Source organism: Mercenaria mercenaria, chromosome 19 (genome assembly GCF_021730395.1).
Source record: "Mercenaria mercenaria strain notata chromosome 19, MADL_Memer_1, whole genome shotgun sequence".
NCBI classification, from domain to species: domain Eukaryota; kingdom Metazoa; phylum Mollusca; class Bivalvia; order Venerida; family Veneridae; genus Mercenaria; species Mercenaria mercenaria.
In genome coordinates this window covers 45,161,489-45,305,667 of record NC_069379.1, presented here as the reverse complement: position 1 = coordinate 45,305,667, position 144,179 = coordinate 45,161,489, and the positions used below count along the sequence as shown (strand labels likewise).

Here is a 144,179-nt window from a genome sequence, read left to right as displayed (position 1 = left end):
GTCGTTTTGGAAGACCCTCATCACAAGTCGGTCCCCCCGGTCTGTCACTTCGTCGCCGAATCCCTGCTCCGGTTATTGGGTCCGGACCGAGGGTACCATTTGCATACTATGGACGTCAAAACAGACGCCAGAACATCCCACCTAGATCACTATCGCGTGGCCGCACATTGCCACGTGATATCGTCAATCAGCTGCGACAGAGGTTTGGAAGCATTTCCGGTAGAGGGACGAGAGACAATCCAATCAGAATCCGAAGTTCTCGTCCATCAATTTCCGGTGCATCACCAGGTGGCTTAAGACCTCAACCAGGACAGGGGATCCGTCAGTCACTTCAAAGAACTTCCGGTCAACAAAGCAGACGTGTTCAGTTGTCACGCGCGAGGCAGCCGTTGCAACCCAGACGACAGGAGGAAGTGATTGCTTTATTGGGTTTTGATCAACCTGCTGGTGGAAGCATCGGACTCCCAACACTTTCTGAAACTGTTGACAAGCAAGTACAAGTACAGCGCACACCGATTAAGAAATCTCCGACACCTGAGTCCAAATCAGCTAAAGTTCCAGCAAAATCAAAAGAAACGAAAGCTCAAAACTCCGAGAAAATATCTGAGCCAATAACTGACGCTTTTCTTCAGAAATTAGACATTCACCAACTAGAAAAACTTGCAAATGGAGGCATAGCGGAAGTTTTAAAAACTCAAAGCGCACAGACCTCTGCACATGTTGACGGTCTAAAAGAAGCCACGAAACAAGCTGATGTAGGTCAAGTCCATGATGTAACATCCCAGTCAGAAATCAAACATGTAGCTCAGATTGCGAGGAATCAGAAAACAATTTCAGCAGTAAAAACTTTGTCCCAAGTTAAAGCTGATGCCATTCAAGCATCTTCTATCGACGCACCGGCTGAAACATCTATTGATACTATCAAAGCAGATAATATAAATATCAATATTGATGTTGCCAAAAACGCATCAGTCGACGTTGGACACACCGGAAATGATATCGCAAACACCGCCGGTATCAAGAGCATTTCCTCTACTGACAAAACATCCTCAAGCGGGAAAATTGTTGACAATGTGGGTGTACCCGTTCCAGTCGAACACCTAGGAGAACAACTTCTGAAAACTGCAGCCGCAGACCATATCTCGGAGCCTGTAGCTATTTATGCAGAACATAGTCACGTCGAATTACCCGCTAAAAGGATTACAACAGATCCGGCGGGCATAAGCGTAATTGCGGACCAATCTGTTTCATCCGAGACTGCCCCCTCAGCCGAAATCGTTGTTCCGGTAGAATCCGCTCCTGCAGCAGAAATTATTGTTTCGGATTCAGGAAGTACTTCTTCTGAAACTATCGTCCCGATTGAAACAGTCCCATCGTCAGAAACTGTTGATGCTTCAGTCATTCCAGTGGAAAGCGCCTCCACCACAGAAGTAATTATACCAGTCGAAAGCATCTCTACATCAGAAGTTATTACTCAAGCCGAAAGCGCACCAACATCAGAAGTTATTATTCCAGCCGAAAGTGCCTCCATATCCGAATTGATTATTCCAGTCGAAAGCGCCTCCATATCAGAGGTTATTATTCCTGTCGAAAGCGCTTCCGCATCAGAAGTTATTATTCCGGTCGAAAGCGCCTCCATATCAGAGGTTATTATTCCTGTCGAAAGCGCCTCCGCATCAGAAGTTATTATTCCGGTCGAAAGCGCCCCCACATCAAAAGTTATTATTCCAAACGAAAGCGCCCCCACATCAGAAGTTATGATTTCGGTTGAAAGCGCGCCAACATCAGGAGTTATCATTCCGGTTGAAACAAGTCTCGCATCAGAAGCTAATATTCCAGTTGAAGCAGGTCCTATTTCAGAAGTTGTCATAGCAACTGAAAATGCGCCATCATCAAAAGTCACCACTCCAGTTAAGATTGTTTCTTCATCTGACATTGGTGTGCTGACAGAAACTACTTCTTTATCAGAAACTATTGTTCCGGTTGAGAACGCTGCCTCAACAGAAGTGGTAGTTCCGGATGAAAGCACTTCAGTAGCTGATATCATAATCCCAGTTGACATCACCCATTCTGCAGAAAGTGTTGTTGCAGCCGACATCGCTCCGTCATCAGAAATTCTTGTTCCGGTTGAAATAACTTCTGAAACGCATGCTATTGTTACATCGGAAAATGTTGTACCTGCTAAAACAGTCGCGGTTTCAGAAAGCGTTGTACCAGCAGAACATGTTCCAACTGTGGAAGCAGCTGTACAAACTGACGCTGTTCCAATTCATACGGAACAGCATACAAATATATCAGCATCAAAATCAGTATCTCAATCAAGCACGTCGGAACTTAAAACAAAACCCGCTGTTTTAAGCTAGTATTAATTAATATAAAAGTTCATATATAAGGCAACACATTTTTAAAGCCATGCTTATAATACTGAAGTGCAATACTGTTTTGACACTAGTGAAAGTAAGTTAAAGGCTTATATGGTGTTTTATGTACATATAACTGTAAAAATAGTTACAGCGCACGAACATTTTTGCCATGTTGGCTATACAACGAAGCCAATGAAGTTTGTTTATAGTAAATTATAAATATATGTTTCATTTCAGTAGAATGTAAATACATCGAAACATGTATATATATATGGAGAGCATGTCTTCAGAAATTTTGTAATAAAATGTACAAACAAAATTATACTAGTATTCGCTATGAAATTATATTCGTTTAAACTGGCCAGTTATCATGCCGTACCGACGTTTTCCCCTGACCCTTTAAAGAACCACCACGACCTTTTAAAGATCTACCACAGAATATTAATATTCTTTCATGTTTCCATTTTGGTAATAATCATACATTACTGGCTTTGAGAAATGTAACAAACTGACAGCGACTTAAAGGAGGCCAAGACAATGTGTTTAAAATTAGAATAGACATTGCGCCATTATTACGCCCGTGGTATACCGCCTCACCTCCATCGTGTATAAATAGTGTCAAAACACGGTTTTGCCATAAATTATTTCTTAAATCACTTTACCGAATTAAAGTGGCAGTGTGAACAGTACTTGATAAATGCAAGCAGTACCACCGCCGTTCCATGGCCCCCGTCCTACCTGCTAGTATATATACTCAAGATCACTGAAAAGTTACCACCCTAATGGACCTTATATTTCAAAAATCGCATTGGACTGTGTTAAAAGCATAACACGACTACAGTCTTGACGCAACTGAGACGTCATTGGTGTAAAGATTTGTCAAAGTCGATTAATTAACTCCATTTGAGGCAAGGGCTGCACGTGCAAAATGACTTTTTCCAGCAATGTCGACATGTACGAAAATTCTATCGCAAATCATTCATCGCACTTGAAATTTAGTCGACAGACTAAAAGGAATGCGTTAAAAAAAACACAATTGAATATCTTTGCTAAGAATGCCACGTTTAAGGCACCATCAATGCAATCAGGCAATTGGCATGGTTGACGCAGAACTTTCATGTCGTGAAAATGCACGTCGTATGTGCTGTTCTCACCCGACAGTCATGAAATGGGTTAAGAGACATGATCAGACAGGGTCTATGAGTTAAAGACCGCGCACAGGCCATGAAAAAGTGACGTCAATATTGTATAAAAAAGTAAAGAGGTATGTATTTAGTGGTAACTTTTCAATGACGTCCAGTATATACTTTCGTCAACATTATTATTATAGAAAAACTTGCAGAAAGTCATCAACATGAAAGCCTTCTAGGAAAAGTTTAATTTACCAGTTCGACTTCTATTGTCCAAGTTCGGCACTGTCTCTCTTTAACAGTGTCTTCAATGGAACCATAATTTTGTGATTCAGTGACTTCTAGCTTAAGCTTTTAACACATGCAGAAAACTCTCGAGCAATATAAACGTTACGGAAAACAGAAGGAACTCTGTACTGCGTATTTTTATATTTTACTATTAAAATACATGAATGGTACAAATCTATGAATTTAAATATACAATGTTATCTGATACATTTTTATGCATTCTTCATTATATCAAACGAAATATAAATGAGGAAGCCTGAAACAATAAACAATGGTAATCAACAATTTGAGAAAGTTGATTTTTAATGTATGAAGAAAATTTAAAAAAACATTAGGCAATAACAACATTGTAAAAACATGCATATATAAGTATTTATTACATAAATATTTTCAGGTACTATTCACAAAGAACAGGACCTCAGGCATCAGTATGCTTCGATTTTAGTGTGCCTTATTTCATACCTGCACTTTTGACATCATTTCTGATGTCTTTTTAATGTACGTTTGGACGTCATTTAAATGTACGTTCTGACGTCTGTGCGTTCTGATGTCATTTTAATGTGCGTTCTGACCTCATTTTAATGTGCGTTCTGACCTCATTTTAATGTACGTTCTGACGTCATTTTAATGTATGTTAAGATGATTACTTACCGTGATATTTTCATTTTTACCTAAGCTAATTACAAACTTATATGACTTAATAATAATTATATCAAATATCACGTCTGACGTCAAGGGAGTGGAATAAAACTATTACATAAAATGATAATATTCTAGTGTAATGAATTACAGTACAGGTCTAGTGATGTTGGTCAAATTGATTTGTTTATAATAGATCTAGTTAAAAAAAAGAAGAATATTTGATGTTTCAGCAGGAAAAGCTAACATGTGATAAAAAGAATATTACATTTGTGACACTCATGTAAAATGAATAGACACTCATGTAATATCCTCTATGACAAGATGCGTATGTTATAAAAAAGATTATTAGGTTTGCATCGAGATGTTGGCACTATTTTTTTACAGAATAAAACTGCGCTTGTAATGAAGTAATATCTAAACTGCAGAACTCCGGTCACATTTCTCAATACAAATCTAACAACCTATAATTACATACATTGTACATGTATATCAGATCTATCTAACAAAGTGTATTTGAGTACAATGTTATTCATGGTATCATATCCATAATATGAATTTACATAATATTTTGCAAAATACATACAAACATTTTTTTTCTCGGATTAATCTGTAGAAAAAATACAATATTATTAGTACCCGAGGCATAGAGGATTAGGGATTGGTTTAGAGTCACATTGACATAGTTCAGATTATAAAATTATGGCGATTTTTCCCCAGCTGTTATGGTGGGGGAAGACCCTAGGTGCCCCTCCAGGTATTTAATCATTACAGTTGGACACCTGGGTAGAACCCTCCTCCTTCAATAATAAATCCAGCTGCAAGGATTCCTCACATGAAGAACTCTATAACCAAAACAGGTTTCGAATCTACATGTTAGAAAAGCAAGTGATTTGAAGTCAGTGGTATTAACTGTCTGGCTGCCGAGACCCCTATGGACAAAAATAGCACCAATAGAATAGTGAAAAACAACTCTACAAAGCAAGCAGGTTTGATTTCCAAGAACTATTAAAGAAAAAGTTCTAAATTCCAATCAGGTACAGCGGACCTAAAACCTTAAGGTTGTGTTAGAATATTAGTTGATATCAACGTGTTTTAAAGTTTACCTGGCTAAAGGAATAGAGTATTTTATTTGTAAGTGTAGATTTGATGCATACTGAATAAAAATATAAATAGCTCTCGATTAATAATCCTGCACTTCTTTTTTGGTGCAGTAATAACATTACATTGTCAAAGTTGCAAAATACTCCTGCAATAGAACATCTGCATATTTCTCAAGGACTGATTACTTCAAACAGGAAACGACTACTCAGTGTTACTACATGTGAAGTAGTCCAAAATGTAGTTCCATGCTGTTGACGAGATCTGGATGTAACAGTTACATATTTGGTTTAGTTTTTTTGCTTAATGTATTAAGAAAACATCTGGTTTAAGTTCTTGCAAAATGAAAAGCCTAGGGTTAGAGTTAGGAACGAGATGAAGCACCTCGCAAATATAGCAAATTCTAATACGCTTGTCTCTGTTAAAACACTCTTACGCTAGAATGACGTCACGTTTACGTGCGGTGACGTCAAATGTTTTATTGCAACCAAGAAAGAGCGCTCCTATATTTTATCAAGTGTTTGAGATTAAGGGCATATTAGAATCAAAATAATTTATAGCACAAGCCTGCTTTAACACTATTTGTACACTTGGGTGGTAATACGTCGTTCAAATAATTTCACTCGGGCTGCGCCATCGTGAAATTATAGTGCCCAATGTATGACCACCCATCGTGCATAGTGTTAAAGCACACTTTTGCTATAAATTATTTCTTAAATCAAACCCTTAAATTTAGGTAATTAACTTTTTGAGACTTTTATAGTGGAAGAAGACCCCGAGTGTACCCTATGGGCACTGTGTCATAGGCAGGCACATTGATAGAATCACAGACCTCCTTAAGCCAGCTGGTTAACACACAAAGAATTCTTCACTACAAACAACATTTCGAGCCCACATTGGTGAGGGGCAAGTGAATTGGAATCATCTAAAACTCAGAATCAATAACACGCTTAAAGCGTTTTCCCGGTATTTCATGCTGTGTTCATTACACAGTAATATATATTATTCTCAACATCATTTACAATCTTAATATAACATAATTATATTCCCTAATCAATGCCCTCCCCCCCTTCCCCCACGCCTTTGATAACCACTGCAGCCCCTCAGTGATATCTGTCACAAAGATATATACATATACACATGTATATTGTTAATTTAAAAATCTAAATTTTTTATGTTCTGATTTATAGCTCAAACATTTTCCTCAGCCCCTTATGCTAACTGCTAACTGATGAAATACTGTGTTTTATCAGTGAGATATAATCCATATCACTCACTGCATATCACTCACTGCATATCACTCCCTTAAATGCTGATCAACTTGTACACTGTGCATAAATTTTAAATTATCTGCTTAAAACAAGATGAAAATTGTAGTCGCACTTTGTACTTTATAGTATAATTCTCGATTCAAATTATTTTACTTAATGAGAATTTCATAACATTATGTAGCAAAAATAAAATAGAATGGAACTTTACGTCGTGTGTATCTTTCTAACGTCACAATATGTCTGACGTCAATGCCAGTATAGCGTGTCTGTTTCCAGCGCTGAGATTAAAATCTGTTGCAAAATGCACATCTGAATGTAATTAAGCATAAAATAAAAAGAAAATCTGTTTGTTTATCTTGAACATGGAATATATCTCACTCTAAGTGAGAAAATTTTCACATTTTCACTCGCGCTCATGAAAATATTTGAATTTTTCTCACTTCTCAGTGAGATATATTCCATATTCACTCAAAACAAACAAATATCCTGTATTTTATCTCCAGTATCATAAAAAACTTCATATTCACATACTCTGACACACACACATATATTACCTTTTTTTCCAAAATAATTTTTGATATACATGAGATTTTATTATTTTTTGCATTATACATTTTCATTATGCTGAACACGATGAGCAATTTTATCATACCAATGTCTACAATTTATACATAGTTTATTACCATATATTCACTAATTAACAACCTCCCCTAATAACTCCACCTTTTGAAAAAAAAAAATATATACTAGCGGAAAAAAGAAACTGTGCATGTGTAAAATGTTCATGTATCGCTCAATTTTATAAATTAAAGCTTGAAACTTTACACAGGTAAGCTGTGTATCCCTCTCAGTCATTTGCTGATGCAATAACCATATCAACTGAGCTGGTGTTAAATAAAGGTCAGATAAAACCCTGTTGAATTTTTTTTGCGATTTCTTATATACCTCCTCAGTTCTGTTTTCCGCTAGTATATATACTTTTAGTACATTTTACTAATCAATGAATACTGGAACTATAGAAGAGCTATAGCAGTTAAAATTTCATTCATTTGAAGCTGGTTTACAGTTTATATTCACTAAAGAAATTGAAAATTTATTTCTATGGCCATAATAAATACCCCACTTTTGCAAAATTAAGGCCACTTGGGGCATTAACAAGGGAGTATACGGTATCCACATTATCTCAAGGATCATAACTCTGTTTTTTCAGTATTCTTTTTCTTGCTGTCTTTTTTATCTGAAGATCCCGATTTTTCTTTACTTTTGTCCTTTTTTTTAGTCTTTTTATCATCTTTTTTAGAATCACTGTCTTTTTTCTTTGACGGCTGATTTTCCTTCTTATCTTTAGAAGCTCCCTGCAAAATGTACAAGATCATCTGAAAATTACTGTCATCGTTTTTCTCTCAAAGATTTCAATATCTTTAGGGAGTTAGTTGCGCAATGGTTACCAGGTTGGACTACAATGCAAGCAGTCTGGGTTCGACTCCCAGTTGCAACTGATATCCCGACTGGTGTTCAGTGCTGAATTTTAATTTGATACTGTTTTCAGCAGTATTGGCCTAGAATGGATGCTTTGGAGGTAAATATGACACCTGTCGTGGGCTTAGATGGAAATAAGTTATTCTATCCATTCCAGGTGGGGGCTTTCGTCGATTAAAAAAGACACATTACTTTACCTTTACCTTCTATATAATAACATTGCATATACATAAAAAGAACAAATTTCATCCTCTTAATGACAGTGTTAAAAGGTCAATTTCAACTGAGCTATTTTCGTAGATCCAAATTTATTTATTCTTTTACAGTCATCATATCTATACAGCAATCATGGCCCAATACCTCTCTTCTAATTGATATATTAAAACAATATGAACTTTGAAAACATTTTTTCCCCAAAGTTTTCTACATACTTACAAGTTACATTGCATATTAAAAATAAGAACAAACTCCAACATTCTAATGAAGGTCAATTTCACTTGAGCTATCTTTGTACAGGGTCCAAATTTATTATCCAAATGTAGGAAATGCCCTTTGACATTGACTTTTGACACATATTTAGTCAAACCATTGCTTAAGGATGACTACCGGTAATAGGCCTCAATTTCACCAAAAGCGTACATACAACTTGATAATGTAAGCTTTGAAAATGTCAAACAATAGAAATAAGGTGCATATTGACAAGTTACATAGTGACAGAAGTTCTCAAAAATTTCCTTTAGATTACCTCCACTGATAATTTTGGTATTTCATGAATTATCTCCCCTGAAAACTAGAAAAAAAAAATTCTCCTTTTCCCTACGAGGAATTTTAGATGTCTTTTTGATATTTGTATCAGAATCATATAATGCAGCTTTCTACCGCAAAATTTTCTCGAAACAAAAGTTCAGATTATAATCAAAGAAATTATGTATTTCCCATAGGCATCAATGTTAACTTCTATACCTATTATCTCCCCAAAAAATGATAAAATTTGAAAAATCTCTCGGTGAAACGTTTTTAATTTTGAATGTCTTTAAAGTGAACAAATTTCATTTAAATATTACCATCCAGTTACAAGATATGAAATATGGTTATTACACCATGTACTGTAAACCTAGAAATGTTCGCGGATACTATGTTTCGCGTTTTTCAAAACGTGGACATTTTCGCGGGTACAAATATTCGCGGAATCATATCCATCGCGAATCCCGCGAAAATGAAGTCGCAAATGAACATATTTAGTATACTAAGGTAAGTATCACGGCATAGCTGCATTGATAGTATTGTCAAAAACGTTTAGTTTTTGTACCCTTTAATTATAAATGTACCCGAATCATTTTCAACCATATCAACGGTTACTATTATTATTATTTTGCCAGATTTATGTAGCGCCCTTTTCATGATAAACACGTTCAAAGGCGCTTTACATATACAAACGCAGCCACAAAGGGCGTGAAATTCATCCTCTTCTAGTACAGACACAGAGTGATCTGACCTGAGGGACAGAGTGAGATAAAGTCCCCAGAACAGATAGAGAGAAATCCTTTTTAGATACAGACTTGTTCACATCCCCGATTATTGGCAGTTATTACACTGTCATTTGTTTGCCATTTAAAGCAGTATCTTTTGTTAGGCTATTAAACCACACCAAGCAGAAATAGACACAATATTTTACTTACAAATAATATATTGCATTGGCTGCCGACTACAAATTACATGTATATGTCGTTCGATAGATGCATACTGTTTCTGTCTTTATCCCCTGTTTGCCTGACGGATCGATAATGAAAAGGTTGTTAACATCATACAGAAATAACTTGTCAATCAATTATGTTAAATGTGGATTTGTACACTCATTTTATACAGTTATGGTACTAGAATTTGAGATATTAATATCTAGGTATGTGTAAGTACAGAACCATTTTATAGCGATCTATTTAAGCTGAAGCTAGAATCTTTCGCGTTTTTGTTAGATCAGGGTTTTTTGCGGCTATTTAATTTAACGGAAATATAGTGCCCGCGAAAGGCGCTAATTTAAAAAGCGCGAAAACATTTCTAGGTTTACAGTAATCCTTAAAAAACCATCTGGAGATGGAGTTTCATTTAAGAGATAATAAGTCTGTTTGTATAATTTATCAGTTAATAAAATATGGGCAGGAGTTTGGGTGCATAATAATTTCATCATACAGGCATAGCACGAAGAATTTAGTTTCAGAAAAAGGGGAAGCACTGTACAAAATCAAAACCCTCCCACAACCTAGCTGATAACTTCTTCCCTTGAGCTTTAAGAAATTTAAGACCCCTCAAGGCGCTAATATAGAAATCATGATGATAAGCAAGTGTTTGAAGTTTCAAAGCCACATGTCAAATAGTTTTGACAAAACATGTACTTCCACAAAAACTGAACCAATTTCCAAGTCAAAAAGGGCCATAACTCAGCCAAAATACTTGACAGAGTTATGTACTCTTGGCAACAGGTAGATACATTGTACTGATAAAAAACTTATTGTTTTAAGTTTGAAGTCAATTTCTTTGATGGTATACAAGATATTACCATTTCATAAAAACTTTTACCAATGCCGACACCTACATGAGTAGTATAGAGCTCCATATTCTTAGAATAGACGTGCTAAAAACTTATTTTAAACATAACACAAAAAGCATCCTCACCTTTCCTGGATAACTTTTGCCCTCTATTGTTACTTCCTCGCATCTGTCTTGGTTCACAAGAAAATCTTTCACTTCCCACGCCATGGACCCGTCTTTCAGCATAAATATCACACGATTCTCCGATACAACATATCTAGGTGGAGAGAAAAAATAAATGTTAAATTTAAACAAAACAATTTTTTTTTTCAATCTCAATTATTGCATGTGACTTCTGTGTGCAGTGGAATAGAACATCTTGAACAAATGAGCTGCACGATGAGAAAACCAACATAGTGGCTTTGCGACCAGCATGCATCCAGACCAGCCTGTGCATCCGCGCAGTCTGGTCAGGATCAATGCTGTTCGCTAACGGTTTCCGTAATTGCAATAGGCTTTGAAAGCGAATAGCATGGATCCTGACCAGGCTGCGCAGATGTGCAGGCTGGTCTGGATCCATGCTGGTCGCAAAGCCATTATGTTGGTTTTCTCATGTTGCGGCTCAAATTTGCGAGGGATCGTTACAGGGATGCTACAAAGTCTGGGGTAAAATCCTTTAAGTAAGAGTGAAGTACACAAACAAACTTGAGAATGGTCAATGCAAGGATGCTTCTGACAAAGTTTGGTGAACATCCACCAAGAGATTCATGATTGGGAGTAAGTGTTGTTTTAATGTTTTTTCTAGTATTAGCTGTAGGGGTGTAACAATACGCTAGTCTCATGATATAATACATATCGTGATACAGATGCAACGATATGGTACATATCGCAATAAACATTGAGCATTCATGTGGCAAAATGATAATTAAAAAACAAAGTTCCTACATCTACATTTGGAAAGTAAATGAAATTTTGTTTTAAAGTTAAAGAAACTGTTATAGATGATACATTTGTTTAGTTACTATCTTTAACACGAATTTTATAAAAGTTTTCATTCAATGTTTCTACTTTTTACTGTATCATTTCTGTATTGTGAAACAGGTCTGTGATGCAATATGCGTGTCGCCAAGCTGAAGTATCGCGATACAGTGAATTGTGACATATCGTTACACCCTTAATTAGCTGTGATGGACCCAAAGTGCAGTCATGGCTTACAATTTGACAGTTCTTTAGGAAAGTCCATGCAAAGATGCTTTAAACAAAAGGTCCATGAACATCCATGTAGCGGTTCAAAAGAAGAAGCTGTTTAAAGATATCTCTATCTCAACCTTACCTTGCTAAATTTCTATAATAAACTTGTCCATCTTTCAATTTGGACAGTACCATTAACTGTTAAAAGGGGTCTTTACCAAAATGATACTGGCAAACAGATCAGAATAGCAAACAGTTCAGATCATGATCTGCACTGGTCACAAATGCTGAACCAATTGTGTCCAGCATGGAAGAGGTTAGTGCTCATCATATATATATACTGTAAAATCATTTAATTTCGTGGGCATGAAATTTCGTGGTTTTGGTCAAATCAACAATTTCGTGGGGATATGAATTCGTGGATTTCAACTTTTGAACATAAATGAAAGGGAATTTTGCTTGTTCGTTGGGATTAAATTTCGTGGATTGACTCAACCACGAAAATTAGTCCCCCACGAATATTAATGATTTCACAGTACATACCTCTGAGTTTCCATATTAGCATTAAACAAACTGCCCGCCCAAATCTGCGTAATTTTCTCCGTTTCTTCTTGAGTTGGGTTTCCTGAAATAAATGAAAAAATATTTGTAAATCATTTAATACATAACTTCATAATGGTTCTAAACTCTCCATGCTGGCATATAAAACAAGCAGTTTATCGCAATCCTAAATCTGTACATGATTATAATGATGTAAAGCCAGGTTCTTTGGAAATATCAAAATTTCAAAATATTCAAAAAACAGCCAAAATTTTTTAATACCAGGTTATCATTTAATAAGGCGTAAAAAAAAATTGTTTGTTTCAGGTATCCCGACCTACCCTAAATTTTTGGCCCTACCCTAAATGTTTTTATGGCCTTGGAGAATTTTTTTTTTCAACTTTTTGACAAAAAGTTGCAAAACTGCATTTTTTATGCTTTAAGCATGGTCAGTAATGTTAGAAATCAGCTTACTGATGCTCTAAAGGCATAACCCCCCTATTTGTATTCATTTTTTGACACAAAAATAATTTCAGAAAAGTCTCCCTTAATAAAAAAAAATAAAAAAAAAAAATTTCTGACCTACCTACCCTAATTTTTTTTTAGCATGTTACCGGAAACAAAGAATTTTTTTTTGCCTAATTATCCATTGCAGACCAATTGTAAATGAAAGACAAAACATGTGTGACCCAAGTTTTAACCCTTATCACACTGGACATGACTGTATTCTGCCTTTGTGACCAGTGTAGATCATGATCAGCCTCCATTCAGTCAGTATCTCTTTGGTAAGCATCCATTTTAACAGTTACTGGTTCTGTCCAAATTGAAAGATGGATAAGGGTTAAAATGCTTACCAGAAACTGATGCGAACATCATGAGAGTTTTTCCTTTCTTCGTAGCTTTGAGAAGATTTTCTGGGTCAGACGTATCCAGCTTTGACATGTCCACTTTTGATGGCTCTCGTTTCCATTCTGGTAACTCGTCATTCGGTAGTTCATCTTCGTCAGCTTCCTGTTTGATAATTATAGTTATTACATTATAATACATAACTCATTTTTAAACCTGACAGTAAGATCCATGCTGTTCGCAATTAAACAGTTTCTCTAATTGCACTACGCACTGAAAGCCAACAGTATGGATCCTGACCAGACTGAGCAGGATGGGCAGGCTGGTCTGAATCCATTCTGGTCACAAAGACACTATGTTGGTTTTCTCATGGCGCGGCTCAAATTATAAATCATAGGATTGCATCCTCATTGGAATTTCTCTCATCAAACAAGTTATAAAACCCTAACTGAAAGAAATTTTAGTGTTTAGTATCACCTTTTATTTGAGGAACATAACTGCATAAACTATTTTAAACTTCATTGATATTTATTTAAAGTGGCATTATGCGCATCTTATTGCACAAAGTGTGTTTTTGGTGAAAGTTTTAAAGAAACAATTTTCGGTTGCTGAGCATTGAAATGTGTTAAATTAACAATAATGCTGCATAAGTATTTGAAGCTGATGTTTTAGAAATAAAGAAATCGGACCAACAGAATAATACTTCTTTCCTTCAATCATCTACACAGTGATCTCCCATACTTATAGAAGACCTTTATAAGCTTAGCTTTCGGATCTAATCCTTTTTCAGCATGTATGATAACAATATTGTAAATTGTAATATGCACAATGTCATATGTTTGAAATAAAATATGTTTAAACTATAGGTAGAGATTTCTGAAGTGGAAGGGAAGCAACTCCTGCATGCTGTTTGACTTTTCTTAAAAAGACAGCCCCATTCAAAGTAAGAAAAGTCATATTTGGAAAGTTTTTTTTTCTTATTGGCAACAGGAAGAGTTCGGTACATATATATATGGCTAAAAGGTATTATTTCCTCCACCCTTTTTACATACACATTCTGTTTCAGCTAGATTTTTAATAGTAAAATGTGCAAACTTCCACTTAAATGTAAAATAAAAGATTACATGTGTATATGTGTATCTCTGTTAAAAATTGTTTGTTTTACTCAGGTTTTGAAAAATTTCAGGATAAAGGTAAAATGGCTCAAAAAGTTATAAGAAAAAGCAAAATGCACATGTATCAGGTTTTCATTGTTTGTGTGTATTTAATAAGGCAAATAATATAATATTCTTTATCAGCATGACGATCATGCCAATTATTGTCATTATTCGCATGACGATTATGCCTGGAAAGTCATGCCAATAATTTTTGTTCCCATACGACTAAACATTCTATATATACAACTGTAACATTTAGTTAAGCTTTTCTGAAGTTTTTCCCTGCTTATCAGATCCCCATAGCATTGATTTTTTTGAAAATTTCTAGCATGCACCTTTTGGTTTGTTAACTACCTGCAACAATGTGCGATTAGGATGCCTACTGTAATTAATATTTTGAATAACTTATATATCCAAATTATTGAATTAAAAGAAAGTGGCTCCCATTCTAGTTGGTGTAGCAAGCTGGTGACGCAACCAGGGTCTCTTGAGTAAAAATTCCCAGTAGTAAATCTTGCTGCCTGGCGTTGGACATTTTCAATCTTTTGGATCTGCTTGTGATGGTAAGGGTCCAATACTATAGAGGCCTATTCCAGGACAGGCTTGACAAGTGTAATATATGCCTGTGCCTTAACATCTTGTAGGCAGCTCCTTAGATTTCTCCGCAGGAATCCAACAGATCAATGTGCCTTTGCTGATGTCCGATTTATATGCTCGCACCATGACAAGCCCTGGCTGATGTCGACTCCCAGGTACTTGCCACAGGCTACATTTTTCTGGGTGTGGCCGTGTAGGTGGTAGCTGGCTCTGACTGGCTTTCTCTTCCTTGTTATGTGAATGGTGGTACACTGTTCTGGATGGAAATTGCCATCTGCCAGTTTCATGTTTCATCTTTTCGTCCTTATGAGATGAACCGCATACAATGCGTCAAATCCTTCAACATTATTTACATATTTACACTATCACCACCATTATTTACAAGTGTCTGACAGGCGCAGACTAGTTGAAGAGACAGATATTGAGATACAAGGGAATCCGGGTACCAGACCCTAGCTCTTTTTGAATAGACCCCTTGGTTCTTTAACGTGCCCGGTGTATAGCACCAATACACGCGAGGATTGCCTGGGTTTCTGACCAGTACACCTCTAGTTGGGTGGGAAACACTGAAAAGCATTTCTGAAAATTCCTCAGGCATCTGTCCGAGATCGAACCCCGGACCTCTGGATTGGAAAGCCAGTGTGAAAACCACTGAGCTATCTGTCCACCCCTAGTCTTTTTCCCACTTTTCTAGTGAGGTTAGGTCTTGCTGGAGAATGGTGATGTCACTCTCTGATCTGATGGTCCGGTATATAAGGCAATCATTCGCAGAGCTTTACAGGCTAGCTGACAACTGCTGGAAGGTTGTTGATAAATGCCAGAAATAACAGAGCCCAATGCCAGTACCTTGTGGAACACCAGAGTCAACATCTGCCTCATTTGATATGGCACCATCGTTTCGGAAGTGGTAGTTTACGATACTCTTAAGAAACCAGATCCATAATTAATTGACTAATTTCCAATCTAAATATAAAAATTGTAAATTAGAAAATTGTGAATTTAATTACATATATCCAAAAACACTGAATAACTGTTTTCTAGCAATTACATCTTGTGGTTCAGCATTTATGCTTGATTTCATTCAAATAAAGTCACGAATGACTGAATTACATGACCTTTATATTATTATGTCATAAAATATTTAGCTTGAGTCAATTATTACTTTCAACATGATCTAATTATGATCAAATCTTAATATGATACTGTAATTTAAAAGAAATAACGGGCCAATGATACCATTTACCTCATGCATAACTGACCATGCATGTTCCTTCACTGAGGAAGCTTTCATACAATCAAGAGAAACCACGATCCCATAATTGAGTGTAAAGATATGAATCTCCAAGTAGTAAAAGAAATTGTTGTTTTTAAATTAAGCATGATATTAATACAGTCTCTTTTGACTACGCAAAAAAAAACCGGGTGCGAATGATGACAATACTCCCACTGGTCATAAATCGTTCAAGATCAGCCTCGGAGTAATCACGAATATTTTTTTTCTTCCATTTATCTGCATCTGAATCTTTTGTATTTTTATTTTCAGTTTTACAGTTGACAATGTTAGAATAAATGCATAAAACCAGAAAAAAAATCAAAATTTGCAAAGTGAAAGTACACGCCATCTTCCGATGTTAATAAAACCCGGCCCAGACCGGCCCAAACAACGGAAATAGCCGATTCCGATTGTACGGAAACCACCGAAAACTTACGGACGGGAGGCTAATATAATTACGGATAATTATAGTGTCGTCTTAATCAATGCAAATGGCTATTTTACTTTACAAGGAAAGTATTTAATATTGATGTTCAAAATGTATGTTCAAAGAGGTATTGCACTTCAAATAAACAAATACCTAAAATAATGAGAAATTTTAGGTGATTAAATTACATTCACCGTAGCTCGACAATGAACATGTCATTAAATTATCACGCTGTTTCGAAAGCATCCTATTATTTAAACTAGCCTCCTTGTACCAATTATCGAACGCTACCATCTCTCAATTGATTTCAATATATCATCGCTCTTTGCAAAAGTACTTTACTAATCTATTGGCATTTTCATTGTTTTTTGCCAGTTTTGAGCAAAGTATTGGTAAGTGTTTTATAGAATATTTTATTCATATCCTTTTCTAACTGACAAAGTACACTGACCTCATAAAATTTACAAGAAAATCTAATTATTTATGTTTTGATATGTTTCCCGTCTGTCAAATCTACTAGTAACACATACATGTGTACAAATTTTCTCATTTTGATGAGACTATATATAAACTTATGGACTATTTAAATAAATGCATTAAATATTATTGCTGAAATATTTGTCTGATTTGGGTCATGACACCGTAAAGGCAGTACTGGTGAAAGGTCGAGAATTGGTTCTTTGTAGAATGTGATTATCGATCAAACTTACCTACATGTACATACCTGTATTACGTCATGTAGTAGAAGTGAACACCCCAAAATAGAATACACAGCTTTGAAAAGGGTCAGTCTACCAATCAATGTCAATATCTTATATTTGATTATTTTTTAACCTATATAATTACCACAAAATAGTGTAAAACTGGGTCGAGAGATGGTACATGGAGGCTACTAAATGGGGTTGTCACACTGGGCCTCATTTAGGGGGCAATATTAGAGGCAAGCTTTATTTAGTAAACATGGCAAATAAACACCAGGTATCCAGTAATATACTTGTCTGGTCTTATAATCCCCTGCGCTTTCCGTCATTCCGGAGCTATATCTCGGAACTGGTTTGGAATGTTTAGATAAAACTTCACATACATGTTCACCACTATATGGAAATTCGGCAAGTCAATTTCCGTCAGATTAGAATTATGACCCTTAGTAGATTCTAGTGTCAACTATATATGCACTATAAATATTGTAATTTTTGCTTCATGATTTGTGACAGAACTATGAAACTTGATGGGTATTACTGTGCATACTTTAAACAGAAATAGAAGTGTACACTCAGCAAAATTCCTAATCGGTCTGTTTATTTTGTATTACTATTTTGTTAACAATGCATGTATTCACACGAAATCTCACATACAGACATTTAAAATAGGTACTGCAGCTAATTATTAATTTATTTTTTGGCGACTCATAGCCAAAGTAACCACATTAGGCGTTTTTTCAATATTCTATATTTTGCACGTGCAGGGCATGTGAACGAACAACGAACATGCACGTGTTCGTTTACACTTTTGACACTAATTGAAGAACTAGAAAAACACATATCAAGGGGAAATTGACACATGAGCAACGCGATCGAGCTGTCGGAATGTTGCTAGCCGGGACACATTTACGACACACGTGTAATTCTTTTTGCAATTTCAAAAGAAGTTTGTAGCTACTTTCACGGTTATTTCCATTTTAACCTTATTTCCGTTTACAAGAACCTTCAATCGGTGGGATTCTACCATCCGCAATGATCCGCGCTCTTTTGGCGAAATTTAACCCAAGTACAATTCATTGAAGTGACAGATTTTGAATTTTCAATGGTTGTAAACTTCCGACAGCCCGGGCGCCCGACAGCCCGGACGCCCGACAGCCCGGGCGCCCGACAGCTCGGGCGCGTTGCTCTTGTTTCAATTTCACCATGATATGAGTTTTTCTAGTAGGACTTTTTTTTGTCAGTTATGCCAAAAGTGTTCATGAGCACGTGATATTGGTGCGCAAAGTAATATTCGGATTCCGGGGAAAATTGTATTTAACAATTTATGAAACAGTTGAAACGGGCTCAAGCCAAATATGACAAATTATTTAATAAAAGTATATGATAATTTTAGTTTTAGGCCCATCTGATTTTTAAAAGAAATGACGAGTTATTGTCCTGACTTGATCGGCGTCGGCGTTGGTGTTGGCGTTGTCTGGTTAAGTTTTGTGTTTAGGTCAGCTTTTCTCCTAAACTATCAAAGTTATTGCTTCAAAACTTGCAACACATGTTCACCATCAAAAGCTGACGCTGAATAGCAAGAAACCTAACTCCATCCTGCCTTTTGCAAGAATTACCCCCCTTCTTGTGTTTAGGTCAACTTTTCTCCTTTCAGTTAACCAAACCATTGAAACCGAAGAACTAAACTCAAATCCTCTGTAAGAAAGTGTAAACTTTCTAACATAAACAGATTTAGTTGGCAGCAAGGCCCAACCCATGACTTCCAGTGAAAGGTTACAGTGATTGCAAGTCAGGAACACTGACCACTCGACCACGAAAATAAAACACGCACACACGCGCACACACACACGCGCGCGCACACACACACACACACACACACACAGGAACCCTATGAAAGTAATATTGAAACATATCAATACTTAGATTTTTTTCTCTGCATAAGAAACAAGTGCCAATCGTTCCTGTAGACTACACATAAATAGACAAATTATAAATATATGTTTGATTGTCGAGCAATGTCAACGAATTCGATGAATTAGCAGCAGAAAATTGATTTCGTAATTTCAAGGAATACGTTGAAAACAGCTAATTAATTTGTAATGGATATTTTTATTTGATTTTCCTACGGTGAAAAATGGTCCTTTTATTTCCGTGAAGGACGAAATAATGAATGAGTTTGTAAATAATTTTATAATAACTGAAGATCATTTAAATTAGCATTTTAAAATAGTCTCATCCGTCTGTAATACGGCTGCAACACATATTTATAAAACTCTTTCGGAGTTAAACGCACGTTTTCAGTCGGGCTTTTTCGATGATGTAATGGGTGGGGCATGGCATATTAAGTACATACAATTGACAGTGATTTGAAAGTAAACACGTACATAAAGTAAAAGAATTATAAAACACAGAAAAAAATGTATCTCAGGACAACATCCAGTGCTTCATTATGTAGACTATACTCGGAATCGTACAGATACACATTTGTAATAATAATACTTAGTGCACTTTCTTCTTTCGTCTCATCCGCTATATCTATTTGGAAACAGTGTCTTAAAATTCTGTATTATTCCAATTTGGTGTGAAAAGTGCGAGGACTATGAAGATTAGAGAATCTGAAAGTCCGGGACCGTAAAAATCTGAAGCTTTGAAGACATGCATCTTGCATGCACTGCCCTTCAAATCGCATAAAATGCTCATTTTAAGATTATATGCATCGTAGATCTTATATTTTAGACGAAAATCCCCACCTTCACAAACTGGCGAGGGGAAAAAGGAAAATATAAATAATATAAATAGGAGTGGTCCTACAATTTTAAAACAGGTGGAATATGTGATCTTACTTGAAGTGCCAGTTAAATTAGAAATATTGCCTATTGGTCTTCAAGAGAACGTGATTATAAAGCTACGAATATAAATATAAACAAAAGACTTTATCTTTTAAAAAATATATAAGTGACAGAATGTAAGATTATATTGATACGATATCATTCGTAATTATATTAGCCATCAGAATAGTGTGTTATGTTCCTCCTGAAATCCCCACTCAACTAGCTGGCTTTACCCACCTGCAGACAGTCAAAAATGACTCCTTACAATGACCAAGTATCTTGTACAGTTCATTTAAGATTCGTTTTGCTGTAATTTTAAGCGCAACTCACCCTTTGATATAGGCACGCATTTCGTTTTTTTCTGTCTCACAGAAAATAACCCGTGTATAATTATGACTTTCACTGTTTCAAATGTCTATATTTTTTCATTTGTGCCCCCTATATCCACGAGCTCTACGAGTTTATGTAAGTATTAAATACGCCTTTATATGTATGTAGAAAATAAACATGAAAATCCATAGCTTATCAGTAATAAAACTTTTTGATGAATGTATATTTAGATTCTAGCATAAATTTGCAGGAATTTAAGCCAACACATTTTTGTTTTAAAGTGAAGTTTAACTGGGATTTATAGATATATGCAAGATAAAGAAAATATATTGCCAGCGCAACCAGCATAATAAAATAAAATTTCTATGAAATCTTTGTTCTGAAGCAAATTTGGTCTCCTTTTAGACTCTGATTACGACTGCCTACAAGCTAATTAACTGAGGTCATTCTATTTTTTCTTTTCATGATAATATAATAATGCTGAAACAAGAAGGTTTCTTTCCGTCTACCTCCTCGAAAAAGTTATCGTATCCTCAAACGAAATTTACTGTGACTGCATCAAAATCCACCGTACAGGATGGAACCTGCCAATTCTGCATCCTCTATCAATCGACTTTCTGCAAACAAGTATAATAAATGGAACGGATTCATAGCTTGTTCGATAAATATCATAAATGGGAAGACAATACTTCAACAGAAAAGGAAACAAAGTAGGAGTGCCTCAGTTTGTTATTCTCAATTTTCGTTCATATTTTAGCAAAAAAAAAAAAAAAAAAAGAAAAAAAAAGAAAAATGAAAAAGAGAGAGAGAGAGGCACCGACCTCCCTGTGCCATAGTTTTTCAACTTGAATGTTTTCCCCGTTTGCAAGGACTTGAAGGAGTGTTATCTCCCTTGATGTCAGCATTATTTGGAAAGAGACCTGAACATGACGTCAAAATAGTCAAGGATAAAAAAATATCAGATCGCTCCAGGAAAATAACCCGCCACTGAAAAGGTCAAAACTTAGATAAAGAAAGTAAAGATTTGCCCGCTCACTCCATAAAACTTTCTAAAGAACTAGAGATTTTGGAGTGGCCTAGCTAAAGGCAGATTGTGTATGTGGTTAAGCTAAAACCACGTTCATTGTGACACTGTTCACTCAAATTATCTCGTGTATCTTGTTTAATCCATGTTTTACAATAATCGAGCAGATCACGTGACAATATTGCAAGGTTGCCGCCATTTTACACTGTTTACGTTCTGGACAAAGAAAGATGGCGTTTTTGGCTTGTTTCAAGTAGCAAATAGATGTGTATGTGAGGTGAGTTGATTGCCTTTCGGAGTTATGGATTACTTACCATGTAACACTGTGTAATTTAGGACAAAAGGTGAAGTTGAACTCTTTCAGTTTCAAATATTATCAGGCTGGTAACAATGCCGGATCGGGCTTTCAACATAAAAACTAATATTTCATGAAAAATATCTATCTTCCGTAAAATAATGAAGATATTTCTTTCGAAAATGGGTCATCTGGGATCAAAAACTACGTCACAGGGTCAGTTCAAAGAAAAACCTTGTGTATGTGATAGAGGTTGTATTTTTCAGTTATATATAATCTTCATGAAATTTGGTCGGAATGATTGCCTTTGTAGTGGTTCTCGTATCGGGTGGCCTCGGTAGCTCAATTGGTAGAGCGTTGGCACGGTAAGCTGAAGGTCCAAGGTTCGAGTCCTGGTTGAGGCTGCACATTTTTCCTGAGACTGTTACATTTGGGGTCTTGTCCGGGATGCTCACCCTTGGAGCCCATGCAGGACGAAGCAGTTTGGCTGGGATGTGCATCTGAATTCGGTTAACAGTTTGCGCCAGACATTGGCAGGCCAGGAGTGCCAATGTCTCACAATAAGAGGGAAAGTGTGTAGCGGTTCTCGTATCGGGTGGCCTCGGTAGCTCAATTGGTAAGAGCGTTGCCACGGTAAGCCGAAGGTCTGAGGTTCGAGTCCTGGTCGAGGCTGCACATTTTTCCTGAGACTGTTACACCTTGATGAAATCTAGGTCAAGTTTGAACTTGGGTCATCTGACTTCAAAAAGTAGGTCAAATTATAGAAAAATCTTGTGTATGATTAGAGACTGCATTTTTCAATTGATTTTCATGAAATTTGGTCAGAATGATTGCCTTGATGAAATCTAGGTCGAGTTTGAATATGGGTCATCTGGGGTCAAAAAGTAGGTCACTAGGTCAAATCAAAGAAAAACCTTCTGTATGTGATAGAGGCTGTATTTTTAGCTCATCTGATTTTTTGAAAAAAAATGAGTTATTGTCATCACTTGATCGGCGTCAGCATTGCCTGGTTAAGTTTTATGTTTAGGTCAGCTTTTCTCCTAAACTATCAAAGGTATTGCTTTGAAACTTGCAACAGTTATGTTCACCATCAATAGCTGACCCTGTACGGCAAGAAACATAACTCCATCCTGCTTTTTGCAAGAATTATGGCCCCTTTTGGGCTTAGAAAATATCAGTTTTCTTGGTTAAGTTTTATGTTTAGGTCAACCTTTCTCCAAAACTATCAAAGCTATTGCTTTGAAACTTGCAACGGTTGTTCACCATCATAAGCTGACCCTGTATAGTAAGAAACATAACTCTGTCCTGCTTTTTGCAAGAATCATGGCCCCTTTTGGACTTAGAAAATATCAGATTTACTGGTTAAGTTTTATGTTTAGATAAACTTTCCTCCAAAGCTATCAAAGATATTGCTTTGAAACTTGCAACTGTCTTTCGCCATTATAAGCTGATTCTGTACATCAAGAAACAGAATTTTTTTGCAAGAATTATGGCCCTTTTTGGACTTAGAAAATCATGGGTAGGACAATTTTTCTATTATACAAAAAAATCAGATGAGCATCAGCACCCGCAAGGCGGTGCTCTTGTTCAGTTGATCTTCATGAAATTTGGTCAGCATTGTAACCTTGATGAAATCTATGCCGAATTAGAATATGGGTCATCTGAGGTCAAAAACTAGGTCACTAGGTCAAATCAAAGAAAAACCTCGTGTATGTGAAAGAGATTGTATTTTTCAATTGGTCTTGTTTTTTTTTCAGGTATGAAGTTGAAAAGTCAAAAGTTAGTTTATACCGAGACAAAAAATGAAGCTAAGATAGAGTCAGACATAGTACAGGTCATGTAACAGATGGTAAGTCACAGGGTTAGTAACCCTTATGCTGGACATGATTATCAAGATCTGCACTGTTCGCCACATAGTCAGTATATTTTTGGTAAGCACCGCTTTTAACAGTTACTGGTACTGTCCAAACTGATAAGGAAGCAATTGAAAGACAGACAGATGTGAGTTTTCAGCTAGTTTTCAAAACAATAATCAATATGTTTCCCAATGTTCTATAATGTCATAGAATTAAATGTTTCTGAAAAGATGGAAGTGCCTTTATTTATAATGTATAGCTGCACATGTTTAGCAGGAGTCCTCCCTTTTTGCATCATGACTTGGGAATTACATTTTCAGCTCATCAGCATACAAAGAGCACATGTAAGCTAACTGATATTCAGTGCAGTTATTAGTACTTAATTTTTAGCTCACCTGAACTTCGTTTAAGGGTGAGTTATTAGTATATATACATATATATATATAGTTGGATGGTCCATCGTCCAGTGTCAACATTGTTTACTTAAACATCTCCTCAGAAACTGCAGGTCAGACTTACACAAAATTTGGGCAGTAGAATCCTGGCATGGATCTCTATCAAGTTTGTTCAGATGGTTCACCTTGGTCGTTTTTTAGGGGCCACAAGAGCTAAAAATAGAAAAAACCTTTAAAGAACTTTTTCTCATGAACCACTTGATAGATATTCATCAAACTTGGTCTGTACAGCATCATTATAAGGCTCTCCTAATTTTGGTCAAATGGGACCCCAACCCCAAAGCTTAAATTTGAAATAACTTTCAATAACTTTTTCTCATGAACCACATGAAGGATCTTCATCAAACTTGGTCTAGGGCATCATTATAAGGTTCTGCCTCACATTTGTTCAATAGCGGCACTTGGTCCCTTTTAGGGGCCACTAGAGCCAAAATTAGAAATACTCTTATACGACTTTTTATCATAAACCGTTAGAAGGATCTTCATCAAACTTGGTCTGTAGCATCATAATATAAGGTCCATTCCCAACTGTGTTCAAATTGGGGCACTTATTTGAGCTAATGTCATGAAATCTCCGGTCATATTCAAGAATTACTTTGTCCGGAGCATAATTATGTTCTTCGTGCATAGAGGGGTTTTGATGAAACTTGGCACAATGGTTCACCATCATGAGGCGGAGTGTCATGCGCAAGAACCAGGTCCCTAGGTCTAAGGTCAAGGTCACACTTAGAGGTCAAAAGTCAAATTTAAGGATGACTTTGTCCGGAGCATTTCTCTTTCATGCATGGTTTGATTTTGATGTAACTTGGCCAAATTAATTGTTCACCATGATGAGACAGAGTGTCATGCGCAAGAACCAGATCCCTAGGTCTAAGGTCAAGGTCACAGAGGCCAAAGATACAAGAATGAAAACTAGGTCTAAGGTCAAGTTCACACTTAGAGGTCAAAGGTCAAATACAAGAATGACTGTCCGGAGCATTTCTTTTTCATGCATGGAGGGAGTTTGATATAAATTGGCACAAATGTTCACCACCACGAGATGGAATGTCATACGCATTAGAACCAGGTCCCTAGGTCTAAGGTCAAGGTCACACTTCATATACAAGAATGACTTTGTCCAGAGCATTTCTTCTTCATGCATTAAGGGATTTTTATGTAACTTGGCACAATTGTACACCATCATGTGATGGAATGTTATGCGCAGGTCCCTTCTTTAGAATAACTTCCCTTTGTTGTTACTATAAATAGCGTATATTGTAACTTTTTCATTACTAGTCGTAGGGAAAAATTGAGACAACTTTTCTGTACAGTAGTACAACATGCATGTTACTTCCAATTTTGAGGTGTAATCTGACCTATCTCTACCTAATAAGGATTTTTGTGTGGATTTTTTTTTTTTTAAAGATAACTTCCCTTATTTGTTTATTACAAATAACTTAAACTGTAACTTTTTTTATAATTGACTGTAGGCAAAAGCCAAGACCACTTTTCTGTGGTACAACATAAATGTCACTTTCAAATTTTAGGTGTATTTTAAGGTATCTCTACCTGTTTTTTTGTGGACTTAAAAACAGTAATCTGATGACTTCAACAAAGCATCTTTATGAAGGCTTTCAAGCCCTCTCTAATTTGTTCAAAAAGGTCAGCTAATTTAAAGCCTTAAACAAAACACTTGATGGATCTTCAGAAAACTTGGTCTGTAGCATTCATGTATAGCCTCTGTCTCTCGATGGATCGTCTTACTTCAATTTATCTCGCATAACCCATTTTAGGGACTGCCAGAACAAAAGGTAGTCAATTCAGTTTGGACTTTAATTATGACACTTTTCAGTTTTCTTACATTCTGTTAGTTAGAGATTAATTTAATGAAGGAGCAAAAAGACCCATTACATAGAGTTAGATCATTACTGGAATTGTACATTAATGAGCCGCACCATGAGAAAACCAACATAGTGGGTTTGCGATCAGCATGGATCCAGACCAGCCTGCGCATCTGCGCAGTCTGGTCAGGATCCATGCTGTTCGCTTTCAAAGCCTATTGGAATAAGAGAAACTGTTAGCGAACAGCATAGATCCTGACCAGACTGCGCGGTTGCGCAGGCTGGTCTGGATCCATGCTGGTCGCAAACCCACTATGTTGGTTTTCCCATGGCACGGCTCATTTTATTACTTTTATTAAATTTTGTAATAACCTCCCTGTGATATAAAACTATTTAAAAAGTGGGCTATTTCTGTGGATTGCACTAACTTCTAGTTTTATATTTGTATTTGATAAATATTGGGATATTTCAACAACCTGAAACAAAATGCAATTTTTAAAACAGCATGTAGCTTAGGAATTCATCTACTTTTCAATTTGTCTTGGCCTGCTCAGCCAGGATAGGTAAAGGGAGGTAATAATGATTTTATAAACTTGGATTTCTAATGAATTTTGGCAAAATGGATACTTTTTGATGCAGATCTTTGACAGTTCTAATACAAAAGTGCTTATATTGATATCATTCCCAAGGCAAAATATATTTATTCAATTTATACTTATGCTAAAATAATGCTATTTTGGTTGGGCAACCAGGATAGGAAAATCAAATTTTAAAAATACTTCCAGAGAAAATCTTACGGTATATGAAATAAGATCTCATTGAACACATATTTTAACTGTATATGATTAACTGTTAAAAGTTTTGAAACAAATCCATACATGTGTTGACCAAGATCTGATTATACCACCTTTAAAAACAGAATTGAAATACCTTTAATGCTTGATGGATCTTCACCAAATTTACAAATTTATTCTGTAGCATTCTTGGTTGTACGTTCAGATAGTTACATATTACTGCCTTTTAGGAACAGGAAAAATGGAAGAAAAAAATCATTAAAGTCAAGATTGAAATTTTAAACTACCACTTCTTGCATTTTACTTGAAATAATCATATGTTAGGGATATGGTAAGGTAAGAAAGAAATTCTGGCTGCTGGTTTCAGAAAACTTCTGTATCACTGCATTCTTATGGCAGTTATGGCCAGGCTTTATGTTTTCTGTGCTTAAAAAAAATGACAAGCCTATCAAAATTATCGGACTTCTCGAACATGGTTTATGTATGAAACAGGAAATTTAATGACATTTTGTTTTTGTGCCAAAGTTAAAAATCATATTACCAGTTCTTTTAATCATAATTACTGAAAGAAGAAAAAAACATTGAAGGAAAAGTTACTGAAAAAAAGGATACACTTGCATGTATTTCTGGATTAGATTTCCAGAAAAAAAGGATGAAATGAGTAGATTAAAGGTCAGCTATTGAATATTTTTACTATAATGAAAACATGAATTTTGAGATTTATATCTAAAAGTTTTATTCTGATATAAATTTTAACTGATTATTCTCTTCAAATGAAAATCTCTCTTCTAATGAAAAATATTTCATTAGAATGTTTAAATCATTCTGTAAAACCCAAAGGTGTTCAGTAAAGTACGGTGAATGAATGTAAAATGAATTATTCTGTAAACAATTAACATAGTGGATGAAGGTTTAAAGTCACAGTGAATTAATGTTGAATGAAGTACTTTGTAAAAAGAACGTTATGAAACACAGTGGATTGACTCTTCAGTTATATTGAAAAACAGTAGCATGGTTAAATTGTTTTGTTAAATGAATTACTTTTAAAACACTGATTTAGTGGCAAGGTTTTTAAGTGGACTCGATGGCATGGATTTAATTTGTAACACACTGGCAGGGTCTTTAAGTGGATTTAATTTGTGACACACTGGCATGGTCAGTTTAAGCAGATTTAATTTGTAACATATTGGTAGGGTATTTAGTGGCAGGGTACTTAAGTGGATTTAATTTGTAACACACTGGCTGGGTCTTTAAGTGGATTTGATTTGTGACACACTGGCTGGGTCTTTAAGTAGATTTAATTTGTGACACATAGTGTAACTCTCTTTTTAAATGTCTGTAACTATAGATTTGTTTTAACTGTATATGTTACAAAAAGGTGTAAAAAGAAAAGTTATTATTTTCAAATACATGTTGGAATCCTTTTTTTTTTTTCAAATTTAAATAATTTGCAATGCTATTTCCCCAATGCTATGTGTTTTGGTGACATTCCCAAAATGATTTTGATTGGTAATTTTGTCATGCTTAAACCTTAATGCTGCATTTCTTGGGTGATCCTCTACTAAGAATGTTTGAATTGATTCTAACTTTTCATTTAATAAACATGGGCATGAAAGGAGTGAACTTAAAAATCATCTTGCTCCAATATGAAGTTATTTTACACAATGTTTTTATGGTTTCTGAAGCCAATGTTGATTTGTCAAAAATTGAGACGTCTAAGGGAAAAGGACAGATGTCATAAAAGACGTGTATGTGACATCAGTCATAGCCTTACAATGTTCCATATCTGTGAAATAGTGTATAATTATCCGTGGTGACCATACATATTGACAGACACACCAATACCTCACTTTTTAGGAGAATCAATTCTATAAATATATAAGCAGGTTTTTTCCTTTTATTTTCTTTTCTCAAGCATTTATGCTTAAACATTTTATTTAATGATAAATTTAATGATAAATTAAGTCTTTTTTTATTGTATATTCAACTATTTGTTGTTTCCAAAGATTATTCTTCACTAATTCCTGCTTTAACTAAAATTGCCAAACATTTAGAATTGACATTTTGAATGGTGACTATTGTTACGTTTTTGATGCGAACTACTCATTGTTCATACTGATACCTGTGTATTTTTTTCAGTATTTAAAATATAGTAATTGATAATCCACAGAAGATTATGTTCCATTTTGATTTATAAAGCAAAGATGTCATTTTGTAGCTCTGCAAATAAGAGGCGGGAGGCATAAACATGCACATCCCAATAGAAAGCAGTTAAACTGGCGGGAAAAGGATAATTTTCATTGTGGTCATTGTCATGACTCGGTGTTGTAGAGCCTGTCTTGCTGAAGGGTTTGACAGCTTTCAATGCTGAGTTGTTCAAAAGCCTGTCTTGCTGAAGGGTTTGACTCTGCTTTTGATGTCGAGGTGCTTATATATGACCATTGACACATGCCTGGCAAACACAGATGCATTGGTTGAGAGAGTAGGTCGCTTTCTTTTGGAGTTAAGGCTCAAGGTGCGATTCCTTGCTACTCCCATTGCAGTGTAACCTTAGGCAAGGTACATTATCATGATTGCAGTCCACTTAACTGTAGATGGGTACCAGCAACTTGCTGGGGATAAATAAAAAAATTACCTTTATCATAATGAATGGTGATGCTTCAGAAGCTTATTTGCTTGGTAAATCAAAAAGGAACATATTCTACTGTAGGAACAAAATTCTAACATGTCAGATAAATCACTTATTCATATTATCAAAGAGTAGTTAGCATTAACATAATAAGACAAGACAAGCTTACTGACAGTAGTTATGACAATGTAAAAAAAATTATAGAGTTAATTGACACATTGGAAAACTTTCTCCACACAATAAAGATATTGCACAAATGATTCAAGTCATATAAGTCAGTAAACAAACTAACAGACAGACGGACAGATGGAATGACATACAGTCAGGTAGAGTAATTGCTATTTTGACCGATAACTTGGCTTCTTAGAAACCTGAACATCATTTGGAGGGTAGGGGATAACCTTCCAGTGGGGTCAATATTTCCCAGGGGCTTGGTATGAGACTTTGAGGGGCTAATATTTAATCCCCCGCCTCAAGTGGTGGGTGATAATAGGAATGGTCTCCATCTGTCCGTCCATCAATCCTTCCATCAATCCATCTGTAACACTTTGTGTCCGCTCTGTAACTCCTTGAAGGATTTTCATTAAACATGGGTCAAATGATCACCACATCAAGATGATGTGCAGAACTTGTGTGTCAGCCATGTTGGCTCAAGGTCAAGGTCACAACTTCAGGTCAAATATTTGAGCCTTCCATTTTGTGTCTGCTCTGATTGTCCTAAACCCCCTGAAGGATTTTCATGAAACTTCGGTCAATTTATTTATTATGATCACCTCATCAAGACGATGTGCAGAACTCATGAGTTAGCCATGTCAGCTCAAGGTCAAGGTCACAACTCAAGGTCAAAGGTTTTAGCCTTCTATTTTGTGTCTGCTCAGTATCTCCTAAACCCCTTTAAGGGTTTTCATGAAACAGTGGGCTCAAATGTTATGAGAAAGATAAGGTAACCTTCTTGCATGCCTAACAGGATTTTTTCCATTTTTTCAAGTGCTAGAAAAACTTCTTACACCCCAAGATGTAAGTTGTCTTATGTGCTGTAACTTATTAATGAATGCTACAATAGTAAGATATTAGATGTAAAAGAAAAACATTTTATTTGTTCTATTGATTGAAGAATATGGCATGCAAGAAAAAGAATCTATTACTAGTTGAAGGTGGGGATAGAAATATCTGGCTCTCAAGTAAGTGTTTCATGGTAACTCGGCTCTTTTCGTGGTAACTCGGCAGAGCCTTGTTACTCAGCCTAAACAATTACCCTCAAGCCATATATTTCCATCAGCACCTTCAGCCAGTGAAAGACTCTTATATTCTGTTACAGTGTAATCAATGACTGGAATTCCATGCACAAAGTCATAAATAACATTTGAAAAGATTAGTCATTTCAAAAGTTCTGCTAAGGCCCATTTTTGTCAAGTTATTGTTATTCTGGTAATGGTATAATGGGGAAAATGATTTGTAAATTATTGATTTTGGAAAAGATATGAAATACTAAAAGGTACCCTTCAAGATCAATTTCTGGGCATAAAATACATCTAAGCAACTTGTGTAGGGTTAGCTTTTGAGATGACATTTAAATTTTATAAATCTCAAAGTGGTTTATAATGATGGGGACACCTCTTGATCAATTTCTAAAGTTCTGTTTCCTCAAAGCAATGCTCATCAGCTGTTTTACATTTCAGCCATTTGTGTGACCTGTTCATTTTTTTTCACAAAGATGTTTTTGTACATTTTCACACTATAGCAAAACAGTGCAGTACATATTATAGAGTACGAAGCCTTTTCAGTATATTCACTTTTTAGCTCTCTTGTCACATAGTGACAAGGTGGGCTTTTGTGATGATTTGACAAAAGACATTCAATTTTTGTTTCCGGAAGCATTGGTCCTCCACTTCTGTTATCTTGATTTCCTTCAAGGTCACCAGTACAATCATATCAAAACTATTAATTACTTGACTCTTGCTTAAACCGATGGATCCTGGTGGATTCTTGCCCATTTATAAAGAGTAATGAAACTTAAACAGTTTAAATGTAGTTAATCAGATTTTGGTCAACTGATGGATTTGTTCAAAACCTTAACAACTAATCATTTACATTTATTTGTGTTCACTGAGTTCTTATACATGTTTAAGATTTTATTTGGAAGTTTTTTTTTTAAAATATGATTTTCCTATCCTAGTTGCCCAACCAAGATATTATTATTTTAGCACAAGTATAGATTGAATAAATATATTTTGTGTACGGAATAATATCAGTATCAGCACTTTTGTATTAGATTTGTCAAGACCTGCATCAAATAGTATAGGTTTTGCCAAATTCAATAGAAATCCAAGTTTATAAAATTATTATTACCTCCCTTTGTCTATCTCAGTTGCACAACCAAGATAAGATTGAAAATAGATGAATTCCTAAGCTACATGCTGTTTTAAAACTTGCCTTTTGTTTCAGGTAATTGAAAAATATCCCAATATTTATGAAATGCAAATGTAAAACTAGAAATTATATTGAAATCTAAGGATATAGTCCACTTCTTAAATATTTTTATATTAAAGGGAGATAATTACAAAGTTTCATTAAAAGTAATTAAATATACATGAATCTCATCAGAATACACTTAAAATTAAAAAATGTCATAAAATGTTGCTTAAATGTGATTAATCACCTTAAAGCATTCACTTTATCTATCCATTTTGATTTCCTAGAAATAATTTCTGCCAGTAGACTTAGACACACCTTTCATTCTGAAAATGTTTATAAGAACTAATCTGAATAGAATATATACCTGAACATGATATTGTTTGTACAATTTTCAGAAAGCTGTCCAAAGCTAGGAATCTCAGCTTACAGAATATATGAAAACTGAAAAATGTCCTAAAATGTTGTTCAACTGTGATTGACCATCTTTAAAGGATAATCTTTTTAGAATAATAATGGTAAGAAGTTGTCCAGGTATCCCTGAAGGTGAAAATCTATGTGTTACTGAGACAATAGCATCTGGTTACAATATAGAATCCTCCCCTCTTTCGGCCATTTAAGGGGGCCTTGCACTGAGAAAATTTTAAGAAATTGATGATTTGGGCTATAAATGTACCTGGCACCCATTCGGAGGAATTGTGTTCCTTTACAAAATGAATAAAAAAAACATACTCAGATTTAACCATCACATCAATTCATTATGTGGTGAGATAGTATCAGGAGATAATTATCATGAAAATCGTTCTAATCAAATAAATTATCAATTCGGTAAAATTTCAAATAATCAGTGTGAATATTTTTTATACGCCCAAAGAGACGTAATTATATTATGATCCCCTTGTCCATCAATCCATCCATCCTTCCTTCCTTTAGCAGTTTTGTGTCTGCTCTGTAACTCTTGAACCCCTTGAAGGATTTCGAAAAAACTTTACACAAATGTTTACCACATCAAGATGACATGCAAAGCACATGTTTCGGATGGCTGGTTTCAAGGTCAAGGTCACACTTCGGGGTCAAATGTCATATCAGTTTGTTTCGTTTCAGCTCAGTAACTTGAACTGCTTAGGGATTTTTAGCTCATTTATACAAAGTATATGGATAGCTATCCTACTCTCCCCGGTGTCGGCATCTGTTTCATTCCGCAGCCCCACCTGGGTTAAAGTTTTTGTACACATTCTTTTTTCTCCTTATCTCTGTAATTACTGAACGGATTTGCTTTGAACTTAAAATAGTTATTCCTCATCTTCACCCACATCATATGGCACAAGGGCCATAACTCTCACACCAATATTTAATATCTCATTTATTACTAAATGGATTTGATTCAAACTTGAAACTGTTGTTCAACATCATTACTCACATCATATGACACAAGGCAGGGGCGTAACCAGGCAAACGCAAATACGCACGAGAGTACGCTGTTTAAAAAATGACGAAAATAAAGTGGCACAGAAAAGCAATAGAAATCAATGCCTAACCCGGATTAGGCACAAAAACTAGATCTAGTAATCACTGCATATCAAAAAGTTACAGAGTGAGTTTTTTAAAAAAAACTCAAATTACTACTTGGTTAACCTGAATGATATTTATGCAGTGTCGGAATAATGGTGGTGTGTTTTCTTTAGTATAAACTATACAGTACAGAGACAAACAATTCATGCGTGAAAGTTTTTGTTTGATCATTGTTTTCAATAAGTATCCAAATGATGTTACAACCGAGAGATTTTTAAAATGGATGTCGGTGCAGTTTCTACACCATATATATACAAAGATGTTTTGATGGCTAAATGGAGCAATGTTCATTTGTACAATTTCCCCACTTGGTATACCTGTAGTAAAGCTATAATTAGTGTCCGACCAAGTTTTACTGCGAATTTCATCAGGAAATACATCATACCTTTAATGTAAACCTATCGATACCATGTTTTATCTCAGAAATATGCTTAGATGTAACAAAATTTTTGAAACTTGTTAAAAATTATTTACTTAGAATTTTGCCTCAAAGTACTCCAGAATGCACCTAATGGGATACAGAATTCAAAAATTTTCAAGGGGAGCATGCCCCGGACCCCACCCCCTAGAAATATAATGAATTCATGTATGTGTATGGTGCCTCTGCAAGGGATATAACTCTTGTACCAATCTTTCATGAATTATCCCCACTTTTTTACTTAGAATTTCAGGTTAAAGTTTTGATACACTTTCACTCTATCTCAGTTATTAACTAGATGGATTTGATTCAAACTTTAAATAGTTGTTCCACCTTATCACCCACATCATATGACACAAGAAGCATAACTCTGGCACCAATATTCATGAATTATGCCCCCTTTTACTTAGAAATTAAGGTTAATTTTGATGCATTTTCACTATATTTCAGGTATTATGAAATGGATTTGATTCAAACTTGAAGTAGTTGTTCCACATCATCACCCACATCATATTACACAAGATGCATAACTCTTGCACCAATATTTTATGAATTATGCCCCCTTTTTGCTTAGAATTATACTTATATAGTGCTTTAATACACTTTATCTTTACTACTTAAGCTATTGTGCAATATCTTCATCCACCATTGGAGTCATTAAACACTCCAATGACAGCTCCAGTTTCCTCAGATGTGCCCAGTTTCACTATCCTGCATCGAAATAGTCGAGCAGGCTGTCTCCTGTGACAGCTCTTGTTAAGAAACTTGGCACAAATGTTCACCACATCAAGACAACGTGCAAAGCACATGTTCTGGATGGCTGGCTTCATGGTCAGGGTCACACTTAGGGGTCAAAGGTCATATAAGTTTGTTTATTGTCCACTCTGTAACTCTTTAACTGCTTGAAGGATGTTAAAGAAACTTGGCACAAATGTTCACCATATCAAGACGACATGAAAAGTGCATGTTTTGTATGGCTGGCTTCAATGTCAAGGTTACATTTAGGGGTCAAAGGTCATAGCTCTGTAACTCTTGAACCCCTTGAAAGATTTCAAAGAAACTTGACACAAACATTCATCACATCGAGAGGACGTGCAGAGCACATGTTCTGGATGGCTAGCTTTAAGGTTAAGGTCACACTTAGGGGTCATAGATCATATGAGTTTGTTTGGTTCCTGCTCTGTGACTGTTGAACTGCTTGAAGGATTTTAAAGAAACTCAGCACAAATGTTCATCATATCAAGACATGCAGAGCGTATGTTTCGGATGGCTGGCTTCAAGGTCAAGGTCACACTTAGGGGTCAAAGGTCATACCATCAGGCATATGTTGCTCGACATTTCAGTGCTGTTGTTACATATATCAGCTGCAAAAAATATGGCCTGTAGCTTGGTGTGCATTAAACAGTCTATACATGAAGAACTAATTTAAAAGTGTTCGTTCCTTAGTTAAATGTTCTGGATATTGTTTCATTATATGTCTACCCCAACTTGTTTTTGCCCTGTCCATCCGTCCTTCAGTCCACCCATACGTCACACTTCATTTTCTATAAAAACTGGAGAACCATTTGACCTAGAATCTTCAAACTGCATAGGGTGGCAGGGCTTATAGAGTAGACAACCCCTATTGCTTTTGGGGTTACTCCATCAAAGGTCAAGGTCACAGGGGCCTGAACATGGAAAACCATTTCCAATCAACAACTTGAGAACCCTTTGACCCAGAATGTTGAAACTTCTGAGGATGATTGGTCATGCAGAGTAAATGAATCCTATTGATTTTGGGGTCACTGCATTAAAGGTCAATGTCACGGGTCTGAACAAGGAAAACCATTTCCGGTCTGTAACTTGAGAATCACTTGACCCAGAATGTTGAAACTTGATAAGATGATGTATCATGCAGAGTAGATGACCCCTATTGATTTTGGGGTCACTCTATTATAGGTCACAAGGGGCTGAACATGGAAAGTCATTTCCAATCAGTAACTTGAGAACCACATGACCAGAATGTTGAAACTTCATAAAATGATTTGTCATGCAGAGTAGATGAAACCTATTGATTTTGGTCAAGGTCAAGGTCACAGGGGCCTGAACATGAAAAGCCATTTCTGATCAATAACTTGAGAACCACTTGACCTAGACTGTTGAAATTTCATAGGATGATCAGACATGCAGAGTACATTACCCCGATTGATTTTGGGGTCACTGTATTAAAGGTCAAGGTCGCAGCAGATAGATCTGGTTTATAACTTGAGAACCATTTGACCTAGAACCTTCAAACTTCATAGGGAGATAGGAATTACAGAGTACGTGACCCCTTTTGTTTGACTTTTCCTCTTGTCCTCTGTTGACTTCTTCCATAATTATACGACTATGCATTGGGAGAGACATGCACTTTTTTACAAAAGCATATTCTACTTTAATCACATTTTCATTCGATATCCATAATACATGATATGACATGTTCTATGCAGGTCCCATAACTCTACTTTGCAGTTTTAGCTCACCATAGCACAAAGTGCTCAAAGGTGAGCTTTTGTGATCGCCCTGTGTCCGTTGTCCGTCCGTCGTCGGCGTCATTGTCATCAACAATTTGACTGTTAACACTCTAGAGGTCACAATTTTGGCCCAATCTTAATGAAACTTGTTCAGAATGTTACTCTCAATAAAATCATGGACAAGTTCGATATTGGGTCATCTGGGGTCAAAAACTAGGTCACCAGGTCAAATCAAAGAAAAACCTTGTTAACACTCTAGATGTTACAATTTTGGCCTAATCTTAATGAAACTTGGTCAGAATGTTACACTCAATAGAATCTTGGATTAATTTGATATTGGGTCATCTGGGGTCAAAAACTAATTCACCAGGTCAAATCAAAGGAAAAGTTTGTTAACACTCTAGAGGTCACAATTTTGGCCCAATCTTAGTGAAACTTGGTCAGAATATTACTCTCAATAAAGTCTTGGACGACTTTGATATTGGGTCATATGGGATCAAAAACTAGGTCACCAGGTCAGATCAAAGGAACAGCTTGTTACCACTCTAGATGTCACAGTTTTGGCCTAATCTTAATGAAACTTGGTCAGAATGTTACCCTCAATAAAGACTTGGATGAGTTTGATATTGGGTCATCTGGGGTCAAAAACTAGGTCACCAGGTCAAATCAAAGGAAAAGCATGTTAACATTCTAGAGGTCACAATTTTGGCCCAATCTTAATGAAACTTGTTCAGAATGTTACCCTCAATAAAATCTTGGATGAGTTCGATATTGGGTCATCTGGGGTTAAAAACTAGGTCACCAGCTCAAATCAAGGAAAAACTTGTTAACACTCTCGAGATCACAATTTTGGCTTAATCTAAATGGAACTTGGTCAGAATGTTACCCTTAAAAAATCTTGGATGAGTTCGATACTCGGTCATCTGGGGTCAAAAACTAGGTCACTGGGGTCAAATCAAAGGAAAAGTTTGTTAAGTGTAAAGGCCACATTTATAACTGTATCTTAATGAAACTAGGTCAGGATTTTAATATTGATGATCTATAGGTCATGTTTAAATCAGGGTCAGGCGGGGTCAAAAACTAGGTCAACAGGTCATATCAAAGGAAAAGCTAGTTAACACTCTAGAGGCCACATTTATGGCCATATCTTAATGAAACTTAGTCAGAATCTGGGTCAGGTGGGATAAAAAACTAGGTCACCAGGTCAAATCATAGGAAAAGCTTGTTAACACACTAGAGGCCACATTTATGACTGTATCTTTATGAAACTTAGTCAGAATGTTAATCTTGATGATTTTTAAGTGAAATTTGAATCTGGGTCATGCGTGGTCAAAAACTAGGTCACTAGGTCAAATCAAAGGAAAGCTTGTTAACACTGTAGAGGCCCCATTTTTGACTGTATTTGATCTCAAAGTCCAGTTTGAATTTGGGTCATGTAGGGTCAAAAACTAGGTCACTATGTCAAATCAAAGGAAAACCTAATTAACACTTTAGAGGCCACATTTATGATTATATCTTAATGAAACTTTGTCAGAATGTTTATTTTCATGATCTATAGGTCATGTTTAAATCTGGGTCAGGTGGAGTCAAAAACTAGGTCACCAGGTCAAATCAAAGGAAAAGCTTGTTAACACTCTAGAGGCACATTTATGACTGTATCTTTATAAAACTTAGAATGTTAATCTTGATGACCTTTAGGTCAAGTTTAAATCCAGGTCATGTGGGGTCAAAAACTAGGTCACCGGGTCAAAGCAAAGGAAAAGATTGTTAACACTCTAAAGGGCACATTTATGACTGTATCTTCATGAAACTTAGTCAGAATGTTAATCTTGATGATCTTTAGGTCAGGTTAGAATCTGGGGCATATGGGGTCAAAAACTAGGTCACCAGGTCAAATCAGAGGAAAATTTAGTTAACACTTTAGAGGCCACTTTTATGACCATATCGTAATGAAACTATTTTAATGATCTTTAGGTCAATAGGTCAGGTGAGCGATACAGTGCCTTCATGGGCCTCTAGTATTTAAGCTGGTATCTCAGTATTTACTAATGGGAAAGGATTGAAACTTCACACACTTGTTCACTGTCATTATATGACATGCAGTGACAAGGTTCAGTAACTCTACTTTGCATCTTTTCAAAATAATTCCCCCTTTACAACTTTACAGTTTTTTGTTAAACTCTTATAAGTAAGCTGGTATCTCAGTACCCAGTAATGGGAATGGATTGAAACTCACACTTGTCCACTGTCATGAGCTGATAAGCACTGTGAAGGTTCCATAAGCCTGTTTACCATTTTTAGCTCACCTGAGCACAAAGTGCTCAAGGTGAGCTTTTGTGATCACCCTGTGTCCGTTGTTCGTCGTCAGTCGTACAATTTGACTGTTAATACTCTAAGAGGTCACAATTTTGGTCCAATCTTAATGAAACTTAGTCAGAATGTTACTCTCAACATAATCTTGGACGAGTTTGATATTGGTTCATCTGAGGTAAAAAAACTAGGTCACCAGGGCAAATCAAAGGAAAAGCTTGTTAACATTCTAGAGGTCACAGTTTTGGCCTAATCTTAATGAAACTTGGTAAGAATGTTACCCTATGGTAAAATCTTTGACAATTTGATATTGGGTTATCTGCGGTCAAAAACTAAGTCACCAGGTCAAATCAAAGGAAAAGCTTGTTAACACTCTAGAGGCCACATTTATGACTGCATCTTCATGAAACTTAGTCAGAATGTTAATCGTGATGATCTCAAGGTCCAGCTTGAATCTGGGTCATGTAGGATTAAAACTAGGTCAACAGGTCAAATCAAAGGAAAAGCTAGTTAACACTCTAGAGGCCACATTTATGACCATATCTAAATGAAACTTGGTCAGAATGTTAATCTTGATAATTTATAGGTCATGTTTAAATTTGGGTCAGACGGGGTCAAAAACTAGGTCACTAGGTCAAATCAAAGGAAAAGCTTGTTAACACTCTAGAGGCCACATTTATGAAACTTGTTCAGAATGTTAATCTTGATGATCTTTAGGTCAGTAGGTCAGGTGAGCAATACAGGGCCTTCATGGCCCTCTTGTTAAAAATTATGCCCCTTTTTCGGCCTTTGTATTCATTCAGTTGACAAGGCTGTTGAATAGTCGAGCGCTGCTGTCCTACGACAGCTCTTATTTATCTCAGAGCAATGCATGACTGAGTAGCTAAAAAGCCTTCCTTTACTATTCAAAGCTGGACGTTGACTTTCAAATCACTTTGCCATCACCTTTGTTGGGCTGAAACCCTTCAAGTGGCATAAAATTCTTTCAGATGAGTAAGCAATACAAGTGGTTTTCCAAAGATTATTATCCCCCGCCGATGAAATCGGGAGGGGGGGTATTGAAATGGCGTTGTCCGTCCGTCAGTCAGTCCGTCCGTCCGCAGCCATTTCTCAGTAACTACTTGGTAGAATTTCATGAAACTTGAAATAAACATGAACCAACATACTGCGATGATGCCCGTCAAGTTTTTTGTTTGATTGGTCAATTTCCTTCAGAGTTATTGCCCTTGATTTAATAAAAAATGTCCGTCTGCAGCCATTTCTCAGTAACTAACAGGTAGAATTTCATCAAATTTGAAATAGACATGAACCAAGATACTGCGCTGATGCTCGTCAAGTTTTTTTTTGGACAGGTCAATTTCCCTCAGAGTTATTGCCCTTGATTTAATGAAAAATGTCCGTCTGCAGCCATTTCTCAGTAACTAGCAGGTAGAATTTCATCAAACTTGAAACAGACATGACCCAAGATACTGCGACGAAGTTTTTTTCCGATTGGTCAATTTTCCATATAGTTATTGCCCTTTAATTGTTTAAAAATCCACAGATCTGTACATAACAAACCAACCAATTGGAAGAATTTCATTAAACTTCTTTCATTCTTTTCCATGAACATTTATTATAAACATGTGATGTTGTGTACCTACACCTGGTCACCACCTTACCTTGGTCACCCCCCTCCCCCTCTCTCCCCCCCCCCCACCCAATTTTTTTTTTTCATTTTTCGTTTTCTATCAATATTTATAATCAACATGTAAACTGTTTTATCCTCCCCCCCCCCCCCCCGCCCCCACACCCAAACAAACCATTCATTTTCTTTTAATTTGATTTTGACTAATGAAATTATTTGCTTCTTGGTAACATTCTTAACTTTTTGCTGGATATATTTTTTTGCCGTTCCTCAACTCTGACCCTTTCGGCGGGGGATTCCAATTCATCGAATTTGCTTGTTAGTTCTACCCAGGCATCTGCCAATGCCTATACTGGTGGGCACCTGGGCCTTCTTTTACTACTCAAAGCTGAAAAATTGCCATATTCTTAAATTGTTTTGGTAGGACAAAAACCCTAGAATGAAAACAAAACTTCATGACCCTGTTCTTGAAGACAATCTTACGTTGTACATACATGTTTGAAGTTCTATATCACATCAACACGATGCAGAATATATGGCAACTTCCTATCTGTAATTTTTAAGGAAGACTTGTGTGCCCGTCTAGGCATTATTTTAGGCATCGATGGGGACCTGATTGAACCGCTGGTCTTCCGCAGGCAGGCTGGATGACTCACATAATGACAAAAGCACTTGGCTACGAAAGTACTTTGGTAACTGTACTAGATGACTAGTTAGAATGTCAAAAACAAAACATTACTGAATAGAACCTTTACATTTCTGTGCTATGTTATTCAATGAGTTTATGAATTTTTTTTAGAAATAAGGTTCTGCATAAGTAGAAAAATATTTCCTAGCATTACTATAATATGTTAAAACCACGGGGGAGGAAGTGTTGCACGAAGGATGGAGTTCTTCTGATAACCTGTCAGGTTTTCTTCTTATAACTGTTACGGAGTTCCTGGAAAACGTTACAGAGTTCTTCTGATATCTGTATGACAAAACAAGGAATCTGTCGACAAAGTGGTAATTATTTATCTCTAAAAAGGGAGAATGGGCTGTAAAACTAAAGTTTGATGATCAAAAGTTATCATAAGAACTCTGTGACATCTTCAGAGGTATCACCTGAACTCCGTAACATTTGAAAAATCGGGCATAAAATTGTTAGATAGTGGTTTATGTTTGCAACTTTGCACTAAAATTAGGCTAGTGCGTGTGGTTAGAAGAACGTGAATGAGTAGATAAATATGTATGAATAAGCAAATGATTTCGATAGTTTACTCTAAATGTCTTGATTTCAAAGAAGTGGCACTGATTATTAGACTAAACAGTCTTTTCTGACGCATAGCACAAAACATTAGGTAACCTTGATCATCAAACTTTAGTCTTACACCCCATTCTCCTTTTTTAAAGATAAATAAATACCATTTCGTCAGTTGATTCCTTGTTTTGTCGTACAGATATCAGAAGAACTCTGTACCGTTTTCCATGAACTCCGTAACAGTTATCAGAAGAAAACATGTAAAGTTATCAGAAGAACTCCATCCTTCGTGTAACACTTCCTCTCCCGTGAAAACATTGATGTAAAACAGGTCCAAGTGCAGATAGACATATTCATTAATTATGTACTTCACTAGTAACTAATAAAATTTTAAACACATTTTTTTTGTGTGTTTTGTATGAAAATGTCTTTTTTTACATAACTTGCAATATATTTATGACCATTAACAGTAGCTTCCAACAAACGTCACTCAGGGTGACTTAAACACTTGCGTTTTCTCTCCAAGCTTTCTGTCCATTAAACTTATGCCAGGGCAACCTAAGCCTTTGCTTTATCTCTCGCAGCTTTCTATACATTAAGCTGTTGTCAGGGCAACCTAAGCCTTTGCTTTATCTCTAGAAGCTTTCTATACATTAAGCTGTTGTCAGGGCAACCTAAGCCTTTGCTTTATCTCTAGAAGCTTTCTATACATTAAGCTGTTGTCAGGGCAACCTAAGCCTTTGCTTTATCTCTATACATTAAGCTGTTGTCAGGGCAACCTAAGCCTTTGCTTTATCTCTAGAAGCTTTCTATACATTAAGCTGTTGTCAGGGCAACCTAAGCCTTTGCTTTATCTCTAGAAGCTTTCTATACATTAAGCTGTTGTCAGGGCAACCTAAGCCTTTGCTTTATCTCTAGAAGCTTTCTATACATTAAGCTGTTGTCAGGGCAACCTAAGCCTTTGCTTTATCTCTATACATTAAGCTGTTGTCAGGGCAACCTAAGCCTTTGCTTTATCTCTAGAAGCTTTCTATACATTAAGCTGTTGTCAGGGCAACCTAAGCCTTTGCTTTATCTCTAGAAGCTTTCTATACATTAAGCTGTTGTCAGGGCAACCTAAGCCTTTGCTTTATCTCTCGAAGCTTTTTATACTTTAAGCTCTTGTCAGGGCAGCCTATGCCTTTGCTTTATCTCTAGAAACTTTCTATACTTTAAGCTCTTGTCAGGGCAGCCTAAGCCTTTGCTTTATCTATCGAAGCTTTCTATACTTTAAGCTCTTGTCAGGGCAGCCTATGCCTTTGCTTTATCTCTAGAAGCTTTCTATACTTTAAGCTCTTGTCAGGGCAGCCTAAGCCTTTGCTTTATCTATCGAAGCTTTCTATACATTAAGCTGTTGTCAGGGCAGCCTAAGCCTTTGCTTTATCTATCGAAGCTTTCTTTCAGTAAGCACTATGTCAGGGCAGCCTAAACTTTTGTTTTATCTATCAAAGCTTTTTGTCCAAGTGTTAAGCTCAATATGCCAGGGCGAGCTAGATCTTTGTTTATCTATCCAAATTTTCTGATGGACAAATGTCCAACAGGAAAAGCTGCATTCAAAGAATGCTGGTCACCCATAGTTTTCTGTCCCCTGTAATGATCTGACATGCTTCGCACAGGTTCCATATAACTCTACTTTCCATATTTACAAAATTTGCACCTTTTTAAAGTTAGCAGTTTGAGGTCAAGATTTTGTATGTACTTTGTAAACTGTTCTCAAGTAATGGAAATCACTGTCTCCTGTCCATTGAAATGAACTGATATGCTTCACACAGTTTCCATAACTCTGCTTAGCATTTTTACAAAATTTACAACATTTTGGAGTTAGTTGGCAATTTGAGGTTAAGTTTTTGTATTACCTGCTTGGTAAACTGTTATCTCAATACCAAACTATGGTAATCACTGTCTCTTAAAGGTGCATTCCATAGTTCGATTGAATTTGGTGAAGAAAAAAGTGATTTTTGATTAAGGTGGTCAAATTATATAACTTTCAATCTTGACACACTGATAAAGGTTATAATAAGTATTCTTTTTGATATATTAACGGAATTTGACTAACTGTCGTCGACGACACTTAGTGATTGTATGAATAACACAGTAGACCTCTAGAAAAATCAAATTTTTCTAACCAAAATCTTAATGAGATTTGAAATAAAGATCATTTACATAAATATATTACATTTGTATATCATTCTTGGATATCAGTCTACTTTCGATTTCACTATATCTTAAGTCCTCCATAGAAAATAAGCTGTTACAAAGTGACGGAATGAAATTTAAACATGAAAACTGCAAATTGCCTAGTCTGATACCATGATCTAACATTTTGCTGAATGTTGAAAATGACTTCAATATTATGGAAAGTAACTTTAATTGTCCACTGTAATGATATGTACATGCATCTCTGTCTCTTTATTGTCCATTGCTCTGACATGCTTCACACAAGTTCCATAACTCTACTTTGCATTTTTTAAAAATTTGCACCTCATGGAGTTAGTTAGTTGACTCATAATTTCTGCACATCGTTTTGATGAGGTAATCATTTGACCCAAGTTTTATAAAATTCTTTCAAGGAGTTTAGGAGATATAGAGCGGACACGAAATGGAAGGCTCAAACCTTTGACCTTCAGTTGTGACCTTGACCTTGAGCCGACATGGCTGACTCGTAAGTTCTGCACATCGCCTTGTTTCATTATGAAAATGCTACCTACAAGTCATGCATGATCCGTCATGTGATTTCAGTAGAACATTGCAAAGAAAATAAGGGAAAAAATAACTCTACAGAGCAAAAAACGCAGCGGACCGGCACTATTTGAATCCGCCAATATTTTTTTCGCGTCATGGCATTTCATTTTTTTAAAATGAGGATCTTTACAGCTACATGTAGATTATTTCCATAGATCAAAGTACATGGAGCAATGATATAAATTGTATCTTCTTCCCAGAAAGTACACAGAAGATTATTAAAATAGAAAGTTAGCGAAAAAAAAACATCTGTAGAACTTTGCGTAGAAGAGTTTGCGTAACTATGTTGGTAAGTAATGGAAAATGAACTGATTAGAGCAAAAATGTTCTAAATCTTATTTAAATGCAAAAACAGTGAAAGAAGAAGCAAGGGAATGCGGATGTTCACAGAGTGAACAAACAAAATTCACGGAACAGATACATGTAGGTGAATACGATTTTTGCGCGCAATTTACGGGTGTTGTAAGAATGTATACATTGCAACAATAGCCGCTAATCCTTTCATTGCATATATCAAAATAGGGTGGCCAAACCGGTTATTGTTACACACATTGCGCATAATTTAACATACACAGCTTGGTACTTAAAATTACTGAAATATATTTAGAACGATGTGTGTCATAAAAATCTTTTACTACATCAGGTCACGAAATACAGATGTTGAACAGTGTTGAAAATATTTACTTGTCAATTATATCTTCATAGTTATGGCAAGATAATGGACAATGTCGTTATATTTGCAATTAATTTCACACTGTCGAACGCCGCAGTTGCCAGTCTTATGTCCGTGTTTGTTTGTTCGCATGTGAGCTTATTTACAGTCGCAACCAGTAACTCCTCCAGAAGACCGTTAGTAAATGTTAGCAGGAGGATAGTGCAAGATACAGTAGACGCTCCAATCCAGAAGCTTCACTGGTTCTTTAGCGTATCCCAATGCTAGTAATTTTTAGTTGGAGGAGCGGGGACTCGAACTCTAGAGCCCTGGTTTCGTAGTCAGACAGTGTTACGATTTGACCACTGTGTCCGCTCTGCAAGTAATCTTGTCCATACAGTGACTTATTATGTTATAAAGCTATGTAAAGCCCCACCCGGTGGCCGTACTGGCACCATCCGGGCATATGCAGGAACTCTAACAGGGGACCGTCCGATGAAGAAAGGTCGTAAATGTATAGGATTATGTCTGTCAGAGCGACTGGGGGCCGGCTGATTTTGCCGCGCAGAGCGAATTCTTTCCGCCGGTGTCCGGACAGAAGATAATAGGTAAGGGTAGATTTCTCGGAAGCATAGAGCACCAAAAACACAGCCTAAGATCCACGCATTTGCAAAGTAGGCCCACAACAAAAAGAAGCTGTAATGGAAAAATATTACAGACGGGTTGTGCCTCATTCACTAAGTAAGTTTTACTCAGGTACGTGCGGAACAACTATTCTAAAATGGATTTAGGTCATTTGGAAGTAGCTCACAGATTTTGTATAAAACATGTACAGTTTTTAAAAGTTAACACAGACACCGGACTTGGAAACATTCTGTATGTTAAACATGGGATCCATTGAAAATATCGTTGAGTTAAAGAAACTACAATTTCTGGGCCAGCTGTGCCGACTGCCATCGACCTGCTTAGCGAAGAAGGTTTTTGTCAGTAGTTTAATGTCCTTTATGAACCACTGTGATGAACAGTACACTGGATTTATTCCGGATGTTAAAAGAATTTTCCAAAAGTACAACATACTTTATGTCCTGCGTGATTATATCGCGAGTGGACTATTTTCTGGACAGTATAATTGGAAAATGACTAGCGTTTCTCTTAAAAACAAACGAGCGCGGGCTGAAACCCTAACAAGTAACGATAGATAAACCATGTTTTCTGTGGAAAACTGCAAGAACACTTCCGGAGTTGTCTCCCTTGTGTTGTACGGCGTTTCAGATACTGAATGGGATTATTTCACAAATGTAAAACACGTAATTTATACATTGAAAGTGAAATTGACCATGCACTTTGGTTTTGTAAATGCAATGAAAATAAGAGGCAATGACTGATACCTATGCTTTATGATATTATGGGTTTAGTCGAATTTATTCAATTTCAAACTTTGTCCAGGCCCGTGTCCAGGATTTTTCTGCTGGGTGGGCCCAACCAGGGGTTGATACCCATCCCGATGTCGAAATTGTTTTAATATGGCACATGAAAAAATGCATTTTCCTACTACCTGAAACACCTTTAAGGATCTATGAATATATTATATATTTAAGGAAAAGTCTATTTTTAATCATTTCATCAAGCCTTTTCAATGTATGTATGATTGTACAGTCACAGTGTACGGACTTCATTTTTCTGTATGATACCCAGGTCTCAGTGTATTGGCTCTGATATCTACCAATCCAATGTATAACCACCTACCAGTAATAAAGAAGCTAGTGGTTTGAAAATCAACTTTATTTATCATAATAAAGCAAACTATATGATTGTCAGCAATAATTATACTACATTTTTAATCAAATGAATAAAATTTCATTCATTCTACCCTTTTCTTTCAATCATAATATAAAAAAAAAACTTTTTTCTAATTAAAAAAAATATGTGTAATTTAACTAAATGGATTCTGACGAGCACACAACATCAGTGTTTTCGCGATAGACTCCAACACCATGGAATTATTCTTCTCTCTGGCCCGGAGTGCAGTGTCTATCTGCTTGGTTACAGCCGGAGTGCAGTGTCTATATCTGCTTGGTTACATGGGCGTTGTTTCTATGCACAGCAAGAAACCGTCCACAAAACACTTTAGAATCACAATGTGCCTGAAACCCAGCACCACCATCTTTTGAGTTCTTCTTTCCATCAGGAAAAAAAATGTCCACTAAACACGTCCAGGGCTTTCTTCCAATTCCTGAAAGGTTCTGACACTAACTGTCCACGTTTCTTGGTATCCGGAAAAGTTACACAATGTAAACAATATGCACCATCCTCTTCAACACTGTACACTAGTCCAGGAAATTTCTTCAACCAAGACAACTGAAAACACCTATTGTGACTTTGTGACCTCTTGAACACATGGTTCACTGGTAGACTCCAGTCATGGCTGAGGATATGGTGTCGTTTCTCGTCAATAACTTGACCATGGCGGCGAGCGTACAAGCTGATGTCGTGGAGGTCTATGCACGGAGATGGAGACCTGGAAATATATAACACAATTTCACTTTTAAGTGTTTTCTAATTCTGTATATCATTTTCCGATTTTCATTCCGGTAACACGTGTATACCAGTAACCTGAATGCATGTTACACACACACACACGCACGCACGCACGCACACAATGAAACAAAAAAAAAATGATACTTATTAAACATTTTACTGCTCGTTCTCCTCTCCATAGATTTTTTTAATTGTCTGAAAATGTTCCTGCAATGTTTTTTTTTTTTTTTTCTTAATAACATTAAATGACAAAATTGTTTGAATACCAGGTTCATTTTCACGCTGCGGTGCTATGAAAATTAGAAATTTTAAGAACAGTTACAGGCCCGTAGCCAGAGGTAAAAATATAGTGAGGCACTTTCTAGGAGGGTCTGGGGGATGCTCCAGGGACGGATACAGGATTTTGTGTTAGAGGGGGTGGGGCGTAAAATATTGGTAGTGCAGAGCATCTAGGGGGTTCGGGGGCATGCTGCCCCGTAAAATTTTGAAAAGAATTTATCCATCTGGTGTTTTCTTGGCGTTCTGGTGTATTTTATTTGGTATTGACAAAGGACAGGTTTTGTGACAAAATCAACACAAATAACATGCTGATTATAGTCATGTTTTATGAATTGTCAGACTTATTCTTGCGCAAGTATCTCGGAATATGTTAGTCCGATTTCTGAGGATTTTTATGGGGAGGGTTTTCCTAGGACTATTTAACATAAAAAGCTCCTGCAAACTTTGCCAGATTTAAATGTGCGAGCATAGCGAGCGAAATCAAGATGCATATTTTCCACCCAGAACAAAAGATAAACTTATGCGGGGGTAGCGATCAAGAAAAAAAATGCGTATCTCATATTTTTCAGTCAGAACAAAAGACAAATTATGTTCATGAGCGTAGCGAGCGAGAAAGTTGTATATTTTGTACTTATTTTACCCGGAACAGAAGACAAAAGTACCTATGCTCCGGCGATTTAAGGGGTTGGGGGCGGGGCTGGGGCGGGGCGGGCGGGGGTAAAGCTAGTTGCTTTATTCTTACATAATCTTCTGTTGAGTAAATGTAGTAAATGTAGCCTATACATGTTCATTTTTAAACTTTTAACACGACTGACATGAAAAAGTAGATTACAGTTTATGCATACAAATACATTTATTTATCATTTTGGGTTTAACGTCGCACCGACAATATCATAGATCATGGCAATTTCCAGCTTTGGCGGCTGAGAAGTTCCCTAGTGCCCCTCCGTCCATTATTTCATCACGAGAGGGCACCTAGGTAGAACCACTGACATTCCGTAAGCCAGTTTGATGGCTTTCTAACATGAAGAATTCAATACCCACGAGTGTGCTCGAACCCACATCGATGAGGGACACGTGATTTGAAGCCAACGACCTTGACCACTCGGCCCCCATATACAAGTACAATACTGATATGGAATACAGATGTACTTACCTCTAACACTGCCCCCCCCCCCCCCCCCCCCCCCCCCCCCCCCCCAATGAGCCCTGATGTGACAACCCCATTTAGTGATGTTTTCAAAACAGCGTGATAACTTAATGACACGTCGATTGTAATCACCTGACTCTCGTTATTTTATGTATTTGCTAATTTGAAGAGCACTACCGCATTAAATACGTTTCATCAATATTAGATACTTTCTTAAGACGACACTATAGCCCTTCCATCCGTAAGTTTTCGGTGGTTTCCGTACAATCGGAATCGGCTATTTCCGTTGTTTGGGCCGGTCCGGGAGGCCGGGTTTTATTATAACCGTGTTAACCCAAGAAATAAAATGTGTTTTATACGAAATAAAAAAAAATAGCCTGCTATTTTTTCTAACTGTTTTAATTCATAAAACATTTTAATTCAAACATAAAATATAAAGTAATTAAAGAATTACTACTTACCCAATGAAACATATAATAAAAGCAGAAAAGTTTAATTGTAATTTGAATATTTCGTATTATTTGTTAATATAATTTTGTAATTTTTATTAAACCCTGTATGTAAACATGGCGAAACTGGCAAATTTTGTCTTTGAAAAAATATCTGAGAAATTGAATTACAGCTAATATACTGAAGCGTTTGGATCATATAAGCTTTCAAGAAGTGACAGATGTTTTAGCAAAAAGTACGAGCAATTAGTATTTTCAAAGAACTAAAAATATATTTATTTTTATAGCTCTTTGGTATTTTCAAGACATTCTGTTAAAATCATTTTAAATTTGACATTTTTTGTCCAGTCAACAACAACAAGGCCAGAAAGAGATGCCATTGTACACGTTATCCCCTTCCTCTATTTATAGTATGATAACTATGGTAATAAAAATGAAATTTCATTAGCCAATTTCAGTTGTGTATTTCTGATCTTATTTCTCACCGTACGGTAGTGACTAATATGAATTTAGGCACCACCTAGCATGGGGATTTATCTTTTATATATCTACTCACAAAGAAATATTTAATGCTCAAAAGAAAGTGAAACCTCACTCTGAAGTTTACATTTAGTGTCATCATACCTCTTACGATTTACAGTCAACTCGTCCCCTAGTCAACTCGTCTCCGATTTGGTCATTTCGTCCCGCTCGGCGATTTCAAATTGGTCATTTCGTCCCCCCTTTTTAAAACGATTTTTGAAAAAAAAAATCAAAGTATGATAAATTAAGTCGGTTTTTTCTTTCAAATATATGCTAAAAATATACGTAAGTTTTCGTTTGTTTTATGAACTTTTTGCTTTAATAGTGATCGATTTAACAAGGAAGATTTTCTATTTTTTTTTCTATTTGTTTTTGTAAGTCTGCTATGTTGAACAACATGATTGCTGTTTAAATGTCTGTATTTGAGTTCAGTTCAGTTCAGTTCAACATTTTATTTAAGTCTCATCTTTGTGTACATTAATATAATACAAACATAAAAGATTTAATTTAACACTGTACCACAAAGCCAATCTATACAGATTTGCAAGAGACTATAAAATACATTAGATAAAATTATAATAATCTAAAACATATGATATATCTTACATTTCAGAACAAATCTGCTGGTTATTTTCAAACTCTTGAATAAGAGTAAACTTTTTATTAAACTTTTTTTACGACAAATAATTTCCTCACTCCAATCAATTACTAACACATTTAATTCTGCTTGTGTTGTGAAAATTTTTCACACATTTCATTCCGACAAGCAACAGCTTCTTGTGCAATTAAATACCATTAACACCTTCCGATCAGCCCAATCAACGCCTTTTAATGTGATTAATAACCTTTAACACCTTTCGTATGCAGGTATATGCTTATTCTACTTTTTTTTAGAAACCACTGTCTCCCTACTTTTGAAGTATTTCTTTTTTTATTTTAATGACAAAAATGAATATACAAAGCATGTTGGTTCAGGGTTCTCACTAGCAATTTCAAGTTGCAGTCCTGGGACTCCCAAAGCTGAAAAAGTTGCAGTCCCAACTAGACTGATGGACAGACTTAAACGTTTCGTCAAAACGCTGACCTCTATTGTACTTTAAAATTAAGTATAGACGGACAACAGACATTTAATAATCACAATTCTTCACCCAAACTTTGTTAAGGTGAGATAAAAAGGTAAAGACTGAATAGGTGAAAAATATAACACTTTTATTTTAATACTTATTAACAGCATAGTATCACTGTAACCAAGTCACGAACATTTACATTCTTCTATTGAACATTTCACAAAATTTTGTTCCACTTACAAAGGTGTCAAAGTCTTTAACAGAGGGACCTTCCCGTCTGATTCTCATTAATGTCATACAAATATAATACTTTATTTTAATACTTATCAGGAGCATTGGTCCGAAATATAAGAATTCACAATATGATCATTTTGGCATATATACACAACATATTGTAATATAGAAACATAATGCTTCATCAATAACATCTGTTATACATTGTAGCACTGTACATATAACCAAGTCACAAACATTTACTTTCTTCTATTGCGCATTGCACAAAACTGTGTTACACTTGCAGTGGGGTCAAAGTCTTTAACAGAGGGGCCTTCCTGTTTGATTCTCATTAATTTTACAACAGTTTCATGTGCTAACCTAGAGCGTCCTTTAGTTTTAATGTGATTGTGCACACTAAACCCCCTCTCACAGGCAACTGAGGTCACAGGAGACACAAGCAGTATTTTGGCCAATTTAGCAAAGTCAGGGTAGAGTTCAGAGTAGTTTTTAATTATGTGTACACACCCTTCCTGCAGATTTTTGTTAAGATTTTTTAGAATAATTTTCAGGTCAAGATAATTGTCTCGGGCTCTGTTGCCATTGATAACGCTTTCCCCATATACTTCTATTAGTTTCTCTAGTTCATTCTCTCCATAAGACTCAAAGGCTGTCACTGCCTTTGGCACTTTCTGGGGATTAAGTACAGTGTCCAGTTGTTTTAATGTAGCCATTGACTTTGGTTCAAATCCGTCAGTTAGGTTATCACACAATTTGCCTAAGTAAGTACCTGCACTATTCTGAAACCCAAGGCGTAATGTCTCCCTGTCAGTTAATTTCACACCTCTGTACATTCCATTTTCAATGTTCTTATATGTCTTATCAAGCTCAGGACCATTCACTCTTTTCATTTTACTTAGCTTTGCCTGTGTTAATTCAACCTGTGTATTAACAACTTCAATGTCCACACTATCACCTTGAAGCAGGGTACTCAGCCTACTTATGACCGTTAGCACATCTTTCAGAAAACCAGTCACAAGCACAAAGTTCACAGATCTGAGTTTGTTCAGTAGCCCTTTTGCCTCAGCATTGCCTTCAGCTGCCTCATGTTCCAGGGTCTGGTACAGTGCAGGGTACACTTCATAGATAGCATCCACAGCTTTCCCCATGGACAACCATCGGAAGCTTGCTGGTTCTTTCAGTGTGACGAATTTGTGGTTGTCATCCTCTAACACTGACATGAGTGTTCTCAAGTTATTGTATCTCACCGCAGATAAACTGAAATGTTTGTAGACTGACTTAACTGTGCTCTGGTACTCATCCAACATAGGCACATCTCTGCAAGCCTGACCTGCAGCCAGCGCCAGACGATGGGCAACACAGTGGATCTGTATCAGCAGTGGTGCAAGCTCCTTTAACTTTACACCCACACCCCTCTTCCTTCCAGTCATGACACTGGCACCGTCACTTGCAAGGGTTACCACTTTATCCAAAGGAATGTTCTTCTTTGTGAAAAGTTCTTTCACAGCTGTCACAATTGTATCCGCTTTCCCATTTTCAACATTGATACAATCCAGAAACTGAACTTTTGGCATATTATCACAAGACAAACACTTCATATACCGGTACACATTTAACTTTTTATGAACAGTTATGTCTGTACTTTCATCAAGAATTAGACCTATATACTCAGACTGCTGTAGATTCTGTGTGAGATAATCATCCAATGTAGAATCAGTCGCATCTATCAGTTCCATTTTTGCTTCCTCACTGGTATACAGTTTCTTCGGGTTTCTGAAGACCTGGACAATTGTTTTTTACCTGGAAGATAAAAACAGAACACATGTATAAAAATTAGATGACTAACTAAATTTGACATTTTTTTTAAATTTCCCTATCCTTCCTAAGAAACTATCAATAATGGATCACTTGCTAAAACAAACTTTTTTATTTTCCTTTCCTTTACAACAACTTGCGAAATGTCTCAATTAAACTAACATGTGAATGGCTATTAGCAGGGCTCGGACAGTTAATTCAGTCTTACCATTCTGATGTCAGATTAAACCAGTATGATAATATAGTGTATCTGAATGTGAAGTCATTTAGGCATTAAACTCCTTACCTGAAGTTCTATTACTTTGTCATACTGGTTGATAGCAACACCCTGTTTTGCGACATTTGAACATGGTGTTGATTTGTGCCTGGATAGAGTCGTCCTCAACAATACGGTCTTGTTGTTCGATGGCTTCTACCCCCTTCTGTATGGTAATATTCTGGCTTTTGGAGTCTCTTGCCTGAGCTGCGAAGAGATGGTCTTTAGATATCTCATGCCTACTGAATGTGGAACTCTGGAATAAAATACAAAGAATTTTAAAGATATTGCATATTACAGAATAAATAACCTTCAAAATCTGAGAATGCAGGGACAAAAGATATACACACACTGCTTTATTAGCTCGACTATTCGAAGAATAAGTAGAGCTATCCTACTCACCACGGCGTCGGCGTTGGCGTCGGCGTCTGCGTCACACCCTGGTTAAGTTTTTCGTACCAGTCCACATTTCGACAAAGTCTTTTGAGATAAAGCTTTGAAACTTTCAACACTTGTTTACCGTCACCATGTCCAGTTATAGGCAAGAGTACATAACTCCATCAAGCATTTTGGTTGAATTATTGCCCCTTTTTGACTTAGAATTCTTGGTTAAGTTTTTCGTACCAGTCTACATTTTGACAAAGTCTTTTGAGATAAAGCTTTGAAACTTTCAACACTTGTTTACCATCACCAGGTCCAGTTGTAGGCAAGAGTACATAACTCCATCAAGAATTTTGACTGAATTATGGCCCCTTTTGACTTAGAAATCTTGGTTAAGTTTTTCGTACCAGTTCATATTTTGACAAAGTCTTTTGAGATAAAGCTTTGAAACTTTCAACACTTGTTTACCATCACCATGTCCAGTTGTAGGCAAGAGTACATAACTCCATCAAGCATTTTGGTTGAATTATTGCCCCTTTTTGACTTAGAATTCCTGGTTAAGTTTTTCGTACCAGTCTACATTTTGACAAAGTCTTTTGAGATAAAGCTTTGAAACTTTCAACACTTGTTTACCATCACCAGGTCCAGTTGTAGGCAAGAGTACATAACTCCATCAAGAATTTTGGCTGAATTATGGCCCTTCTGACTTAGAAATCTTGGTTAAGTTTTTCGTACCAGTTTATATTTTGTGTAAAGTGTTTGACAAATGGCTTTGAAACTTTTATATCTTGTTCAGTATTATAGTCTCTATCAATAGGCGAGAGTACATAACTCTGTCATCTTTTTTGGCTGAATTATGGCCCGTTTTGAACTTGGAAACTGGTTCTGTTTTGGTATATGTCCATGTTTTGTCAAGACTATAAAATTATTTTGACATATGGCTTTTAAACTTTAAACATTTGTTTATCATTATGATTTCCATCTGTAGGCAAGAGTACATAACTCTGACAACTATTTTGGCTGAATTATGGCCCTTTTTTCGACTTCGAAATTTTTGTCAAAACTATTTGAACTGTGGCTTTGAAACTTTTAACACTAGTATATCAACATGATTTCCATCTGTAGGCAAGTGTACATAACTCTGTCAACTATTTTGACTGAATTATGACCCTTTTTGGACTTGGAAATTAGTTAAATTTTTCATACAAGTCCATATTTTGCCTAACATATAACTTAATAACATATTTGCCATCATGGTCACACATTGCCATTTAGTGCAAGACTAATCGAAATCCACAAATACAGGAACATTTTTTGCTGAATCCATTTTTTTCTTTTGTCTGAAAATCTATGGAAATATTTTGACCCCATTCTTCAATCAATTCTTCGAATAGTCGAGCGCGCTGTCATCCGACAGCTCTTGTTAAAAATGCTGTCCATCTGACAGACATCAGGACTACAGGTATATGCTGAAAACATCTTACATAGCATCTTATATAAGAAATACACCTTGTACATTTATGTACACATAAACTTTGTTGATTTTACATTACAAATTTGGGAAAAGTGATGAAATTCTGTTTCAAAAGCTTATTATTGCATGTAGGTGATCTATAACAAAAAATTAAACAGCAATATATTGCATGTAGGTGATCTATTACAAAAAATTAAACAGCAAGAGAAATTATTTAAAATTCTAGGTCTATATATAATAGTACCTGCAGATTTGGTGTTCCATTAGTTGCCATTGAATTGTTTCGTTTGGCAGCCTTGCACCATGAACAGATAGCACTTATATCTCCATTTTCATTTTCATTTTTCACTATCCATGGAAATGTCCTATTCCAATCACGATTTCACTTATTCCTAATTTTTTTAGGTTTTGGCGTTTCAGTTTCACTACAGTTATTATTGTCACTATTGATTGTTATATTGCTATCCGAGTCCGAGGAATTACTATCATCGTTTCTTTTTCGTTTTACTCCTGTGGTTATTTTAAGTAAAATATACGTGACGAATATTAATTGTTTAATTTTTCTTTATTGTATTTTTAATTAAAACCTTCTTTTATTATGACGAGGGGTAAGGATTTATTGCTCTCTCTTTCCTTACTATGATTTTTAAAAGAGTTAATTAGATCTTCTATTGTTTTATATTTTAATACTAAGGACATTGTATTCATTTTTTATATTTTTAATATTTCAGTTAATTGTCTTATATTTTCAATATATTTCTTTAATTATTTTATCAAACCTAATTATTTAAAGTTAATTATTTCCAATGTAACTCCTTCAAAACTCACGATGATTTTAAATACAAGCTTTCAAAGTCAAAAATATCATAAAAAAGCAAAAATGCCTAAAATATTAAGGGGGGCAAAATTACCAAAAGGAAGACGAAATGACCGAAAGGGGGACGAGTTGACAAAAATGGGGACAAGTTGACCAAATTTTATGATGAGGGGGACGAAATGACCAATTTTGGGGGACGAAATGACCAAATCCGGGACTTGTTGACTGGGGGCCGAGTTGACTAGAGGATGAGTTGACTTGATACCCCTCTTACAGCGAATATCATACTTTGCAAAATTTACGGGAAGGCGTGACGGTGACGTCATTCAACGCGTTCTCGCACTGGCTTTAGGATTTTTTTTAGTTTGTTTGCACTCCTTGCAGAAACTTGAGGGCCTTTACACTTCCTTGCTGTTTTAAAAGTGTTTTTCAGTCGCATGTACAGTTTTCTTTACGAAAAAGAAGTAAAAGAAGCATGTTGGCGCGGTTTACGAATTTCTGTTACTGATTCGGGGTGTTCGTATGTTCATGCAGACAAAGAGCTATAAAAATAAACAGATTGGCAACTTGAAAGGCATATAGAGCAAATCTCGCCAACATCCTGTGACTACTGAATGAGATCTCCTTTACCGGAAGTGACGCGTTCTTGTATGGGAAAGCAATTATTCATCGGTAAATTAATTATCACCGTATGACCACGCTTTTTTGATGATAAGAAACGTGTACTTTCTGTCTTAAGACTATTTTACATTAAACTATTGTTGTTTTAGAAGCTAACATGTATTTTAACTGTAGTTTTAAGGGTACAAATGGTAACTCCATGTTTTTACTAAGATAACATCGATTCACGCTCTGACACGAGATCACGCGAGATTACAGCCAGTTGCCATTCTGTGTATTTTATATTTCTTTGATGCAGACAACCAGTCGGCGGCCTGTACATAAACCGGAACTGGAAAACATTGAAAAAATTGCCTCAGTATATGCAGGCAACAAAGACGAATAACCATATACGGACGTTACCGTCTTGGGGATATTTATCTCGATAATACTCTATATCTAATTAGTAGCATAATATATGTATTTTTTTTATATTTCTTTCATCAAAATACTATTAAATTTATACGAGATTTAAAATATAAATATATAAATCACTCGATCTTTTACGGAACGTAACGGCAGTCTTATATTTTAGCGTAGGCAGTGAGCGCAGAGAGTAGCTTCCCTTACCATAATGGCGAAAATTGTAAACAAACTTCTTTTGAAGTTGGAAAATTGTCTGTAACATTTTTTGTTGTAAATAAAAACATGCCAAAGTTTTAGATTGCTAAGAAGACCATTTCGTATTGCGAAGGCAAATGCACGTCAATTTATTCTGGTAAAATAATAATAGAAAACTGAAAAGAAATTGGCTTAAAGGCTAAACTGGTCAGAAGTCTGAAAAATACGTGTACTGGCTGCACCTCCGATCAGCGGTCACCTGGCTTAAGCGGCCAAATTGTCTGCTTCCCCTGGCTGGCTGCTTAAGACAGGTTAGACTGTATAATAAATTTCAGTTGTGGCAGCGTGATGAAAAACGTTTCGTATTGAAAATATTGTATTTTATCTTTTTTTCTTTGTAGAAAATGTATTTAGCACTGAATTCTTATTATCAGACGCTCATTTACATTTTTATTCATCGCTCAAAGCAGTAAGCGAAACGCTTTCGTCAACCGTAAACAGCAAACGTCTACTGACGTCTTACTGATTAATTACTATGAATATTGTATACAGGAAGAAACCCAAACAACACCGATTCCAAAACAATACCATGAATTTTCAACTCGATAGTAATTCTATACACAGTTTTATTCATTTTCTTTTTCACACGTCTAACCGTAATGCAACTCTAGCTGGTAACAGGCTGGTAACTTTGCCCAATCGGGCTTTCAACAGAAAAACTAGTATTTCTTGAAAAATAGCAAAGATATTTTTTTTCAAACTTGGTCCATTTATTAAGCATTACATATGATACAAATTAAAATAGAAATAACTTGGTTGCCTTCAGTTTTGGTAGAATTATTTCCCCTTTTCAGATTTTTATGACGCATAATTTCTGTCCAAAAAAATGTGTTCTAATGCTAAGTTTAAAACAAAAAAGAGTTCAATGGCTATCTAATGCTGTAAATTACTGCGCTAGTAATGAATGTATACATTTTAATGTGCTTTCACTTGCAACATTATAGAAAAGTGTTAGTTGTCTTGTAAAAAAATTGTTCATACATCTGCACTAGAAAGAAAATATTAACCCTAAATATATAGAATAAAGGTATTGGCGCACAAGTTCAAGAGATCTAGGTGACGAAGTTTGAGGGATTGTAACATACATGTCTTTGACACTGGAGGTTTAACGGTAGTCAGCCTTAATCCAATGAGCTGCCCATCTCCAGACAACCTGTGTCTGGTCTATGAGGGTTTTGGTATAGGGTGACCACACTTCAGAGCCATATTCCAACTGTGGTCTAACAAGTTTCTGGTAAGCCATGGACTTAGGGGTTCAGATTTGACCTTGAGGTTTCTGCACAGAAACCCTAAAGTTTGATTTGCATTCTTTGTTGACCTATTGATGTCATGTGGGCGTCCCATGTAAGATAATTTGATTTATCCATGCCAGGGTATTTTGTATCCGTAACTTCAGAATCTGGTTTAAGAGGTACAGGTGTGTACCTCTAGACAAGCCTTTTAGGGGTTGTCTGTGGATGCGAGGTGCCTTTTTAGCTCGACTATTTGAAGAATAGGGGAGCTATCCTACTCGCCCCGGCGTCGGCGTGAGCGTTAGCGTCACACAAATGTTAAAGTTTGCGTACCACCCCAAATATTTTCAAAGTCCATAGAGATATTGCTTTGGTACTTTGCATACTTGTTTACCATCATGACCCTAGTCTGTAAAAAGGAGGAGGCAACTCTATCAAGCATTTTGACTGAATTATGGCCCCTTTTCGACTTAGAATAAATGTTAAAGTTTGCGTACCACCCCAAATATTTTCAAAGTCCATTGAGATATTGCTTTGATACTTTGCATACTTGTTAACCATCATGACCCTAGTCTGTAAAAAGGAGGAGGCAACTCTATCAAGCATTTTGACTGAATTATGGCCCCTTTTCGACTTAGAATAAATGTTAAAGTTTGCGTACCACCCCAAATATTTTCAAAGTCCATTGAGATATTGCTTTGATATTTTGCATACTTGTTTACCATCATGACCCTAGTCTGTAAAAAGGAGGAGGCAACTCTATCAAGCATTTTGACTGAATTATGGCCCCTTTTCTACTTAGAATATGCTTATTGTAATGTTATAGTTTTACTCATAGCTTATATTATACTATCAAGCACTGAGAATAGTCGAGCGCGCTGTCTGCTGACAGCTCTTGTTTCCAGATATTGTGGGTTATTTATATCATTTCAAGTTTAATTTGTTTAACTGTATACAGCAGATTCTATTTCTTTTTTCTTTTATGTTTTGCCTATCAGAATGTGCACAAGACCATGTTGTCTGCACCAGAAGTTTAGAAGGAAAGGATTTGTAGGTTTTACACTACTGTTTACTTTCTTAGATATAATGAGATGTGTCATACCCGGGCCCACGCTTGCAAATAATTGGCTGTAGCCAAATAAAGAAAAAGCATTTAAAATCAAAATCATACAAAAATAGGTTTAAAATTGCAAAATGGACCATCAGATTTGTAGCCAAAGTGGCACTTTATTAGCCATTGGCAGCAATTGTTAATGGCAGTGTGGGCTCTGCTGTGATACCCAATGTACACAATTTAAGTATGGCTGACATGGTAATACTTACCCTAACCTTTTGTCAGTATATTATACGCAATGATACCTAACTTAAACATTGAGCATATAGTAATGATATAGACATTTTCAGGTGCTTGACCAGAAACCTTAAACCTAAACCGACGTGTAAAGGCACTTGCCTTCAGAGGCACTTGCTGCTTGAAGATTACATCCTGTTTTATTCTTAATAATATATGAGCCGCGCCATGAGAAAACCAGCATACTGGGTTTGCGACCAGCATGGAATGATGGATCCAGACCAGCCTGCGCATCGGCGCAGTCGGGTCAGGATCCATGCTGTTCGCTTTTAAAGCCTACTGCAATTAATAGAGAAACTGTTAGCGAACAGCATGGATCCTGACCTTGCGCGGATGCGCAGGCTGGTCTGGATCCATGCTGGTTGCAAACCCGCTATGCAGGTTTTCTCATGGCGTGGCTCATATTTCATTTTGGTTTATTTTTGATTTGTAGGTATAGAAGAGACACATCAAAATGCCTGGGTCTACAAAGAAAGATTTGTACATTGCAAAAAGCATAGGGCAGCTGAATGAGATGGCAGAGCTTCCGGCCAAGTTTAAAACTACCCATGCAAAACTGTAAGTAAAGTTATTTACTTCAAATTTTAAAACACTTTTTTAAATACCGTTATTTATTTGTTTTTTATCAAAAAATTATAAGCTTAATTATTGATTAGCACTTGTTAGGTTTTGTTACAACAGTACAGCGAAAAAAGATTCATATTTGTAACCCAGAAATTAGGCAAAATGTTGAGCTACATCATGGTGCTATACTATCCTTCAGGAAACTTTTAAGGGTGGATGTCGGTCTGAGCAACATGTCAGTAAAATTTAATGACGATTTTAAAAGACCTTGGTGTCAAATGAATGCAGTTTAGCCTTATATCTGGGTAATGGTGATTTTGATGATGAATATGAAATTTATGTGACATTTTGTACCATAAATCTTCTCTTTTAATGCCTGAAATAACTCATTATTTAATTTGTTTGACACAAAATGCTCTTTTATGTATGATAAATTGGTCTAAGGTGTTTAATTTAGCTCTTCTTGAATTAAATATGCCAAAATTAAAAATGCCACTCCTAAGCTTGTTAAGATTGAGACCTTGGGGAAAACCCGCTCCAGCTGACTACGAAAAAATAATCATCAATATTCATGGAGGACTTCTTGGTTTCAAAACAAACAGCTAATATTTCTATTCATTTTATGTTTAAAGTTAAAAGTCCAGCAAATTTGTACACCCACAGTTTCCAGCCTTCTTTGTTTAATAGGAAAACAAGTTAGGTTGTGTTAGAATAAATAATCATGTTATGTTTACAGTTTAGTAAAGACAGCAGATAAGATGTTGAAGGAGGCTCAGCACAGTGAAATGATAGAAGATGAGGAACGAGCCTACGTCTTGTTCATGAAATATTTCAATGTCGTCACTTTTCTAAAGAAAACCGCAGATTACAAGAAGCAGAAAGTGAGTGTACCTTTACCCTGCTAAATTTCTAGAATGGCCTGGTCCATTGTTCAATTTGGGCAATACCATTTCTTATTTGAAGGGGTGTTCACTAAAAATTTACTGACTGAATAGCAGTCAGTGCAGACCATGAACCGTGCAGGCTGATCTGGTTGCAAAGGCAGAAACAGCAGGTTTAAGGTAAGATATGCAAATAACATGCTATTAGCATGTGTGCAAATATCAATTTCAGAGCAAACTGAATTGTGTAAATATGTGTAAGCATGTTACTATTTATAGAAAGGTATATAATAATGCTCTCCATAACATTTTCCTTTAGTCAACTATTGTTACTGAGAAATCATTATTATTCGTGGGGGACTAATTTTCGTAGATTTCAGTGTTCAGTCAGTGCACAAAATTAAATGCGAACGAACAAGTAAAATTCCAGTGCATTTTATGTTCAAAAGTTGAAATCTACTTCATATCCCTACAAAATTGCTGTTTTGACCAAATCCACAAAATTTCATGCCCATGAAATTAAATGATTTCACAGTATAGTTATTGTGAGCTAAAAAATTTTGCAGGCATACTATGATGACTTGCTTGGAACCAAAAATCTTCTCACCTCCATAGACAAGGCTGAAGTGCTGTCAGGCAGTCTAAAAGAGAGGTAAAGCATGGTCACAATCTCAAGTACTTTCACTTTGAATCAAGAAGAAGATGATCAGGCAATATTAGATATCAAGAAATTTAATAATCAAGCTATGTATTTTGATAATGTTTATACACGTGTAATCAAGCTATTTTGATAATGTTTATACACGTGTAATCAAGCTATTTTGATAATGTTTATACACGTGTAATCAAGCTATTTTGATAATGTTTATACACGTGTAATGACTGTAATCAAGCAGTTTTAATCAAGCATCACTATCCTTATAATTACTGTATGGTTATATAATCATTTTTAAAATGCTCATATTGTTTTTGTTTGTAATATGGCTGCCTCATTGTTTTGTTGCAAATGTTAGTAATATTTATTTCTTGTGAATTCCTACTTTTAATATTAAAAATTTTGTTCTTCCAGTATTTCTCAAAAAGTTTGAATATTGATTAACATAGTACAAAGTATTATTGTATCTTTTCATTTTGATTACCTCCCTTTATGACTGTTATTGTATAAGTTCATGGGCAGTGTTGAAAATAGTGCTTTTTTCGACCATAAGATTATATAACTTGTATCTGGACAGCTGTTTCAGATATTTAAAACATAAAATTTTAAGTAAAATTGAAATTTTATCTAGATATGACCAGTTAGAGGCAGAGCATGTAGCTAGTAAACTATCCTCCCTGGATACAGTGGAAAAGAAGGTGGAAGATAAGGTTGAAGTAGATGCTAAACATAGTGATAAACAACCTCAGATCAAAACAGATGATAAAGAGCCCAAGCCTGAAGGTATTGTTTATTCTTGGTAAAATATTGTAAAGGTTGTTCTTCATGATCTGGGTAAAATGCTGTTAACCTTTACCATGTTACATATCTAAAATGGACTGGTCCATTTTTCAATTTGGGTAGTACCACTTATGATTAAAAGGGGATTTTACTGAAAATTCACTGACTGAATAGCAAACAGTGCAGACCATGATTAGACTGCACGGATGTGAAGGCTGGTCTTGGTCTGCACTGGTCGCAATGGCAAAATCACTTGCCACCAGCAGGCTAAAAGATTAGGGTAGTTTTGTATTAAAGTAATTTATCTTGATAAGTATACTAAAATGAAAACAAGAAACCAGCAATTTATCATGGTAACCTAACATGAAAAAACAGGAACCAGCATATGGAAATATTATACATGTTACAAAAAAAATGACAGCTCTTGTGTTAACTGATAGCAATAGCAATGTTACTACCCTACTGAAGATGAATTATAACAACATAAATATATTCTCACAAAATTTAACCATGTAGTGTCATAAAATTGCTTTCAGACTTTATGTTTGCAGATGCAAATGTCTAGAAATTAATCGTAATTGAGCCACGCCATGAGAAAACCAACATAGCGGGTTTGCGACCAGCATGAATCCAGACCAGCCTGCGCATCCGCTCAGTCTGGTCAGGATCCATGCTGTTCGCTTTCAAAGCCTATTGCCATTAGAGAAACTGTTAGCGAACAGCATGGATCCTGACCAGACTGCGCAGATGCGCAGGCTGGTCTGGATCCATGCTGGTCGCAAACCCATTATGCTGGTTTTCTCATGGCACGGCTCATATTATGTAACTTACATTTTATTCGAACATATAGTGTTTGAAAATACAATAGGCAGCTTCATTTAAAGCTGCATTGCTAATTAATAATCAGGTAGTGTATATTAGGATTTCTTACTATATTTACAATAATGGTGGGACTTGGGTGAATTATTCTCTTAAGGAATATACTTAAATCCAAAAGAACAGTCTTGTGGTATAACATGCAGCCAGTTCATAAGTACATAAGCATGAAGAAGACCAATCCATGTGTTATTACACGCAGCCAGTCCATAAGTACATTTATAACCACCAAGAAAACCAGTCTAGGTTTTATTACATCCACTGAGTGCTAATATATGCTATTCATTACGGAACCAGTCAAGAAGACCAGTCCAGGTGTAATTACATGCACTCAACTTAATTATGCTATTCATTACGGAACCAGTCCAGGGGTAATTACATGCACTCAACTTAATTATGCTATTCATTACAGAACTAGTCCAGAAGACCAGCCCAGGTGTAATTGCATGCACTCAACTTGTTTATGCTATTCATTATAGAACTAGTCCAGAAGACCAGTCCAGGTGTAATTACATGCACTCAACTTATGCTATTCATTACAGAACTGGTCCAGAAAACCAGTCCTGGTGTCATTACATGCACTCAACTTGTTTTTGCTATTCATTACAGAACTAGTCCAGAAAACCAGTCCTGGTGTAATTACATGCACTCAACTTGTTTTTGCTATTCATTATGGAACCAGTCAAAAAGACCAGTCCAGGTGTTATTACATGCACTCAACTTAATTATGCTGTTCATTACAGAACCAGTCAAGAAGACCAGTCCAGGTGTTATTTCATGCAGTACATTGTTTGACCTGTTTGAAGACAGAGATGCTCAAGTTATTATCATGGATGTAAGGCCAATGGAGGAGTTTCAAGAAACTAGAATAAACCACAAAAATATCATCAACGTCCCTGCTGAGGCTATAAAGCCAGGGTGAGTTTTCGGCGTTTTCAGTTTGTCCAAAGTGGTTCAGTGACGACTTGTGAATGAAAATAGTTTGAACCTGTGTCGTACCCTACCATAATTTTTTAACTGTAGCAGGTGCACAGTTTTAATTCCATACCTCAAATTTTTTACTAATGTAAATAAGATGAGAAACCAAAATTTTTAGTCTATATAACCTGTACTGTTGGCAAAGAAAAACTTAAAATAAAGAAAAAAGTTTAAGTTATGTCATTTTGTACATTTCCATAGGTGGGAAAGTGATAGAGGCATATAAATGTGACATCGTGATTATTTCTATCTTGATAACTATGTTTTTGTAGAACAACTGTAACATACATAGAGAAAGCATTACCAATGGACTCCTTGTCGCTATGGAAACAGCGAGGTAACATTGATCATATTATCCTTCTAGACTGGAACTCGAGCATAGACAAGGTGAAAATAGGCACCAGTCTACAGACTCTGAAGGATGCGTTATATAAGGTATATCAGATACATTTATCATTTAGTGTACGCTAAGACAGCTTTGTGAAAATATTGAATTGTCTCCCTTATCAGTGGCAATATATTTTGGTATCACTGGAAACAGACAAATATCTCTGCCCTGTGCTGCACTCTAAGACAGCCTCACACATTTAAACTGGAATGACACAGACGTGTAATTCATATAGTGTGGTAGGGAGGTTCAAAGAAACTTTTTTATATTTTCCATTTTATGACTGTGATATATTGTCTGTGAGTTTAATTTGATTTGAGCCGTGCCATGAGAAAACCAACATAGTGGCTTTGCGGCCAGCATGGATCCAGACCAGCCTGCGCATCCGCGCAGTCTGGTCAGGCCCCATGCTGTTCGCTTTAAAAGCCTACTGGAATTGGAGAAACTGTTAGCGAATGGCATGGATCCTGACCAGACTGCGCGGATGCGCAGGCTAGTCTGGATCCATGCTGGTCGCAAACACACTATGTTGGTTTTCTCATGGTGAGGCACATTTTTCATTGAGTATGTTTACAATATCGTCTAGTAAGTGGCATGTTCTCACTTGAGAAAAATACTGGAAAGACTGTAATTTTCCTGTGGCTAAGATTTTCCTATTTATAAATTCAGAATATATATACACCAGACGAGTTAAAATATTTGCGACGTGGTCAACTTACGAATTATGTAGAATTATTATTTTCACATTACAAACTTCCATTTATATAGTATATTTCCCCAAGTTTGCCATACATGTATATCATGAATATTTTACCACATGCTGCAGTTTTAAAAATAGCAATTGTTGAGTCTTGTGAATATATTTATGAAATGTTATTTATAGCTTCAACATGCCATGAAATATTCTAGACTAAGTTTGAATTGTATTACAATCATTTTCACAGCACAAACTTTTCCACTCATGCAGTATATTACCCCAAGTTTGCCATATGTGGTGAATATTTTACCACATGTCAGTTCCAGTTGAAGGTAAAGCAATTGTTATGCCTTAATTAGCCTTGTGAAAAAAGTGATGAAAGCAGTTTGTTTAAGTATTCTAGTGTGAATTTATATTATTTCAGTATGACTCCACAGTGATAATCAAAAGCGAGCCACTGATTCTGGACGGTGGCTACGAGCAGTGGATGCTTCAGTACCCAACAAAATGTGTGAACCCTGTGTTTGATAAACTGAAAAAACCTGTGGTTAGTTCAACCCAGGATTCTCTCAGTAAGTATTTTAGAAGTTTTTTTTAAAGCACAAGTTGTGTTATTGGATAAAGCACCTGTCATATTATTGGATAAAGCACCTGTCATATTATTGGATAAATAAAGCACCTGTCATATTATTGGATAAATAAAGCACCTAAAGCACCTGTCATATTATTGGATAAATAAAGCACCTGTCATATTATTGGATAGAGCACTATTGTATTTCAGGTTAATTTGATAAAAGGTATCCTGTTCACTGCTTTCCCTATTCCTGAAGGCAAAATTATCTCAGCACTGCATAGCCTTTCTCTTAAGGCAAAACTTTGTGATTGAAAAACTGAAATGCTTGCATTGAAAAGCCATTTCCTGTAGATTTGGTACTAATTTCCATCTTTTTATTGACACTGATATTCATATACATGGCAACACACATTCAAAGAAAAGCATGGATATTATTAGTTACACTGCTTGTTGGTGACAGGATACGGGATATACGCTGTCGAGGAAATCTATATCAGGCAAGAGAGACCGCATATATCCTGGATCCTGTCACCAACAAGCTGTGTAACGATTTTATCTTGCTGACTACCCTTTACTTACATGCTATAATCAACAAATTTTGTAAATTAACAAAGCTACTTACAGTGCAGACTGGAATCCTACAATCATTTGTTTGGTCATCACATTTTGTTTATAGTTGATTTACACCAGCCATAAAATGCACAATGACCTGTGTTTTCGTTAAATCACAAAACACAAAAGCTCATTTACACAGGTTATGAACTGGTTTAGATCAGAAACGGTAAAAAACTTCTTGTTCAGTCCCTTCGAAAGTTACCGGATATCACAATGTCATAAATGTCTTGATACTTTGGCTTTCATCCCGTTTCCTGTTAATCATTTATCTTGCACGTAGATTAAATGATCCTAAAACAAACTGCTGAGTAACAGATATGTCAATTCCTTTATTTCACGGTGATTTAACTTCTAAAACAAGATTTCAACTTCTGTGTATCCCAGGCCCTACAGAGTTATTCCGCTTTTACGGCTAACTTTTGTCAAACTTCATGAGCCTCAACTTAAGTAGAATGAAATAGGCAAGAAAACACAAAATTTACTCTCGGAAACAATACTATCGCTGGAGCTAATAAATAATCTGACTTGATTTAATTACGCCAGAAGTGTGGCAGCCATTTTGTTTTAATCAAAATTCATATCTGAAATATACTAGCAGGATATGGAATATATCCTGTCTCCACGTGACGTCTATTGACCAATAGAAATGCAAGAAACTTGTAGGAGGCAAGATAATAAATATACTGTGTTATCTGTAACAGAAGTAATTATGGAGCACAAATTCTTAAATTTCTTAAGTATGCAATCAAGTATGAAAGTTGTACATTATAGTAATCCATAATAGAGTTGAAGTCTTGTTTTTAGCTCGACTATTCGAAGAATAGGGGAGCTATCCTACTCGCCCCGTCGTCGGCGTGAGCATGAGCATCACACAAATGTTAAAGTTTGCGTACCATTCCAAATATTTTCAAAGTCCATTGAGATATTGCTTTGATGTTTTGCATACTTATTTACCATCATGACCCCAGTCTGTAAAAAGGAGGAGGCAACTCTATGATACTGTATTGAAACTCGATAGATATTTAGACATTTAGCATGTTTAGGGTATACTCCTGCTTCTGGGACACCAATTTGAATTGGCTCTTGCCCATATGGTAGATTCTTTTATGATTATATTTTGTATTTCAGTGGATTTCGATTACCCTGATTTTGATGAAACTTTTATGGAACCTAAACCAGCCAAGACCAGCTCAATAGAATCATCTAACTCATCATCTTCATTGAGCAGTGCAAGTTCAGTGATGAATGGTGATATTTCTGGCAATTTGCCAAGAATTGATAGATCTACTAAACCTAAAATAGACAGGTCTACAAAATCAAATGTAACAACTACACAAGTGAATGCTAACAAGTCATTTTCTAGTTCATTGTATCCAGATGTCAGGGCTGTGAGTAAGCCAGGAAACAGTTTATATAGTGAAACAAATGAGGCTGGTTCCAAAAGTATTGACTCAAGTTTTAGAAATACAGATTCCAGGGCTGAATCAGTCACAGCTGGTGGTTCTAGGGCCACTTCCCAGGATATCAAAAACAGTTCAACTTTAGCAGCGCAGTCTACTGAGATTTCAGATGAATTGAAAGCTCTGGAACAACAGAAAAAACAGAAAATGGAGGAGATAAGAAAGCTTCAGGAGAATTATGAAAAGATTGAAGCGGAATCACGAGCTAGAATGGAACAGATGGCTTCGGAAGAGAAGAAACTGTCGGATCTTGAAGAATTGAAGAGAAAACAGCAGACAGATGTCGCTGACTTAATGAGGTTTGTGTCATGTACTACTTGTTGTTTTGGGCTGTATGTAATGGCAGAAAAGTTTCTTTGAAATTGATGAATTTCTTTTGTACACTGAACAAAAAATTTCTTTGTTGGTAAGTACAGTAATGAGGTATGTGTCATATAAATTTTGGTTGTTTTGGGTTGTTTCTCATGGCAGAAAAGTTTCTTTCAAATTGATGAATTTCTTTTGTACACTGAACAAAAATTTCTTTGTTGGTAAGTACAGTAATGAGGTATGTGTCATATAAATTTTGGTTGTTTTGGGTTGTTTCTCATGGCAGAAAAGTTTCTTTCAAATTGATGAATTTCTTTTGTACACTGAAACAAAATTTCTTTGTTGGTAAGTACAGTAATGAGGTATGTGTCATATAAATTTTGGTTGTTTTGGGTTGTTTCTCATGGCAGAAAAGTTTCTTTCAAATTGATGAATTTCTTTTGTACACTGAACAAAAATTTCTTTGTTGGTAAGTACAGTAATGAGGTATGTGTCATATAAATTTTGGTTGTTTTGGGTTGTTTCTCATGGCAGAAAAGTTTCTTTCAAATTGATGAATTTCTTTTGTACACTGAACAAAAGTTTCATTTTTTTGTTAATACGGTCTTAACTATATCTTCTACATGTTGTTTATAATCATTTATAGCGCTGTTCTTTAGTAGCGTAAAGATATCACTCAAAAGCGTGTTCTTCCACTTGTTAACTTACATGTAAGTATTTCAAAGATACCATCTGAAAACAACAGGTACCTTTTGGTTTTATATGTTTGAATTCTTGGTTCATTGTGATGTTCTCAGTAGCAATTGACTGATGGCAGTTTGTTTTAATGCATTCCTATTCCATCCCTGATCTATGCGAAGAAGTTGTTTCTTGTTTGTGGAGTACACATAATGTTGAGGAATCCAGGAAAGTTGCTAAGGTTTAATGACTACCATATGTTAAAGAAATACTTTTGAAACATGGTGTTAATTGTTTTTAAACGCAATAAAATAAACATATTTTTGAAGACAGCTGCCTTGATAGCCTAGTGCTAGAGCGTCCGCTTCGAGTGCAGGATGTCGAGGGTATGATCCCCGACCCCATCATTCTAAAGACGTGAAATTTATGGTGAAAAATGGTACCAGTAGCTCTCTTGCTTGGCGCTCAGCATTAAAAGTGAACCTGGCCTCTTCTACCATACCCTTGTGGCAATAGATTCCATTATGAATAAGGTGTCAAGAGTGATTAATATAAGCTGTAGAACTTAAAGCAGCATGCCTCCAGATTTGGCTAAAAAATAATCTTTCCTTCAAATTGAAGTTTGGTCATATGAACATTAGAATATGAATTTTTGTCTCTAAAATATTTTAAAAGTTCCAGATCAAGAAAAAATATGACAGCGCCGGGAATCAAACCCTGGACCGCTGCGGCAATAAAGACATTTTCCTGTCATCGTAACCAACAGTGCTATAGCTTAAGTAGTGAATAATGATCGCAAAATGCAGATATTTATAAAAGCGAGACAGTTTACCTGGAGTAAAAGCATGAAAAAACAGCAAATTCTCATGGGTTTCCGTAACATAAAGTTTATCAGTAATTAAGTTTTAAAGCCTTCTTAAGAAATATAGCATTTAATTCAAGATATCTAAAAAAAATTTATTTTTGTTGTCGAACGATCTTGAGGCATGCTGCTTTAACAATCGACCTAAAATGAATTATGTATAAACTATAACTAAGACAACTTCTTTGTCATTATGAAAAAAGGTTGTGATATTTACCTTGAACTTTAACCTTTCCCAGGATGAAGAAGAATCTGCATAGTAACATGGCAGAGGAAAAACAGCATGTTCAACAACAACAACAACAGAAAGAACAGGAAGAAAGTAACAGGTGAGGCCTTTTTTTCCCAACAGTCTGAAAATGCCACCAAATACGGCCGAGTTAGGAAAATATCATTACATTGGGAAAAGTTGAAACTCTTTATAAAGATAATTTTTAGATATTTGTTGAATGGCATTTTAATAAATGAGCAACTGTAACTTTTATATAACACTATCCCTAACCCTAAGAATTGAAACCTTACAGAGAAACAAAACAGTTGTACAACAAGCTAACAATTATTTAGGAATATTTAGACTAAGCTCAGAATTAGGAAAAACCATACTTTCTTGCTTTGGGAATGCCTCCTTTTACTGGAAGTAGCTTTATAAGGGAAAAAGGTATTATAAACATATATGCAGATATAAAAGCATTACACATGTATAAGATGTCAAGTTAATTTAACACCATGCTAAATTTCAATAATGGACTGGTCCATCTTCCATTTTGGGCAATACCATTTATCATTTTGAAGGGATGTTTACTGAAAATTTACTGACTGAATAGTGAACAGTGCAGACCATGATCAGACTTCATGGATGTGCAGGCTGATCTTGGTCTGCACTGGTCGCAAAGGAAACACTTTTTGTCACCCGCAGGGGTAAAGGTTAAGTAATATTTTCTCCAGTTTGTTTCTATGTCTCCTGGACTAGTATTGATGCAGTTGGCATTTCTTCAGCTGATCAAACTGGAGACTTGCCAGTAAGGTAAATTTGTTCCTTGCCCCAAGAGTATGTCACTATGAGCTTTTGCCTGCCCAGAGAACTTTAAGAATAAAGACAGATTAACAAAAACGAAAAAAAGAAAAATTGGATATAATTGGAAAAAAACGGATTGGTTTATTTTGTCCATGCACCCACTTATACTGAATTGTTAAAACTGTAAAACAGAAAGTCTCACATTTTTATACGCCCGTTTGAAAAACGGGACGTATTATGGGAACGCCCCTGGCGGGCGGGCGGGTGGGCAGGCGGGCGGCGTCCACAGACCTTGTCCAGAGCATATCTTCTACATGCATGAAGGGATTTTGATGAAACTTGGCACAGTTGTTCACCATCATGAGACGGAGTGTCATGCGCAAGAACCAGGTCCCTAGGTCTAAGGTCAAGGTCACACTTAGAGGTCAAAGGTCAAATTCAAGAATGACTTTGTCCGGAGCATATCTTCTTCATGCATAGAGGGATTTTGATGAAAGTTGGCACAATTGTTCATCATCATGAGAAGGAGTGTCATGCGCAAGAAACAGGTCCCTAGGTCTAAGGTCAAGGTCACACTTAGAGGTCAAAGGATACAAGAATGAAAACTTTGTCCGGAGCATTTCTTCTTCATGCATAGAGGGATTTTGATATAACTTGGCACAAATGTTCACCACCATGAGGCGGAGTGTCTTGCACAAGAACCAGGTCTCTAGGTCTAAGGTCAAGGTCACACTTAGAGGTCAAAGGATACAAGAATGAAAACCTTGTCCGGAGCATGTCTTCTTCATGCATAGAAGGATTTTGATATAACTTGGCACAAATGTTAACCACCACGAGACATAGTGTCATGCGCAAGAACCGGGTCCCTAGATCTAAGGTCAAGGTCACACTTAGAGGCCAAAATCAGATACAAGAATGACTTTGTCCGAAGCATTTCTTCTTCATGCATGGAGGGATTTTGATGTAACTTGACACAATTATACACCATCATGAGACGAAGTGTCATGCGCAGTTCCCTTCTTTCGAATTACTTCCCTTTGTTGTTACTATAAATAGCTTATATTGTAACTTTTTCATTACTAGTCATAGGGAAAAATCGAGACCACTTTTCTGTAGTACAATATGCATGCTACATCCAATTTTGAGGTGTATTTTGACCAGTCTCTACCTGGTAAAGATTTTTGTGAGGACTTACAATTTTTTTTTTTTTTTTTTTTTTTTTTTTTTTTTTTTTTTTTTTTTTTTTTTTTTTTAAGATTAACTTCCCTTAGTTGTTACTATAAATAAGGAAGTGGCTATTCTTACGGTCCCGTAGGAATAGCCTCGCAGGCTATTCTTACGGCTCTCCCGTAAGAATAGTGAAAAGCCCGCAGGTGTCTATTCCTACGGCTCTCCCTTACAAATTATGAAAAGTCCGCAGGTGGTTATCGATTTCCCCTAGTATAACACATTTTGTTACATTTAATTGCTTTCCTTTGCCTTTGTTACATAAACAAACACCTTTAAAACAACGAATTTAACGTACTGTAGTGTAAAATATTTATTTTTAACTGAAATTTTCAAAAAAAAAAAAATGAAATTTGTATTCTTGTCTTCTAAATAAATCAGAAAAAGATTGTTGGTTGTACAGATGTAGATGTAAATACATACGTCATTAATATTGAAAACACTTAAAATATTGACCAAGTTTTTTCAAGTATGGGCCTTTCAAGTAAACTAATTAGAGAATTATTGATATATGTTTCGTGTATATACACGCAAAATTTTCACTCCGTACAAATCTATTACCACTCTAAACATATTTATCACACATGTCATTTTTGGAATAGTTGAAAATATATAACAGTTGAATGACTGCCGAAGGAATAGACATCTGCGGGCTTTTCACTATTCTTACGGGAGAGCCGTAAGAATAGCCTGCGAGGCTATTCCTACGGGACCGTAAGAATAGCCACTTATATTGTAACTTTTTTATAATTGACCGTAGGGAAAAACCAAGACCACTTTTCTGTGGTACAACATAGATGTTACTTTCCAATTTTAGGTGTATTTTAAGGTATCTCTACCTGGTAAGGAGTTTTTTTGTGGACTTAGAAAAACAAAACACTTAGTTATTATTAAACAACCACAAAGTTAAAATTCCATTTGCAAATACAGGTGCTAGAGTAAAGAAATTTGCTGTGACGGGCGTATATTGTGACATTCTTGCACTCTTGTTATCATGTGGTTTAGATAATTGAATGAACTAATTTCTAAGCTCTTTTCTTTCTAAATTTAATAACAGGAGAGAAGAGCTAGAGCAGTTGACAAGAGCTGAAGAAGAAAAGAGAAGACGACAAGAGGAAGTGAACCGATTGAGGATGGATAGAAAGAAGAAGGAAGAAGACAGATTACAAAATGAAAGAAAAATGAGAGAAGAAAAAGAATTACAGGTAATTTAAAGTTATTCTTTTAGCAGCTACATTTAGCTGTGTCAAACTTACAGGTTCAGTTGGCTGAAAATATTTACACAGAATAAGATAATAAGTCTATATCTGGCATTTGAGAAAGGACAAAGTATTGCAAACTGACAACAGACACTGATTAACAAAAATCTGACACTAAATGGCCATGAAATCTGACACTAAAAGCTGAAAACTAACGTTTAAGAACTGAAATCTGACAATCACCACGAAATCTGATACTAAAAACAGAAAAAAAGACCCTAAATGACTGAAATCTGACACTAAATGTTCATGAAATCTGACACTAAAAATATGAAAACTGACACTAATTTACTATGAAAATTGATACTAAATGGCCATGAAATCTGACACTAAAAGCTGAAAACTCTTGTGCTGAATTTGTTCCTCATTTCAGTGCTTGAGATGTGCCTTTTTTTTTCAAGACATTTGTTCCTAAATTTTATATGACTATTTTGCAAAGTACACCTGCTAATAAGTTTAGAACAAAACCCATGGTCACAAAATACAAATTTTGAGGGTTTGAACAGAAAGTTGTTGTACTGGATAACTTAATTAAATAAAGGATGAGTAACTGAAAGTTTTCTCATTAGGATGCCAGGGAGAGAGCAAGACAGGAAGAGGAACAACGTAAGAAAGATGTCACCGCAGCAGAGGAACGAGCCCGTCAAGTGAAGGCAGAAGAGGACAGAAAGGTGAACATTTGATTTAGAGTTTTGAAATTGTTTTGTTTTGAGGTTAAATGTCTTGTTTCAGTAATACACAACAGTCGGTTAACCTTATCTGTTCATTGATATCTTATCAGTGTAGGCTTGTTCTTCAAATAACAACAGACAACCTCCATGTATGAGCCAGAGGGGGACAAACCAGAAGGGGACTGCCTCGATAGCCCAGAAATAGACCATCTGCTTCAAGTGCATGGGGTCCTGGGTTCACTCCCCTGCTGCTTCGTACCAAAGACATGAAAAATGGTACCAATAGCTCTCTCTTGCATTTCGCTCAGCATTGAAAGAGAAACTGGCCTCTTCTCTCATACCCTCGTTGCAATGGATTCCATCAGGAATGAGGTGTCGAGAGTGATTAATATAAGTTTTAACTTCCTTCACAATCGGCCTAAAATGAATTATGTATAAACTAAGCTGAGGGGGAGGAAGATTTGACCTTAGATATAGTTTTCTTTAGTCATAGCTGAAATGTGTGCATCGTTGGGAATTTTGACACATGGTCTCATGCTTGGAGGTTTTATGCTCAATCAGGTGAGCAAACTGGAAGGGCTTACCAAGTTTTAACAGATGCATGATTCTGTTCTTGGATTGCCTATAAAGGGTGGAATTAGAATACAATCTTGGGATTCCTGTTTAACACACAAACACTGGTCAGCACTGCATGAAGCTGGCCTTGAGCGTAGTAAGAATAGGTTGTTAGGTCTTTTATTGCAATGAACATAAGACAAAACAGAGTCATATTAACTCATAAAGACTAATGTCCGTATTATAAATTGTATCTACAAGTTACAGAAATCATTTGGGTTGGTTGCTCTTCTTACTTTCATGTGACTGAGACATTTTTGTTTTTTGCCATTGCCATCTGCCCATCTGCATTTACCTTGTCCATGCTTCATCTCCAAAACCTTGGGTCAGATTACAGTCAAACTTCACAGGAGTGATTGGTATAAATCCTAGCTGTGCATATTATCAGCATAGTACTCGGCGTGCTTAGATTATTTTTAACTCCTTTGTTGGCGTCCATACCTGCATCACAAAAAATTTTGCATGTTGCATGTAGCTTAAAAACTACTGTAAAATCACTTAATTTCGTGGGCATGAAATTTCGTGGTTTTGGTCTAAACGGCAATTTCGTGGGGATATGAATTCGTGGATTTCAACTTCTGAACATAAAATAATTGGGAATTTCACATGTTCGTTGGGATTAAATTTCGTGGATTGACTCAACCACGAAATCCACGAAAATTAGTCCCCCACGAATATTAATGATTTCACAGTACAATGCCAAATGCTTTCAAACTTTACACATATTTGTAGCATCATGAGATGATCTCAGAGGGCAAGTCGCACAACTCTAGCTTTTAATTTTGTCAAAATTCTGCGCCCTTTTATCAGTATGATTTTCTTTCCAACAATGTAGGCAGCAGAAAAATCCCAAATTGAAGAACGACTTCAGATGGAAAGAGAACTTGCAGCTAAAATGGAAAAAGAAAGGCTGGCAGCACTGGAAGAAAAACGTAAACAGCAGGTATGACACTGTTTCTATGTTACTAACTACCTTACCTTATAAGATACATAAAAGGTTCATGGACTTATCTGTGTGCCCGCCTGCACCTGGGGAAATGTTCAGAGGAGGCTGCATGTGTCATCATTCTCCATACAACTTGAAATTTGAGTTAGGGGTCCTGTAATTACACTCAGCAGTTTCCATGATATTATATTTTCTTACTAAAAGCAATTCTTATTCGGCACCATAGGCAAAACCAGAAAATTGCTTTTTCATAATTGCTGAAAGTGCAAAGTGAGAATACAAAATTGAATGGAAAATCCTGGTTATCACTACAGGTTTACTACCTTCAAACTCCCAAAAATACACTAACAAAATTTTTTGTTTTATGTAGACCTGTATATACAGTTACAGAACAACCGTTGTCACCATTTGCAGGCTTATGTTCTTATATTTCATTTTATGCTGTCACTTGCAGTATTTTCGACCCGATATCAGGGTGCCGTATATCTTTCTTGATATACCGTCAGTTGACACCTGACCAGTGATATACGGTCAGTTGATCATGTGACCTTATGACCGAACTAAGAAAATGAGTGGTCAAATAATGAGTTTTTATTATAAAATGAAGAAGTTATTGCGATTTTGTTGTTGATTACGTCATTATATAAGTGACGTCATTATGAATATGTCTTGACGTCATTAAAACGGTTGTCGCACACTTATTTTTGTAAAATAAATTGCCAAATATCGGAAAATGAAGTAATGACAAGATAAATAGAATAATAGGTAAGTGCCTAAGATGGAGAAAGTTTATCTGGCTCGGCTCCGGACTTTATCAGGTTCGCCTTCGGCTCACCAGATAACTTCCTCCACCTCGCCAAATAAACTTTCTCATCTACGGCACTGACCTATTATACTCTATGAAACATTTGCTTTAAGATTGAATGAATGTATTCAATGAATTCTACTAAGCAGGCAGCCAATTGAGCAACACAGTCTTGTTGCTTACAGACAGGTGGCTGGTTAAGACAACTTGAAATTAAAACTAAAAGTCAATTTGGGAAGTTAGCTGACTGTCTGCTTAAAACAAGTGGCTGTTTAACACAGGTGACTGATAAGCTAGGTTCAAGAGTTCGAAATTTTAAAAAGTCAGAATTTTCGTTATTATATGCTTTGCTATAGTATGGAGTTTTGTGTTTTGGAATTGAAAAGTGTGAAATTTGATTTCGTTGGCATGAAATTTTGTGGTTTGACTGAATCAAGAGGATATAAATTCATGGATTTTGACCTTTGAATATAAAATGAATAAGAATTGTACAGGTTTATTGGAATTGACTACTGTGGATTGATTCTATCAAGAAATCCATGAAAATAGGTCCCCCACAAATATTTATGATTTTATGGTATATTTTACTTCTAGGCTGAACTAGATAGACTTGAAGCGGAAAGGAGAGAAAAACTGAGACTGGAGAAAGAAAGAGCAGAAAAGGAAAGACTGGATAGAGAGAAGAGAGAAAGGGACGAAGAAGATAGAAAGAGAGCTGAGGAAGCAAAGAGAGTTGCTGATGAAAAGCTGCGGTTGATGAACGGTAAGTTCATACAGTATGTCAGAGGATTGCTGTTTCAATAAATTGGTGTGATCTGACGTTTACTGTTACAAATTTTTATGCCCCCGAAGGGAGGCATATTAGTTTTCAACTGTCTGTCCGTTCGTTAGTTAGTTTGTTCGTTCGTTCGTCACAACGTTAACTTTTTGCATTAAAGGCACTTTACTCGCGAACCACAGCACCCAGGTTAGGTTAACTGCCCGCCGTTACATGACTGAGATACAGTTGAAAAACGGCGTTAAACCCTAAACAAACAAAACAAATAAAACTTTAGGGTGGAAACCTCAGATTTTCCCTTGTCCATCAGTATGTCAGTCTATCCTTCTGTTTGTCAGACATTGTGTTGTGCATATCTAAAAGAAATATTTGACCTAGACAGGATTGAGACGTTTTAATTGGGATTTCACACAATCAAACCAAATAATAGTCAGGATTTATGTCTAGAATTAGTCAAAAATGTGCCTGCAGTGACATGAGGTTGTAAACTGCCCGCCGTTAGATAAAATCTGGAAAGTAGATCCCTCGGAAGCACCCAGATAAAAGCAAACAGTGAAAATTGCAGACTCTGTTTGAATGAATCTGTTCATGAGCAGTAATGGAAAATGCAACAATGCCCACGCCCTCTTGCATCGTCTTATGCAGTATTCAATTTTCAAATCTAAATGAGCTTAAATCAGTGATCCCGAAGGACCAGAAAATATAACAACACCGAGATGAAGTTGAGGCAATAACTGAAATCCTTTGAAAACACAAAACTAACAAAACATTTGGGTCTAGTATACCATTAAAACTTTTCTTAATTTTCAGATTCAGGGTTTTTTCTGGCTAATTTGGGAACATAGCCTATACCTCTAAAATTGACGTGTAAATGTTCCAAATTGGGAAATATTTAGTCCCATAGGATATAGTAAGGATGTGTTTAAGCACTTTCTTATACCCTTGTTTCACATTGTAGAACCTCTTTAACATACTTCCATTACAAATTTGTATATAATTTGGTCATTTTTTGTGCAATTTTGATGAAAATGTTTTCAGAATGTAGATTGGGAATTTTTGCACTCATTTTGGGAAAAATACATACTTTTTGGTATTGGGAATATAGCCGAATAACGGCTATAAAAACGGCCGAAAAAAAACCCCTGAGATTAACAAAATCTTTATTTGGAACACGTGTCTTACCAATCATGAACGGACTCAGTCAAACGTAGTCTTCTTCTATTCTACTTAACTAAATTTTTTGTGGAGCCCTCTTGCGGTGAGCTCGACATAGTCGCCACTTTTGGTGTATGTGCGTCCGTGTGTGCGTCCATTCGAATTTGTCCGGACCATAGCTTTGACATGCATGGACCATGGTAGGATTTTGATTTAACTTGGCATGATTGTTCACCATTATAAGAAGAAGTGTCTTGCACAAGAACCAGGTCCCTAGGTCTGAGGTCAAGGTCACACTTACAGGTGGTGGGCTCGACATTCTGTCTGTGGGCATACTTGTATTAATTATGATTTTTTAGAAATAACTGTCATTTTCTCTTTCTGTTGTAGAGGCCAAATCCAAAGCCAAGCTTATACCGTCACCAAATCTTCAGAAAGGTTGGGAAAAACAGCTGGATCCAAGCACTAACAGATATTTCTATATAAACCATCATGATGGGACAACACAATGGGAGCCACCTAATCTACCAGGTTAGTAAAGGGGCCTCTGTGGCTGGGTGGTTAAGGTCACTGACTTTGAATGACTTGCCCCTCACCGATATGTGTTTTAGCTGCACTCTGTGCGTTGAATTTTTCATGTGTGTGAGCCTTCCAGCTAGCTTACATAAGGTTGGTAGTTCTACCCAGGACTGGTGTTGTCCTATGATGAAATAATGCACGGAGAGGCACCTGGGGTCTTTCTCCATTATGAAAGCTTGAAACTCGCCATACGACCTAAATTTTGTTGTTGAGACATTAAAACCACCAACAAAAAAGAGGTTAGTATAAAAAGAAACTTACACATGGTACTACCTTTTTTGGAGCCAGGAAATGTATGTTGAACAAAAGATGTCAATATATTCAACCATTTAATTAAACCGTTTAGAATTAGATAAGTTTCAGAACCATTGTTGATTTGTTTTCAGAAAATGATTGATCTTTCAATTGCTGAAAAAATTATATCAGAATACCATATACATTTTACACCACATATATATAAAAATATATGCCTGAAAAAAGACTCAGAGACAAATGTACAAAAGCTTGAAAGCTTCTTTTGGAATCCATAGATATACATTTATCATTATATGTGACTGTGAATTTACTCTTCAGGTGAAGGTAAGGGAGGGACATATGTAACAAGACTAAAAGACGAGCCTTCCACACTGAAGTCAGGCCTTAAAAGGTCAAATTCTTCACCAAACATTGCAAAGATGATGGAAGATGAATCAAAACTTCCACAGAGAAAAGCGCCACCTTCTGTTGACAGGGGAAATAAGCCAGTTAAGAGGTAGATATAGAACAGTGTTCAGAGTTTTTTTTTATGCCCTCACTTTGGGGGGTGGGGGCATATAGATTTGCCCTTGTCAGTCCGTCCGAGAATGTTGTGTCATGCCTAGCTCCAAAAATATTTGACGTAGAGTCACAAAACTTTACAGGAGTGTTGGTCAGCATGTGTAGTTGTGCACCTGGGGTTTCGCTTCTGGATTCATTCAGTCATGCAGGAGTTATGGCCCCTGACTTTGTAAAAATTGGTCATTTTAGTGTTGTGTCGTGCGTAGCTCCAAAAGTATTTGATGTAGAGTCACAAAACGCTACAGGAATGTTGATCAGCATGTGTAGTTGTGCACCTGGGGTTTCGCGTCCGGATTCATCCAGTCATATAGGCGTTAATGGCCCCTGACTTAGTAAAAAATTGGTAATTTTAATGTTGTGTCGCGCATAGCTCTTAAAGTATTTAACCTAGAGTCACCAAAGTTTACAGGAATGTTGGCCAGCATGTGCAGTTGTGCACCTGGGGTTTCGCGTCCGGATTCATTTAGTGTAGGAGTTATGGCCCCTGACTTAGTTAAAAATTGGTCATTTTAATGTTGTGTTGTGCGTAGCTCCAAAAGTATTTGACATAGAGTCACCAAAGTTTACAGGAATGTTAGTCAGCATGTGCAGTTGTGCACCTTGGGGTTTTGTGCCCGGATTCATTCAGTATTGTAGGCGTTATGGCCCCTTACCTAGGAAAAAATAGTCATTTTAATGTCATGTAGTGGGGGCATCTGTGTCCATGGACACATTTCTAGTTCATTTTGAAGAAGGATATAATATGTGTGTACATTACGTAACGATATGATAAAAGACATTGTGTATGAAAATCATTCGTCCTTTACCTCTGATTCATGTAGGAAAGTTGATAATTAGTGTGGTGAACAGATTTTGTACTGGTACAGAATCCAGGAACACTGGTAAGGGTATCTGTCTGCTGTTACCTAACTGAAATACTGTTGAAAAATGGTGTTAAACCTAAAACAAACAAATCCACCATAAAAAACTGGAAAAGTCGCCATATGACCTATTATTGTGCCCCCCCCACAACACCACCACAAAAAACAATAGCAAAATAAAACCATGGCAAATTTTAGTAAGTCTACATTGTATAACACAAACGAATGACAAATATGTTTAGATTTATAGAACTTTAAAATTTATATCAAGGAAATGTGCACAGGCTGATAATAAATTCAGTTCAATCGTCTTTTAGCATAGGCTGAAAACTGCTGTACAAACAGTATTAATACCATCAAATTCTTTTTTGATTAATGTTTTTGACTGGTTTACATTTTTCAGACAGATGCCTGTTGCTCTGCCAGCTAAGAGAAGAGATTTGAACCCAGTCTATGGAAATGTGGTAAGTTCTGCAGCAAGACAGGAATGACATGTTGTTAAATTTTAAGTCTGCTTGTTAAGGCAGTTATGCATATTTGTTTAGTCTGATGTGTGATTGTATGATAACATTATTTTATTCAGAAAATTTAGAATAAAATCTGGTAGTCATTACAGTCGACATTGTATTAAGAGACCACCTAAGGGACTGCTAAGAAGTGGTCTCTTAATGGAATGGTCTTTTAATGAATTTCAGCCAGATGAAAAGGAAAGTTATAAGCTCACCTGTCACAAAGTGACAAGGTGAGCTTTTGTGATCGCGCGGCGTCCGTCGTCCGTCGTCCGTCCGTGCGTGCGTGCGTCCGTAAACTTTTGCTTGTGACCACTCTAGAGGTCACATTTTTCATGGGATCTTTATGAAAATTGGTCAGAATGTTCACCTTGATGATATCTAGGTCAAGTTCGAAACTGGGTCATGTGCCATCAAAAACTAGGTCAGAAGGTCTAAAAATAGAAAAACCTTGTGACCTCTCTAGAGGCCATATATTTCACAAGATCTTCATGAAAATTTGTCAGAATGTTCACCTTGATGATATCTAGGTCAAGTTCGAAACTGGGTCATGTGGGGTCAAAAACTAGGTCAGTAGGTCTAAAAATAGAAAAACATTGTGACCTCTCTAGAGGCCATATTTTTCATGAGATCTTCATGAATATTGGTCAGAATGTTCACCTTGATGATATCTAGGTCAAGTTCGAAACTGGGTCATGTGGGGTCAAAAACTAGGTCAGTAGGTCTTAAAATAGAAAAACCTTGTGACCTCTCTAGAGGCCATATTTTTCATGAGATCTTCATGAATATTGGTCAGAATGTTCACCTTGATGATATCTAGGTCAAGTTTGAAACTGGGTCACATGGGGTCAAAAACTAGGTCATTAGGTCTAAAAATAGAAAAACCTTGTGACCTCTCTAGAGGCCATATTTCTCAATGGATCTTCATGAAAATTGGTCAGAATGTTCAGCTTGATGATATCTAGGTCAAGTTCGAAACTGGGTCACGTGGGGGTAAAAACTAGGTCAGTAGATCTAAAAATAGAAAAACCTTGTGACCTCTCTTGAGGCCATATTTTTCATGAGATCTTCATGAATATTGGTGAGAATGTTCACCTTGATGATATCTAGGTCAAGTTCGATACTGGGTCATGTGGGATCAAAAACTAGGTCAGTAGGTCTGAAAATAGAAAAACCTTGTGACCTCTCTAGAGGCCATATTTCTCAATGGATCTTCATGAAAATTGGTCAGAATGTTCACCTTGATGATATCTAGGTCAAGTTCGAAACTGGGTCATGTGCCATCAAAAACTAGGTCAGAAGGTCTAAAAATAGAAAAACCTTGTGACCTCTCTAGAGGCCATATTTCTCAATGGATCTTCATGAAAATTGGTCAGAATGTTCACCTTGATGATATCTAGGTCAAGTTCGAAACTGGGTCACGTGTGGTCAAAAACTAGGTCAGTAGGTCTAAAAATAGAAAAACCTTGTGACCTCTCTAGAGGCCATATTTTTCAATGGATCTTCATGAAAATTGGTCAGAATGTTAACCTTGATGATATCTAGATCAAGTTTGAAACTGGGTCACGTGGGGTTAAAAACTAGGTCGGTAGATCTAAAAATAGAAAAACCTTGTGACCTCTCTAGAGGCCATATTTTTTATGAGATCTTCATGAATATTGGTCAGAAGGTTCATCTTGATGATATCTAGGTCAGGTTTGAAACTGGGTCACGTGGGGTCAAAAACTAGGTCAGTAGGTCTAAAAATAGAAAAACCTTGTGACCTCTCTAGAGGCCATATTTCTCTATGGATCTTCATGAAAATTGGTGAGACTGTTCAGCTTGATGATATCTAGGTCAGGTTCGTAACTGGGTCATGTGCTGTCAAAAACTAGGTCAGTAGGTCGAAAAATAGAAAAACCTTGTGACCTCTCTAGAGGCCATATTTTTCACGAGATCTTCATGAAAATTGGTGAGAATGTTCACCTTGATGATATCTAGGTCAAGTTTGAAAGTGGGTCACGTGCCTTCAAAAACTAGGTCATTAGGTCAAATAATAGAAAAACCTTGTGACCTCTCTAGAGGCCATATTTTTCAATGGATCTTCATGAAAATTGGTCAGAATTTTTTATCTTGATGATATCTATGTCACATGTGCTGAAAAACTAGGTCACTTTGTCAAATAATAGAAATAATGATGTCATACTCAGTTCAACACTGGGTCATGTGGGGATAGGTGAGCGATTCAGGACCATCATGGTCCTCTTGTTTTTAACTGTTAATGTAACTGTATTTATTATGAACAGATATGTATGGTTTCCAAATCTGTTTTAACATCGAGAACAATTTTCCAAGTCCACAAACTGTGCAAATATGGCTAGATTGTTTGTCAGTTTGACTGATACAAACGTTAATTGCATTCAGTAACGTGCAAAACGTACTCGCTAATTACACAGATGAAGAAATGTCCGGTAGAATTTTGGTACCCGGTCGCTTAATAGATACTTTTGTCAAATATTTTACCTGTCGGGACTACATTAATGTGGTCGCTAATCGTTTAATAGAAAAGTCGCTTAATGGAATGAATTTATATACTAAAAACGTTCGGGAGGGATCTTGACTGGTCGTTTAATACAAAAATCGCTTAATAGAGGTGGTCGCAAGTACGATGTCGACTGTATATGGGAAGCATAAACATTGCTGGGAATCTCGTTATTCCCAGACTAAGTGTTAAACAGTCATGCTGCTGTCTGTCTTAATGTTAATTTTGAAAATGGAGAGGTTCCATTACTGCTCATGAACAGACTCAATCAAACCGAGTCTGCAAGTTTCACTGTTTGCCTTGTTCTTGGTGCTTCCGAGGGATCTACTTTCCAGATTTTATTTAATGTAAAATATACAGCAATGTAAGGACTCTAGTTGATATTTGGTGAGTTGTTAAAAGTCAAGCATAATTATAGACCTTTACATTTTATTTTTCCAAGCGAAAAATATGTAAATCTGCAGGGAGAAAAAGTTACATTAAAATCTGCATTGTCTGAGCTTGATATTGTGTGGCTTTTGCTGAAATAGCTGTGTCATGTTGGAATGAATTTGTGGATTTTGAAGTAAGATGTAAATTATAGTATAATGATTTTACTTGTTTATTGGGATTTTGATTTTGTGCTTTTACATAACCACAGAAATTAGTCCCCTGTGACCATGTGGCCAAGTTTTAAACTTTACATAGATTTTATAGAGACAAAATTTAGTCCCATGTGAAAAATAATGTTTTAACAGTTTGATTGTGAATATTTGTTTGCATTTAATTTATTGGATTGTCGCAGCCTGAAAATACACAAAAAAAAATAGTCCACGATGAATATCAGTATTTTCACAGAAACAGAACCATTGGTTAAAATAGGTTATAATGGAGTGGTTAGGGTCACTGATTTGGAGTAACGTTTCTGTCAATGCTATGGAGTAACGTTTCTGTCAATGCTATAGGGTAACGTTTCTGTCAATGCTATGGAGTAACGTTTCTGTCAATGCTATAGGGTAACGTTTCTGTCAATGCTATAGGGTAACGTTTCTGTCAATGCTATGGAGTTACGTTTCTGTCAATGCTATAGGGTAACGTTTCTGTAAGTACTGTGGGTTCAGAACTTAGCAATTGCTTTCATGTGAAAAAGCTGTCCGGCTGGCTCACAGAAGGTCAGTGGTTCTAACCAGGTGTCTGCCTATACCTGATATACTGTGTGGAGGGGCATGTTGGGTTCTTTCTCCACCATTAAAGTTGGAAAGTGTCCATATGGTATATACTGTAAAATCATTAACGTAAGTATGGAACTAATGTTCATAGACATCATACTTGTCTCAGTCCATGCAGTTTAATCATGTAAAATAAATAAATTTCCAGTTCTTTTAATTTAACCAAGTCTCCAAATATTTCCATGAAATAGCTGTTTTTGCCAAAACCATGAAATTTCATGCCCACGAAAATAAACTATTTTTAGAGTATTGTATAAGTATGACTATAAAATGGAACAAAAATGGATTTTATATGTCGAAATAGATAGCAGGAACAAAGTTTTTACCATATACACAGCTGGAAATTGACGTATAAATGACTGAGGTATTAGTTTAAAGTGATATATACAATATATTTCAGGGTTGTGCGTTGACAGGTTTACGTAACCTTGGTAACACATGCTACATGAACAGCACTATCCAGTGTCTGAACAATACATCACCTCTAGTAACATACCTTCTCACAGACTTGTACCTTTACGATATTAATAGGTAAGTTTCCAGATTTTCCTCGAAGATGTTTTTAACATGAAATGAACATACATTAATGCTGTTCTAGCATAAAACCTGTAAAAACTACATGTAATTAATGAATATATTGCCCCTCAACATCATAAAATTTCCTTGAAATGCGCGGGAATGTTTGCATTGTTTTTTTCGGAATCATTTTCCTTTGAATTACCTGTTTTGGGGCTGTTAAATGTAAGTGCTGTGCCATGGAACAAGCATATATAAGGTGTTTTAACAACATGCGAGTGCGAGAATTTCTTTGTTAACACGTTTTCTCTTTTGTTTAAACACCCATGAAAAGTGACAAGAATAGCAGTTTTATGCTAGAATATGTTTTTGCATGTCAGACTGGAGTTTCTGGTATTTTCACCTGCACTAGAAAGCCTCACATGCTGTACGACATTGTAATAAATTCCATTTAATATGAAATAGATTCATGTATGAGTTTTTTACCTGGAATAAAAAAAGCAACCGTGATATTTGCATTTTGTTTCATATAGGAAAGTTCTCGATTCAAAAAAGTTATTATACAAGAAATACATGTGAGCCGTGCCATGAGAAAACCAACATAGTGGCTTTGCGACCAGCATGGATCCAGACCAGTCTGCGTATCTGCCCAGTCTGGTCAGGATCCATGCTGTTCGCTTTCAGAGTCTATTGCAATTAGAGAAACTGTTAGGGAACAGCATGGATCCTGACCAGACTGCACGGGTGCACAGACTGGTCTGGATCCATGCTGGTCACAAAGCCAATATGCTGGTTTTCTCATGGCGGGGCTCATGTATGTCATCTTAAGGCTACAGCAATAAAAACCATGCTGGAACTGGTATGTTTTTGTTCAAGTATGATTCATCAAGATATCATTCTGTTTTCGGATAAACTTTTCCTGATCATCATTTAAATAACGCAAGTGTTCTTGAGAAAATAATGCTTTACTGGAAGTAGTTTGTTTTTATTTCTTCAATTATTTGTTGAATTCCACAAAATTATCGTTTGTGCAAAAAAAAGAGAAGTTATACCCGCAAAAGTAGATGACTAAATATTTTGTGTTACTTTTTTCAGGGGAGAGAAGGCAGGCAACTTATGGGAAGTAACAGATGATTTTGCTTACCTAGTTAAGTCCCTTTGGTCAGGACAGTACAGATTTATAACTCCAAGGGACTTTAAGGTATGGTTATGTAGAAAAGATAGAAAGATACCTTTTGCAAAAAAATACGCAGATCTACTTTATACAATTTTAGAACTCCAGTGAATTTATACCAAGATTTTTTGAAAGCATGAAATCGGTAATATTTGTGGGGGACTAATTTTTGTGGATATTGTGCATGTATTAATTCACGAAATAAAGTACAGTCAAAATTCATTTGCTCTAACTCAGGTAATTGGAACCCCACCATTCGCTTGGACTCCTTGTCTTGTCCGGGAAAAAAACCTAAAACTCTAAAGTTGGAAAGTCGCCGTGTGACCTATAATTGTGTCAGTGTGACGTAAACCGACAAAAAATTATATTGAATTATTCTATGTATATTTATTTACAGTCTGTTGTTGGAAGACAGCAGCCTATGTTTGCTGGGTACGAACAACAGGACAGTCAGGAATTCTTAACATTTCTTCTAGACAGTTTACACGAGGGACTTAACAAGGTATATTTAGGATAAAATACGTACGCTAAAGCTTTTTCACATAATTATGTCGAATGAAATATGCAAGGGAGAGAATATTAATATTTCTCCTAGACAGTTTACATGAGGGACTTAATAAGGTATTATCAGGATAAAAATTTACATTTATAAGGATTTACTCACATATACAGGAAGAAATAAGCAAGGGATATAATCTTACTTCGGACTGAATTAACAGACAACTTTTTATTAATGATAAGCTTTTAATATTGATGGCTTTTTGTCTGTTTCCTACAGTTTTTTTTTTTCCGTAAATACACTTAGAGGTCTCAGATTTTGCTCAATTGTAATGAAACTTGGTAAGATTGTTTCTGCTTAGGAAGATGTTTTGATTTCTTATATATTGAGAAATTCAATATAGAAAGTTGAATAGTATTCAGTGATTTGAGAGATAGTAATATCATCCTAGTAAAAGTTTTCACACTAATTGGAAAAACTTTGTATCTCAGATAATGCATATTGATAAAAAGGAATGATTTTGTCAGTTAACTCAGACATTTTGAAAATCAAAGTTTTATCCTGCCATTATTGTAACTGTAATAAGCTATAAATTACACACTTGAACCTCTTTAAACTGAACAACCTTTGGACCACAGTAAAATTTTAGGGGTTTCTGGTATTTAAGGGTTTCAGTTATTTAGAGGTTTCTGGTATTCAGGGGTTTCAGTTATTTAGGGGTATCTGGTATTGTTGGGTTCTAGTTTAGAGGAGTTTCACTGTACTTGCAATTTTAATTTCTCGTAGGTGAAGACGCGTCCAAAGATTGCTGAGCAGGATAATGATAAGTTACCGGATCACATTGGAGCCGAACTAGCGTGGAAGAATCACAAACTTCATAATGAATCTATAATAGTGGAGCTGTTTCAGGTTTGAAGATTTTACATATTTTATTTAATGGCCAATATATAGCTGTTAAAAAAACAATTAAAAAGCTGCTTGAAAAACAAAAAATTCCAGTTTTAGTATTTTGGTTATAAAGAATTTATCAGGAATGTGAATGTGCCTTTGGTTGTTCTTGCTTTTGTAATGGACTGAATTGCTTCAATGGATCTTACTTAAGACCCATAGATTTCTGTTGAAACGTTCACTTTATGAAACTTCCTATCAAATACAGTTGAACTTTGTTTGCTTGAACTCGGATAATTTGTACACAGTCCATCGCTCCAACTCATCGTCAGGTCCCAGCAAAATATCTTTATAATATGTTTTGTTTGGATGGCTAGAACAACCGAAAACTCAAATAAATTTTGTTTATCCTGTCAGGTTCAAGCACACCAAGTTTGACTGTATATTTTTGCAACAGTATGTACTATTTGATACAGAGTTGGAGGCAGCTATTTATGGATTTTATAGTTGTATCAGTTTATGATGTTAGATACATGAGCCATGCCATGAGAAAACCAACATAGTGGGTTTGCGACCAGCATGGATCCAGACCAGCCTGCGCATCCGCGCAGTCTGGTCAAGATCCATGCTGTTCGCTTTTAAAGCCTACTGCAATTATAGAAACTGTTAGTGAACAGCATGGATCCAGACCAGTCTGCGCATCCGCGCCGTCTGGTCAGGATGCATGCTGTTTGCTTTCAGTCTATTGCAGTTAGAGAAACTGTTAGCGAACAGCATGGATCCTGACCAGATTGTGCAGATGCGCAGGCTGGTCTGGATTCATGCTGGTCGCAAAGCCACTATGTTGGTTTTCTCATGGCGCGGCTCATATTTTATTTCTCTTGAATAAATTACAGGAAATCAATGACATAAAGGTGATCAATTTTATGAACGGTTGAAACTCAATATCTCAAACTCTTATCTCAACATTCCCGCTATCTTAGAAGACATTATTAGTCCCATGCAGAAAACTGATGCACAAAATTTAATTTTAAGTTAAATATAGGTTGTCTCGAAGTAAAACGTTTAATCCCTTTGAATTTTGGATACAGAGTTTCAACTGTATTTCATATACCAGATTTGTGTGTTTTAGGGCCAACTGAAGTCGACCATTATGTGCCTAACATGTCGGAAGCGGAGTGTTACATTCCAGGCGTTCATGTTTCTTTCGCTTCCAATCCCGTCATCCAACAGATGTACACTACAGGTAAAAATCAGCATTTCTTTTTACAGTAAATCCCAAAGTTGGGAAATTCTGACCTGACTGTTTTGTCTGTTTTAAGGTTGCTTGTAGTTTAGTTGTTTGTTGTTTTTCTTTCCATAATACTGTTCCTGTACACTCGGGGAACATGGACTGTGTTGAAATGATAGTAGATGTTGTTTACAAGCAGAAAAAATAATTTCATTCTTGAATAATTGTTTTTAATGCCCCCGAAGGGAGGCATAATAGTTTTCAACTGTCCGTTCGTTCATTTGTTCATTTGTCACAACATTAGCTTTTTGCAGGAAGGCACTTTACTCGCGAACCACTGCACCCAGGACCTTTAAACTAAACATGCTGATAGTACTTATTGAGTACACGACTCCTACTGACTTTGGGGTCACCCGGTCAAAGGTCAGGGTCACCAGGTCAAAGGAAAAGGCGCTGCGGGGGCATTTGTCACCATTAGTGACAGCTCTTGTTCTGTAATTATTCTGAAATAAAAAAGAACAACTCCCCTCCAGGAATGGATTAAACAATTTCCAGTTGAGCCAATGGCAGATGTTATATTTACCTCCCAAGATTCTAGTCTGGGCTGATACTGATGGAAACAGTACAGAACTTGAGCAACCCATCCAGAACTTAACCCTAGTCAAAATATCATGACCTGGGATCACTGGCATTGTAGTTTAACTGGCTAACCACTGCGCGACTCATTCTCCAAATGATGTTTTATCAACATTCTTTTAAATTGACAGTTTATCCTTTCAAACAGCTTTTAAATGGAAATCAAAATTTTGTGAATAGCATGTAACTATATAATGTTTTATCACACCTTTACCAAACCTAACAAACAAAACTAAGAAGCGTTTTGTCAACACAACATGTTAAAAAAAATGAAACTAACACTAATGTACGTATTTTCAGGACTGCTTACGGCAGTTTGCGGCGGAGGAAAAAATGACAGGAAGTTCGCGGTGGAAATGTCCTCAGTGTAAATGTTACCGTGACTCTGTCAAGAACATTGTCATTTGGAAGTTGCCGCATATATTATTGATAGCATTGAACAGGTAGAGTATTTTTACCAAGTAACAGTAAATCTTGCCTGGAAATTTAGGAAATATAATTAGAATGTCTCTGTAACTTGAATTGAAAATGAAGCTTATATTAGATGCACTGATACAGTTAACAAGGAGAGGGGTAGTGTAGCAGATAAGGTGTAGTCATCTCAAGCCAGGGGTTATAAGTTCAAGCCCAGTTTAGATCTTGCACATTTGTGTATGTAGATTTGTATATGAACAGTAATGAAGGTTTTAATATCTTACAGATTTGTGTATGAACAGTAATGAAGGTTTTATCTTACATATTTGTGTATGAAGGTTTTATCTTACAGATTTGTGTATGAAGGTTTTATCTTACAGATTTGTGTATAAATGTTTTATCTTACAGATTTGTGTATGAACAGTAATGAATGTTTTATCTTACAGATTTGTGTATGAAGGACAATGGAGAACTAAAATAAATGCCCATGTAGATTTTCCTGTAAGAGGTCTAGACATGACCACTTTTGTGAAGGGCCCACAGCCAAAACCATATAAACTATATGCAGTGTCTGTAAGTTTATCTAGAATATACATTTCTTCAGATAAATTATAAATTTTTATAGTTTTTGTAAGTTCTTTTAAGCAATATTTGGTCAAAATGCTCATGTCAGTAAGACTGTGATGATATATAAAGGGATGATGTCATTATGGCGCTAAAGTTGTGAATAGAACTCAAAGTGCATATAGATAAAGAAACTCTTAGACTTCTTCGCATTCATTCCATGTGCCAGAATTTTGTTGGATTGGTTGGTGCCCAAGCCTGTTACGACCCGGGTACTGGCATATCCCAAGAAGTTCTGCAAATGCAATGCTACAGCACATGGGATAATTTTTTTCTGTAGCGTAAAGTTTGCAAAAGCTGAAAATACAATAAAATTGATAAAATGAAAAACACTATCAAAGTTAAATTGAATACAGAGAATGTCAATGTTTTTCACTGTTGAATATGTTCATAATTAAAAGTTTTATCTGCCACCTAAACATGCAAATATCCTTAAAATACAACAGGATACAACGCACAGTTTCCAGTTCTTGGTTTTGTATTGTATACAGTTTTAACCAGATTTACCTAAGGCATTGTATGTTTTATTATTTTTATGTTGCTGTATATATCTGAAATACTGTTAAAATGATGTTAAATCTTCCAGTAATTACATAAACAAATTGAATTTTTGGTATTATTTGAATTTTTTTTAAGTAATCAAAGAATTATGCTACATGTCTTGTGCTAAATTTTAGTCATCTTTTCTTTTTTTTCAGAATCATTTTGGGACACTGGATGGAGGCCATTGTAAGTTTCAATTTTTGATACCATTTTGTCTTACCCCCAAAACATTTTTAAAATTCTTTTGCACTTACAGAGCATTTAGTTCTTCCCACAATAATAGAACATGTTTGGCTGCCGAAAGTACACTTTAAACCCACAATATCTAACTTTCTTATCTCAAAATTCTGGCTATAACCAAGAGACCACCAGACATTATCAAATTAAGGTACAGAAAATACATAATCACACTGAAAGTAACAATTTACTGTTACTTGCTTTGGTTACATTTATGATGTTTTCATTTAACAAATAGTCATTCATCAACCAGTGAATCTCAGTTCTGCATTAAGATGCACAGGAATTGCATCACGGGGGCGTTAACTTGAGTGTTAAGTATCTAATTCTAGTATGCTTGTCTCTGTTAAAACACTCGTACACTAGAATGACGTCAAGTTTACGTGCGGTGACATCAAATTTTTTGTTGCGACCTAGAAAGAGCGCTTCTATATTTTATCTAGTATTTGAGAGTAAGGACGTATTAGAATCGAAATAATTTATAGCACAAGCGCGCTCTAACACTATTTATACACTTTGGTGGTAATACGTTGTTCAAATAATTTCACAAGGGCTGCTGTGCACTCGTGAAATTATTGCGACGTATAACCACCCATCATGCATAAATAGTGATAAAGCACTCTTTTGCTATAAATTATTTCTTAAGCATCTGAATTATAAACCATAGTAAATTAAATGACAAACCACAAGAAAGCATTGATTATTTTCATTCTTACATGTTGATTGAAACACTTTGATAAAAATTATTCTGGGCTTCATTTATTAGAGTACTACTAAACTGGATGCCATATGACGTCATAATTGATGTGATAATGCTGTCCTACCCGTCTGTTTATCCCAAAATATACAGAACTTCTTTGTTATACTGGCAATTATGTCTAACCATGTTAGAATTTTGCTTATAATTGCAAATGTAGGACATGCAGATTTCAAATGCTGGCAAATAATCAGCAGCATTTTATCGAAAAGTATTACCTATTGTGTATTATGAATTCTTGTCATCGGGGATATATCTGATTTCTGTTAGATTGCAAAATACTGGTATCCTTGGAGGACTAAATTTTACACTTTTATTGGTGAATTTCCATTTTAGGTAGATATTGGCAGCTTTAGCTAAAATTAGATACACACAACTACATGTCCATTTACCCTATAATAATCCTTAAAGAATTCAAAACACCATAACTGTTAAGTCTTAGCCTAATTCTGATCATAGGATCTTTTCTTATTGTAGATACAGCATGTTGTAGAAATCCCAACACACAGAAATGGTACAAATTTGATGACCATGAAGTGTATGATACATCCGAATCTAGTGTTAAGGTAATTCTGTTTTTCTACAAGGATGGTATGGCAACTTCATGCCCCAGTATTTAAAAAAAGAAATGAGGATTTATCACTGAATTGTAGGTCAACAGTCTTCAAATCTATAACTGAAATGATGTAAAATAAAGTATGACCATAGTTGTTTCTTCTGTTGGGTTTTAAATCACAGGAAACAATTTTAGGTCGTTATGGCAACTTTCCAACATTTGGCAGCATTTGCCACTTTCGGCATCATTATAGGCAAAGCAAACGCCTGTGTAGAACCACAGACCTTTTGTAAGTCGTAAGATAGAATTCTACACCTCAAGTGGTATTCAAAAGTGATTCTGGTGAGGGGCAGCAGTTGCTTCAGTCAGTCATCTTTACCACTCAGCAGGACCCAGTATAAGAATCGAAATCCCAATTCAGTCTTGCCTGGTGTAATGCTCTAAGTTGTTTATCATAATTTCGTATAATTTCAGACGTCAGCGGCATATGTGCTGTATTACACATCTATAGATCTACTACCACCTGACTTCAAACCAAGCTTCACCTGATACTGATCATTTCCTGCTAACTTTGAACAAGCATCAGATGATACTGATCAATTTCTTCATCTTTGACCAAGCTTTAATTTATACACAAACAAACCAGATGGGCAGGCCTTATTTGGACAAGCTTTAAGATGACACTGATCAATGTCTTCTTCTTAAGACAAGCTTTGCTTGATACTGATCAGTTTTTTCAATTATAAACTTTCAGTTGGGCGTACTTCTTCAACTTAAGTTGGCACAGATCAGTTCTTTTCATCTTAAAACAAACTTCAAATGATACTGATCAGTTTAGAGCGGATGCAATGGTCTGGTGGTAACACTATCTGACTACAAAACCAGTGTTTGTGAGTAGAAGTTGAACTAGTTGGAGCCCCAGTTCCTCAAACTAAAAATGACTAACATTGGGATAAGAGTCCCTGTGTATTGGTGCTTAACACCTGCCGTGTAAAGAACCAGGGAAGCTTCTAGAATTGAAGCATCACATTACTGTATCCTCGTTCTAAAATTACTACTGGAGGCATTGCCAATCAATAGGATTTTAAATCTTAGGAAAAGTTGCAGTTGTTACCGAGCAATGGCTTCAAATTTAAGACTTGCTTTATTTTGTAACAGATCATTTTCTTTAAGTTGTTCCAATAGGTTATCATTACTGTATCAGTGAGTTTTTGAGTAGAAGTTATTGTAAAATGAAGATATACCACTCACTATCAGTGAAATAATTTGTGCTGGTCACACTTTGAAAGATTATATATTGTGTACTATTGATAGGTAGTATATACACATGCTATCTTTTTTTTTATTGTCTCATTGTGCAGAATGTGTTTAAAAGATGAGCTTTTGTGATCACTCACCGTCCATTGGTTTTTTCATCATTCAACATTTTCTTCAAACAACATTTTTGAAATAATTGGTTGGAAGTTGCTGAAACTTCAGATTGGATGTTCCACTAGTGTTCTTCTTTCAAAATTTTTCCAACCATTCTACTAAGCCTGTTCAGATTATTTTGGTTTGTCAGAACACATGGACACCAAGGGGCATGGTCTCTTTCCCTATATTTGTTATGTACATAGTCGAAAATTTAAATATCTTCTTGTAAGAACCTATTTGCCCAATGTTTAAAATAATTTCTGCAAATGATCTTTTGGCGACACTCTATACAGATTGTTCAAATTACTATGATTCATCAGAACCATGGCTGACATGGGGTCCCTTTTCTCTATAATTATGTATATAGTGATAAATATTAAAAATTTCGTCAGAAACAAGTAATTTCACAGGAATTTTTTTTTTTTTTGGCTTGTTAAGATTCTTCTGAACTGTCAAACACATGACCACTAGCGGCATTTTGAAATATAACAATTTCACAGAAATGTCCCTTGGGTGAACATCTTGAGATCTGCCAAAATATTTAAAATATCTGATGTCAAGAAAAAAACATGGCTTCCTGGGCTCAAAATATAAAACGTCTTCAAATGCCATCTCCTGAACCACTGGTGTGATTTCGAAAATAACTTCAAAATTTCCATTCATAAACCTCTGGAATCATAAAAGCCATCTGGATTCTTAAAAGAATGTTGCTGCCTGGGGTGGGTCTAGTTTTCCTTATACTGCACATTTGAAAACTTTGAAAATCCTCATTTCATCTGCAGGCCGGTTTTTCAAAGTTATTTAGCAGAAATATTTGATGTTTGAGCTGTGAAACTGGTGAGCAATACAGTCACCATGGCCCGATTGTTGTTCAGTTGTTATTTTAATATTTTGTGTGTGCTTGATTTTCATTTTATCAGAGGCATATTAAAATTTTGTTTTATTTATAAACTATAAAGTGTTTTCTGTAGGACCAGTTTCTTACTACCTACTACTATAGTGTGGGTTTGGTTATAGCGATGCTTGTATCTTTTTTTTTTAAAAAAAGAGTGAGTGAGTTGGGTTTTATGGCAAATCCACACAAAATGGTCATATATCGCTAAAAAAAAGAGCAACACATGAATTCAAAAAGTGTAATCTTGGAACTCTTATCCATCTAGAAGGTGTGACTAACTTGGAGGGTGGGTCTAGCTTAGAGGTGGGGCCAGCTAGGAAGTTTGACAACTAGGAGAAGGATCCAACTAGGAGGTGGGTCCAATTAGGAGGTGGGAAATGTTGAATAAAAAAAAAATTGCAAACATGTGACTGATGTCTCTGAAATTATGGTTTAAAATATGTGAAAATAACCAGATCTACGACATTTTATTTAACAAATAACCATGCGCTTTGAGTGGTTTGTCGTCTTATTTATTATGTTTTAAAGTTTAAAGGCACAGGAATTAAATTAAGAGGGCGTAGGCTCGAGTGATTCAATATGTCAGCATCTGAACGATTAATCGTGGTAAATTGGAAGACAAACCACAAGACCTCAATTGTTTTCATTCTAACATGTTCATTGAAATATTGAGATAAACATGCTGGGCTTCATTTATTCAGGTAATAATGAACTTGACATTAACATCATAATGTTCCGTTACTGGTCCACGTGTCAACTATTGAGTTGAACTATTATGTTTAACTGGCAATCTGTTCAGGAAATGTTAGAATTAGGTATATATGATGCACACTGCTTTTTTTTTTTGGTAAGTGTACACTCATCACTCTAAATCTAATCTGATATGGAAACTGAGAAAGATTGGTTTTTAAATGTGCAAGTGAGAAAAACTGGTTTTTAAATGTGCAATCATTCTTATATTGTGTAAATGTTGTTTTGTTTGTTTTATTTATAATATGTTTGTTACTCAACTGTTATTATTTTCTGTGAAATATTCATCCAAGATTAAAATCTCTATAAAGACTAGATTAGAACATTTAATTTAGTTATTTGCCTCCCCCCCACCCCTCTCCCCTCACAAAAGGCAGTGGCTCCATTTCTTTTATACACAGTTGTCATGTCCAGAATCATTTGAATAAAATAATTCCAGGAGAAGTTATCGTCTTCCCAGAATTGAAATCAAGCCACCACATTGATATTCCCATAAGCAAGTTCTGTTTGATTAGTACCTGTTGTCTGTATTCTATTTTGGCATTTCACAGCTCATTCGAATAATACATGAATCTGAACAAAGGGAGTGGTGGTCTAGTGGTTGTGTTGGCTTCTAAACCTGGGGTTCGTGGGTTCGAGCCCCGCTGGGATCACGACAATGACATATTGTATGACGCCAGTACTGGGTTTTCCAGGAAGCGGACTCAAAAGTGGTTCAAAACTTTAATTGCAATCGAGTTAAAATAAATTTGGATAAACTAACTTGATCAAGCTGTATAAACTACCAAAAAAAATGCCTGAATACAATATGCGAATGTGTAATTAGCCAGAAAATTGCCATTTCACCAACAGGTTTACTACCGTACCAACAAAACAAATAATTCACTTCTTAAATTTTATTCTAATTTGAAAAATAGAGATTACAATGTATAATAAGCATATAAATATAATGGCAGAAAATAGTCTGTAACAGAAAAAATATCTTCAACAACGCATAATATAGAATAATTATGTAAAAACTGATTCGAAAGATCATACCTTTACAAGTTACAATAAAACACCAACACCAGAAATCTTCGGGCAGTTATAACATGATTATAAAGGGAATATTTGTATTTGATAGAAACGTCTTTTACCAAGTGAACACCTGGGCTCATATTTTGCTCCAAGTTGCACAAAGCCCGGAAACTTTGGGACTAAAAACTGCTGATTATTCAATAATCCATAAAATTTTAATATTTTCATCATGCATAAATACTGTGTAACTGGATTATATTTGCAGCACAAAAAGTTCACAAACTGTCCATCTGGTTGCATAAATATTTATAAATCACTGAAAACTGAAGTGATTTAATCTTACTTGACAATGATGTGTCTTTGTGAACACTGTAATTAGGCCAGATAATTTTATTTCTGAATTTTCTGAATTCATGAAATTTGCAAACATTTCAACTTTTTCCGCTGAAACTTTGTAGACCTTAAGTCATTACTAGAACCTACATTCTTGCAACTTTGTAGAAAAATCTGTGAATACTTTGCAAAATTAGGTAAAAAAATGTCTTAAATTCATAACAAAAATGTTGATAAAAATACTTGTCCAGCTGCAAGAATTTCTTGGGTGTCAACATGGGTGGAAAATGTAAAAATCTGGTGTCCACAGGTGAAAGATAATCACCTTAAAATGTTCAACACATACACATCTCGATACTCTATACCCATTGTGTTCAAATTTAATCAGCAGAACAGACTGTAAAATTAAGGTAATGGGTATAGGGTATCGAGATGTGTATGTGTTGAACATTTTACGGTGATGTTTTCTGTTGTGAAAAAAAATATATATTCAGGCATACGTTTGTTTGTTTTCATATCTGGTCAGTGTATGATCATCAAAGACAAATTAAATGTCACTAATTTCGATTAGTGACAAATTCTGTTACACAACATGAAATGCAGATCATATACAGAATGGATGAGAATATCAACTTGTCAGTTTGACAACAATTTTAACTGCCATTTTAAGGTAGTGGACCCATAAATAGCAGCATCTCATGATTCAATATATGTCATAAAGGTCTTTGAATACAGCTTTTTGGTGAAGAGTTTGTTGTCAATAATAACTGGATCTAATGGCATGAAAAAAGTAGAAAATTGATCCATAATTATTTGCTCAAGCATTACAAATAATAAGAAACTGACTTGAGGTTAAAAAAACATATTGCAATAATCACTTAAACACACTATTTCTTCAAAAGTATTAATTTTATAAGTGCAAAGTTTGAAACACAATTAAAATTTGCACATCTTTACACAAACTACAGTTTGGTGTAACTGTTTTGTGGTGTGACTGAAGTGTAACTGCAATAAGGTATGATTAACTTGTAACAATATTGTATTGTAACTCTACTGGGTTTTAACTGTACTGTAGTGTATCTTTACTGTGGTGTAACAGTAACGTAGTGAATGGTAAATGTGGTGTAACAGTAATGTAGTGAATGGTAAATGTGGTGTAATTGTTATGTGGTGTAACTGAACAGTTACTGCGATGTAAATGCAGTGTAGTGTAATTAACTGTATTGGAATGTAACTTTATTGTAGTGTAACTGCACTGTAATGTAACTGTATTGCAGAGTGTAACTGTACTGCAGAGTAACTGTATTATGAAATAATGCTAATGTGATGTAACTCTACTGTGTTGTAACTGTGATGTTATGTAACTGTACTGTAGTGTAACTGGTTGTCTAACTGTACTATGGTGTAATTATTGTGGTGCAACTGTAGTGTGTGTAACTGCAGTGTGGTGTAACTGAAGTGTGGTGTAACTGTAGTGTGTGTTACTGCAGTGTGGTGTAACTGTAGTGTGTTACTGCAGTGTGGTGTAACTGAAGTGAAGTGTAATTTCTAAATCAAGATTCAAAGCTTTGCCTTCCAGACTGGCTTGGTATTTTACCTACCAAGCTCACCAGATTGGTGAGCAAAATAAACAGACAACCACATATGACTGAAATAAACAGATAGCAATTATTAAATAAGTATCTTAAGTAAACAATCATTGTCATTTTCTGATTTACACAGCTGCAAATCAACAGATAAACTACAGTTTACATACATATATACACAAAGGAATGTAGAAAAATAGCAATATTTCAAGAGTAAGTGCGCATACTGACTGGCATGCACTTATAATATAATTATAAGAGTAACATTAGAGTAAATGCAAATATAAAAATTGAACCGCACCATGGGAAAACCAACATAGTGGGTTTGCGACCAGCATGGATCCAGACCAGCCTGCGCATCTGCACAATCTGGTCAGGATCCATGCTGTTCGCTAACAGTTTCTCTTGTTTCAATAGGCTTTGAAAGTGAACAGCATGGATCCTGACCAGACTGCGCGGATGCGCAGGCTGGTCTGGATGCATGCTGGTCGCAAACCCACTATGTTGGTTTTCTCATGGCGCAGCTCATTAATCCAGAATAAATAAAAAATATGGGTTTTTAGCAGTAAGCGAGACATAATTCCTAACTTTATTGTATTTTAACTGACCAATCAAAGAGCTGCATTTTGAAGTATGTGCCCATTTCCACTTAGGTAAAATGAAGGATTTTTACAATGAACCTATAGTGACTTTAGGAATAGATATCACACTATTTCAGAAATCAAATTAGATTTTTGACTGCACATGCCCCAAACAACAAAACTACTAAGTTTCATTGAAATATTATATAGATTTAACACTTTGATTTTAGTTTAAAGTTTGAGATTTTAAACAGTGAGTGTATGATAAAGTCCGAGTAAAATATAATCACATCTCGAGTGAAATTAGAATCATTCCACAATGTTTCAGACATGTTAAAATTACGAAACTTCTGGAATAAAGAACTGACAGTGTCAAAAGACATCATTCTATATATCAATTAAATCTTTAATGGAATGTAGCATTAACATGTTAGAATACAGAACATGTAACTGACCCTAGATAAGTCACATGACAAAAGGTCATGAAATTAAGAATAAATCATACATATACCCAAACAGGGTAAAGTCATAAAACTTGTAAAATGAGGATTTCAAAATGCATGGAAGACAGAAAGTTAAACAATGTATAATTCGGGCATTACCAGATAACACAGATAGCAACCAGAAAAATTAAAAAAAAAAATGTTGTTTTTATAAAACATGGATTTCTCACTCAATCTTAACTAAACTAACTTTAATATATATATACACACATGTATCATATATATCTATAACAGTTCTAATCTATAGCATATAAATGAAATTTTACTTCAGCAAGTAAGGTTATGAATAAGAAATAGTGTTACAGAAAAAAAAAAAGAGGTGAATATCGTTATTCACTGACGTTATTTATTAAATACTGGCATTGTTTATTGTTTGATATACCATAGGCCTCAATAATTTTCATTCTAACATGCTCAAAAAAAAAAAAAAAAGAAAAGAAAAAATATGCTGATTTACATTCATCTTGTGGTAATGAACCTGACTTATTGCGGCAAAATTCAATACCATACTGGTTTATCAATAGTTTGTAAGTACATGTAAACCCATAGTTTACTGCAGAATATACAATGCAGACCAATATTTTATTGCAGAATATACAATGCTAGATTTCCCTCTTTGTTTAACTATTTAAGCATGCAAATTAAATATGTCTTACACTATTTCTTAAAGATAAATTATTATACAAAGAAGCTACAACCTTATACAACCACTGTAGTTTTTAAGCACAAAGAGGACAGATTTAAACAAATATTAAAAAAAATACATTTAATATATTATATTGCAAATACATTCAAATAATTGTGTGGTAAAGACAACTTATGAAAACTATTCTCTACAATAAACTATCTAGTATATAGGCTACTACTTTCCCTTCCCATTTAAACCAGGATGGCCACCCCAACGTGACTTCTGAATACCGTAAACCAGGATGGCCACCCCAACGTGACTTCTGAATACCGTAAACCAGGATGGCCGCCCCTACATGACTTTTGAATACCGTACACACAAAGAAAGCGACTTGATTTGGGTAACATTTTGCCTACTAGTATATTTCACTTTTTACTCGACATATTTCCACAAAATAAAATGAAATAAATGTCGGAGACAGCAAAATGAGTGCTTTCCTACACACAAAACCTCTGCCATCAGTTCTTTGTACCTTTCTCAAACACTTTCTCAAGCTGCTTTCCATGTAACAACTGTGTAGGTAACTTACACACTTCCGCAGTAAGTATGTGTGTGGTATGCAAAAGTCACATGGGCTGCAACCCTGTTAATTAACCATGAATAGTGTCGATGTACTCATGCTAAGAGACCCCCTCCCTGCTCTTAACAAAGACCACTTTTTTCATCTCCCCTAGAGGGTGGTCTATTCAGACTGGTTTGACTGTATTGAACACCTACTGTTGAATCTCGATAGCTCGCACTCCCTCGTCTCAAAATTTTGGATTTCATGACAATATTTTCAAGTCCTGACCCGAAATACGTCCACATAATATATTTTAAATTGAATTTTAGTTACCTCAAAGAGTAAACGCTCGAACCCTTAGTAATTGAGATACCGAGTTTTAACTGTAATTCCAAAGTCGAGAAGTCCAACAAGCAATAAGACAGACTGTTCTGGTTCGTTACATACAAATATTATCTAAAGCAGTTGTAACACAAATATATTGTCTCTATTTTGAACAAATAACAATTTAATAGCATAAAAACTTTTTAATGCACTTCTGTGTATATTTAACTATATAATTGAGCCATACCATGAGAAAACCAACATAGTGGGTTTGCGACCAGCATGGATCCAGACCAGCCTGCACAACGGTTTCTCTAATTACAATAGGCTTCGACAGTGAACAGCATGAATCCTGACCAGACTGCGTGGAAGCGCAAGCTGGTCTTGATCCTACTGATTGCAAATGCACCATGTTGTTTTTCTCATGGTGTGGCTCATATAAGCTTTTTAAGCAAAAGTCAATTTTAAAGGAAATTGCTTAAATAATGAAATAAAAAGTAGCTGAAGTAAACAAAATTACAGGGACAGAACAAAAATTGGTAACAGTTTTCAATGATTTACACACATGGACTAGAAAAAATATGATACGAAAATTTTGGAAACTAAAACTTAAAGTTTCAGACCTGTAATTATTGATATATTACGTATTCACTGTATAATATTTAACCTTAACCTGCTGGCAGCAAGTGATTCTGCATCTGCGACAAGTGCAGACCAAGTTCAGCCTGCACATCCATGAAGTCTGATCATAGTCTGCACTGTCCACCATTCAGTCAGTACCCTTTTGGCAAACACCCCTTTAACAGTTAATGGTACAGGATGTGCAGGCTGATCTTGATCTGCACTGGTCACAAAGGCAGAATCACTTGCCTCCAGCAGGCTAAAGGTTAGGTAATGATGATACAGAGATGAACACTATAAAGCAAAAATAACATTTAAAGGTCCATTACTAAGGGAAAGTGAGTTGGCAATTTTTTTCATAGCCAGTGCATAGACTTCTGCAAGACACTAAATAATGAAGATTGGCAAGTCAAAATTTACAGAAGGTCTTTGGAACTCAAAGAAATGTAAGTGTATTATGTTGAAATTTCAATGAATCGACAGAATGACCCCCCAGGTCTTTTTAACTTTCTTCATACTTCATAGAAAAATAATTGTACCTATACTGCGATTTATTTCGAATTTCTACATACCGACTTTCATTTTCCAATAAAATGAAATAGTTTCTGTGCTTTTTAAAAGAAATTAAAATGTTCACTTCCCTTAGTATTGGACCTTTAAATATCTCTGGTTTTAAACATACAGGAATTCAGATCTATATACATTGTATACAACAATTGTAATGCATGTAAATTAAGATCTAAAGAAGCAAGAACTTTTTATACAGGACATGTAAGAGGAAAACCCCAATTTTAATCCTTACTCTGCTTAATTTCTATAATAAACTTGTCCATCTTTCAATTTGGACAGTACCATTAACTGTTAAAAGGGGTGCTTACCAAAAAGATACTGGTTTTAAACATGTAAAAAAAAAACAACAATATTATATGCCTCTGGTTTTAAACATTGTAAGAATTCAGATCTATGAAAACAACAGTAAGACTTAATACAAACAATAAGCAAAGATTTGAACACAGAATATGAGCAGTTATAGACTGAATCACAGATTAAATAACTGTAGATTATACCAGTCATATAACAGCTACCGTATTTGTCCTTTTTGACATGCCCAGTACAGACAAATGAGCAATTATAGACTGAATCACAGATTAAAGAATAGCAGATTATACCAATCATATAACAGCTACCGTATTTGTCCATTTTGACGTGCCAAGTACAGAAAAATGACCAGTAATAGACTGAATCACAGATTAAAGAAAAGTAGATTATACCAATCATAAACAGCTACCATATTTGTCCATTTTGACATGCCCAGTACAGAAATATGACCAGTAATAGACTGAATCACAGATTAAAGAAAAGTAGATTATACCAATCATAAACAGCTACCATATTTGTCCATTTTGACATGCCCAGTACAGAAATATGAGCAGTTATAGACTGAATCACAGATTAAAGAACAGTAGAATATACCAACCATATAAGACCTACTGTATTTGTCCATTTTGACGTGCCCAGTACAGAAATATGAGCAGTTATAGACTGAATCACAGATTAAAGAACAGTAGAATATACCAACCATATAAGACCTACTTTATTTGTCCATTTTGATGTGCCCAGTACAGACAAATGAGCAGTTATAATCTGACTCACAGATTAATAAACGTTATTCACGAAAAATACAAGCTTCTACCATTCAGTTTACTGCATCTGTAACATCAATATTACTAGAATTTTAAAAAATATTCACAAGCCACATGAAGGTTTGAAAGTATCTTCCATTAAACTAAGTCATGAAGGTTTGAAAGTATCTTCCATTAAACTAAGTCAAAATTGCATTATTTTTTAAGTTTGTAAACCTACCGGTAATTGCTATGAAGAAAAATCTCCAAAACTGTTTCTGAACATGAATTAAAAACTGCTGGAGGTAATTAAAAATTTCAGCAGTTTCCACTCAGTTTGTAAAAATGTTATTTATCAAATGTTTGATGTCATGGCAGTGAAATAACATCATGTTATATTCTTGATATTGTATGACAGTAACATTTTGATGTTGACATTGTTTCAAATATAGAATTTATAGGTAACAACAGAAGAAATTTTAGTTATAGACAAACAGAAGAAATTTCAACGTTTTTCAGAAAAAAACCTTCTGTGATAAAAACAACCTTATACTTGTGTCTTTTGACACTGAATTTATATAACTTGTGAATAAAAATGATAAAAGAGCCTCACATTCGGATTTAATAAATTCAATATGTAAATATACTAATGTATGATCCTCTACATGTAAAAGTATGAATATTTTAACCTAAAGAAATCAACAGTAAGTATAAACTCTGCCAAAATATCCCACTTATGTCAAAGGTCAAGATTTCTACAGATCATGTTACACATTTCTTCTCATGTAAGAGTACTGTTTACCCTTACTGTAATTGCTTTATATGAGCCGCGCCATGAGAAAACCAACATAGTGGGTTTGCGACCAGCATGGATCCAGACCAGCCTGCGCATCTGCGCAGTCTGGTCAGGATCCATGCTGTCCGCTAACAGTTTCTCCAATTTCAATAGGCTTTAAAAGCGAACAGCATGGATCCTACCTAGACTGCGTGGATGTGCAGGCTGGTCTGGATCCATGCTGGTCACAAAGCCACTATGTTGGTTTTCCCATGACACGGCTCATATATTTATTTTTTTTACAAAATGTAAGTGAAGTATTTAGAACCCAGTCATATGATTCAACATGGGGAAAGTTTGTTTTCAAAACTTAGATTTGGCACATGAAATTTTTTTTTTTTATAAATTATAAGAATCTTTCAACAGTTTAAGGTGCGATGAATGAAAATATCTAACTCGATGGTAACTGTTAAGACAGCAATGAGGCTCTGCCGAGTTACTTCAAAACACTAACATGAGAACCAGACATCTCCCTCTGCTACCTCAACTAGTGATATATTCTTTTCCTTGCATACCATTTTCTTCAATTTACAGAAGAAATAAAGTAAAACATTTAAAATGCTTTTTTTAAGCACTATTTTATTATAAAAGTCTTTGAAAATTATGCATTCATTCATAAATTACAGCAGGCAAGTCATCCTACATCTCGGAGTGAAAGATGAGTTTTTCTAGCACCAGTAAAAACATGGGAAAAATCCTGTCTGGCATGTAAAAAAAATGTTTGTTCTCATGTACACAACCTATAAATAGCTTTTCTTATATCAACACAACATACGGAATTTTTAAAAAAAAAATATCTAAAATAACTGCTAAATTTTACAAACTTTACAGTAAAGCCCTGTTCACTGCAAGTCACAAGGAATGTAAATATAACTGTTTATCAAGGATTTCAAGCCATGCAAACACAGAAATATATGAAAATAGACAGGGACTTTGCAGGGTGCTGGAGCAAGTGGTACATGTATTTTAATTGTATGAAATCAAATTATTTTCATCAGGCCTGATCATTACTGCCAATATCACTTATTTATTTAGGCCTGCAGAAACATAAGGTATTTAACATGTTCCTCCTTTACACCAACTTACAACAGAAGTCATTATACATTAAATACTGTGAAATCATTAATATTCGTGGGGGACTAATTTTCGTGGATTTCGTGGTTAAGTCAATCCACGAAATTAAATCCCATCGAACAAGTAAAATTACCATTCAGTTTATGTTCAAAAGTTGAATTTCACAAATTCATATCCCCACGAAATTGCCGTGTTGACCAAAACAACAAAATTTCATGCCTACGAATTTAAATGATTTTACAGTATGCAGAATTTAACAATTTGAAATACTTGCAGTTTTACAAACACCAATCTCACAACATCAAGGCTGAGTATTCTTAACAACAGAGAAGCCTAGATTTCAAAATGTGTATACATACATGTATACACATACAGTCATACAGAAAAATTCCCATTTATTTGTATTTATATGTTCAAAAACTGAAATCCACAAATTCATATCCCCATAACTAAAACCACAAAATTTAATGCCCATGAAATTAAATGATTTTACAGCATGATATTTCAAACCATCGCATAAATGTACAAAGTTTTAAACTTCGAAATTTCGCTTTACGTGATTTATTTATTTTTAAATGCAAAAGACGTATTTAGAAAACTACAGACTAAAAATCCTACAATGTATGCACGCCTGTACAACAATGAAATAATCTCGATTTTATAACAAAAACTTTTCACAACAGTAATGAATCACAGTTATGGACAAAAAATATCATTTCTTACTGAAACAATTACTGTGTCAATTATTTTATTTGGTTATTCAGGTTTTACCATGAAGGCAAAGGGGTTCCAAATATCCCAAATTCTTAAGCAGTTGCTATGACAGCTTAAATCTGAACTGTAATGTAGCATGCAGAAGCTAAGATTTTCTAGCTAAATTTTATACAAATTGGTTCTTGCAGGCAAAAGCAACCATTAAAGACATATCAACAATATAAATTTAAAATGCCATGGCCCCTCTGACTATACTAGTTCAAGTACTAAGAACATAATTTGTTCCTAAAAGCTAAACAATTCCATTCTTTACCTCTATGAATCACATAAAGGTGAATAAAACAGCATGCCCACTCATTTTTAAAGTTAAGGGTACATGTACCCCCTGCTTTTGCAAAATAGGGGTACACTTCAAAATCTGGGGGTACACTACATGGTAGATCTGAAATTTTTCTATTTAACTACTGAAATTTGTATATACATGTTTTTTTTTCATGCAGAACTCTCGTGGGTGGGGTATAACAGACGAGATAATTTTAGAAAATTTAAAATGTTTTTCCAAAGTTAAGATAGGAAATTTTGAATCATAGGACCCCTCCCAATATTATACTAAATATAAATAAGTTTTCAGCACGGTTCATGTATTCCCGATTTCGTGGACGGAACATGACTTGTCCGAAATAACATACAGTCAACTGAAGACTGATAAAAATCGCCAATCAATAATAAATGCCCAAACTATTACAGATATGCAATGTGTATCAAAATTGCAGTTAAATATCCAAAAATAAAATACTGTTGACCTTTTGTTGAGTTTATAAAAGCTAAAATGCCTTTTAAATCCATACTTTTTTGCACACGACCCATGTGACGTCTGACTAAAACACTTACGAAACCCCTCTATGCGGCTGACAATTACGCCGAGAATTCGGTGATGGAAACGAAATTATCACGTCCCTGGACCGGATCTGCGTTTAAGACTGTACCAAACAATTGGCAAGTGCATGATGAAATAAACAGCGATTTGCCAGCTGAACAGGAGTTCCGAATCTCTGCGTGCATGTACCCCCAACAAGTGATTTTTATGCGTGCATTTGATATTTTGTGCGTGATTCACGTACTGCAGTGCGTGAATGGGCATGCTGATAAAAACTACCTTCCTTTAACTAAACTAATATCTATGGTCCTTTTTTTCGTTTCTCTAAAGTTTTGTAGGCGTTGTCTATAAATAGTAACATATAAACTAAAAATAACAACCAATCAGCAGCCACAGCCTCCTTCACCTCCAGCTTCATCCATTTCATATCTACTTTTATTTTTAGATCCAGGAAAAATGGACTTGTCTACAGAACGTTCCATTCGCAACATGACCATGTCCAAGAGACATTCTATTGCCTTGGCAACATTCTGGCCATTTGCTGCACTTGTTTCAAAATAAGGCAATCTGAAAAAAAAATCAATAATTTTTGTAACATTTCACATAAATTCATTTTGAAATTCAATAAGGCAGGAGCTTTATGTAAAAAATATTTGCACGCCTCTTGCCACCAGAACTCTGTTTGATGCACACATCTTTTCAGTCTCAAGCTTGTTTCCTGACCCTGATATTTAACCTAGCTAATAACCCCAAAAGCAATACTGACTACAGACAAAAAATCTATTGTCTGTGATTTTTTCAATTTATTGTAAGAATCTCTCCCATATGGATTAGCAAGTCAAGGTGACTTTCTCGCTGCTACCATTAATCAATTTCAAAGTAACATTTCAAAATTGCATATTTTCATTATACAAATTCATATTAAATGTATTCAATTTTTAACAAAATTCCACTCTCGGATGTTTTTAATCATAGGAAAAACACCTACAAATTTTCAGCTATATAAATTATTTTTAAACAGATTATAGCAACTTTTATTTCAAGAGGTTTCAAGTTCACAATTCAGACTGAAAACTTAAATTGTGTTTGATGTATTAAGTCACGCCTACACAATATTTAGGTCCTATGGCAACTTTCCAGCTTTAATTATAAAGAATGAACCAGGATATCCCTCACAGATTTATTTTATCAATGTGTAGACATACTGGTAGAATCAATGACCTTCCGAAATCCAGCTATAAGGCTTTTTTAAAAGAAATTATAATACATCCCTAAATTGCTTGTTACATTTCCAACACAATGGCAGAGGGGTGCATGAAATCAGCAAAATTAAACACATGTATAATTATAGAGACCTAAGGATTACAGCACTGATGAATATAGGCCCCTGGTATGCTACGTCTGTTAAATGAATGACTGCTATCCACACTCAATTAAAAGTCCTTAGCGCACTTAGCCTGTGAAATGAGTAACCACTACCTTATATTTTTGCTTATAAGATGCATTAATAGGAGTCATATTTCAAGTTCAAAGTGTGTGGAGCATTAATATGAGCCGTGCCATGAGAAAACCAACATAGTGGCTTTTCAATCAGCATGGATCCAGACCAGCCTGCGCATTCGCGCAGTCTGGTCAGGATCCGTGCTGTTCGCTAACAGTTTCTCTAATTCCAATAGGCTTTGAAAGCAAATAGCATGGATCTTGACCAGACTGCTCGGATGCGCAGACTGGTCTGGATCCATGCTGGTCGCAGAGCCACTATGTTGGTTTTCTCATGGTACGGCTCAATATTATAAGCATGTACTACATGGGCATTAAAGAGAATTAAAAGATAAAGAAACCTGAGATTGCATGTCCGATGGTGGGTGCGTCTCATAAGCGAGGACGTCTTATAAGCGAATATATGGTACTCACCCATGTTTTTCTGCCATCTCCCTGGCTCTTTGTTCGCTGATTTGTCGTTGATCTTCTAGATCAACCTTATTGCCACATAAAACAATATCAGGATTCTCGCAGTATGCGTGTGTCTGAAGTTGCGTCAACCAGTTGCGTATATTCATAAATGACTGTTCACTTGTCAGATCAAACAAGAGTAGAAATCCCATTGCGTCTCGGAAAAATGCAGTAGTTAAACTCCTAAACCTGTGAACATTACAAGGTTAGTTTAGCAGAGAATCAATATATACCTTTTTCAACAGTATTTTCTTTATATCAATTATACTGTAAAAGCATATATTTTCGTTGCATCAAAATTTCTGTATTCGAAATTTGGAGTATGTTTGCGAGGTTTAATATTCGCAAAATTGTAAAAGAGGTATCCTACTTGAATCTGAATTAAACTAATGGTGAATATTTACACGAGTATTAATTTTTGTGAGATGTAGGGTCGAGCGAATGTAACAAAATTAAACCCTCACAAAATTTCTGCTTTTACAGTAGATATATTGTTGATCAGTCAGTTTGGCCCTCCGGACAATGTTCACAAAGTGCTTCTATGGGAAAATCAGACTTTTGATTACATTTCCATAGCAGGTAAGGGTTAATACACAGGATACCGTTATAATGGTTACCTGGCATTTTTCTAGGCATCCTGGATAGATGACATTTTTAACGTAACACCTGTTAAATGAGCACGCAGAACTACCTTTAAGTTATATTAATACATGCATATCAGAAATTACACATGGGGGGCATTAATGAGGAAATATACAGTAACAAGAATCTCTCTTTAGCTTTTCACCATATCTTAAAGTACACTGTATAATGAGCAAGTCCTTTGCCGTATATTTTCTCTTATAAGTCGCCTTATTAGAAGACATATTATATCAGGTTTAAAGGGTTGGGAACATCTTAAAGCATCTTAAGAAAAAGAAACCCCCAATTGTATGTCCTATGTCAGGGTACGTCTTATTGTAAGTGAGTGTATCTTATAAGCAAAAATATACAGTATCAGAAATGTTCAGAAACAGCTGAGTTACCTCTCTTGACCAGCAGTATCCCACAATTGTAGATGTATTCTTTGACTTCTTCCTAGCGTACCATCAGTACCAGGTGCTCTATGTACCTGTCAATGTAAATAACCATTGTTAATTGCCTTCTAATTTTGTTTGTTTTTATTGGTTTTAACATCACATCGACACAAGTATGGCTTCCTCATATGAAGAATTCAATGCCCCCAGTGAGGCTCGAACCCACAACGGTGAGGGGCAAGTGATCTGAAGTCATCTCCAAATTTTAGCTTACAATACAGTACAAGTGTTACGAAGAGCAAAAACAAGTGGTCATTATAGCAATGTTGTCATTTTTCACAAGCAATCGTTAACCACAGGTATAACCATATCTTCATTCATTTCAACTAAGATGATGGTTTTTTCTAAGTTTACTTTGTGAGCCTTCTTGGAAGAACGGGCATTAGTACAATCTGAGAACCCACTCTAATGATCCCAGCAGAACTTGCCTCAGTATCTTCTCACTCGTATGGCCTAAACCTTATTCATTACTTAGACATCCCAAGATATCCATAGCAACTGATTCAAACTGAAATCCCAAAACATTATGAAAACCATGGTATCATGCTCACTACTGATTTGATTCTGTGGAATGCTTGTGAAAGTTTTGTTTGACAATCAAAGCTGGCAACAGGCTTAAAAGACAACTTTACAGTTCAACCTGTTATTGCAGCCACCTGCATTCAGCAGACACTTACCTTTAAAAGCCAGTCTACATACTTCTAAAACTGACAGTCTGTTCTTATATCAGCGTGTCTTATTAAGCAACCACCTGTCTTAAGCAACCACCTGACTTAAGCAACCACCTGTCTTAAGCAGCCATCTGTCTTAAGCAACCACCTGCCTTAAGCAACCATCTGTCTTAAGCAACCACCTGTCTTAAGCAGCCATCTGTCTTAAGCAACCCCATGTCTTAAGCAGCCATCTGTCTTAAGCAACCCCATGTCTTAAGCAGCCATCTGTCTTAAGCAACCATCTGTCTTAAGCAACCATCTGTCTTAAGCAGCCATCTGTCTTAAGCAACCACCTGTCTTAAGCATAAGCAACCACCTGTCTTAAGCAACCCCTGTCTTAAGCAACCACCTGTCTTAAGCAACCACCTGTCTTAAGAAACCCCTGTCTTAAGCAACCATCTGTCTTAAGCAGCCAGTGTACTACTCCCTTGACTGGCTGGTTAATACAGGTTTGACTGCAGTGAATTATGGCATGAGAAGAGAACACTGAGGTCCTGTGACCTGCAAAAATTGCCAAGTACTCTTTATAATTATTCAGGATTGTCTGTATTTAATAATATCTATATTAATTTGGAAATAAGTCCTTTGTACAGACAAGTCAAATATCAAACTTGAATACTAATTTTACTACTGACCATTAAATATAGAGTACACATTTGCAAACATATACAGACCATAATGTCACCATTTACTTCTCCAATTAACGGCTTTTATCATTTATTTAGAAAGATATTAATCACAATTTGTAAATGTCAAGCACAAAATTATATTCTTTACTGCAAAATCATTAAATTTTGTTGGTCTGAAATTTTGTGGTTTTGATTAAAACTTCTGTTTTGTGAGAATATAAATTTGTGTCTTTTGACTTTTGAAGATAAAATGAAACAAAAATTTTAATACTTTTTAGTTTTTCTTTCATATAAACAAAGCTGGATTTTACCATGTATTGTTTTGTCAATTAAAACATGTTACGCAAAATGACCTACTTTTGGCTATTCCAGTCTACTCCCTCGTATTTAAAACCATATTTATCAATAAAATCACATTGCTAAGCGCCAAGGGAAGACACGCGTCCATTTACCCCTAAAAAGAATTCTAGATTAGCACCCACTCCTGGTGTAATTCGAACCTGTTAGAATGGAAATAGATTTTAGTTTTGCGTGCTTTGTTGGATAATAAAACATGTTTTTCGTTCAGATGCTTCATAATTAATCACTCAGGCCTTCAGTCTTTGTGATTAGATCACTCTGCATCTAAACTCAAAACCTTGTTTTATTTGCCAACAAAGCACGCAAATCTAAAACCTATTCCCCCACAAATATTAATGATTAAACAGTATGTGAAACTATTGTAATTTGCTTCTAATTACACAAATGGTAATCAATACAGAGCACATTCACTTGGGACTAATAGTACAAACTATGGTGACTAAAATTCAACTGAACACATTGTCAGTTGGTTTGCATTATAGGGCAGGCTACTGATGCAATGGGCCTCCGCGGCTAAGACAGGTAAAAGTTACTGACTTTGTATTACTTGTCTCTCACAGATGTTGGTTCGCGCCTCACTCAGGGAATTGAATTAATCAAGTGAGGAAGCCATCCAGCTGGCTTATATAGAAGGTTGGTGGCTCTACCTATGTGACATCATGACGAAATAATGCATGGAGGGTCACCTCTCCACGAAAGCTAGAATGTCGCCACATGACCTATAATTGTGTTGGTGTGAGTCAAACCCAACAAAATCAAATCAAAAGCACTGATGCATGGTTCATACCAAGGTTACTAGTTCCTAACATTCAGTGGAGTGCAGAAACAGAAGTACATCAGTATCAACAGACTTGACTGGAATTTTTATGCCCCTATCCCCACAGTGGGAGGCATGCAGTAGTAGAATTGTTTATCTGTTGATTTCTGATTGTAAACTGAAGAAAACTTAAGCATACAAGCGTCAACCTTCATAGGATGATTGTTTTTGGTCTGTAGATGACCCAAATTTTTTGGCGGTCAGTAGGTCAAGGGTTAAGGATGCAGTGACCTTGGGACTGAAAACAGCTTCCAATCGATAACTGTAGAATGCTTTGGCCTACAGGCATCAAACTTCATAGGATGACTGCCTGTGATCAGTAGGTGACCCTACTGTTTTGGGTGTCACTTGGTCAAAAGTCAAGGCTGCAGTGACATGGAGACTGAAAATAGCTTCCAATTGCGAAATGAAGAATGCTTTGGCTTATATGTGTCAAACTCTATAGAAGATCACCTGTTGTCAGTTGATAACCCTATTGTTTTTTGGGTAAGCTGGTGAAAGGACAAAGGTCATAGTGATAACAAGAGGCCATCATGGAGCGGCATGCGTGTTTTACGAACAGATCTTGTTTCTTGTCATGTAGAAAGCCTATTCCACCTGAGTCACTTAAATGCAACCAGACTACAACTCAAAGTGAAAATCCTCAAATAAGTGTTCCATCAGTCCTACTTGGTTATAACATTTTTTTTCTAACAATATTTTGAGCACAGAAAAAGTTTTACTTGTTTATTGATATTTATTTTTGTGGACTGGCTCAGAAGGAAAATTCACAAAACTTAATCCCCAACAAATCGTCACCTCATTGCAAGAAGTGGATAACTGCATTGACTTAAAGAAGGACTTATTCACTTTTTGCGCTAAGGTGATGAAATATTAATGACTTAACAGTATGCAGTTGGTCACTCAAGAGCTTTGTAGCTCATGTTGCCTGTTGTTAAGTAAAACTTGCCTTTACCTTATTGAACCAAAAATATCATTTCAGGCATCTGGGTAGAACCAAACTGAATGACTTTGAACCACAAGCTATTTCGATATCTTCCCCCGCATAAGGACCTGAGTGGGTTTGACCCCATAGGGTTGATGGGTAAACGATACAAAGTTAGCAGCCATATAATGAACCTTGTAAACTAGTTATACAACTTACCACACGTTTTTCTCTGAAGTCGATCCCGACTGTCGAGATAAATTTACCTGTGAACACATTATCTGTATACTGATATAACATGGAAGTTTTCCCAACACCTGAATCACCTGGAAATAATCAACCATAAAATACGTTTATGTAAGATTAATGACAAGACTAAACCTTTAGCCTGCAGCCAGCAAGTGATTCTGCCTTTGCAACCAGTGCAGACCAGGATCATCCTGCACATCTGTGCAGAATGATCATGGCCCGCACTGTTCGCTATTCAGTCAGTAAATTTTTAGTTAACACCCCTTCGAATAATAAATGGTATAGCCCAAATTGAATGATGGGCCTGTACATTGTAGAAATTTAGCAGGCTAAAGATTAATAGCAATTACAGTTGAATCTGTCTTAGTGGTCACCTGCATCAAACAAGTACTTGCAGTCGTTCAACTAAATTTCCTAAATTCAAAGTGTTGTACAATGGTCATTCATGCATATTCCCACACATTTATGTTATTGTTAGGTTAAATGTCACATTGACAAAATTATAGGTAATATGGCAACCTCCTTGCATTATTTCCTCACGAGCATGCTCCTCTGTAGAACCATCGAACCTCTTTAAGAAGGTTTCCTCATGCCATGAGCGAGGCTCGAACCATCAGTGAGAGGTAAGTGATTCTAAGTCAGCTACCTTAACCACTTAGCCAAGGAGTTCCCTACTCCCAGACATACAACACACAAGTTCTACATCCTACTGCACTACATTCCCTATATACATCTTTGCATTTCAACTGAATTGTTAGTGTTTACAAATTGAGCAGTTTCCATGCAATAGCATGAAAATTGATCATCTTCAAGTGCAAATTACGTACGCAGGAAGTCCAAGCAATTCAGACATACATGTACACCCTATTTTTAATGTAGTTTAGACAGAGACACACAGTAGTTCAGACAAATTAATTCAATTTTACCCAGAAGCTCAGACAGAAAGTCCAACAAAATGAATTCAGACATTTATTTTCTGAGCAGTCTGAACACAAACACGAAGCAGTTCAGATATGGACTTAATTTTCTCTAGCAGTTCAGACATATGGCTGTTTTTACCTTAATTGCAGTTTTTATGACGTTGCTAGTATTTTTCTATACCTCTACCTACAGCAGGGAATTTAGATCATGATCTGCACTGTTTGCAATTCAGTCAGTCAATTTTCAGTGAACACCTCTTCAAATAATAGACGGTATTGCCAAAATTGAATGATGGACCAGTCCATTTTAGAAATATAGCAGGCTAAATGTTAACACTTACCTAGAGCAAGGAATTTGATGAGGTAGTCATAATCACCTGAGCCATGGGTCGGAGATTCCCCCATCTCTAACACTGTAAGAAGAAACATAGATCAACATGAGAAATGGGTTGGAGATTTCCCCATCTCTAACAATGTTTGTTTGTTTGTTTGTTTGTTTTGAGTTTAACGCCGTTTTTCAACAGTATTTCAGTCATGTAATGGCGGGCAGTTAACCTAACCAGTGTTCCTGGATTCTGTACCAGTACAAACCTGTTCTCTGCAAGTAACTGCCAACTTCCCCACATGAATCAGAGGTGGAGGACTAATGATATCAGACACAATGTCGTTTATCAAATAGTCACGGAGAACATACGCCCTGCCAGAGGATCGATTGCGCGACCCCGAGATCCGTAGACCAACGCTCTTACCTACTGAGCTAAGCGGGCGGGCTTCTCTAACAATGTAAGTAGAAATATAGATCAACAAGTGAAAATTTTGGTCAGTCTCAGATTGCTCTAATCATGCTAATATTGCTTGGTGAATGTCTATCCAGCTCTTCATATTAAGAATTTGTTTAAAGCTTTTTCTACTTATATCCCAGTCAGCCCCAAAAAAGAAGAAATGTGTGAGTATTTGAATAAATCTGTGCAAGGTATGCACAAGGGTTCTATAGACCAAGTTCGGTGAAAATCCATCACACAGTTCATTAGAAGAAACTGTTTAAAGATGGGGTTTTTTTGTTCAGCAGGCCCTGCCGCCCTAACTGGGATCAAGCAAAGCTATCTGAACAAACTCTACGCCAGGATGCTCCATACAACAAGTCTGGTGTAATTTTGACTGATAGTTTCAGATGAGATGATTAAGTAAAATGCTGACACAGAAAAATGAATGCAGAACACTGGACATCCACCAATAGTATTAGCTAACAGCTGACCCTAAACTAGACATAATTTTATGCTTCATAGTAGCCTGGGAATCCAGTCTGACAATTTCTACCTCCAAATTGGCAATATCAGAAACTCAGTGAATGCCAATTAACACTAATTAGTGCAAATTAAGTCGGATCATAATGCATAGATATTATGTATTATTTCTTCTGAGAAAGCACAAATATTATTAACGGCTTCCCGGGCTGTCAAGGTTCTACAAATACCATGAATGTGATCAGGGTTCAAATGGGTGGTTACCCCTCGTGGGGGGAGGGGGGCGTCTTCCCCATAGAAGCCAGAGCTAGAGGCCCTCACATGGAAAAGTTACGGTAGTGTGGGGTTTTTTTAAACACTGAAAAGACCTGGTTTTGAATCATCTCCCTGCATGTTTACTTTTTGTGATGTTCGTTCATGTGGTTGAAATTTCACGTTGCACGGACGAATGTCTACATAAAATAATTAATCGTTTTATTTTTTAAAAAGTGTGTGACTTGGAATAGTAGGCGTGTGTGCGTGATCTAGGGACGAAATGTGTGTGAAACACGCACAATGTGTGTCTTGACAGATATGATCCTTTATGTTACATGTGAATTCAATAGGCCAGGGAAAACACAGATAATATGATTTGTAATTATGTTAAATTTACATACAACAGTACCGTTTAATTCTTTTTTTCAAATCATTTTTTTTGTGTGCAATGTAACATAGCAACCATAACCATAACCTTGTGCACGATATTAATGCAATAAAAGCAAATAAAAACTAAATATCCCCATTGTTATATAGTCCACTGAAAATGAATGTTTCTAAAGCTACAATATAGTGTCACCAAGACTTAAATAATTATATCAAGTGATTAACTTAAATAAGATGTCACACACTCAATGAAATGGCAGATTTGAAACATTACTGCAGTAATGCTGTACCTCCGCATCACTGGCTTTTCCAGGAAAAAATACTTGCTTGCTTCCAAATTATTGTTTTATTTGGATTTCATGTCATACCAACAAAGTTTAGGTCAAATGGCAACTTCCCAGCTTTCAACACTGGAGGAAGCCTCAGTGTAACCCTCCAGGTAGTTTCTGGAGGAAGCCTCAGTGTAACCCTCCAGGCAGTTTCTGGTATGTGTTCTAAGGGTAGTCTAAATAGAAAGACTTCAGGTAGACCGATTTTACATTCTGATATTTCATGTTGTCTGTCTAGAGGAGGAGATACAATGTATTGACCACTCAAAAAAATATAACGATATTTAATTCTTGAGTACAATTTTTTGGACTATTGTGAGGGGGGAGTTTCAATGGAATATATAAAGCTAGTAAGATGCTTGTCCCACAAACTTTTTGCAGTGGCATTGCAAACCTACCAGCCAAATAACATGACTCCCACCCCCCTAAACCTTGTTTCTTGGTGTAACTAAACTAAAAAATTTATTTGTTACCTGCCCAAAACAAAACAAACACACCTGTGTTTGTTCCAAATAAATCAAACACCAACAAAAAAAAATAACAAGAGGACCATGATGGTCCTGAATCGCTCACCTCTTCCCACATGATCCAGTTTTGAGTATGACGTCGTTTTTTCTATTATTTGACATAGTGACCTAGTTTTTGAGCTCATGTGACCCAGTTTTGAACTTGACCTAGATATTATAAAGATAAAAATTCTGACCAATTTTCATGAAGATCCATTGAAAAATATGGTCTCTAGAGAGGTCAAAAGGTTTTTCTATTATTTGACCTACTGACCTAGTTTTTTAAGGCACGTGACCCAGTTTCAAACTTGACCTAGATATCATCAAGGTGAACATTCTGACCAATTTTCATGAAGATCCATTCAAGGGTATGGCCTCTAGAGAGGTCACAAGGTTTTTCTATTTCAAGACCTACTGACCTAGTTTTTGATCGCAGTTGACCCAGTTTCAAACTTGACCTAGATATCATCAAGATAAACATTCAGACCAACTTTCATACAGATCCCATGAAAAATATGGCCTTTAGAGAGGTCACAACGTTTTTTCATTATTTGACCTACTGACCTACTTTTTGAAGGCACGTGACCCACTTTCGAACCTGACTTAGATATCATCAAGGTGAACATTCTGACCAATTTTTATGAATATCCATTCACAAGTATCGCCTCTAGAGAGGTCACAAGGTTTTTCTATTTTTAGACCTACTGACCTAGTTTTTGACCGCACATGACCCTGTTTCGAATTTGACCTAGATATCATCAAGATAAACATTCAGACCAACTTTCATAATGATCCATTGAAAAATATGGCCTTTAGAGAGGTCACAAGGTTTTTCTATTATTTGACCTACTGACCTAGTTTTTGACGGCACGTGACCCACTTTCAAATTTGACCTAGATATCATCAAGATGAACATTCAGACCAACTTTCATACAGATCCCATGGAAAATATGGCCTCTAGTTAGGTCACAAGGTTTCTCTATTATTTGACCTACTGACCTAGTTTTTGATGGCACGTGACCCACTTCCAAACTTGACTTAGATATCATCAAGGTGAACATAATGACAAATTTTCATGAAGATTTCATGAAATATATGGCCTCTAGAGAGGTCACAAGGTTTTTCTATTTTTAGACCTACTGACCTAGTTTTTGAACGCACGTGACCCAGTTTCGAACTTGACCTAGATATCATCAGGATGACCATTCAGACCAACTTTCACACAGATCCCATGAAAAATATGGCCTTTAGAGAGGTCACAAGGTTTTTCTATTATTTGACCAACTGACCTAGTTTTTGATGGCACGTGACCCAGTTTCGAACTTGACCTAGATATCATCAAGGTGAATGTTCTGACCAATTTTCATGAAGATCTTGTGAAATATATGGCCTCTAGAAAGGTCACAAGGTTTTTCTATTTTTAGACCTACTGACCTAGTTTTTGATGGCACGTGACCCAGTTTCGAACTTGACCTAGATATCATCAAGGTAAACGTTCTGACCAATTTTCATGAAGATCTTTTGAAATATATGGCCTCTAGAAAGGTCACAAGGTTTTTCTATTTTTAGACCTACTGACCTAGTTTTTGATGGCACGTGACCCAGTTTCGAACTTGACCTAGAAATCATCAAGATGAACATTCAGACCAACTTTCATACAGATCCCATGAAAAATATGGCCTTTAGAGAGGTCACAAGGTTTTTCTATTATTTGACCTACTGACCTAGTTTTTGAAGGCACGTGACCCAATTTCGAACTTGACCTAGATATCATCAAGGTGAACGTTCTGACCAACTTTCATGAAGATCTTGTGAAATATATGGCCTCTAGAGAGGTCACAAGGTTTTTCTATTTTTAGACCTACTGACCTAGTTTTTGACCGCACGTGACCCAGTTTCGAACTTGACCTAGATATCATCAAGATGAACATTCTGACCAATTTTCATGAAGATCCATTGAAAATTATGGCCTCTAGAGAGGTCACAAGGTTTTTCTATTTTTAGACCTACTGACCTAGTTTTTGACGGCACGTGACCCAGTTTCGAACTTGACCTAGATATCATCAAGATGAACATTCTGACCAACTTTCATAAAGATCCCATGAAAAATGTGACCTCTAGAGTGGTCACAAGCAAAAGTTTACGGACTGACGGACGCACGCACGGACGGACGGACGGACGACGGACACCGCGCGATCACAAAAGCTCACCTTGTCACTTTGTGACAGGTGAGCTAAAAACAAAAATTGGATTTTTCATCAAAACGAAACCTGGGTGAAACACTGATCACTTACCCGATACTGAACCTAAATAAGCCATGTCTGCTAGTAAATAATTTAATGAGAACGTAGGTTAATGACTACCAGTGTTTAAAAATTTAGCTGAAACTTCAAAATCTAAGGTGGTAAAGCTAATAATTATCTGAGCCTCGCCATGAGAAAACCAACATAGTTTGCGACCAAATGGATCCAGACCAGCCTGCACATTCGCGCAAGCTGGTCAGGATCCATGCTGTTTGCTTTTAAAGCCTACGTACTGCAATTAGAGAAACCGTTCGCGAACAGCATGGATCCTGACCAGACTGTGCGGATGCTGGTTGCAACCCACTATGTTGGTTTTCTCATGACATAGATCATCTCAACATGAGAATTAAAGACCATCAAAACTGGATGTCTGTTTTTGAAAAAATTGAAACATACATCATCTTCCCATGCATTTGTATGATTTTAATCTGGTCTATATTTCAATTCAAGGTATGAATTGCAAAATTATATAATTATATAAAAATATGACTTACAGTGTATTCTTTCTGTGGCAAATACTTAAGTGTACATAGAAATAAAATTGTTTGTTTCCAGTATCCCAACCTACCCTAAATTTTTGGCTCAACCCTAAATACTTTTATCGCCTTGAAGAAGTTTTTTTTCAACTGCACTTTTTATACATGGTCAGTGGTGTTAGAAATCAACTCAATGATGCTCTAAAAGCATACCCCCCTTCACTGTATTCATTTTTTTTTTGCACAAAAACAATTTCCCACTTAATAAAACAAGAGGACCAAAATGGTCCTGAATCGCTCACCGCTCCCACCATGACCCAGTTTCGAGTATGACGTCGTTTTTTCTATTATTTAACATAGTGACCTAGTTTTTGAGCTCATGTGACCCAGTTTTGAACTTGACCTACACATCATCAAGATAAAAATTCTGACCAATTTTCATGAAGATCCATTGAAAAATATGGCCTCTAGAGAGGTCAAAATATTTTTCTAATCTTAGACCTACTGACCTAATTTTTGACCGCAGTTGACCCAGTTTCAAACTTGACCTAGATATCATCAAGATGAACATTCAGACCAACTTTCATCAGATCCCATGAAAAGTATGGCCTCTAGAGAGGTCACAGGGTTTTTCTATTATTTGACCTACTGACCTAGTTTTTGACGGCACGTGACCCAGTTTCAAACTTGACCTAGATAGAAGGTGAACATTCTGACCAATTTTCATGAAGATCCATTCAAGGGTACGGCCTCTAGAGAGATCACAAGGTTTTTCTATTTTAAGACCTACTGACCTAGTTTTTGATCACAGTTGACCCAATTTCAAACCTGACCTATATATCATCAAGATAAACATTCAGACCAATTTTCATACAGATCCCATGAAAAATATGACCTCTAGAGAGGTCACAAGGTTTTTTCATTATTTGACCTACTGACCTAGTTTTTGAAGACACGTGACCCACTTTCGAACTTGACCTAGATATCATCAAGATGAACATTCTGACCAATTTTTATGAAGATCCATTCACAAGTATGGCCTCTAGAGAGGTCACAAGGTTTTTCTATTTTTAGACCTACTGACCTAGTTTTTGATGGCACGTGACCCAGTTTCGAACTTGACCTAGATATCATCAAGGTAAACATTCTGACCAATTTTCATGAAGATCATGTAAAATATATGGCCTCTAGAGAGGTCACAAGGTTTTTCTATTTTTAGACCTACTGACCTAGTTTTTCACCGCACGTGACCCAGTTTCGAACTTGACCTAGATATCATCAAGGTGAACATTCTGATCAATTTTCATGCAGATCCAATGAAAAATACGGCCTCTACAGAGGTCAAAAGGTTTTTCTATTATTTGAACTACTGACCTAGTTTTGGACCGGACATGACCCAGTTTCGAACTTTACCTAGATTTCATCAAGATGAACATTCTGACCAATTTTCATGCAGATCCCATGAAAAATATGACCTCCAGAGAGGTCACAAGGATTTTCTATTATTTGACCTACTGACCTAGTTTTTGATGGCACGTAAACCAGTTTCGAACTTGACCTAGATATCATCAAGGTGAACATTCAGACCAACTTGCATGAAGATCTTGTGAAAAATATGGCCTCTAGAGAGGTCACAAGGTTTTCTATTTTTAGACCTACTGACCTAGTTTTTGATGGCACGTGACCCAGTTTCAAACTTGACCTAGATATCATCAAGGTGAACATTCTGACCAACTTTCATAAAGATCCCATTAAAAATGTGACCTCTAGAGTGGTCACAAGCAAAAGTTTACGCACGCACGGACGAAGCGCGATCACAAATATTTTTATTGAACAGTACACTTGAATATATATATATATATAAATCTACCAACCACCCACATATTCTTTTAATTCAAAATGAAATTATTTTTTTTGTATTCAAACCGTCGAAATTGTAAATATGCAATATTTATGGTTAAAAGCACACTGAAAATGTACATGTAGGCAGATTTTTCTCAAAACTATCATACTGGTCGTTATTATTAAATAACTTACATTTAGCTAGTGTAATAACGGTCAACTGAAAACTGATACAGTTGTACTGCTGCCTTCAAATATTTCGTAAATCCAGCCGGTACACTTCTCTCACATTTCTAGCTGTCAACTGTAATAGGAAAATTAATTATATATGCCTGTCATAAATCCCGTCTTTTTCCAGTTAATTAGGAAATTATTTAACTAGCAGCCTGGCTGCAGCCAAAATTGAGTGGCAGTGTTGTGTGTGGAGGCAGGGTAGTCTAAAATGACTTCAGATGTGTGTAAAATTTAAATATATAGTTTAAAAACATTAAATACATCAGTGAAAACCAACAAAGACATTTAATCCTACCTGTAACCAATTTATATTTTCTGCCTTTAAATATGAAGTCAAATGATTGTTAATTCCGCCAGAAATGCACACTAACATGCATTCAGTAAGGTAACACAGGTTATTAACATACCAGTAACTCAATTAAAGAAAAGATGATCCAGGATACAAAGAGATAACCTGATACCAGGATCTTATTTTTTGTACCGATACGATTTTTAATTCAAAATTAAACTTCACAGGAATCTTTAAGGTAATGCATTTAGTCTGAAACCTTCAAAATGATCTATTTATCTTTTCTGCACTGAAATTGTTAAATAAATAGCACAGATTGGGCCATAATTAAAAAATTGTTTGTTTGCCGTAATGCGACCCAAGGTTATCTGTATGGGTAGGTAAGTAAGATTTTTTTTTGCATATTATCATATATAGGAAAAAAGTTTGGTTGCAGCGATTTTCACAGGGATGTTGTGTTACTGCAAACAAATAATTTTTAATGATAGCCTTGTTATAAAAAACATTGCACTAGTTTATATTCTACACATACCACAGCTCAGCAAAATGTAATCAGTATGCTATTTAAACCAAATGGTGGCAAATGGAAATTTTGCCATTCTTCAAAAGTTTAACTTTCAGACTTTCAATGGTGAAAACAGGTCCAGCACAATATCAATTAACAAGAAATTAAGGGAGTGGTCAGCCAAAATGTAAATATTACACAACTAAATCTAAAGTGGTTCAGACTGTGTGGGGCAGATGTGAATTTAAGCTATTTGACCTTTGACCTCCAAGTGTGACCTCGATCTTGGATCTAGGGATCAAGCTTGTGCTCTCTGCAGGTACTACATCATCATGAGATTAGGCCTAAATAAAAAATTCTTTGTTTCCGGTAACATGCTCCTTTTTTTATTAAGGGAGACCTTTCGGAAATTATTTCTGTGTCAAAAAATGAATACAAGTATGGGGGTTATGCCTTTAGAGCATCAGTAAGTTGATTTCTAACATCACTGACCATGTTTAAAGCATGAAAAGTGCAGTTTTGCAACTTTTTGTCAAAAAGTTGAAAAAATTATTCTCCAAGGCCATAAAAACATTTAGGGTCGGGCCAAAAATTTAGGGTAGGTCGGGATACCGGAAACAAACAATTTTTTTTTACCCCTTAACAAGAGCTGTCACAGAAGACAGGACGCTCGACTTTTTTGATGTTGGATAGTGAAACTGGGTACATCTGAGGATTCCAATGGTGGATGAAGATATTGCACAATAGCTTGAGTCTGTGTCAAAATATTAAGAAATAAGACAGGTAAAGATAAAGTGTATCAAAATACCATGTAAGTATGATTCTAAGCAAAAAGGGGGCATAATTCATATAATATTTGTGCAAGAGTTATGCACCTTGTGTCATATGATGCGGGTGATGATGTGGAACAACTACTTCTAATAACTGAGATATGGTGAATATGCATCAAAATTAACATAACATTCTTAGTAAAAAGTGCGCATACTTCATGAAAAATTTGTCCAGAGTTATGCACCTTGTGTCATATGATGTGGGTGGTATGGTAAAACAACTATTTTAAGTTTGCATCAAATCCATTTAGTAATAAGTCAGATATTTAGTGAAAGTGCACCAAATTAACCTGAAATTCTAAGTATAAAGGGGTCATAATTCATGAAATATTGGTGCCAGAGTTATGACCCTTGAGCCATATGATGCGGGTGATGATGAGGAACAACTATTTTAAGTTTGAATCAAATCCATTAAGTATTAATAACTGAAATAAAGTGAAAGTGCATCAAAACTTTAACCTAAAAGTCTAAGTAAAAACGGGGGATAATTTATGAAATATTGATGCAAGAGTTATGACCCTTGTGCCATATGATGTGGGTGATGATAAGGAACAATTATTTTAAGTTTGAAGCAAATCCATCAAGTTAGAACAAAGATAATGAGAAATTGCATCAAAACTTTAACCAAAGTGCAGACGCGGAAGGACACAGAGGCCAACGCCAGCTCGAGTAGGATAACTCTCCATACTTTGTATAATCAAGCTAAAAACAAATGCGGGCAACTGCAAGTTTTATGAAAATCTTCCCAGCAATTAAAAAGATACACCACCAACGACCTCGCCAAAGGCTTAGACAACAATGAACACATTGTTGCAGGGATCGAATTTAATGGTCGCTAACTCGCAAATTTCGAGTTAAAAAAAATGCGAGCAGAAAATCATGGCACTCAAATTGTTTTCGCTATCACGTTCAAAAATCGGAGAATTCACTCAAACTGTCCTTTTCCCTTTAAAAACTCCTTTTGGGCAGTTAATTTACCGATAAACACGCGACAGCTTCTAGACGCTTGTCGGCGTTGTCGCTTTATACAAAAGTAATTATCGGATAGATATGTAAGCGTCTAGGCAATATTTGTTTTCATTTTGGACGTCTGTAATTTGCAAAGTTCTGCAAAAATGGAGAGGAAAATATTAACATGTTTCTTGGTGCAAAAAGGTCCGCGGAGCTCAAAAATGCTAGCAACACTACCCGCAGTGACCTGAGAAAAACTTAAAACATCAACGTCCAGCCAAAAGTCCAAAGAATCACTGAATACTTTGGTTTGCATCGTACTTTAAAAATCAGGAAGTCCCAAGCCTGTCAGGACCGTGAACTTTTATATGAAACCAAACAACAACAAAACAACTTAAATTTAGCACGTAAACAGCTTTTAAATAATTGCTAGTGGAACCCATCATTTTGCTAGTGGAAAAAAATGGCACTAGCAAAAATTTGCTAGTTGGAAAAAAAAGTTAAATTCGATCACTGTGTTGTTATCCTATTAGACTTTTCCAAAGCCTTTGATAAAGAGCCCCACTCTTAACATCCATGCCTGGATTGAAGACTTTCTGTCGTCCAGAACTCAACAAGTTGTCCTCCTGGGCACTTGTTCCTCTATCTCTCCTGTCACTTCTGGCGTCCCACCGGGCAGTGTTCTTTGGCCACTACTCTTTCTGGCCTATATAAATGACCTACTTTCCAAGGTCAAATCCAGCACCGGTCTATTTGCCGATGATTCCAAGCTGTACAAGAACATTTGGTCTCAGGATGACACACACCAGCTTCAAGCAGATCTTGACAGTCTCAGTACTTGGGAGATGGACTGGCAGATGGACTTCAATCCAGAAAAGTGTGAAGTCATCCACATAACAAAGAAGAGAAACCCTATCATCACAACCTATAGTCTACATGGAACAAACCTGAAAACTACACCTAGTGCAAAGTATCTTGGCGTTACTCTCTCAAACAAACTCTCCTGGAAAAAAAAAACACGTCGACAATATCTCCATGACAGCAAACTCGACCATATCTTTTCTGCATAGAAACATCCGTTCCAGCCCAGTCAGTGCTAAAGGCAATGTATACAAGACCTATGTCCGCCCTACTGTGGAACATGCTTCACCTGTCTGAGACTGGTGTCCCTTTCGAAAGTCCTATCTATAAAACTTGAAATGGTTCAGCAAAGAGCTCCTAGATTGTGTTCAACAACTATGCTTGGACTAGTAGTATCACCAGCAAGTTACAAGACCTGAAATGGGACACACTACAACACTGGGGAAACAACCATGTTCTTCAAAATCTTACACAACTTAGTTGACATCACGCCAGACCCACCACTTGTTCCTGCCAGATCCACCTGAGGGCACAACCTATGTTTTGCCAAATCCAAGCTCGCACATCAACCGACAGATTAGTCGAACTAATCTGACGCCTACATTTTGTTTTTATATTGTAACAGGTCAAGCTGTAATGTCACGATGGCTGCAAATGTCAGAAATTAAAAAGCAGCCACTCAGCAACAGTAAGCTTGTCTTAACTGCTGGAATAGCCCATCAGTTGCAGAACAACCAAAATAATCCTTCAGTGTATGGTAATGCAAGACCATGCTCTATATCAATAAGCTACAATGCAGACAAGGCATCCAGTTAATGTTCCTTATCTTGAGAAGGAACACTTAGAATTGGTAAGTCACACTTGACTGAGCAACTGACCTTAAAAGCTGTTGTCATTACAAGCTGGCAATCAAACTCCATGACCTCAGAAATAACCTCTGACGTTAAAATTATTTTTTCCTAATTGAGGCATTTACTCACTGACTGAACAAGCTCTGTGGATAACATACTGCTAAACCAGAGGATGGAAAAGTGGCTTTGTTGAAACATGCCAAACATCCTATTTGTCACAAAAGTTAACATATGTCGTTACCTTCAAATGCATGGTCAATTTATGTGAAAACAAACCCCATTGCGACCCTCTAATTCAGTAATTGTGCGCAACAAATTCACGCAAGTTAACATATGTCATTACCTTCAAATGCATGGTAAATATTTATGTGAAAACAAACCCCATTGCGACCCTCTAATTCAGTAATTGTGCGCAACAAATTCACACATTAAATGGTACACTAAATCTGGACACGAACTGACGAACTGACCGGGTCAATGTGTACAGCCAATGTTTCTTAATGCTATATTTACTCAATTGAACGTGGTAACAGATTTACTTTGTTGTTGGATTTAACAACTTATGTTAGCATCAATACTTTGGAAATAGCAAACTTGACACATTTTTAGGCAGCAGAAAACAACATGTTCTTTTTCAAAATTTTAGCTTTTTGTATTTTGGTACCTTGGTGCAAAATGTAAAGCCCCTGGGAGCGCTTAAATAGAGGGATACGGAATGTCAATAAGGTAGAATGGTCCTGTCCTTGTGTCTGATCCTGAGGTTTAACACACTGATGACAAATATTTAAAGGAAGTGGCTATTCTTATGGTCCCGTAGGAATAGCCTCGCAGGCTATTCTTACAGCTCTCCCATAAGAACAGTGAAAAGCCCACCGATGGCTAGTCCTACTGCTCTCCCATACAAAATATAAACAAGAGGACCATGATGGTCCTGAATCGCTCACCTATCTCCACATGCCCCAGTGTTCAACTGAGTATGACATCATTATTTCTATTATATGACACAGTGACCTAGTTTTTGAGCACATGTGACCTAGATATCATCAAGATAAAAAATTCTGACCAATTTTCATGAAGATCCATTGAAAAACATGGCCTCTAGAGAGGTCACAAGGTTTTTCTATTATTTGACCTAATGACCTAGTTTTTGAAGGCACGTGACCCACTTTTAAACTTGACCTAGATATCATCAAGGTGAACATTCTCACCAATTTTCATGAAGATCTCGTGAAAAATATGGCATCTAGAGAGGTCACAAGGTTTTTCTATTTTTCGACCTACTGACCTAGTTTTTGACCGCACATGACCCAGTTACGAACCTGACCTAGATATCATCAAGCTGAACATTCTCACCAATTTTCATGAAGATCCATTGAGAAATATGGCCTCTAGAGAGGTCACAAGGTTTTTTCTATTTTTAGACCTACTGACCTAGTTTTTGACCCACATGACCCAGTTTGAATCTGACTTAGATATCATCAAGATGAACATTCTGACCAATATTCATGAAGATCTCATGAAAAAAATGGCCTCTAGAGAGGTCACAAGGTTTTCTATTTTTAGATCTACTGACTAGTTTTTAACCCCACGTGACCCAGTTTTGAACTTGACCTAGATATCTTCAAGGTAAACATTCTGACCAATTTTCATGAAGATCCATTGAAAAATATCGCCTCTAGAGAGGTCACAAGGTTTTCCTATTTTTAGACCTACTGACCTAGTTTTTGACCGCACATGACCCAGTTTCGAACTCGACCTAGATATTGTCAAGGTGAACATTCTGACCAATTTTCATGAAGATCCATTGAGAAATATGGCCACTAAGAGGTCACAAGTTTTCTATTTTAGATCTACTGACCTAGTTTTTTGACCCCACATGACCCAGTTTCAAACTTGACCTAGATATCATCAAGATGAACATTCTGACCAATTTTCATGAAGATGCATTGAGAAATATGGCCTCTAGAGAGGTCACAAGGTTTTTCTATTTTTAGACCTATGACCTAGTTTTTGACCTACGTGACCAGTTTCGAACTTGACCTAGATATCATCAAGATATACATTCTGACCAATATTCATGAAAATCTCATGAAAAATATGGCCTCTAGAGAGGTCACAAGGTTTTTCTATTTTTAGACCTACTGACCTAGTTTTTGACCCCACGTGACCCAGTTTCGAACTTGATCTAGATATCATCAAGGTGAACATTCTGACCAATTTTCATGAAGATCTTGTGAAATACATGGCCTCTAGAGAGGTCACAAGGTTTTTCTATTTTTAGACCTAATGACCTAGTTTTTGATGGCATGTGACCCAGTTTCGAACTTGACCTAGATATCATCAAGATGAACATTCTGACCAACTTTCATAAAGATCCCATGAAAAATGTGACCTCTAGAGTGGTCACAAGCAAAAGTTTACGGACGCACGGACGGACGACGGACACCGCGCGATCACAAAAGCTCACCTTGTCACTTTGTGACAGGTGAGCTAAAAACCCAAAGGTGGTTATTCCTACGGCAGTTTTGAGTTACACATCATACTGAATTTATTGGACTAATATAATTTAACCCAACTTTATTACATCCATTTGTCACATAAACAAACAATTTTAACGCACTGAATTTATCGTAAGTGTAAAATGCTTATTTAACAGAAATTTGTATTCTAAATTAATCGGAAAAAAACCATATATATTACATGCACATGTTTCACAACAGTACAAATCTCTTACCACTCTAAACATGTTTATTGCGCTGTAACAGGGTTCGAATTTAAGCTCGCATACTCGCGAAATGCGAGTGCAAATTTCAAACTGCGAGGTGAGATTTCAGACACCAGCATTTTTTTGCGAGTGAAAATTTTTGGCCGAATAATGTGCATTTCTAACGGTCGTCTCGATCTTACACTGTTCTTTCTTTAACAACTCGCGGTCATTGCAGCGCATTGTCATTTGCAGAACGAATTTCGGAGCACTCTTTCATCTTTCATCGTAAACGGAAGTTTACACTCTATATATGTCCTGTGCGCATGTTTTTTCAACTGCTGACAAGTACCTGCGCTAATTTTGATGACGTTTACCGCATCCGGTGGGTTTTTTGGTAATCTGTAATAAGTTACTATTTACATAGCGCAGATACGATTGGCTTGACTCGTCACGTGGATGTTTGTGTTAATGTTGTAATAAAGTGACAAGTCGCGGAAAATGCAAGTTGTTTTTTCATTTAGCAAGTTAAAAAAAATACCACTTGCGAAAAAATGCAAGTAGAAAATATGGCTAAATTCGAACCCTGTGTAATTTAGTTTTATTGTTTTCGTTTGTCACATATCAGCTTGACATGTTTGCATCAATTCAGACCTGACATTTCATTTCTGACTAAGTGTGATTCAGGGCTTTTCATCCTTATATAACAGAGGCCTATAAAAGGCCTCTTCCCAATCCAAAAATATACAACTTTTTCCCAACTGTGGCAGAGATATTTCCCAAAATGCAAGGTAAATTTTCCCCAAATCATGCAACAGATGGTTAAGATTTTGTTTACATTTAATATTTCCAGAGGAAGCGTTTGTCTGGCATCGATTTTTTGTCCCACATGCGTACAATAACCTAACAGCCCACAGAACCAGCTGTGACACAATGCCAGTCTATAATACATTATGTTCCATGGCCTGGATTTTAGTCCATGTTTCAGGGGAGATAAATTTGCTTCCTCTTTCGATGTTTACTTCCGGTTGATAATTTTTCCCAAAATGGGCAATTATCGCACATAAATTTCCCAATTTGAAAGGCCAATGCCTCTTTCCAAATTCCTGATGAAAAGCTCTGTGATTGCATGCCATTCCGAAATCGGTTGAAAATATATCAGTTGAATGACTTCAGTACAATGAATTGTAATACAAAACTGCTGTAGGAATAACCACGTGCGGACTTTTCACTATTCTTACAGAAGAGTTGTAAGTGTAGCAGTGTGTATATAATGTATATAATTTGTCTATGATATCGATTGTCCGATTAGCTCAGTTGGTAGAGCATCTGACTTGCAAGCAGAAGGTCGCAGGTTCGAGTCCTGTATCGGGCTGCACATTTCCGCTCCTATTACATTGGTGCCGTGAGTGTGGTGGCTAGCCTTGGAATCCTAGAGCTAGGGTGAAGCAATGGCTGGGTTAGTCAAAAGAATCTGAGTTTGTCTTTGAAAAAAAGGAGGGAGGAATGTAGCAGTGTGTATATAATGTATATAATTTGTCTATGATATCGATTGTCCGATTAGCTCAGTTGGTAGAGCATCTGACTTGCAAGCAGAAGGTCGCAGGTTCGAGTCCTGTATCGGGCTGCACATTTCCGCTCCTATTACATAAGAATAGCCTGCAAGGCTTTTCCTACAGGACCCCTTCCATATTTAAAGCAGACATTACAACCAAAATCTTACAAGGTGATCATTATATATTTACATAGATGTGCCCTAGAAGGGACTTTTGCTATGCTTTAACTTGTATTTCTTTTAAATGTGTCTATATAGGCTCCAACACCTGACAGTGCCACAGCCTGTTGCCCCACCCACAACAGCACAAAAACAACTTCATTAATATATGCACAAATGCAGTATAGGCTTAAACATGACTTGTAACGGAGGTGTAATGCATAAAAAATACTGCATAAAATATAAACATTGATACAGCAATCTTAAAGTATAAAAACAAGAGACAATACCGTTAGATTCTGTAAACAAGTTGTTGTTGTGATCTTCAGCGATTGGATAATTCTCATTCCCCGTTCCGTACCGTACCGTACATCACATGTTTAATTGCGTATAGGCTGAACACAACTAAATCCAGCTGTTCTTTATTTCATATAAAATCCACTCACTTTCTAACGGTTTTTCGACATTTTCTAGCATATCAGATTTTCAGAGACTTATATTCCCATAAACAACTAGATCGCTACTTTAGAAAAACAAAAAGAAAAGGGGGTGTTAACTTTTATATAAGAAAACTACAGTTCGTTAAATACAACCCGCTGAATTTACTACTTTTCGCTTCTTTTAATTTCTCTTTTCGTGACATTAATTCTTACGCCGCCATTTTATCTAGCATGCAATAGGAACAGCCGATTTCATTAGAATGCAAAGTGATACATAATGAAACGCGGTAGGGTAAAAGTACGCGTTGCTGCCGAGAAAATGCACTAGGAAAGGAAAAAAGATTAGTACTATTTATATTTGGACTACTTGTGACTAGACCTGCGGAGGCCTACATTCTATTTGGTAGTGATCAGCCTATAATAAGTAAATAATATTTCTTCTTCAAGAATTAGCCCGCCCGCTTAGCTCAATAGGTAAGAGCGTTGGTCTACGGATCTCGGGGTCGCGAGTTCGATCCTCGGGCGGGGCGTCTGTTCTCCATGACTATTTGATAAACGACATTGTGTCTGATATCATTAGTCCTCCACCTCTGATTCATGTGGGGAAGTTGGCAGTTACTTGCGGAGAACAGGTTTGTACTGGTACAGAATCCAGGAACACTGGTTAGGTTAACTGCCCGCCGTTACATGACTGAAATACTGTTGAAAAACGGCGTTAAACCCAAAACAAACTTCTTCAAGAATTAAAGTTTGATTTAAATTCTGAGGATGTCGTAAATGAAGAACATTGTAAATCCTTGATATCGATGTAGAATCGACATACTTGATCTTACAAAGCGATTTTCTCTTGAAGAAAATCAAAGATTGTCATTCAGATGCCTCATAATTCCTTCGTACCTCAACTCAAAACAGTGATTTTCTTGAACGACAAAAATCATCGTCCCGGATGTACTATTTTTTAAACAAATCGAGGGGTGAATGCAAAAGAGGTCAAGGTGCATATAAATAAAGGGTGTCAGACGTTTCATCCCCAAGACTGTTCCTCCCAAGACTTTTCCTCCCAAGACTTTTCACCCCCAATTTGGAGGTGAAAAGTCTGGTGTTTTAAAGTATATGAAGACTTTTCACCCCCTATTTGTTTTTATTATTAAATATGATTATAATGTTTTGTTTTTTTTTGGGGGGGGGGGGGGGGGGGGGGGGGGGAGGGGGTTGTGTAGTTATGAATAATTTCATATGTATTATAATTAGGTTAATACATTAAAAAAAAATATTTTAAGATGTTTGTTAGTAGAGATGACCATAAACTTTAAACATAAGTTATTTACAAGGTTATCTTTTAATCCATTTGTTTGTTCAATGATTGAAAATGTGACTTTGATGATTAAAGGTACTTTTGATAATAGTTACAAAACTAAAAAAATATTTTAATCCCTATGTTTGATGTTCATGATTGAAAAAAATAGAAGTACATTTGATAATAACTAAATAAAGTAAAATATTTTATTGATGTTAACAATCTATGTTACATGTAAATTCAATCATTTCATTAAAAAATGCTTACGCTTTTTGTTATTTGTATAAAATCACATGACAATATTTTGATGTATGTGTATATATTGTATGTATGACAAAAACTGTACAGTTTACGTGAATAAAATATTCTGTCTGTCTGTTAAAATTAGCCTTGTTGTTCAAGGTTTGAAAGTTTGCTATCAATTAACAGTGTTGTGACATAATTGTGTTCTTAATTAAAGAGTCACTTTTTGATAGTTTTAATATTTCTATACTGTGTCATAGGGCTGAAGCTTAATGTGTTTAATTACAAGCGGGCCGTAAAATATAAATATACTATTTCCACCATACCCGTGTTTTTCATTTTCTTTTATGCTACATAGCACCTTATTCAGTCATATTCCTATAATCCTATCCACTATAATCCTACCCACTGTACCGTTATCCCATTCCGTCCTATACTGTTAGTTACTAACTTATATTAAGTATTCACCCATGACGTTGCCTATTGTGCTCTGGTGACAAATGCAATGCTTTGTTGCACTTGTCATTAGATCATTGTATGCAACGTTCTGTTTATGCATTACATGCATTTACTTATTATTAAATATCTTCGATATTTACATTTGCAGGTTAGTACATTATCTCAACCTTTTGATTATCTGTTATAAGAATATCAAATAGCAGCACTTATTAATTATTAAATACATATGTATAAAGGCAGCTATACATTTAGGTATTTTTCTACGTTAGTTCAATACACGGATTTGGGTCACCTTAGTCTGGAGTTGTTTACTTGTTTTAGTCAGTCATTGTATTGTTTTAATAAGAAATGCAATGCTTTGTTGCACTTGTCATTAGATCATTGTATGCAACGTTCTGTTTATGCATTACATGCATTTACTTATTATTAAATATCTTCGATATTTACATTTGCAGACTTTGTCCTTACGTCCACACAGACGAACCCATATATTAATGCCGGCTTAGGGCTACGCCGACAACTGCAGGATTCATATGAAGGTATTTTATGGCTGAAAATGGTTCATAAATTTGAGCACTTTACATTGTTGCCCTGTGTATGTTATTTGCCACCAGAAAATTCTTCACGTTATTTTGATGTCAATTCATTTTACGACAACCTTCTTGTTGATATTTATAAGTTTCAGAATGATGGTATGATATACGTATGTGGCGACTTTAATAGTAGATGTGGAGACCTAGAAGATTTTATAGCTGGGGTTGATAGTGTTCCCCCTAGAAATGTCATAGATTTTTCTAATAATGCCTATGGTGAACTATTTATTGATTTTTTGATCAATACAAACATGTGCATGCTTGGCAGAAGCAATAATGAAAATAATTTTACCTCAGTTTCAGTAAAAGGGTTATCTGTAGTGGACTACTGCGTAACTACAAATGATAATCTTAGCAATATGTTAGATTTTGCTGTTACTTTAACCTCGGATGTAATCAATGCTACAGATCAGTTACAGGCCTTGGCTCCAAGCAGTATACCGGATCACTCTTTGCTTTCTTGGAAGATAGTTACTTCTTGTTTCGAGGATCCGGACGTCAGTTCACCAGATTTTAATTCATATGATAAATTTGATTTTAGAAATATAAGTGATAATTTTTTATGCAAAGATGATGTGTTATTACAAGACAATACAGTTATTGGTAAATTAGAGCAAGGTTTACGCTCTCAGAATGATATGGATTCTGTTTACGATGACTGGTGTGGTGTAATTAAAAGAAACATGTATACTGATATTCCCTTTAAAACAATTTTTCCTAGAGGAAGTAGTAATAAGAAGCGTAGACAGGGCAAACCATGGTGGAATGACAACTTAACCGACCTCTGGTCTGAGTTGTGTATTGCTGAGCGTAATTGGTTAAATTGTTGTAATAGGCAGGATAAAGTGAGACTAAAATCTGTGTATGTTAATATTAGAAAGTTTTTTGACAGAGAAGTACAAAAATCTAAAAGGAAATATTGGTATTCTATGCAAGATGAACTTTTAAACGAATGTAATGTTGATCAGTCTAAGTTTTGGCCGTCGATAGGTAGAGTAGGTGTAGGCCAATCTTAAAGTAAATCGATTCCTATGGAAATCGTCAACGAGGATGGTTCAGTTTCTACCAATATTGATAATGTCTTAATTAAGTGGAAAAATGAATTTAGTTCATTATTTAATCGAACAGATGTAAATTCTTCTTCTGCTGTCGCTGCTTCCACTGACTCTGTAGATCATGTTACATTTAATGAACATATCACAATAATTGAAGTTAAGAAAGCCATTGATACGGCAAAAAGAGGTAAAGCTAGTGGTGTTGACGAAATTCCGTCAGAGGTTTTAAAAAATGATACATCAGTTTTGTTTCTTCACGTATTGTTTAACATGCGTTTGATAACGGCATTGTACCTTCTTTATGGAACAAATGTATCATTAATCCAATTCCTAAGTCATCTACTTCTGATCGACGAGACCCAATGTCTTACAGAGGAATTGCACTAGCATGTATCATGTACAAGATATATTGTAATATATTGAATAGTAGGCTATCTGTTTGGGTAGAAGATAATGATATTCTGGCAGACGAGCAGAATGGTTTCAGAAAGAAACGAAGTACCACCGATCATATTGGGTCTTTAGTAAATCTCATTGAAACCAGGAAAAAACTGAAACAGTCCACTTTTACTGCTTTTATTGATTTTCGGAAAGCATACGATTTTATCAATCGTTCTAAATTATGGAAAAGGTTACACGATACGGGTATTTCTGGGAAAATGTTAAAAGCGGTACAATCACTTTACTCGTCTGTTGTTTCATGTGTTAGAGTCAATTCCTTTAAAACTGACTGGTTCGATGTCCACTGCGGCTTACGACAGGGTTGTGTGTTGTCTCCCCTGCTTTTTAATCTTTATATTAATGATTTAGCACTGTTTCTTAAGTCAATGAACATAGGTGTCAATATTGATGATGAAATTGTGTGTATATTATTGTATGCAGACGACATTGTTCTGTTGGCAGAAAATGCTCACGATTTACAATTGTTATTAAATGTTTTACATGACTGGTGTGGTCTAAATGATATGTCTTTGAATGTAAACAAGAGTAACATTGTGCACTTTCGCCCTGAATCCATTGATAGAATTAACTGTGTATTTAAATGTGGAGATGACAGCCTAACAGTAGTCGATAAATATACATACCTTGGTATTGTTTTACAAGAACACTTAGATATGAACATAACTGCGAAGCAGGTGGCGCAAAATGCAAGTCGTGCCTTGGGACTTTTAATAGCCAAATGTAAACTTATAGGAGGTGTTCCTTATAACGAATTACCAAATTATACGACTCAATTGTTTGGCCTGTTATTGCATATGGTGCGGCAATTTGGGGATATAAATCATTCTCCTGTACTAACGCTGTGCATAACCGAGCTATGAGGTTCTTCCTTGGTGTCGGTAAATATACACCAAATACAGCTATAGCAGGTGAAATGGGATGGCAACCTCCTTGGGTCCGTCAATGGAAGTCCATATCGATTTTTTGGTCTCGTTTAAGTAACACGAATGCTACACGAGTAAACAAACGAATTGCACTGTGGGCTAACTCGAAATCGGTCTTGTGTAAAAATTGGTTTTTCTATGTAAAGAAGCAGTTGCACGATTATAACTTAGATGCATTTTCTAATTTGTCAGTATGTATACCCAAAGTAACTATTGTTAATAAGGTCGAGAAGGCCGCGATGGAGAAATTTGTTAATGATTGGTTAGCGTCAGTGAATAGTTTAAATGGTCCATCTGGGAGAGGTCGTAATAAACTTAGGACATATCGTACTTTTAAAATCAATTTTGAACCAGAGCTTTACTGTAAAATGTTATTGCCACTTGGACATAGAGCCGCATTCAGTAAATTTAGATGCGGAGTAGCCCCAATACGTATCGAAACGGTCAGATTTGAAAATTTAGCATTAAATGAACGTACATGTCCATTCTGTAAAGTATTGGAAGACGAAAGTCATGTAATATTAGACTGTGTTATGTACTCAGATCTTAGAAGTGAACTGTTTGAGAAAGCTGTTACTCATGAGTATAATTTTCTTAATATGTGCAAAAGTGATCAACTTAAGGTTCTGTTCACAAATGCTTATTTGGTAAGGTTATGTGCCAAAACCTGTTTTAACATATAACAAAGACGTAGTTTAGCTTGTGTAAATAATGCTCACATTCTCTTAAATTGTTATAAAGTGTTTTATTTCCACTGAGAAGCAGCTGTTAATTAGTTCACTCTCGATCTGATCGAGGCTGATATCTGATTTTCTAAAATATTTCTTAATGTGCGCATAGTGCTTGTATTATTTCTTCAGTGTCTTATTTGTGTTGGTTTTAGTAACTTTTTATTCTTCAATTAGCAGTTGTTCCTCAGTTTTATGCTGTATATACCTTTTACTGTTATATGATGTGATGTGGATATACTTACTGTGATAAGTCTCTTATAATTCTTCTATATTGAATGGCTATGTACTATGTATTGATGTAGTGTGTATTATGTTTCTGACGTTGTTTGTACATAGATGAGACTATAATAAAGATTTAAACTTAACTAAAAAAAATACATTGCTAGAAGCCGCTATCAAATAATTTACATCATAGTATAGAAATATATAAATATTTGCAAATTTTGTACAATAAATTATCAATGGTAAAAAATAAGACTGAATAAAAATTGACCCATTTGTCTTGTTTGTTATATTGTGAGAAAATAAATAATATATAAGTCAGTCAAGTGTTTATAGAAGATTAATGATTTGGCTGATTAAAACAAAGTTTGGGGATTTTCGGACTTTAATTAATTTTGTCCAAATATTATGCTGATTTTGTGTAGGAAAAAGCAATAAATCTATTGTGGAAAAAATGTTATATTAAAATTGTTTATATCGCACATCGTTTGTTGTTGACAACTTAATTGTTAGTTTTTGTTATCCTTAATAAGCCAAGTGATGCATGATAAATAATGTCTATCAACTGTTAATTAATTGGCAGCATTCTCTTGCATGTTTTAGTATATTTTGTCCATATAATGATAAACTGTACATGTTCAAGTTATATCAATAAATTGAAATAATAACAAATTCTCAATTATCTTATAAGTCGAAATGGTTTGATGAATCTTGTTACATATAGCAAAAAATAATTTCAAGAAAGGAAGAAATGAAAACTCACTACAAAAAAGAATTTATCATATGCTGCGTAACAATGCAAACAATAACATTACTGTACATATAATAATTCCAACTGGGCATTTCAAATAAAAATGCTGTTAGAAAACCTGGGATTGTCGGATATATGGATAAGTCAAGATAGTAACAGTAATTCTTTATCTACAGAGAATATTGGACAATTATTATCAAACTTGATATGCTTAGACATTAACAATTCTCAACGATTACCCTCTTATAGCAGATTTAAACATTCCTTTAATCTTGAAAAATACTTAAATATAATTGAAGATAAAAAAATTCGAATTGCTCTTAGTAGATTTAGATTATCATAAGATAATTTTGAACTAAAAAGAGGCAGATATAACAACACGGATAAAAATGATATAAAATGTAAATTTTGTAATCTTAATTCTTTAGAAAATGAATATCACTTTCTTCTTGTATGTCTGTTGTATAAAGAATTACGAAGAAAATGTTTAAAACCATATTACTGCAGATGGCCCACTCTGCAAATCTGATGTCTACGGTAAATAGGAAGGAATTACTGAATCTGTCAAAATTCATTTATTTTGCACATAAACTTAGACAAGATATTGAAAGTTAGTTTCATTTTTGAAGTAACATCATTTTTGAGTGATGAGTATAATTTTGTTTGTTTTTTGATTTCCATAAGATCAGTCAAGGTTTAGGTTAATTAAAGTTTAATACACTACAGGTTAGCCAGTTAATCCATTTATATGTCTGTCTGTCTGTCTGTCTGTTGATTAAACACAACACCTATGAATTCTCAATTCAATTCGTTTATTTCTCTCAATTCATGATAACATGACATTATGAGGTATAATACAATATTTATAATATATAACTATAACGAGGCATTTGCACTGAATTTGTCAAGACAGCAGGTATAATACTAGCACTAAGTTCCATAATAATAATATTTTGATGTTTATGTTCTTGCGGGAGAGTAACAATTTTCCAACAGTACACAATACAATTATCACTTAATTAAATATGACTTTTCGGTGAGATAGAAAGCTATCAACAGTTTTCAAACATTACGTATATTAATATTTATCATAATCTACTTAAACCTCTGGATGATATTTTTAACAAAGATACATAATTTTTTTATATTCTACAGTATTGTAATTCATATTCATGACATATTCGTAGTGTAAAATATTTGGAAATCTATGAAACTTTGGTTTTATATATATCGTTCTTTCATCAGCAAGTGTTGGACATTCCAAAAGATAGTGGAATTCGTCACCAATATTTGAGTTACACAATATACAAGTTCTATGATTAAGCGGTACTCCATTCCAATTTCCAGTTTCAACAGATAATTTATGGTTTCTTGTTCTGAATTTAATCATGAATTTTAAAAAGTTATGTTCACTATTAACTAAATATTGTTCGAAACCAAAAGTACGCTTAAATAGTCTATAGTTTCTACAGTTGCTGGAGTTCTCAAACAAAGAAAACCATTCATTAATAAATAAATCTGACAATTTCTGTTTAACACTCATGGTAAGCCATTTTGTATTGGGAAATTCGTGAAGAGTTTAAAATATTGACCTACAATGAAATGAATGACTTTCAAATTGTAATATTTATATAATACATATAGATGCTGTTAATCAGGCCCTCTTTAATCTGATTAAAGAGGATATCGATTTCTTAAAAACATTTTTGAATCCGTACGCGTTAGCGTCTTTTTGTGTCTCAGTGTTTTAAATAACAACTGCATTTTAAGTGATTCTAATGTCGATTAGCAGCATCTATGTGGTTTTTAACATATGTATATGTGTTTGAATAGCAATTAAGTCTTAAGTGTATTTAATAGTAGTCTCTTATAATTCTATTTTAGAATGGTCATATACATGTATTTGTACAATTAATATGTAAATGTGATATATGTACAATGTATATGAATGAGACTTGAATAAACAATATACTAAAATAAAAAGAAAATTTGTTTGTTTTTCGTGAATATGGAATATATCTCACCTCGAAGTGAGATATATTCCATATTCACTCAAAATAAACAAATATCCTCTATATATTGCACTTATAAATGCCCATATAACATGTTATCACAATTGGGCTATAATTATTATACTAAAGGATAAACATATACTGTCTAATTCTAACCCCTGGCTACTTAATATTTACATCTACTATTGTAATCTAAATCTACTCATATTTTTCATAATTATATTACATAATTAAAACTTGAATCCATTTGAATAACATAGAAGAAAAAAATCATTAAGAAGTCTCAACAAATTGACATTTAAAAAGATCAATTGATTAAGTTGACTACATGTATGTTACCCTAAATTCAGTGTATATTTTATAGAATTATGGTCCGTAAAGTAACAAATTATCTTCATAAATGCCCGAACATCCTATACAAAATATATAAAAAAGATTTTAAATATCAAATAACAAAATAGTTCATGATATTTTCACTATATTAAAAATTGGGGGTGAAAAGTCTAGGGTTTGTAAAATTGGGGGTGAAAAGTCTTGGGAGGAAATGTCTTGGGGGTGAAATGTCTTGGGGAGGAAATGTCTTGGGGGTGAAATGTCTAGGGGAGGAAAAGTCTTGGGGGTGAAACGTCTGGAATTCTAAATAAAGGAGCACTTAGACCTATTTCGCATTCATTTATCGATATTATAACAAAGGCTTCCAAAATTTTAGAGAATTTTAATTTAAGTGTTTTTCTTTTGTAATAGAAGGAATATCTTTTCAAGGCGATGCCCCACTGGTTTCCTTTTTTTTGTTCGGTTTGTCCCGGTTGTCATTGTTTTTCTTTGTCCATGTATTTTTTGTATCATGTACGCATGCAAGGTACACTACTGCATTCTTTGAACACGTTTTTTTTTGACAGGATATTTATCCTTGTCAGTAACATAATTTATCGAAAATCGTGACAACAAAACATTAGTGAGAACAACAAAATGTGCTTTAAAGGAATAGAACAAAACCAACAAAAATTATAGTAGTCTAGAGTCTGTTCATGCGAGGTAACGCCTACTAATACCTACTTAAGCTAACATCTGTTGTAGAGCAACTTTGAATGGACACAATGGTAAAAAAATGACATATTTTTGGTATACTGTACTGTGTACTAACTTTAACAACATTTAAACGGATCATGTAAAGGGGGTGGGGGTGGGGGTGGGGGTGGGGGTGTTGCATATTTCATTACCTCTAATGAACAAATGGACAGCCTCTGCCAAACCCTGTCTGCTGTTGTGTTTGGATGACAAAAAAGCGCTTTAAAACGGTCATTACGGCCTCTATTGACAAATCCATAATGGCGCAGTGCGACTCATGCGCCATAATCATAATGGCCCCTAGTAACCGGAACGTAAGCACGTTCTGACGTTGACGTCATGTAGCAAGGCCATCATGGCGGGTGAAAGGGTGCTAAATTATATTCAGATCGATTGTCAGATGTTGATGAAAAAATACAAATGATGCTAAGGCCCTATAAATTTGTACAAAAATATGTAAAATGAAAGCACCAAGATAAATATGAAGCGAAGGTATATAATAAAAAGGTCAATAAACGGCTCGGTTGTGCCTTCTAGCCATAATGGCACATCCAGTTTCATAATTGCCCTATGGCCGAAGGATGCCGAAACCGCATACGGAGGATACGTTATCGCGCGGAAATTGCCGATTGTCGGCGGAAATTGCCGATTGGTCCATCACTTTTTACTTCTGCAACACATCCTATTTAAATCGATCATCAATATAAAGAACGTTTCACTTTCCAAAATTGTATAAGTTTGACTACACGTATCTTACAACCTTGTATTCTAAATTTCATGTGAATATTCTGTTTTGAATTTTCAGGATGAGAAGAGACTTGCAGGTCATCCGGTGTATTCTGATTCCTGGCATTGCAGTTCTTTCTACGTATTTCGAATGCCTTTTATCATGTTGTCAGTAGCGGAAACGGATTAATGCTTTAATAGAAAGTGTTGACGAACATTGCAAACGGAGACAATATTTTTACAAAATTTTGAAAGAAAATCATATTGTAGTGGACTTTCAAAGGATTGTATCCAAAACATGAATGAAACAAATATGTCAAATATAGACCAATTTATTGAATATCAAAAATTCACATGTACATAGGTCGTATAGTGTTGCCAATACTGCTCGCTCTCGGTACAGTCGGTAATGTTATTACTGCAGTAGTTTTGATAAAACCGAACAACCAGAACTGTTCTACTGCACGGTTTCTTTTGGTACTTGCTGTATGCGACATCTTGACGCTTTGGCTGGCAGTGCCAAACCATTGCCTGATGTCAGTGTATAATATACACCTCAGGGAATCTTCAGATGTAGTTTGTAAAATTCATTTCTTTTTGACATACGTGCCGGCGAATTTATCTGCAATGACTATTGTTGCCATTTCGGTGGAAAGGTTTATTCACACAATCTTTCCTTTTAAGGCAAAAGTAATATGCTCAATAAAGAATGCAAACATCGCTATTGCAGCTGCTATATTGGGAACGATTGTTATGAACACACACTTGAGCCGCGCCATGGGAAAACCAACATAGTGGCTTTGCGACCAGCATGGATCCAGACCAGCCTGCGCATCCGCGCAGTCTGGTCAGGCTCCATGCTGTTCGCTTTTAAAGCCTATTGGAATTAGAGAAACTGTTAGCGAACAGCACGGATCCTGACCACGGATGCGCAGGCTGGTCTGGATCCATGCTGGTCGCAAAGCCACTATGTTGGTTTTCTCATGACACGGCTCACTTGTTTTACGGAGTAGGTATTGAAGACAGCGGTGAATGTACTCGAAAGGAAGAAATTTACAATACAGACATTTATGTTGTACCAGACAGAGCCATTCGTCAGATTCTTCAAGTCCTGTCATAATATGCAAGCCAAGTACAAGTGATCAGACAAATGATTCAACGGACAAATCCTTGTCTGATTCACTTACAGACAGACATGATACTAGAAAAATGTAAATATACAGTCATTACATACACTTGAAACTCGGTATCTCGAATTCTAAGGGCTCATTTGTTTTACTTCGAGAAAACCAAACCAAAATTTGTTTTAAAATGATATTTCAGGACGAAACCTGAAAATGTCTTTAATATAGCAAGGATTTTAAGCGGGTCCGAGATATCGACTTGTATATCTATTGTGTGATACTCTACCACTTCATTTTCTGATAAAGTATAATTCTTAAATGTTGTGTTTGTACGTATCATATTGTAATTAATATTTTACTAAATATATGACATTTTGACATGCGTAAATGGTCCTCTTTGAAAATTAATGACGTATAACATTTATTTCGTTTATATCACTGGTGGCTTATTTAGCAGGCCCGTAGGCGACTGAAATAAGAAAGTAGGGGACTGGCTAGGGGGTTCTGGGGGAAAAGTTTGAAAAGTTTGAAATTCAGCCCTTCATT

At 35.8% G+C, this 144,179-nt stretch overlaps 4 protein-coding genes across 6 annotated transcripts; 1 reads left to right on the top strand and 3 right to left on the bottom strand.

Annotated features, from left to right (window-relative positions):
• Positions 1-7,363: 7,363 nt before the first annotated feature.
• Positions 7,364-13,590, bottom strand: LOC123541773 (LRP chaperone MESD-like). Its single transcript, XM_053531099.1, has 4 exons — positions 13,383-13,590; positions 12,532-12,613; positions 10,942-11,074; positions 7,364-8,147 (listed from the first exon to the last, which is right to left on the bottom strand). Exons 1-4 carry the CDS (start codon positions 13,573-13,575, stop codon positions 7,983-7,985), a joined length of 573 nt encoding a protein of 190 aa, XP_053387074.1. The 5' UTR covers positions 13,576-13,590; the 3' UTR covers positions 7,364-7,982.
• A 10,249-nt stretch (positions 13,591-23,839) lies between these two features.
• Positions 23,840-96,642, top strand: LOC123542054 (ubiquitin carboxyl-terminal hydrolase 8-like). Of its 3 annotated transcripts, none has more exons than XM_053531134.1 (27): positions 23,840-23,858; positions 60,347-60,471; positions 61,214-61,358; positions 61,925-62,010; positions 62,645-62,796; positions 64,413-64,587; positions 64,920-65,082; positions 66,157-66,304; positions 68,050-68,680; positions 70,470-70,559; positions 73,530-73,677; positions 74,301-74,402; positions 75,853-75,960; positions 77,363-77,531; positions 79,092-79,232; positions 79,854-80,031; positions 81,360-81,420; positions 85,595-85,725; positions 86,806-86,911; positions 87,282-87,386; positions 88,170-88,292; positions 89,404-89,517; positions 90,439-90,581; positions 90,999-91,125; positions 91,875-91,905; positions 93,191-93,279; positions 93,744-96,642. In XM_053531134.1, the coding sequence occupies exons 2-27, from the start codon at positions 60,368-60,370 to the stop codon at positions 93,816-93,818; spliced, it is 3,645 nt and encodes a 1,214-aa protein (XP_053387109.1). In that variant the 5' UTR covers positions 23,840-23,858; positions 60,347-60,367; the 3' UTR covers positions 93,819-96,642. The 3 variants fall into 3 exon arrangements, with proteins under 3 accessions (XP_053387109.1, XP_053387107.1, XP_053387108.1); XM_053531132.1 differs by lacking the exon at positions 23,840-23,858 and adding an exon at positions 49,590-49,719; XM_053531133.1 differs by lacking the exon at positions 23,840-23,858 and adding an exon at positions 59,594-59,612.
• On the bottom strand, positions 51,546-53,042 carry LOC123541682 (zinc finger protein 862-like). The gene has a single exon (XM_045327192.2). The coding sequence runs from the start codon at positions 53,040-53,042 to the stop codon at positions 51,546-51,548; it is 1,497 nt and encodes a 498-aa protein (XP_045183127.2).
• An 8,475-nt stretch (positions 96,643-105,117) lies between the features above and the next one.
• Positions 105,118-131,856, bottom strand: LOC123542640 (ras-related protein Rab-27A-like). The gene is made up of 7 exons (XM_053530820.1): positions 131,818-131,856; positions 122,784-122,892; positions 115,588-115,659; positions 114,297-114,403; positions 110,583-110,668; positions 109,519-109,746; positions 105,118-108,171 (listed from the first exon to the last, which is right to left on the bottom strand). The coding sequence occupies exons 3-7, from the start codon at positions 115,649-115,651 to the stop codon at positions 107,988-107,990; spliced, it is 669 nt and encodes a 222-aa protein (XP_053386795.1). The 5' UTR covers positions 115,652-115,659; positions 122,784-122,892; positions 131,818-131,856; the 3' UTR covers positions 105,118-107,987.
• Positions 131,857-144,179: the final 12,323 nt, after the last annotated feature.

Coding starts and splice junctions, on each gene's coding strand:
- LOC123541773 (XM_053531099.1), bottom strand. CDS start 13,575: ATGTATTATAATGTAATAACTATAATTATCAAACAGGAAGCTGACGAA. Junction 12,614..13,382: donor GATGTTCGCATCAGTTTCTG/GTAAGCATTTTA, acceptor CATTTATTTCAG/GAAACCCAACTCAAGAAGAA. Junction 11,075..12,531: donor GCTAATATGGAAACTCAGAG/GTATGTACTGTG, acceptor CTCTCCACCTAG/ATATGTTGTATCGGAGAATC.
- LOC123541682 (XM_045327192.2), bottom strand. CDS start 53,042: ATGGAACTGATAGATGCGACTGATTCTACATTGGATGATTATCTCACA.
- LOC123542054 (XM_053531134.1), top strand. CDS start 60,368: ATGCCTGGGTCTACAAAGAAAGATTTGTACATTGCAAAAAGCATAGGG. Junction 75,961..77,362: donor AAGAAAAACGTAAACAGCAG/GTATGACACTGT, acceptor TTTTACTTCTAG/GCTGAACTAGATAGACTTGA. Junction 81,421..85,594: donor ACCCAGTCTATGGAAATGTG/GTAAGTTCTGCA, acceptor AATATATTTCAG/GGTTGTGCGTTGACAGGTTT.
- LOC123542640 (XM_053530820.1), bottom strand. CDS start 115,651: ATGGGGGAATCTCCGACCCATGGCTCAGGTGATTATGACTACCTCATC. Junction 110,669..114,296: donor ACTTCAGAGAAAAACGTGTG/GTAAGTTGTATA, acceptor TTACATTGACAG/GTACATAGAGCACCTGGTAC. Junction 109,747..110,582: donor GATACTGCTGGTCAAGAGAG/GTAACTCAGCTG, acceptor TAATGTTCACAG/GTTTAGGAGTTTAACTACTG.